Source organism: Pinus tabuliformis, chromosome 6, assembly GCF_031772625.1.
Source record: "Pinus tabuliformis cultivar Carrire ecotype Pingquan chromosome 6, CPIR1, whole genome shotgun sequence".
Classification (NCBI taxonomy): Eukaryota; Viridiplantae; Streptophyta; class Pinopsida; order Pinales; family Pinaceae; genus Pinus; species Pinus tabuliformis.
The window spans coordinates 1,106,494,507-1,106,638,685 of NC_142292.1; positions in this window are offsets into that span (position 1 = coordinate 1,106,494,507).

Below are 144,179 nucleotides of genomic sequence, written 5' to 3' on the forward strand. Positions count from 1 at the left end.
TTTGAAAATAATGGCTTTTAAATACATTCTCATGCTCTTTCAAGCTTCAACAAACAATACATTTTGATGATTGGAGGCATACCTGCAACCTTGAAGAAATTTGGGGTGGTTTTGCAGTTTATAGGCAATTTTTTGTGGATGAATTCCCAACACGTCGCGCGCAGGTCTGAACGGGTCGCGCGCGCCCAATACGTCGTGCCAGTGCTTTTTTCCAACTGCTATGACCCCCTTGACGCGTCGTGCCTACCCAACACGTCGCGCGCAGGTCTTGACGGGTCGCGCGCAGGCTCTGTCTGCAATTTCGCCCAATTTCTCTCCAAATCGCTTTTCACTATTGCTTTGAGGCAAATGATGATCAAATGGAGGGAGGGAGGGGATTTATAGGCTTGATTTAAATTAATTTCCCCTCAAACCCTCTTTCTAATGTTTATAACTTGACACTTTTTCAAAATTTAAATGCTGCTGACTTTATGGTTTCCTTTTGTCCTGAAATTGGTTGAACTGATGCTTTTTCTTGAAAATTTTTGCAGGGATAGCTTCTGAGGAATCTTGGCAAAGGGGACCAGGGCTGCATGCTGAATTTCGAAGAATTTTGAATTTTTACAACTTTTTACAAAAATGAGAAAATGACCTTGTCTTTAAAAACAGGGTTTTTAAATCCAAGGTAAAAATTAGCTGTACAAGATGAAATCTTTTGAAGAAATACTTTGATAGTCATCCCTCTGGCCTTCTGGGCATTTATTGACTTTTAAAGACATGACCTCAAAAACAAATTGGACCTAAACCCTAGACCTAGGACTTTTGACCTCAAGACAAGACAAGAAACCTTGAAAGAGTTTATTGACTGAAACAACTTGATCTAGCAGTGCCAAGAGGGGAATAAAGACACCAGCTCCTCCATCAGGGTTATGGCATGCCTAATGGAATGCAATGAGATGACATGATGAGACACCTACTTATGCAAATGCAAAGAGATTTGATCACTAATGGAGGGCTACTAGACCGACTCTAACATTGGCTCCAATGGGGATGGTAGCTCCTTGGAGGTACCAAGAACCTTAGACCTCTGGGAGAGCAGACCAGTGCTTTTCAATCTTTGGGCAATGGAGTCATTATTTACATATGTGACCGAAACCGGGACAACTTTATTGACTTTAACAACTGACTGAAAATTGGACTAACTTTGACCCAAACTAACTCAACTTTTGGACAGAAAATGGACTGATAAAAACAACATAAAAAACTCACACCAACTAATCTCCATCTTCAGAATTATAGCCTTCACCGCGGGCCCCAGACTAAAGATGAAAGATCAGTGCACACTTGCAGTGAAATATAAAGTAAAATGGTAATTACAATGATAATGGCTAGAGCAGAAAATGCTCAGACATGGTACCTTTTAAGCAGCCGGCCATTGACCGACCCTCCGAGACAATCATCACCATTCATTTCCTTGAGAAGAAAGGCATTTGGACCACGGTATGCTGCAATTTTGTAAGGACCTTTCCATAAGTTATCAAACTTTCCATGTTTCCCTTTGTCTTCATTTCGGGCATCCCACCTCAAAACAACATCATCTATCTGGAAGTCATCCGGCTTTGCTTTTCTGTCATAGATTTTCTTTATGCGCTCTTGCAACTTAAGAGTATTTTGAAGAACCTCCTCCCGTGTCTGCTGTAAATGAATCATTTGACTAATCCGCCTTTGCATTGGATCCTCCTCACCACCAAATTCCTGAATCAACTTTGCTATCGGAATACTAAGTGAAGTAGGAAACACCGCATCTGTCCCGTAAACTAGTTCAAAGGGTGACATACCAATTGACTTTTTCTGACTTACACGATTTGCCCATAATGCATTTACTAACTGTTTGTGCCAGCTCTTCTTATTGTTTTCCAACAGTTTCTTTATGATGTTTACCAAAGATTTATTCGAAGATTCAACCATCCCATTTCCTTGCGGATGATAGGCAGTTGAATGCCCCAAGTTGATGTTATATTTGTAGCAAAAATCAACCATCTTCTTTGATTTAAATGCTGCTGCATTATCTGTAATCAACTTATGTGGACAGCCGAAACGTGACAATATGTTATTTTCAAGGAAAGAAATAATTACCAAGTCCATGGCCTACCGGGTGGGAATGGCTTCAATCCATTTCGTGAAGTAATCAGTGGCTGTCAATATCCATCGATGCTGCCCGGAAGATGCTGGATGAATTTCGCCGATGAAATCTAAGGCCCACTGCTGAAATGGTGCGCTGACTTCAATGGGATTGAGAGGCAAGGGCTGTAATTTCTACTTTCCTTGAAAAATTTGACATTCATGACAACTCTTGACTGCTTTATATACATCTGAAAACAACAAAGGCCAATAGAAACCTGCCCTTAGGATCTTGTTTTCCGTGGTCTTCCAAAACAAGTGACCCCCACAGTCACCTTTGTGAAAATCCCCTACAACTCTCTTAGCTTCCTCCTCGACCAAACAATTCAGCAATATGCCACCGGGGTCTTTCCAATATAGTGCATATTTGATGATGCAAAATTTGGCAGCCTTTAATTTCAATGTCCTAGCTTTGTTTCGAGGCATCCCCGGAGGTGAAGACAAATTTTGAAGCACATATACAATATCAACATACCAAGGAGAGGAAATAAAGATATCAGATACCTGTAGCGCTGAATTTTCTTCATCTTCGTCGGACAAGGCAGCAATCAAATTAATGTCCAGGACATGGAGATTTGTTTCAGCCATCAATTTAGCGAGACCTTGGCCCTTGATCAGCTTGGTAGGCTTGATTTCCACATCATACTCCAATAGTGCAGCAATCCACTTACCCCGTTTTCCTTCCGGTTCCACTTGTACGAAAACATATTTAACAGCTGCGTTAGGAACATATGCCAAAATGTGGGAATTCAGTATGTACACACGGAAATCTTTCAAGGCTTTTACTAACGTCAATGCTTGTTTTTCAATGATATTATACTTCAGCGCTCTGTCCCTTATAATACGACTGAAAAAAGCAATGGGATTCTCAACTCCATCTCTCTTTTGCATCAGCACAGCTGCCAATGTATGCTCAGAAGCAAATGAAAATAAAATAAAATCTTGTGTATAATCCGGGCTGATTAGAGTTGGGGCTGAAGATAAAATTAACTTTACCAAATTGAAAGACTTTACCGCCTCTTCGGTCCATTTGAGCTGGCTGTCCTTTTTAAGCATGTTAGTGATTTCTCTAAGGTGTTCGGCTATATTCGGAATAAAGCGACGCAGAAAATTCAACTTGCCATTAAAGGACTGAATCTCTTTCTTGTTTCAGGGCTGCTCTAATTACTGAATGGCTTCCACACATGTAGGATCTATACGAATGCCATCTTTGGAAATGATGTGGCCCAACAACTTGCCTTCACTCATGGCGAAAAGACTCTTCTTTGGATTCAATGAGATACCATATTTTCTGCACTTTTGAAACACCATTGTTAAATGATACAAATGTTCTTCATCAGATTTAGAAAACACAGTTAAATCATCAAGATAAACGACCAAAAAGACATCCTTCTCATTAGCAAAGGCCATGTCCATCGCCCGCTGAAAGGTGGCACCTGCATTTTTCAATCCAAATGGCATCTTGGCATAATGAAATGTTCCCCATGGAGTAGTGAATGCAGTCTTGTCGCGGTCATCCTCATGCACCAAAATCTGATTGTACCCTGAATAACCATCAAGTAGCAACATCCTTGATGCCCCAAATACCCGCTGCAGTATATGGTCCATCTTGGGCAGCGGATAATTGTCCTTTAGCGACACCTTATTCAGATTTCTAAAGTATATACACAAGTGGATCTCACCGGTCTTCTTTCTCACGGGCACCAAGTTGGAAATCCAATTGGAAAATCTGATTGACACTATAATTCCAGATTTGTAAAACCTGTTAACTTCCTTCTCAATCAATGGCAGCAACTTAGGATTAATTCTTCTCAACTTTTGTCGGAAAGGCTTTTGATTTGGCTTTATGGGAATGGTATGCTGAATAATACTTGTGTCATAAGTCTTCAAATCCGAATAATCCCATGCAAAAACATTAGAAAACGAAGACAACAATCTGATATATTCTTTCTTTACCTTTGGCGACAATGCTTTCGACAGTTTCACCATCTTCGGATTTTCAGCTGTTCCAAGATTCACTTCTTCGACACCTTCTTCCGTTGGCCTCAAGGTTGGTTTGTGAGCCACATCATCTTGATCGAACAGCTCTTCCAAAGGAATTAATCCTTTAGGAATGAAATTGTCTTTAAGCTGCAATACATCCATTTGATTTACTTCCTCAGGTTCTTTGTCTATGGAAATGTCTTTGAACTCACCTTCAACTTGCAGAAAATCCTTGATTTCTTCATCATCTTGGAAAACTTGCCAACATATTTGATTGTCTGGGACTGTAGGACGGTGCTTCACATAAATCTCAAACTTATTGCTGGAATTCATGGGGATTTTTAGATTACTTGCTGCCTTAGCCAATGCATCCGCAACACCATTTTGGATACGGGGCACACATGTCAAAGTATGTTCAGAAAACAACTTCAAGATATCTAGGAAAACATTTCGATATGCTCGCATACGAGGATGCTTGGCCTGAAACTCACCTTTCACTTGCTTTATAACCAGCTCGGAGTCGCCATATACTGCTATCTTCTTTGCCTTCAATTTCCGAAGGATTTTCAGGCCAGCAATGAGCGCTTCATATTCCGCCTCATTGTTTGAACAATCAAATGCCAATTTGTAAGAGCATATTCGTACCTTGTTTGGGACTTTGTTTCGGACAGAAAATGGACTTCAAATCCACACACCTATACCAGCACCATCGCTGCCCATAGCGCCATCAAAATCCATGGTCCAAAGACCATCCTCATCATCTTCTAAATGCTGAAATTGTGATGTCTCTACATTTTCTGTTTGCTGCCCGTTCATTTCAGCTATTGGCTTCATGACAGCGGACCTTTCTTCACTTTATTTTCTCAAAATTTCTCTAAAATTTTCTGTAATGTCTGGTATATCTTCTGCTTGAACCAACTGGCTATCTATCTCACTAAAATTATCAGCAAAAAAAACAAACGATTCCAAATCTGTATGTACATAATTTACAGGATGATTCACTGGCTTTTCCTTACTAGTGATCATGTATTTCATCTTTTGCTCCCTATATAACTTCCTCATCTGACCAAAGACCAGGATTGTAGCATAAGAAAAATCAAGCTGAAGTGTACCTTTGAGCTTGGCTCCCTAAGATCTCGAAAGCAACATGCCGAACCGTGAAGGAATATCCGCCACCACCACATCCATCAAAACATTCTTTGCTGGGATTTGATCTAGGCTCACCACCAAGTCCTTGATCAAACCAATACATTTTACCCGACTGGAATCAAATGAATACAAATCATGATATTTCCTTGTGATGTCTAGTCCCAGCTTTTCCATAATTTCTTTCGGCATCAAATTATGCGAAGCTCCTGAGTCAAACATGGCATTATGTAAAACATACTCATGCAATCGTAGACTGATATAGAATGGAGGAACATCACTTTCGGGAGACTCACCATTTAAAGCAGGCCCAAAAATCAATTCTGACTGATCATCTTCTACATTCACCATGTCTAGCATTGGATCAAAATTCAACATCTTGGAGATTTTGCCTCGGTAAGTGTTGTTCTTCATGATTTCCATCAAAGGAATGGACACTTTCAACTTTGAAATTTCATTCTCCAAACTGAAAGCTGAAACCTTCTCACCTTCTTTAGCCGGAACTTCTCTTTTTTCAACTTTATCTCTCGGTGTGCTTGATGTCTGATCTATCTTGCTTGCTGATGATGATTGACTTGCTGAAGGATCAATTATGTCTTTTCCTTTTGTCTGTGGGGAAGATGAATCATTCTTTGTTGAAGTATCTTTCCTTTTCTGAATGGGATTTATGGGAACAACTCGGTTTCTTAATTGCCTCTGCTGAGCGGACAATGCATTGAGATATCCTCTTTGATATTCCTCCGATTCTTCCTCAAGTACTGCCTCATTTGATAAGATATAATGCTCATCCTGATGTATGATTGAATTTCTCACAAATTCTTCTTCTTCTGTAATATAGGTAGGCAGATCATCAGGAGTGAAAAAGTGATTTTCCTCTCCCACTGTATCACCTTCATCCTCGGATTCTTGGCTAACAAAATTCTGCTGAAAATGAGGTTTAATTTGCTGCTGAACTGCTGCCTCTTGTGCTCTTGTTTCACACTGTTTGATTCTATATTGCGGCTGTTGTGGACCTCAGAAATTAGGATTACGGATCTGCGTTTCCGGCTTGCTGAGATGAGTATGTTCAAGTGCCCTTTCAATCTTTTCAACCTTACGGAGGAGCTGATCTGATGTAGAAGCTTCTTCTTTGATTGTGACTCGCTTTTCCGCCTTCATCCTTGCTCTTTTATCATTCAAATTCACTTCAACACTAACAACAATTTTGTGCATATCCTCCAAGGTAGGCGGATCTCTATCTCGCAATGAATAAGCCATCTCCGGAATAAAACCATCCGGGAATTTGAGGAGTGCTGATTTTCTTGACGGTCTCAAATCATCGGGAATAGCATTGTACACTGTATTAAATCTGATTATGTAGTCTTTAACGGACTCACCATGATTACGCTTGAGGTTGTTGTATTCGGCATTAATCTGAAGCGGATCCTTTCTGATTTCCCATCGATCTAGAAACTGCCTCTGAAGTGCCTCTAAGGTAGCAATGCTCCGGGCTGTCAAACCTCTGAACCACTTTCTTACTTCGCCATCAAATGTTTGTACAAACAAACACATAGTTACATCCTCTTCATCTATCTCATATAGATCAAAGAAAGTCGTCATTTTTTCTATATGTTGCTGAGCAGAAATACTCTGTGGAGTGCCATCAAACATGGGAATTTTACTCTGATAATCGGCTGGCATATCATGCAGATTTTGGGGAAGAGCAAGAGGAGCAAATCGGGCAGCCATTGCTTTAGGTAAATTGGGTCTAGGAGTAGCAGGTGGAGTAAGTGTAGCTGTAGTATGAGGAGGAGAAGTGGTATGGGATGTAGAGGGCGAACCAACTATAGATTCCAGATAAGTGATTATAGGAGAAATAGAAATAAAAGGAGGATTGGACTGCTCATGCGCTGTGATAGTGGATCCGATATGAACAGATATAGTTTCAATGAACTCGGCAAGATTAGTAGCATGAATATCTGACTGAAGAGATCTTAGGATGAAATTGTCAACCAATTTATTGTGTCTCTCAACTTTAAGGCAGCTGCAAAATCAGGGTTGGGAACTAGAGAATCAAGTGCACTTTCAGATTTAGTTTTGAACAAGGACAACTCAAAACTCTCGTCAAAATCAATGTCTTCAAGATACTCAAAAACAGCTGGACATGAATGAGATTTGAATATATGACCAGAATATGAAGCCAGTTTGGATATCAAGGAACAAATAGCCAATCAGCCTGTGAAAACTCTTAACTAATCATCCAAAAGTTCAGAGTTTGCAAATATACTGGGGCAAAATGCAGATGAAGTGTTACATTCACTAGCTCACGGAGGTCGACTGAAGCAGCATTTATCTACTTGCGCTGATGCAAAGAAAGAACGTTTTCGAAGGCTACCTGGCGTATCTTCAGACTCCGTCTAAGACTTATGAAATAAACACATCAGTCAGCAAACAATTTTTTCTTCCCCAGTATGGTCGCCAATATGTTAGCGCTTGAAATTTCACCTCAGGCTGAAAAATGTAAACTCGAAGGCAACATCAAACCACTTAGCCTCGTAGCTAGCCCTACGGGGCAGGAGAGGGCTCTCTCCGGTCTATCTCGGTAAATATCTTCAACGGGCGAGATAAACAATAAGGAAACACTGATTTTAGGCTAGTAAACTGATAAAAAGGTTTGAATTGGGAAGTTTTAGGATTTTGGTGGAAAATCGGGAAAAGGCAATTTTGGGTGCGGGGATTGGACACAGTTTTTGCAGGGGGTTCTTTGGGGCAAGGTAGGAGACTGTATTGATGCCTTTGAAATAAGTGAATGGATAGGAATGACCGGTGAAGAGCTAAAGAGAGCAAGAAACCTTCAAGAGTTCTCTTTAGACAGATGAAAACATAAACATTAAGCAAACTTAAAAGCAGAGCATGGCAATCATGAATTCTACTTTAACACTTCATTTGCCTAATTTGCAGAAGGAAAAGTAAGGAGATGATTCACATAACAAACTTACAAGTACAAATAGAAACACACCATCAATACATGTAACCACAGGAATCCCAAAAAGGACTGCAAAACCCTGGTCTTTCTTCCTTTGCCAAAATTGCAGAGATACAATGAGTAATACAATAGAAGCTTCTCCCTCAAGAGTCCAACCATGAAAATGACCAAGAAAGTACATAATATAGGCAATATAACATCTTTCCTTGCCTCTAGGGGTCGAGCTCACTATCCTAGGAGCTATTTCAACCAATTCTAAACTGAGCACTAAAAACTAGGCAGTCAAAACAACTTGCCTCTATAAGCTAGGAAACCAATTCATTCATTAAATTTTTGCCTATCTCATGAATGAATCTTCTAGAAGAGATAAATAAGTGTCAAAATATCATAAAATTACATCATTTACAACAAGGAGGATCAAAATCTACTCCAAAAAGTCAAATCCAGTCAAAACTGCGTTTTGCTGAGCTGTAGGTGAATTTCTGTGAAAGCTGCCCAACACGTCGCGCCCTGATCCTGAACACGTCGCGTGCCTTTGGAGCTGCTTTTGAGGCACTTCCAGGTGTCCAAATGAGGCAAAAGTGGGCTTGTTGTAAAGGTCTAGATGTCTACTTTCCAACCCAAGTTGAATTTCTGAATTTGGTGGCCATTTTCCCCTCCAAAATTGCAATCTCCCAAGAATTCTTCTTGTGTGTCAAAAAGGTGGCAGAAAGTCATTTTTTGCTTGGTTTTTGACCTTCTGGAGGCTCAAAATTTGATGAAATCTCTTGGTAATTGTTGAGAAAGTGTATCTTTGCATGAAAAATCCAAAAATGCTGAGTTTTCTCGAAATGGAGTTGCCCATCGAAAGGGTCGCGCGCGGCGCGCGACGTGTTGGTGGAGAAAACCTGTTTTTTGCCCAAAAATTCACAAGTGACCCAAAAATGCTCAAATTTTTTTGAAATTTGTGCTGGAGTTAAGTCATTTAGCATCATGCTCCTTCAAGAAAGCCTCAGCCAAGATGTGGAGGGGATCGGGCCTTTTCCTTCATTTTAGTGCTTTGGCCAATCGTCTTTGGAGCACCTTCATTCTTGCTTTGCATACGTGCATTCGGGCCCAATAGTGGTTCTTCATGTTCCGGAGCAGGTCCTTATCTTTGTTGGCCTTGGCCAGCAACCTCTCCAAATGAGCATTGACCTGGAGAAGCATAGCCTCTTTCTCAACGGGTACCAAATCACCGGGTCTCTTACGAGCCAAGTTGCGGTCTTCATGGATCCTCCGCAACTCATCAAGAGTGTGCTCATCTTCAAGTTGCTTGTTGCGCTGCTCTAAGTAGGTGATTGTCCAATTTTCCATTTCCAATATTTGCTGCAATGAGTCATTTTCAGCCCTTAGGTGCTGGATGATCTCCTTTGGCTCTAGGCTAGGAGAACTGATATCAAGGTCAACAACATCTATGCCTGGATCACCTGATGGCCCCTCATCAATATTGGGCTTCTTGCCTCTCTCCTGTACCTGTGCTGCTGTCGGAAGTGAGGCCCCTTTCACTTGGTGTGGAGATAACACTCGCGGTGTTGATGAAGAAGGCGAGACCCCTTCCACCTGGTGTGGAGAAAATACTCGCCTAGCTGATGCAAATAAGGCCCTGTGGCCTTTCTGATATTTGACCCATGGAGGGGAGCTGACATGTCTGGTCTCAGGAATATCATGCTGCTCTGAAGGCCCTCCCTCCTCATGAACAACCTCAGGGGGTGATGATGCTGGTGTTGTGAAAAAATCTCGAGAGATAAAATCCTCCCATGGGATACCCTGCTGAGCCAACTGATGTATGACCACAAGCTGGATCAAACCATAATGATAGATGCTCCTGTGTTGCTGTGCTGGGCTCTTTCTCTGCATCAAGGGCACCATCTTCTCAATATTCCGGCACATGAAAAATGGTATGTTCATCATCTGTACCCGTGTGAAATGCATCAACAAGCGAATATGGTACGAATACAAACATGAAAATCTGCCCTCACAGGTGAAATAGCGCATAATGAGCCTCATCAAGGGAGCATAATCATCCCTCAAAAATCTGAAAGGAAATACACCAGTCATGTACCTCATGTAGGCAGGTTTAATGTAGGGCTCATACTGAAATCTGTCCAATAGTTTGCGCTTGTTCCACTCTTCTCCCACATTGGGTATCCCTGTTGCTTGAGCAATAATTTCAGATGACAATATAAAATCCACCCCTGCAAGATTTACATGCCCATCATGCAGATGCAAAACAAACAAGTGGACCAATTCCCTATGGTGCTGAATTTGAGAAATCCTCTCGCAAAATTCATAACATGAGAGGTGGCGGAAACATGTGACTGCAAGTGGACAAGCCTGCAAATAGGTCAAAGAGGTGGGCTCCTCTCTCACATGGTGACCACTCTTACCACCCCTGTGAGGCCTCCTTTGTACCTCAACCTCTGGTGTTGACTCACGGTCATCACTTTGCTCATAGTCGGTTTCGGTTTCTGACATGGTTTCAAGAGCAAAGTGGCTGAAATGCACTGCTGCTTCTGCTAAAAAATCTGCTGTTTTAATTGTTGAAATGTTGTTTCAAGGGGACAAATAACACAAGGGAGATGTTAGGGAGGGTAGAATTTTAAGGGAAATTAGAGAAAATATATGAAATAGGGAATTAAGGGAAGGAATCATGACATATACACCATCACACAATTATAATTTGCAAGGGTTTTATGGGAGATAGGGTTTAGGGTTATATTATTGATTTTTAGGAATAGGGGTAGGGTTCTAGGGCTTTTGGTATTTTTTGGTAGGGGGATTAGGTAGAAATGATATGGGAGGTGGTAAAGGGATGTGGGGAAAAAGTGGGGGTGAAAAGGATGACCTTGAAAATAGCAAAACAAACCCTAGCTTTACTAGCACTTTGACATTCTTAAGCAAATACACATGGACTCCTCATTTGAAAATAATGGCTTTTAAATACATTCTCATGCTCTTTCAAGCTTCAACAAACAATACATTTTGATGATTGGAGGCCTACCTGCAACCTTGAAGAAATTTGGGGTCGTTTTGCAGTTTACAGGCAATTTTTTGTGGATGAATTCCCAACACGTTGCGCGCAGGTCTGAACGGGTCGTGCACGCCCAACACGTCGCGCCAGTGCTTTTTTCCAACTGCTATGACCCCCTTGACGCGTCGCGCTTGCCCAACACGTCGCGCGCAGGTCTTGACGGGTCGCGCGCGGGTTTGTGTCTGCAATTTCGCCCAATTTCTCTCCAAATCGCTTTTCACTATTGCTTTGAGGCAAATGATGATCAAATGGAGGGAGGGAGGGGCTTTATAGGCTTGATTTAAATTAATTTCCCCTCAAACCCTCTTTCTAATGTTTATAACTTGACACTTTTTCAAAATTTAAATGCTGCTGACTTTATGGTTTCCTTTTGTCCTGAAATTGGTTGAACTGATGCTTTTTCTTGAAAATTTTTGCAGGGATAGCTTCTAAGGAATCTTGGCAAAGGGGGCCAGGGCTGCATGCTGACTTTCGAAGAATTTTGAATTTTTACAACTTTTTACAAAAATGAGAAAATGACCTTGTCTTTAAAAACAGGGTTTTTAAATCCAAGGTAAAAATTAGCTGTACAAGATGAAATGTTTTGAAGAAATACTTTGATAGTCATCCCTCTGGCCTGCTGGGCATTTATTGACTTTTAAAGACATGACCTCAAAGACAAATTGGACCTAAACCCTAGACCTAGGACTTTTGACCTCAAGACAAGACAAGAAACCTTGAAAGAGTTTATTGACTGAAACAACTTGATCCAGCAGTGCCAAGAGGGGAATAAAGACACCAGCTCCTCCATCAGGGTTATGGCATGCCTAATGGAATGCAATGAGATGACACTGATGAGACACCTACTTATGCAAATGCAAAGAGCTTTGATCGCTGATGGAGGGCTACTAGACCGACTCTAACACCTACTACTTCAAGCACCGATACTGACTCATGAAGTATGTTTGGAAGGAAATTTGGGTAATATTACCCAAATGATGCCAACTGACATTTCTGTCAAGCCTGGTGTCGTTGAAAATGTCCATATCGGGTTAACTTGTTCTCCGAACGAGATGAAGATCTATACTCATCTGTTTCAAGAATTCCGTGATGTGTTTGCGTGGTCATATGATGAAATTCTTGGCATTGATCCTAGCATCGTTGTGCACGAAATAAAAACTTATCCTCACGCACAACCCTTTCGCCAACTAATTCACCCAGTGCACCCTAGGAAAGCAATCACTATCAAGGGTGAAGTTGAAAAAATTCTCAAAGCTAGATTCATTTATTTGATCCCTCTTATAGATTGGGTGTCAAATATTGTACCAGTGACAAAGAAACAAGGCAAGATCCACGTTTGTGTCGATTACTGTGATCTCAATCATTCCTGTCCTAAAGATAACTATCCCACTCCCTTCATCGATCAGAACATTGATGAGTGTGCTGGAAGCGAATTTTTTTTTCCTTTATGGATGTTTTTTTGGTTACAACCAGATTAACATTGTGCCAGCTGATGAAGAAAAGACGTCTTTTAGTTTTCTGTGGGGTACTTTCATGTACAAATACTCCCTTTCAGCCTCAAAAATGTTGGGGCTACATTTCAGAGGGCGATGTCCTATGCGTTTCACAACATTTGCAACATCGTTTATCCTTACCTGGATGATCTTCCCACTCATTCTCGTAAGTGCCATGATCACCCTGACCATCTTCAACATATTTTTCTTTGTTGTAGACACTACAATATTCGGTTAAACCCACATAAATGTGTTTCTGCGTCGAATCTGGATGACTCCTCGGCTTTATTGTTTCTAAGGATGGTATTTTCCTTGATCCACTTAAAGTTGAGGCCATTGTTAATTTACCGCCCCCCCGCCATCTTCGTTGCACCAACTATAGAGCTTGTAGGGAAAAGCAAATTTCCTCTGTCATTTTATACCCAATTATGCTGGGCTAGCTTCAGGATTTACCCGGTTGCTCAAGCAAGGCACACCCTTTGTTTGGGATGAGGTTGCCCAAAAGTATTTTGATAACCTTAAGGTTGTCCTCATAAATGCTCCTTTACTACATTCCCCAGATTATCATCATGATTACTTCCTTTATCTAGTTGCAGCCTCTAGCACAATTTCTATGGTATTGGTACAAGACGATGATGAAGGCAATGAACATATTATTTATTACCTCAGTTGCAATCTCCTTGACACTGAAACACATTATGCCCATGTCAAGAAGCTGGCTTTGGCTTTTGTCCAGGCTGTTCAACGCTTTCGGCACTACATTCTCTTATGCACTACTACTGTGATTTTTGAATGCAACCCCATGACCTACATCCTGAATCGTCAGTTGTTGGGGGGAAAGTATTCTTAATGGATTATCATCTTGCAAGAATTTGATTTGGTGTTTACTACTGCCAAATCTAAGAAATCACTTGTTTTTGCCGAGTTGATTTGCTCCCTTCCTTCTACGTCTTTCCCCACTGGTGCAAATGAACAATTTCCGGACGAGACTCTTTTCCCTGATAAGCACCCTTGACCCATGGTACGGTGATATCATCGTGTATCTCTATATGTCCACGTTCTGGTCTACGCTAACTAAGGATGATTGCCGACAGATTCGGCATCACTCCCAACCTACCATATTATTAGAGATACTTTATACCGTGTCGGTGTCGATTCAGTTCTTTGCCAATGTCGTACTCTCAAGGAGGCTGAGAGAGTTATTAATGACTGCCATTCTGGGGCATTTGGCAGTCATATGTCTGGCTATGCTATTTCTCAAAAAGTCCTTCACGCTGGCTATTTCTAGCCATCCATTTTTAAGGATTGCATCCTTGCTATTCGCAAGTACCTTGAATGCTAAATTCATCAGTGCAAGATGCGCACCCTGACCGCTCACCTACACCCCGTCATTATGGTTGGTCCTTTTTCCAAATGGGGCATTGACTATATGACATGTAACCCTCGTTCGAACGGGGGGCATGGTTATATTATCATTGCTGTGGATTATTTCACCAAATGGGCTGAAGCGATGCCTACATAATTTGCAGATGATAAAATGACGACTCAATTTCTTTTCAATCACGTTATTTCCAGGTTTGACGTACTTCAAGCCATTTTCACAGACCATGGCTCCCATTTTCGAGATTACATGATGGCTGAGCTGACCTCTACGTTGGGTTTGTGCCACGATGGCTCAACCCCGTATTACCCTCAGGCCAATGGTCAAGTTGAAGCTGTGAACAAAGTTTTGGTTACAATGCTTCAGCGTACTATTGGGATGCACAAGTCCAATTGGCATCTCATGCTCTTCTCAGCTTTGTGGGGATTATCGAACCTCGACCAAGGACACAACTGGTTTCACATCAATCCAGCTTGTCTATGGTCTAGAAGAAACGTTACTGATTGAATGCGAAATTCCTTCAGTCAAGCTAGCTGTCGAACTTCTCCCTGAAACCTCACCTCAAGAAGAGCACATATTATATCTAGAACAGCTGGATGAGACTCGTCATCTCGCTGCTTTGGTCATCACAGCACAAAAGAAGCGAGTCAAGTCCCATATCGATCGGTCTATCTCCCCCCACGTGTTATCTGAGGGTGATTTGGTTTTACTATACGATCAAGCTAATGATAAGCTGGGGGCAGGCAAGTTTGAACCCATGTGGCATGGGCCCTACATTGTTAAACGAGTGTTGCAAAAAGGGTCCTATGAGATAATTGATTATGAAGGCAATCCTTTGGACAAAACCCGAAATGGGATTTATCTCAAAAAGTACTATGCTTAGGTCATCTTGCATGGTTACTTGTGTACATTAGTGTGTCATTCATTTTTGTGCAATGTGGTTTGGTGTGTTAGTTTTCAAACAACTTTCCTGTTTACTATGTCTTTCCCTGCTTTGTGGATGTTTGTGACTCCTCACATTGGTTTTGTTGATGGTGCTTGTCGTAGTACCCAGAATCTATCCTCCATGGCACGAGCCATTTATGACCCTCATGGTGAGTTGATTGATCTTCAAGGTATTTGTTTAGGTTGCACAACTAATAACATTGCTGAATACAACACAATCACCGAATTGTTGTCAGAAGCCATCGCTTTTGACATTCGGGAATTGGTTGTCAACCTAGATTCACAGCTTGTTGTCCTTCAACTCAGCAGGAAATATTCCATGAGAAACCCTCAGATATTGAGAATTTATCTACGCATTCATCTACTGGAAACAAATTTTGATTACATTACATATCATAATACTCCTAGACACATGAATACGTTGACATATGCATTAGCTAATTATGTGTCAGATAGACATTTACGAAACATGTGATAAGCTAAAACAAATCATTTGTACCATAGTAAGCAAGAAAATACAACACCAACACACACACACACACACACACACACACACGCACACACACACACACACACATATATATATATGGTGATAATGTTTGATACATCAAAACCCCCAAAAATAATATGTGTGTTCAAATAACATCGGTGGCTTGCAGGACTCATATATCCGTGGCACGCAGGCCTAAAAAATGTGAATGCTGGACCTAGGAACTAATCAACATTGTGATTGTGGTAACATGAAACGGCTTGTGTAACACGAGTCAACAATTAGCAGATCCAATCTGATACCCCCACTGTATGCCTCTGGTACTGGCGTGGGATGTCTCCCACCTAGGCATACTCTGGGTACCACGAGTCAACCCTCAATGTTCCTCACGATCTCCTACTCGTTGTCACTCCCCTCCTGATAAGGAGCGACATCAAAATGGGGACATCATGGCAGGACAATTTTGTCCAACATCTACATTGATAAAACAAAATGTTATAAACACATATATATCAAAAACAATTGAAAAATCAAAAAATTAAAAATTGATTTTTTACGTTCATCGTCGAAGTCCTCCCCATCTGGCAACAGCATTTCTGAATCTCCACGGAAGTTGGTACCACTGTATTGCCAATCCTCCACTACGATCAGTAGTCATCGTAGCCATGAAAAGAAGGTGGGCCTATAGGAAATATGCTAGCCCCCAATGATCCTAGGCATCAAACGAATCCAACGGACCATCCATGGGTCTCGTGGCATTGACGAATGATCCAGGTGGATATTGGTGGCCACACGCTAATTCCACTTGGATCCCCTCTAGTGCTTCTTACAGTTTTTCAGTTTCCTTAATTATAGCACAGTTTACTATTTTTAGCAGTTTTTCGGGTCCTAAACTTCCGGAGCCGTTTTGAGGCCCTAAACGACGTTTTTTGGGAAATCCACCGCCAGTGATTTTTTTGATAAAAATCATCTTTTCCGTTGTAGTCCTCGGAGAGACCTTTCCAACGGGCTATCATGCGCGTCAAACGGAGATAGTACGACCAATTCGCGACCCCGGGAAGTTGATGTACCAACTTACCCAAAAACGGGGCCCACAATTTGGCGTTTCATCTTCTAGGGTTAGGTTTTGGAATGTGAAGGGTTTTCCATTGTTTCTCAACAATAAATAGGGCCTCAAGCCTCATTGTAACACAGTTCGAAACAGTTCAGAGGCATGTAGACGACACATCTCTTCTCAGAGATAAGCTACCATTGCCCTAGCTGGGTTATTTCTATTTGTAAGCATATTTCAGTATTTTACATCAATGAAATGAAGTATTATTTCCACTACATCTCCGTTTTTATGGTTATCGCATCTCTGTATTTATGGTTATCTCTGTAATCTATTGCGTTCCTGCTTAAATCCGGATCAGTGGTATCAGAGCGGTCTGCTTTTTTTTTCTCTGTTTTTCTTTGCATGTCCCCATCGAGGTCGGGATATAAGGATTTAGGGCTTGAAATGGTCGAACCTTTGTAAGACCAGCCTCGCAAATCTTGATGACCTCCCATGGCGGATGAGAAGAAAGACGAGGGGGCAGGAGATCCTATCAGAATCTTGCTCGAAGAAGCCCTCGAGCGGCAAAGGAACGCGATGATGGATAACTTTCCGCAGATCCTTCAGCGGCTACCCAGAGGCGACGCATCGGCTTCCAACAGCTACTCTAGAAATGCCACACCGTTTAAAGTACAAGTTAATTTTGAAATCCCCATCTTCGAGGGTCAAATAGACGCAGATGCCGTAGATAAATGGTTAAATCTGCTAGATGGGTATTTTTCTGTTCATGAATTTTCAAGTCGGGAAAAGATTGTTTTCGCTCTTCTCAAAGCAGTCCCCCACGTCAAGGACTGGTGGGAAACATACTGCGAACAGAAGGATGAAAGTACAGGCTCACTGTTTTCAGCCGCACCCACTAGGAATGACTTTCGGGATGCCATCAAGGAGCAGTACTACCCTGTAAAAAGCTATGAGGACAAATACATCAAATGGACCACACTGCGGCAGGGACGAGACCAAGATGTGCCGGAGTTCACAAACATTTTTCATACCCTTCGCACACAATTGGGTATCAAAGATTCTGAGCTGCATCTGGTACTCAAATACCGCGGCTGCCTACACAGATACATCCAGGAAGAGATGGAGTTCTTGAACATCTCCTCACTCGGCACAACATACCGATATGCTGTCAAAATTGAGCAAAAGTTCAAACAGAAGAAGCGGGACTTTGGATCTGCAAATCCAAAGCCCAAAGGACAAAGCCAAGGCGGGGTGACCCAAGACAACCTGTCGAAGCCACAAGAAAAGAACAACACCATGAAGCTGAAGAAGGACACAGGAAAGTGGTGTGAGTTCCACAAGAGTCCCACTCATAACACAAGTGAGTGTCGGACCAAGCAGTCGCTGGTGGCCGAGTTGAAGGCTTCCGAATCAGATGCATGTTCAGACTCTGAGTCAGAACCTGACACGGGGAACGACAAAGGGAAGCAGATCATTGATGCGGATCCCAATGCCACTGTTGCTACTGCCAAGATCCAGAAAAATGAGCCCGAAGATCCAGAGGAGGGGGAACGTCTCTTCCACTCACAGATGTGGGTGAAGGGTTCGCAGCTGCAATTCATTGTCGACAGTGGTAGCCAAAAGAACCTCATTTCAGCAGAGGTCGTGAAGCTGTTGGGCCTACCAACTACACCACACCCACAGCCGTACAATATCGGTTGGCTTCACGAAGGACGAGATCTCAAAGTTCGCCAGCAGTAACGCCTTCCCTACAACATCAAGCCCTTCACAGACGAGGTATTGTGTGATGTTACACCTCTGGATGTTTGTGATGTACTATTAGGCCAATCATACTTGTGGAGGCGACATGCTGTGTATGAGTCAAGGCCTCGCGCTATCATCATTTCTTTGGATAATTAATTATACAGGATACCGGAGGTAGCCCCACCTACCGCCACCTCTTTGATCACTGCTAAGAAAGGCAGCAAGCTCATCTCACAGACTAGGAAATTTATTTTCTGTCTGGTTCGCTCCCAAAGTAAGGGGAAGATCGTTGCTACATCCATGACCCCCGTGAAGGGTTCCTCCACACAGCAGCAGCAACAGAGGGATACGGTCGTGACAGAACACATAAACAACTTCTCCTTACCCGGAGGGGTACCACACAAGTTTCAGGTGGGCGAAAAAGTCTGGTTGCATTTGCAAAAGGAACGCCTTACCGGAGCCTATCGGAAACTCAGACCACTCCGATATGGCCCTTACAACATTACCAAGGTTGTGGGAGACAATGCATTTGAGCTCAGCATTCCCCCATTCCTTGGCCTGCACCCGGTGTTCAATGTCGACCGCTTTCGGCCATACTTTCCACCATTACTAGACACATCCGACATTGCAGAACAATTCACACCCACCGAGTTAAATCCAGCTTGCATGGAACAAGCTGCAACTGATCGGATCATGGACACACAGATCAAGCACACTCGCCAGCAGAATATCCAACTGTATCGAGTTGTCAAAGTAGGACAACTCCTTCACCAGGGCAAGTGGCTCACCAGGGACCAAGTACAGCAGAAGTTCCCTCATCTCATGGAGGAACTCAACGCAATGGGGACGTTTGCTTCCTAAGGGGGGAGGAATTATCTAGGTGGATATTGGTGGCCACCCGCTAATTCCACTTGGATCCCCTCTAGTGCTTCTTACAGTTTTTTCAGTTTCCTTAATTATAGCATAGTTTACTATTTTTAGTAGTTTTTCGGGTCCTAAACTTCCGGAGCCGTTTTGAGGCCCTAAACGACGTTTTTTGGGAAATCCACCGCCAACGATTGTTCTGATAAAAATTTCTTTTCCATTGTAGTCCTTGGAGAGATCTTTCCAACGGTCTATCATGCGCGTCAAACGGAGATAGTACGACCAATTCGCGACCCCGGGAAGTTGATGTACCAACTTACCCAAAAACGGGGCCCACAATTTGGCGTTTCATCTTCTAGGGTTAGGTTTTGGAATGTGAAGGGTTTTCCATTGTTTCTCAACAATAAATAGGCCCTCGAGCCTCATTGTAACACAGTTCGAAACAGTTCAGAGGCATGTAGCCGACACATCTCTTCTCAGAGATAAGCTACCATCGCCCTAGCTGGGTTATTTCTATTTGTAAGCATATTTCAGTATTTTACATCAATGAAATGAAGTATTATTTCCGCTGCATCTCTGTTTTTATGGTTATCGCATCTCTGTATTTATGGTTATCTCTGTAATCTATTGCGTTCCTGCTTAAATCCGGATCAGTGGTATTAGAGCGGTCTGCTTTTTTTTCTCTGTTTTTCTTTGCATGTCCCCATCGAGGTCGGGATATAAGGAGTTAGGGCTTGAATTGGTCGAACCTTTGTAAGACCAGCCTCGCAAATCTTGACGACCTCCCATGGCGGATGAGAAGAAAGATGAGGGGGCAGGAGATCCTATCAGAATCTTGCTCGAAGAAGCCCTCGAGCGGCAAAGGAACACGATGATGGATAGCTTTGCGCAGATCCTTCAGCGGCTACCCAGAGGTGACGCATCGGCTTCCAACAGCTACTCTGGAAACGCCACACCGTTTAAAGTACAAGTTAATTTTGAAATCCCTATCTTCGAGGGTCAAATAGACGCAGATGTCGTAGATAAATGGTTAAATTTGCTAGATGGGTATTTTTCTGTTCATGAAGTTTCAAGTCGGGAAAAGATTGTTTTCGCTCTTCTCAAAGCAGTCCCCCACATCAAGGACTGGTGGGAAACATACTGCGAACAAAAGGATGAAAGTACAGGCTCACTGTTTTCAGCCGCACCCACTTGGAATGACTTTCGGGATGCCATCAAGGAGCAGTACTACCCTGTCAAAAGCTATGAGGACAAATACCTCAAATGGACCACACTGCGGCAGGGACGAGACCAAGATGTGTCAGAGTTCACAAACATTTTTCATACCCTTCGCACAAAATTGGGTATCAAAGATTCTGAGCTGCATCTGGTACTCAAATACCGCGGCTGCCTACACAGATAGATGCAAGAAGAGATGGAGTTATTGAACATCTCCTCACTCGGCACATCATACCGATATGCTGTCAAAATCGAGCAAAAGTTCAAACAGAAGAAGCGAGACTTTGGATCTGCAAATCCAAAGCCCAAAGGACAAAGCCAAGGCAGGGTGACCCAAGACAACCCGTCGAAGCTGCAAGAAAAGAACAACACCATGAAGCCGAAGAAGGACACAGGAAAGTGGTGTGAGTTCCACAAGAGTCCCACTCATAACACAAGTGAGTGTCGGACCAAGCAGTCGCTGGTGGTCGAGTTGAAGGCTTTCGAATCAGATGCATGTTCAGAATCTGAGTCAGAACCTGACACGGAGAATGACAAAGGGAAGCAGATCATTGATGCGGATCCCAACGCCACTGTTGCTACTGCCAAGATCTAGAAAAATGAGCCCAAAGATCCAGAGGAGGGGGAACGTCTCTTCCACTCACAGATGTGGGTGAAGGGTTCGCCGCTGCAATTCATTGTTGACAGTGGCAGCCAAAAGAACCTCATTTCAGCAGAGGTCATGAAGCAGTCGGGCCTACCAACTACACCACACCCACAGCCGTACAGTATCGGTTGGCTTCACGAAGGATGAGATCTCAAAGTTCGCCAGCAGTGCCGCCTTCCCTACAACATCAAGCCCTTCACAGACGAGGTATTGTGTGATGTTACACCTCTGGATGTTTGTGATGTACTATTAGGCCAATCATACTTGTGGAGGCGACATGCTGTGTATGAGTCAAGGCCTCGCGCTGTCATCATTTCTTTGGATAATTCATTATACAGGATACCGGAGGTAGCCCCACCTACCGCCACCTCTTTGATCACTGCTAAGAAAGGCAGCAAGCTCATCTCACAGACTAGGAAATTTATTTTCTGTCTGGTTCGCTCCCAAAGTAAGGGGAAGATCGTTGCTACATCCATGACCCCCGCGAAGGCTTCCTCCACACAGCAACAGCAACAGAGGGATACGATCGTGACAGAACACAGAAACAACTTCTCCTTACCCGGAGGGGTACCACACAAGTTTCAGGTGGGCGACAAAGTCTGGTTGCATTTGCAAAAGGAACGCCTTACCGGAGCCTATCAGAAACTCAGACCACTCCGATATGGCCCTTACACCATTACCAAGGTTGTGGGAGACAATGCATTTGAGCTCAGCATTCCCCCATTCCTTGGTCTGCACCCGGTGTTCAATGTCGACCGCGTTCGGCCATACTTTCCACCATTACTAGACACATCTAACATTGCAGAACAACTCACACCCACAGAGTTAAATCCAGCTTGCATGGAACAAGCTGCAACTGATCGGATCATGGACACACAGATCAAGCACACTCGCCAGCAGAATATCTAACTGTATCGAGTTGTCAAGGCAGGACAACTCCTTCACCAGGGCAAGTGGCTCACCAGGGACCAAGTGCAGCAGAAGTTCCCTCATCTCATGGAGGAACTCAACGCAATGGGGACGATTGCTTCCTAAGGGGGGAGGAATGATCCAGGTGGATATTGGTGGCCACCCGCTAATTCCACTTGGATCCCCTCTAGTGCTTCTTACAGTTTTTTCAGTTTCCTTAATTATAGCACAGTTTACTATTTTTAGCAGTTTTTCGGGTCCTAAACTTCCGGAGCCGTTTTGAGGCCCTAAACGACGTTTTTTGGGAAATCCACCGCCAACGACTTGTTTGTTAAAAATTGTATTTCTTGTTGTAGTCGTCGGAGAGATCTTTCCAACGGGCTATAATGCGCGTCAAACGGAGATAGTACGACCAATTCGCGACCCTGGGAAGTTGATGTACCAACTTACCCAAAAACGGGGCCCACAATTTGGCGTTTCATCTTCTAGGGTTAGGTTTTGGAATGTGAAGGGTTTTCCATTGTTTCTCAACAATAAATAGGCCCTCGAGCCTCATTGTAACACAGTTCGAAACAGTTCAGAGGCATGTAGCCGACACATCTCTTCTCAGAGATAAGATACCATCGCCCTAGCTGGGTTATTTCTATTTGTAAGCATATTTCAGTATTTTACATCAATGAAATGAAGTATTATTTCCGCTGCATCTCTGTTTTTATCGTTATCGCATCTCTGTATTTATGGTTATCTCTGTAATCTATTGCGTTCCTGCTTAAATCCGGATCAACGGATCTACCTCAGTCAACTGGTATTGGAACAGTGGAACCCATTCCAAGAAGAAGGTCACTAGTACAGATCCGAAGAAAAATTGCTTCAGATTCTTCGCCTTAGCTTTTGACAATTGGCGTTTGGTGTTGATCTTCATGTCTTCCTCCCAATTGAAGATCGTTGGTGTTGTACAGTCGATAGCATATAGAAATTTGGACTTGTTAGTCTCGTGCTTTGCTTGGGACCCAACCACTCTATTGATAGTCAACAATAGCACTCTTAGTGTCAGATCTCACACAATGCAATCTCAATCTTTCCGCTCTTGGATTTGAGGGCTTCTGGGCAATGTTCGACAAGTAGCATGGATATGCTTGCCCCAATCGATCGTGACCCATATAGGTTGACTGGTTCCCCTCTCCAGGACAGTCCTGTGATGAAATAGATGTCTGAAGTTTCTAACTCCAGCTCCTTGTCACCAATGATAAATATTTCCCAATTTATGTGTTAGAGACTAATCAGGTATCGAAGCAGATCAGGTTGAGACCACATCCCTGGTGTGAGAAATAACTTGAGAAGCCCATAGTTCCTCAAGGCATCCAAGCAATTTGGATCATTCATTGCTTGAGTGTCCACATCTCGTGCTCGCATTCTTTCCAGTCTACCATTTTCGATGATTCTTTCATGTAAAAACCATGTATTCAAGTCAATAATCATTTTTAGCAAGTAAAATTTGGATTCAAATGATGGATTTGAGAGGAAAATGGCATTTTCTTTGTTCACGGAATAATCATTTTTAGCAAGTAAAATTTGGATTCAAACGATGGATTTGAGAGGAAAATGGAATTTTATTTGTTCACGGTGCTAGCATGCCTGTTTTAAAAATAGTTCCATCGTTGATGTGGTTGGGCATTTTAACAACCCTCGGCCGGTGTGATTCTGTGCCCGAAAATCGCGCCAACCTAGGGCGATTTTTTTGCCAAAACCTCCATCAGAAATCCAAAAAATGGATAAAACAAGAATAAACAGTATGGAAATGGAGATTAGGGAGTTGGCTCTTACCTGCAACTGGCGACTTGGCAAATGACCTCCTGGATCTCCTGCAATCTGCTCCGGAAAAATTAGGGAAAAATTGGGTAAAAGGTTTTTCACAACAAGTTAAAATGGTAAATGGTAAAAAATATTTAATTTTCCCTCTTATTTAGTTTTTCATAAAATGTTAGGGTTTTTGAGTATTTTTGACCTATTTTGCCTCGAGAATTGGATAATGCACTTTAACTTTTTGCGTAGCGGCAGGTGATGGATGTTCAACGATGGTGCCGAGTCACGTTTTAGCTCTTTTCTCGACTCATAAAACTCAAATGAAAATATTGTCAAGTATTTTTCCCTTTTGACTCGTAAAAGAGAATAAAATGGGGGGTCTTCTTTCAAGATCTTTTCTGACCCTTTAAACATGAAAAGGTAGCCGAGCCCTTGTCATTTCAAACTCATTAACGTATGTGAAACATCGTGTGCACAATATATGTTTATCCCTTTTTCGGGCTGGGACGCACTATTTACGAAAAAGGTACTCCTTGACTGAAATGGTCAAGCGGTTCTCTCAAGTATCATTTTCTACCTTTTCGGGCTCGAGAGACACAAATGTACGAAAAGGGACCATGTGGAGTTTTATTTTTTGTGTCTTTTTCAAAATCTATAAACATGAAAACGATACCAAGTTGCACCTTTGTCGGACTCGTTAAAATACTAAACGACATTGCATTCGTCATCATGACGAACATAAGCTTCTCCTTCCTAGGGCTCGTTAAACTTACTAGGTCGGATTGGTTTGAAGGATGAACTTACAGTGCAAGCATATGCTATCCCCTTCAAGCTTGCGATTTAAAAATAATTGGGGTACTTGCGAGAAATGGTGGGGAAAAATTTGGAAATCCAATCAGTTGTGTCAGCATCTCACTCTTGAACATGACACTTTCTACGTCATGTCGGGTTGAGATATCCTCCTTTTTATCGTTGAAATTCCTAGCTTGGGCCATTTATTTTTTCTTTCCATTTGATATCTGCCACCTCATCATGACCACTAATCCTATGGATCCAAAAGCTACCAAACTTCTAGTCGTGTCATTGATTTGTTCAAGAGTTGTCCTTCTGCAGTTACACTTACCCCTGATTCTCTGTATCATCCAAAATCATTTTGCATCCCTTTGTCTCATGTTTATGATGTGGGATACATTATGGCCCTCCCTCGACACGGTCACTTCCTATCGACTTCATCTCATTATCCGGGAAGTCGACTGAGAGACTCCATTCCAGTACCATAGAGCTTGCATGCCCTAATGGCAAGTTCTTCGCACTTGACGACAAGGTCACATCATTGGCTTTCGATTGAGTGATTTCACAGGTGTTAAACTACAGTTCCTTTATTCACATTCCGTGAATTGTGCTAACAGTACCTTGCGGACCATTTTCATTATTGGTGGTTTCTCTCGTGCTTGTTAACATTTTACATCATTGGCTAGTAATCAAGCGATTTTCTAGAATGTTCGACTTCAACACATTCATTCGCATATTAGGATTTGTACTTTGATTGGGTCGTTTGGAGCACAAGATCCTGGGCTAAGATTACAGAAGTCCAGGTTGCGAGGTGATGTGACATTATCATGTTAATATACATGTCTCTTTTAGATGGATGGCTGCAACCATACCATGAGTTGCCATATGTGATCCTTCTCATTATTGGATGGTTGCGACCATAGCTTGGTTTCGATATGATCTTGTTTATCGAATGGTTGCACCCATACCTAGATCCATTTGCATGATCTTTCTCTATAGGGCTACATTCATACCATGATTCATGTATCATTTGATAGAGTTTTTAGTTATGTATCTGTATCTATACTTGCTTCTAGGTTTTCTGACAACAGACTCCAGTTCCCCGCACTAATTCATAAAGCATTTCATCCCTCACTTATTTCGACCTTCATGCTTTAGGGGGCATCTATTACACAACATTTTGTCACTGTACCTATACTCCCTATTCCATGATCCTAGAGGACCTCTATAGTGAACCCTACATGTTTCCCCTTCATGAAGAAACTCCCATTATGTCCCTCTTCATGAGCATAACAATTCCCTTTTGCATCATTTCCCACAAATCACCTGTTTTTCCCAGTTTACAAGACCGACGCTAATGACCCTTGTCCTCCTCATGCCGATATGCAAGGATTATAACTGTGCCTAGCACCGACCAGAGTGACTGAGCCTTATTCCAGTTGCGTTGATCCTCTTTTGGAAAGTTTTTTAAATAAGGCGTAAAAGCTTCCAACTCTAGAAGCTTCGTAACAAAATTCTGGTAAATGGTTGGGCCAGATAGAGTCAAGGATGTTAGTTTGGGCTCATTTACCCAGTTAGGATGGAACTACCTCAAGAGATAAGATCTTCTCCCATGAGAAGAGGAACGATCTCCCATCCATTCATGCTATATAAACCTCCCTTTTTCCCAAGCACAAGCTAGTTTTAATGTTGGTGTGCTAGTGCTAATTACGTATGGAGTAATTAGCAAGTTATTCATAGTTGTAGCTCTCTAGTTGTGTGTGAGGGAGGAGTGTGAATTTGGTTTAGTGTGAATACTAAAGGGAAGAGCCATGAAACTATCATTGTTGAGGCCATCATGGAATGCTAACAGAAGTGTGTGGGAACCCGGATTTGTCGGAGGAGAATAACAACATCAAGACAATGGTTTTAATATATTCTCGATTTAATATATATGCAACTATCGATTGATTTCATACATAATGTGTCATCTCACATGTTTATGGCTTAATTCTTCTTGACTTGTTAAGTAGGTTGAATTACAATTTGTCTATTATCATGGTTGTTGTTTGTTGTTGTTTACTTGTTTTAGGTGTTCGAAGAAGGAAACGGGAGATAGATGGAGTAAGAAAACAAGGTCATCACCAAATGGGATAAGCGTACTAAGAGGTAGGCCCTCTTAATTGGTTCTAACTTAAGGAAATCTTCCATATAATGTCTTGTTAGTGGCTAGACCCGCTATCAGGCTAGAGGAATTGTTTTTGTCCGCACTTAGAATTTTACTTCACCACAGTGACCACTATCAATTGTTTCATCCTTGCCCCACAAATATTTTAGCCTTCCTAAAATCTCATTTTACGTTACTTGGGATCTATTATGACCTAAAAAAACCTTATTTTTTCCCTTCCCAACCTTGCACACTACCCTAAATTTGCTACAAAATGCCCAAAATATGTTACACACTATTTGAGCCTATTTTTGATTGCCCAAAATATGTTGCACACTATCTAAGCCTACTTACAGGAAACCCAAATCTATTAACAATATGCCCAAGCCTATTTTCAAATTCCCAAGCCATGAAAACTATGCCCACATTCTATTTTTAATTGAAAACTATCTCTAAATGTAGGACAATTGACTGAGTTTTCTTTAAAGTGATATCATTCCATACAATGAAGTTTTTGATTGGGTGAAAAAGGTTTTATACTTGAACTTATTTATCATACAAATGGATAAGACATTATTTATTTATATCTCGATACTTTAATTGGAAATATGATTTCAATATTAGTGGAGATAAATGGGCTTTCAATTTTAAATAGATATATAAGTGCCACTTTCCCAATTGATGGCTTATTGATGATAAAGGCATCTCTAGCCATATTTTTATTTACAAGATTTCCCCTTCCTATTTATTGTATCTTGAATTTTTACATATGTTGTTAATTCCACTATATTTGTTAAAATCTCTAAATTTTTTGAAAATGTGTCCTTTCTTTTAATTTAAGCCAATATAAGTATGATATTTTATACATTTGATTTCTTTGTCCTCGTTTAATATCACTTTGCCCATTTTTTTGAGGTCTTGTTTTTTTGCCAAGATTTATTTTCATTTTGTTGATATTCTTCTTTTCAAATTTTAACTTATTAAAATTTTAGTGAAATATTGTTTCTTAGTCCATAAATATATACATTTACATATACACATTAAGAATTCCAATTTGTGTTTCATTATTACTTCCTTCAATTATGTCATTTTATATTGAAATTGTACCACATACTCTCATTGCTTCTCATGCTATGTATTCCTTCACTACTCCTTGCTATCTATAAGCAACATCCAAGGGTAAAGATGGAAAATATCCAAACCAAGTTTCAAAATGGGACTTACTAATAGAAGTGTAGGCTACTCTGTTGTAAGAGTGATAAATATAGATAATATTTTCATACAATTCTTCAGATGCTTATGATTATAACACCTCAAAAGTTGCACCAAAGTCTTGGTTGCTACTTTTGGTTTCCCATTTATATGTGGATAGAATATTGTAGATATCTTCAACTTAGTGTTCATATTCTCCCAAAGTGTAGTCCAAAAGGCACTAAGAAATATAATATCCCTATCTTAAATGATGCTCCTTTATATCCCAAAGTTCACCCATACATGTTCAAAGAACATGTTCATTGTTTCTTGTCTTTTAAGAGTCTTTTACAAGGCATGAGAATGCACATCTTATAGAACCTATCAACTAGCACAAATAAATAGTCATGTCCCTTCCTAGTTATTGGTAAACCATCAATATAATCCATGGAAATGATTTCCCAATGTTGAGTGGGTACAAATAAGGGATGGTATATACCTTGGTTTCTATTAATAGCCTCAATAGTACAACAAATATGCATCCTCTAATATATAATGCTACATCTTCTTGCATTATATACAATACACATACCTTTTATGAGTTATTAACTATCTCCCCAATACCAAGATTTCCTACAACCTTGGGGTATGAGCCTCTTGTTGGAATAAAAATCATTATTTTTTTGTAATTAATGAAAAGAAGAAAAATAAAATTATTTTTTTATGCTTGAGGCATGGGTTTCATGCTCAAGGAATTTTGTTTTGTATATCAAGCTCCCATTGTGAGCTTTTAGGTTTGGTCATTAAGACATAAAGTCTAGTGAGTCAATGTCATGTATTGAAGATACATTTGGGCATGTTACATATTGTAAAAAGAGAATTTGTTTGAGTCATTAACCCTCCAAGACCTTGTCATAAGCATTTGTTCAAGTCAGCCTTCCAAAGGAGCTGTAGACTATTCTAGTAGGAGATGTCAACCTAGTCTCAAGCACAAGTCAACTTATTTTATGTGGATAGACTACTATATATAGGGGGAATCAACCTCACTTGTAGGGCATCGATCAAGCATCTGAAATATAATAAGAAGTGTGAACAAGAGAAGAAAATAAACCTCTCATCCACCTAAGAAAGGAGGAAAAGAACCCAAAGTGTTTTAGGTTTTCTTTTGGGATAATACCTACCACACATTTGAAGAAGAGTGTTGGAATTATGATGCATGTGTTGTACTTGATGGCAACCCACTTGTAGTAGAACAACTCACTTGTATATGGTAACTAGATGAATCTATAGAAGAGATATCAGATGTGATAGAATGCATGGAATTTGTGTTTACATATGTGACAAAATGTAGGAATCAGTTCATAAGTAATGTATAATGGCAACTCTCTCAGATGATCGTTCACAGTCTAGCAGGTTAACAACAAAGAATTACAGATCAAACTACAAAGAATGAAGAAAGAGAGGTATAAGTAGGTTCACCTTGACCAAGATGCATATACACGCAGGTTCACTAAACACAAGTAGCGTATACGTACACACACAGTTTCACAGAAGGAAAAGCGCGTATATATTGAAAACTAAGTTTTTGGTCCGAGATATTTGGTCCATGGTATTGGTCCAAGGATTTTGGTCCGAGGTATTGAGCCTAGGTATTTGGTCCAAGTTATTGGTCCTAAGTGGTTTTGGTCCATGGTATTGAGAAAGGCCTAAAAATATAAAAGGAGGAGAAGATCATTAGGCCAGGTGTGCAAGTATTGAATATCTGAAGAAGTGTGAGATCCAGTATGCAGGTTATCGGCTTATGGTGCTTTGTTTGATCTGAACCAAGGATGAACCATAGCGGTTGATGAGGGATAAGATCTAATGATGGATTGGGATCTTAAGGATTGAAATGAATTATCATTATATGGTTTGGTCATGTATAGTCTATATTTGAATACTGACGCATGTGTGTTCTGTAAATGTTATGATTTGGGTATGCCTAAAGTCTGGAATCGCTGCAAAATTATGAATTAATATTTACAAAGATATACGTTGGTTGGCTTTGATAAAAGCGCATATACACGCTAGTTAAACACATCTAAGTAGCGTATACATTATGTAATATGATATTTGAAGTTACAGGTGGATATGACTGTTGTTGCAGAATTATGGGTTCTGCTCTGTGTTCTGGTGACTACAATTTGATGATAGTATACTGAATGTTCAGATTGATTGATTGTGTTTTGCTTCAGTGATGATGGGATTTTAGTGATTCAGAGATTTATGATTGAGTTTCAATGATTGGTTAATGCAAATGTATTTGATGGTTGTAGTGTAGTGGTGATTGATTTTGAGCTTCAATGTTGATAATGGGTCCAATATGAAAATTAGATGAAACAACGCCTTCATGTGTATTTTTGTGTACCAGGAGCATCCAGTTTGAAAATTTTTGAAATGTGGTCCCTGGAGGAAGAGAGAAGGTTGTATCCTTCTATAGGTCGGCACCTACGTACTAGTAAACATATCAGCTAGTACAAGAGCTAGGGGGTTATAGCTCCCTTCCAGTAGAAGCTGGAGAATGAGAGAAGGTAGTAACCTTCTGCAGGTAGAAGCCTGCATACTGGTATGAGTCTGCACCAGTACAATGTTGTAAACATATTTTCTTATTATTAAAGAAGACAGAGACGACAAAAATAGGTGGTTTTCACCCACATTGGGTTTCCACCTTAAATCTTGGTGTTCATGTGCGTTGCTTATGTGTGATAGTTCATTATGTTATTAACTGCACATGGTTACTGTTTAATGTTTAATAAAGTAATGATGCACAGATTAAAGATCAACATATGATGAATTAATTGAATAATAAGTTTGTTGGTTATACACTGGTTTCCTTAAACACAGTTGCGTGTACATGTGGGTTACCTTCATTGAAGTAGCGTATATAAAGGTGAGTATGAAAAGAAAAAGATTATTGACTTGACTAATACTAATTCACCCCCCAAGTATTATTTCCAACAATTGGTATCAGAGTAGGTCCTTTGGTAGAAGCTTGATCGCTTGAAGGAGATCTGTAGAACAATGGGAAAGAAGCTAAAGAAGAAAGCGCCTCAGAAGAAGAATACATCTCAAAGGAACTATGATAGTGGGAGAGTCGAGTGGGGATTATGTGGAAGCAACTCTTCAGATTCAGAATCACCTCAGAATGAAGATGAACAAACAAAAGAACTATCATGTATGAATTTGTTATCCTCTGGTGATACATTTATCTGTCCATTTGAAGATGATGAAAGTGATAGCGAAACAACTGAATTTTCTCTTATGGGTGAGAGAGAAAGATATCAAATAGAGGCATAATTTGAAAGGCTCACAGACAAAATTAGAGATCAATAAGATCTATTGGACAAAAGGGAGTGTGCCTTCAAAGAAGAAGTTACCAAACTAAAAGCTCAACTAGAGGAAGGAAACAAGGAAAAGGAATATCAATGTCAAAAGCTGCAGGATGAAGTGACATCATTAAGAAATGAAGTAAATAAAAGGAGCACAACAATCAAGAAACTCAAAGATAGATCCAGTTACTATGAAAGTCTTGAAGCTAAGATCCTCTCTCTAAAAGAAGATCTTGAAAAATCAAATAAGCAGAATGAAGAACTACTCCAAGCTCTTGAAGAACAAGAAAACAAAGTTCTTGAATTAAGTCAACGGATGGAAGAAGGAAGAAAAGCTGAAGAAATCATGAAGAAACAATATCTTGAAAAGGAAGAGAAATATTAGGTTGAGGTAAATATCCTAAAACGTAAATTAGAAGAAAAGGATAAGCTTTTATGATTTCAATATAGTACTAAGATTTTAGATGATATTCTTAGTAGTCAAATGTCTCCTGCTATCAAAACAGGTTTTGGTTTTCATGAATCTATTGAAGGTGAATCTAGCTCACAAAGTGAGGCAAGAAACTCTAATGCAAAATCTAGAATGCTCAACAAGGAGATGAGAGGTCAACTCCATCAACAACCAAGGAAAGAAATTCTTCAAAGAAAATATTTTACTCCTAACTGTGGTCGGTCATTTCCTCAAATGAATAATGTTGAATGTTTTATATGTCATAATATTGGACATATTGCAACGAGATGCAGAAGTATAATGGTTCAAGATCATCACATAGAAAGATCATCACCTTCAAGGTACTTTAAGGGATATTGTTTTTCTTGCAATATGTTTGGTCACAAAGCCATTGTCTGCTATAGAAGAAATATGAAACATGTAATATGTTATGCATGTAACAAGTTTGGACATATAGCAAAGGAATGCAAGAGAAAATTTCAGGCACCATACCAAAAGGAGAAAACATCATCACACTCAAAGATATGGAAGAAGAAGGAAGTACAACCAGAAAAATGTGGCATGGCATAGTGTAGAGACATGGCAAACTCAAGGGAAGCAGAAAGTATGAAACTTCAATGTTCTAAATCTCATACACAAGTTTCATGAAGACAAGTCACGTATATATGCGAGTTCAAAGCTACATAGTCGCATATATGTAGTTTGAGAAAATTGCTGTGGGACAGTCTTAGAAAAACTGATGTGATATGATTTAGACAATTATCAGTTATCTTTTCTGTCATAGATGACTACAGTCTATGGATGTTATTTAGAATTGTTTTGATCCTCACAAGTTGTTGATAACTTGATGTATATCTGATTAATGATGATGCCTTGGTACTTCTTACTGATATGTGCAATAATCAGATCTGATAGTGAATAGGTGGAATAGGTCCAGGGGGAGAACATTATATGCTTCTAATAAAGCATTATGTTTAGAAGTCTTTGGTACCTGATCAATGATGATGAAGCTTATGTGGCTAAATGATACATCTTGCTATATTACATTTATGAGTTGTCCATGATAAAATCTCAGATGATACTTGGGGTCACATAGTTGGTATTCAGATCAGATTTATGGATGATTGTGAATGACTTTTTGATGATGCATATAATACATATAGGTTGCTTACACAGTGATATTAAAGAATAAGTACAAAGCTTGAGTACACAACTTCATTATTTGATGATGAGCCACTCATTTATTTTATGTTGCTGTCATCATGCCTTCAAAGATGCATAAAGTTCATATGGTGTAGTTATGATTTCTGTAGTTCTTGGCTCTCACATGGTTGAGGATTGTTGCTGTTGATGATATCAAGAAATCTTGACAAATGACCATAAGCTCATGGTTTTCTAGATACATATTGCTATGCTGGATACATGGATGATTACTTAAGATACATATCGACAAATATTGTTGGTTGGCCAAGAGGATGGTGTTATTGCAGGTCTCATGAAGACATAGCTATTTGAAGACATGGATATTCAAAGACATAGCTTACTTAGTCACATAATAATGATGAGTTCTTACCTTATGATGATAGGTTGATACTCACATATGTTGATTATCATGGTTGATGCTTATTAGATGTGGGATGTTCCCTAGTGATGATACATGATTGATATATTGAAGGTTCTTGTGGAAATATCATGCAGTTCTTGACGATGATGTTATGATCATAGATGATGACTATGGTGTTACATGATGTGAATGATTTTGTGCTACTGCTTGGAGATATGACATATGCTGAGTTGATTCATGGAAGGTTATGATAAGGCTCTTTCTACTAAGGAAATGAAACAAGTTGATCTTGATGAGATCAAGAGGATGAATTGATATCTATATGTAGACATACTTTGTCACAGGTTTATGATATTTACATTGTCATATATTGGGAACTAATGATGGGCATATAGAGGTTGCTGGTATCGATGCTGTTGACAGATACTTATGGAGCAGATCATACATGGTGTATGATAGTTGTTGATGACTATCATGGTCTTGTTTAGATATTTGGTCTCTGCTATAAATGTCATGTATATCATTCGATGTAAAGGTCATAATTTGTCTCCGCCTATTGTAGTCTTTTGATGAGTCCCTTTTGGTCATATGATGTACTTTGTACCGCCACTATGCATGGGAAGGATGATGTAATAATTGCTATATTTCAATCATGTATAAAAAATTGGTATATCCTCGCTTGGTTGGGTGGATGAGTCAAGTTTGGTATATCCCCACTTGGTTGGGTGGATGAGTCAAGTTTGGTATATCCCCACTTGGTTGGAAGAATGGATGTATGTATGAGTCATTGGTGAGAGGATGGTAAAACTCACATAGTTGAGTTATAAAGTCATGTTATTTTTTGTTGAAAATATTTCCAGACTCTACATCTGCTCAGGGGAAGCATGGATGATACAGTACATTTCAGCATGAACAAAGGGGGAGTTCAATCAGAGAATTCAACATGTGCCTAGGGGGAGCATGATTAATATTCATCTATTCAAGTCTTCATTTTGGTCTGCCCTTTGCTCTTGATATCAAAGGGGGAGAATATTTTGGTCAACCCTTTGCCCTTGATATCAAAGGGGGAGAATATCTTGGTCCGCCCTTTTCCCTTGATGTCAAAAGGGGAGAGTATTTTGGGGTTGCTTGTAGCCATCAAGTCCAAAGGGGGAGATTGTTGGCATTATGATGCATGTGTTGCACTTGATGGCAACCCACTTGTAGCAAAACAACTCACATGTATATGGTAACTAGATGAATCAACAGAAGAGATATCAGATGTGACAGAATGCATGGAATTTGTGTTTACAGATGTGAAAAAATGCAGGAATCAGTTTAGAAGTAATGTCCAATGACAAATCTCTCAAATGACCGTTCAAAGTGCAGCAGGTTAACAAGAAAGAATTACAGATCAGACTACAAAGAATGAAGAAAGAGAGGTATACATAGGTTCACCTGGAGCAAGATCCTTATACACGTAGGTTCACTGAACACAAGTAGCGTATAAGTACACACACACTTTCACAGAAGGAAAATCGCGTATATCTTGAAAAATAAGTTTTTGGTTTGAGGTATTTGGTCCAAGGAATCTGGTCTGAGGTATTGACCCTAGGTATTTGGTCCAAGGTATTGGTCCTGAGTGGTTTTGGTCCATGGTATTGAGAAAGGCCTAAAAGTATAAAAGGAGGAGAAGATCATTAGGCCAGGCGTGAAAGTATTGAATCTCTGATGAAGTGTGAGATCCAGTATGCAGGTTATCGGATTATGGTGCTTTGTTTGATCTGAACCAAGGATGAACCTTAGCGGTTGATGAGGGATAAGATCTAATGATGGATCGAGATATTAAGGCTTGAAATGAATTATCATTATATGGTTTGATCATGTATAGTCTAGATCTGAATACTGATGCATGTGTTGTTTTGTAAATGTTATGATCTGGGTATGACTGAAGTCTGGAATAGCTGCAAAATTATGAATTAATATTTACAGACATACGCTGGTTGGATTTGATAAAAGCACATATACACGCTAGTTCAACACATCTAAGTAGCGTATACACTATGTAATATGATATTTGAAGTTATAGGTGGATCTGACTGTTGTTGCAGAATTCTGGGTTCTGCTCTATGTTCTGGTGACTGCAATTTGATGACAGTATACTGAATGTTCATATTGATTGATTGTGATTTTATTCAGTGACAATGGGCTTTCAGTGATTCAGTTATGGGTGATAGAGATTTATGATTGAGTTTCAATTATTGTTTAATGCCGATGTATTTGATGGTTGTAGTGCAGTGGCGATTGATTTTGAGCTTCAATGTTGATAATGGGTCCAATATGAAAATTAGATGAAACAACGCCTTCATGTGTATTGTTGTGTACCAGGAGCATCCAGTCTGAAAATTTATGAAACGTGGTCCCTGGAGGAAGAGAGAAGGTTTTAGCCTTCTGTAGGTCAATGCCTATGTACTAGTAAACATATCAGCTAGTACAAGATCTAGGGGGTTATAGCTCCCTTCCAGTAGAAGCTGGAGAATGAGAGAAGGTAGTAACCTTTTGCAGGTAGAATCCTATGTACTGGTATGAGTTTGCACCAGTACAATGTTGTAAACAATTTTTCTTATTATTAAAGAAGACAAAGATGACAACAGCAGGTGGTTATCACCCACATTCGGTTTCCACCTTAAATCTTGGTGTTCATGTGTGTTGCTTATGTGTGATGGTTCATTTTGTTATTAACTGCACATGGTTACTATTTAATGTTTAATAAAGTACTGATGCACAAATTAAAGATCAACATATGATGAATTAACTGAATTATAAGTTTGCTGGGTATACACTGGTTTCCTTAAACACAGTTGCGTGTACACGCAGGTTACCTTCATTGAAGTAGCATATATAAATTTGAGTATGAGAAGGAGATTATTGACTTGACTAATACTGATTCACCCCCTCCCCCCCCTCTCAATATTATTTCCAACAAAGAGTAGTACCATCTGCTGCTCAAGGAGTTGAGTTATTACAACTATCCTAGGAGACCGAATCAAGGAAGATAAAAAGACATCCATCAAGTCGAATTGCAGGAGAAGGTCATACTATCCAAGCAAAGGAAATCAAGGGATCAAATAATTGTCTATCCCTTACACGTGTTGCAACTAGGGTTTTCTAAAGAGGCTGAGAATTGCAGGCCTGTGGTAATAGGACGAAATCTGAAGAGAAGTTGAGATTCTTGGTGAAGAAAGCAGTTTGACTAGTGTTGACTCAAGGAAGATGAAATACTTTAAGGAAACCCTGTGACTTGGTCTTGGAGAGGTTAGTAGTTCAAGGGTCTTGGTCTTGGAATTCGTCACTTGAAGTTTATATAAGAAGAAGAGTCTGATTGGGTTTCCCTCTCAAGAAGGAGAGGTTTTGGCCCTAGCTGATACCGTACATTTTGTGTCCCTTGTCACATTCTTATTTATGATTTGGTAGCTATTTGATTATAGAAAACATTAACATAATCGAGAGAAATAAATAATATAATAAAAGTCTAAGAAACATTGCATCACAAGAAGTTATCATTCAAGATAAATAACCTCATCCCTATGCCCTGGATTTCTCAACATGGTATCAGAGGTAAGGTGAAAAATCAAGGAAGTGAAACTCAATAAGGGACACTCAAGCATTCAAGGACCAAAGGGCATCAAAGCATCTAGAAGATCATCTCATTCTCAAGGAATTTTGAAGTTAATATGTTCTCAAAGAAAGTATTGAAGCCCTATATCGATCAAAGAAGAAGTCTACACTAGAAGATTTCTTGGGATCCTCGCTCAAAGCCATCATCAAGGGAAGAAATCACAAAATACCCTAAATCTACTAAAATTGAAGAAATATACAAAATAAAAGAAACATGAAGTCTACTCATCCAAAGGAAGCAAGAAAGGAGTTGCTGGCATCATCAAAGAACTTAAGGTATTCTCCCTCTCTTTGGAGTCAAGGATCACTTTTGAAAACCATCTTCATCAAGAAGAAGTTTTCTATTACCTATATCATCATCAAATTCAAGAAGGCAATGTGTTGAAGGAGAATCCTCTCAAGTAAGTATATCTGTGTCTACAACTGAATCTACCAAAATTTATTTTTGCAAGGAAAGCAACAAGTTGGTTGGGGCTTCAAATTTTCTTGCATGGAAGAAGAGGATAGATCTGGACCTCATAGAAAATGAGGTCATGGAACATGTGAATGGCTCAATCACTAAACCTCCAAAATAAGATGCTCAAGCACTTGCAAGGCATATGAAAGTGGAAAAAAGGGCTCAAAGGATTCTCATAGAATCCATCAAGGATCCCCTTATTCCCTATGTATCTAAACTTGAAACTTCAAAATAAATATATGACAAACTAGTAGAGATTTTTTCCGTAAGCACTACAGGAGAAGTTATCTCATTAAGACAAGAACTATAGAAGCTAAGGATATCAACATAAGATGGAATAGGCTCATACTTTATGAGGATATATGAAATAAAGGATCAATTTCAAGATCTAGGAGAAATCATGTCTGACAAAGAAATGACTACCATAGTACTAAATGCACTCCCAAAGCAATGGGGTAACTTTAAATCAATAATTTATGGGAAAAAGGAAGCCACCCCATTCAAGGATCTATGGTCACTATGAAAAATTGAAGAAACCAGGTTGAAGGCAAAATATGATGTAGGATAAAATGATAAAACTCAAGCATATGCTGCTATGACAAAGAGAAAGGAAAGTTTTGGAAATTTGGTCCTCATAAAAGAAAGAAGAACATGGCAAAAGTTCAATGCTATCGATGTCAATAATATGGGCACTACAAGAGAGATTTTTCTAAACTCAAAAAGGACAACAACAAAAGAGGAAGAGAAGAAGCCCATATCATTGAAGAAGTGGAGGAAGTTGAAAAGAAGAAATCCAAGAAGGAGGAAGTAAAAAATCTCTACTTGTCTAAGTGCCCAACAAGGGAAGAAAATCACAAAAGTAAAGTACACTAGATAATAGGACAACCATATTCACCGGGAAGAAACCTACCATATATAACTTAGACAAGTACAAGCTTGTATGGGCACCTTATGAGTAGTTTATGTTTTTACCCTACATCAAAGGTTCTTATCTCTATATTCTTGTGTTGTTCATGTTGAATTTCTTGGATATATTTGGTTTTTAAGGGTTTATCTTGGAAGTTTCATTGTGTATTCTCTTTTATATTTTTGAACTTTCAGTATAGATTAGGTCCTACCTACCATAGAGGAAATAACAATGAATTCTTAGGAAAATATTGAAGAAGACAATTTTGTAGAGGAATTTCAGAATTACTAGAGAAGGGCAACATGACCGTTGGCAAATTAGATTGAAAGAACAAATTCCAGGAAATGCAAAATGGTAGAGGAAAAATTTCCTCACATCATTCAATGAATATTTTTGGGACCAAATCCATACGTAAATGGGGAAGTATGATATGGACTATATCATCATGCAATTCATCATCTATTTGGGCATTCTCTAGGCGAAAACTAATGTAGGACTAAACTTGCAATTCCATTTTGGGGTTAGTCACATGTGGAATTTCAAAAGGATTCTATAAGGTCCAAATCCTTATCACTAATTGAGGTTTTAGGAACTCAAATTCATAACCCTATACAACCATCCAACTATGTTAAATACTAATCCACTAGGAGAAAAATGGTTCAATTCCTTAGTATTGTACCTTAGCATTGTACTTGTTCCATAACTAATAAAAACATCTTAGAGTGGGTATTTTGAGAGCATAACAAAGGAGGAGGAGGACTACATAGTATCCATTTAGACCATTTTGTCAAAAGATAACTCCATAGTGAGTTACCATTCCTTTGTATATTTATTTTGATAACTAAGGCAAAGAAAATAGAGAATATACCTCACCTTATAGCTAGGTTCTCTGTCATATTATGTTTACAAAGATAAATATTGTGTTTATATACATAAATGTTGTATATTTAGTGCATGTTATGTTATTTTCATATTTCAATTAGTTTTTAAATTCAAGCCATAAGTTAGAGATAATAAATCTTAAATCCAAGGAAACAAACTTGCATCATATAAAAATTTAAAATATTATAAGATATATTGTGACGATCTATTCCATTGGAATACCTATGGTATTTTATATATCATATTATATTTGAGAAAAAAAATTAGACTATTTGTGAGAAATTGCAAGAAATAGGAATTAGCTTAAGGAAAAAATCACAAAACCCTAGCCATGGTAGATGAGTCTATTCACAAAAACCCTCGAGATATGGTAAATGAGAGATTTGTGAGGTTAGAAGAGAGTCATTGATATATATCAAAATATGGACCTCCTAATGCAAATATAGAAAGAAATCTTAGATAATTTTGGGTGGTTGGAGGTTGTAACTCATAGATAAGATTAGAGGGGAAATTAGGAGAAAATGTAAACACAAAAGTGAGGAAAGATCTCATGAAAGGGAAGTTGATATCTAGTTCCATTAACCCTTCACATCCCTTATTTGAAATGGAAGTGAAAATGAATATCAAGCCATATTATGTTGAGATCGATTAATAAAGTTGAACCAATGGTTGCAATAGTTAGGGGCTTATTTCAATGCCCACCATATAGAAAAAGAGAAAAATATTTCCTTTTCCAAACTAAAATTTGTGGATGTGAGTTAACTTAGTGGGAAAGTCACATAGAGACCCCTTAGACTAGAGGGTGATCTACTAGTAAATAAGTGGGAGGAATTAAAAATCCTCATTTACTCATGGTTATACCCTATTAGTTATGGAGAGGACCAAAGGATCCGTTGGCACTACTTCAATCAAAGGTAGGGGCAGAGTGTGCAAGAGTACATCACTAAATTTAGGAAAATGTTTATCATGTTAGGTATCTCTTCCAAAAACCCATATGTACTCCTCAAGTATTTGTGGTGTGTATACAATCATTTGTGAATTCAAGTGATGTTCTTCAAGCCTAGGATAGTTGATGGGGATTGCATGCAAGGATAGTATCTGGAAAATGTAGGCCACAAAAAGGGTATCCGAGGTGTTCCAAATATGAAGAGTAAAAAGACACTTATAAAGAGGGAAAAAATAAATGGAAAGGGAAAGTGTTATGTACCCAGATTAAAATAACACAAAAAGATAAGAAGAAATAGATTAATTCCTCGATAATAAGCCAATTTGAGGGGGCAAGCCCCTTTTACATCACATAAGTGAATAATTCTTGGATGATTCAAATGAAACTGCCTCCTTGATATAAATAGGAGTCTAAAGGGTAAAAATATAATTGGGGCCTACATAACAATAATAATGTAAGGGAACAACAATAACAATAGTGGGCTTCAATGGGGCACAAAAATAACAATATAGGGGCTACACTAGTATTATAGAGACCTAACATGCCCCTTGTTGTGGGGAAAAATGCCTATGCAGGATGATCCTATCCACCTAAGGTGTGACAGTGCCTTAGCAACAAACAAAGACAGCTATTCTAGTATTCTTCCTTTATGAATTAAGAATGAAGAGAGAGATAGATGGACTAACCGGTGTCTTCCGTTTGTCCCTCGATCCAGATTCTCTTCTCTTGGAGAGTTCCCAGCTACTTGCCTTCTCACTGGCCCAGCTTCAAGAGGTTTCTGCAAGATCACAAGAAGAGAACACTACACAAGACATGGATTCATATTCATAACTAGTTCAGGATTAGAAATAAACTAAACATACTAATGCAAGCATACATCAAGAATACATCAGCATATAGGAGAAACCAAGATAGCTTTATTGATGAATAACAAGGTTCAGTAAGAGATACAACCCAGAGGGCTCCAATCCAGCATCTACTTCCCAGCAAATGGAATTCCTATCTTCACCCCCTTCAAAGCACTAAGCACCCAATGATTCCAATCTCAAACCAACAACAATTCTTTGCAATAACAAAATTCCAGCCTCTAGATCTCATGGATGAGAGATCCATATATAGATGTTTGGAGAGAGGATGAGTCAGCTTGAGATCTGACTAGTGTCCTCTCCCTCTGTCAGTTCTTGATTCCACTTGGAGGTTCTTGCTTCCACTTGGAGATTTGGAACCTCTTACTCATCACCAGTCGAATTCCTTGAGACAAGTGTCATTTTGGAAGCTTCCTGGGTTCTGACACCTTGAGAAATGAAATTGCCACATGTCCACTCTCGCTCAGCGCAGGTAGCCAGTGTTGCCTTTGACATTCAGCGCAGGTAGCCAGTGTTGGCTTTGACATTCAGTGCAAACAGCTAGTGGAGCCACTGAAATGATCCTGAATTGACTTGTTTTTGAGCAGTTTCTGGTGGAGAACTTCTGTGAATTGCTGTGGTTTGTTAGCCTTGTTCCTCTAGGGGTAGGAACAACATGTTTAGGGACTTTGGATCCCTTAGATTATGGACATCTTATGCTCAATGCTGTAAGGCACAAAAATGTCTATAACAGTTGCCCCCTAAAGTATGAGGCCGTTTATCGGGTGAAATGCTTTATCAGGGGGATCCGAAGTTCATCCAATGCTGGGAGGAGACCTGTAATAAGATACAATACAATACATTATTTTTCATACTTCTTTCATGATTTAGCTGAGGCGGGCATTCCCATGCTCAGCTTTATAAATTCATTTTTCTGTACATAGAACAGACAATCGTCTGATGGTAGACTGATAATTTTGATGAAATTATCATCCTTTGAGTATGACGATTATCTGCTGCAATGATGTACATGTCAATGTCTTTATCTTTCCTGAATATATATCGCAGCCCGGATGGATGAAACTAGATCCGGGGTCTTCAAACTCGTTCGATCTTTACTCTAAGTACAAGTCGATCCATGTGAGAAATGTTCTGAAGTTGAACATGGAAAGACATCGCTTGATTACCGGTCAATGATGTAAACCGTTAACAAGCGCGAGAGGAATCACCGATAATGATAATGACCCTCAAGGTACTGCAGTACAATTCACGTGGTGTGAATAAAGGACTTGGCGTCGAACACCACGCAAAATCTTCCGGTCGAAGGTCATTGATGTATACCCGTCGCCGGAAGTGAGAAACTTGCCATTGAGGCATGCAAGCTTCAAAGTACTGAAGGGGTTGTTCCTAGATCAACCTCTTGGATAATGAGCTGATGTCGACAAGAAGCGATCCGTCAAAGGAGGGCCTTAATGAATCCCACATCAGTGACATGGAACGGAGCTAATGATTTTGATGGAGGTGAAAACGATCTGTGACACATGATTCAGGGTGGCGGTCATGAAAGGATGAAGGATAATGTATGGTAGTGGATGGGACATGGTTGACTTTTCTGAACGACTTCTCTTGAACATATGGCGACACTGATGCGATGGATCGATAGCATTACCCCAAATATGGATGGTATGGCGAGACCATAGATGTGACCGGTGAATGAAACAACCCAACCCGATTGTGGTACGGAGGAAAAGTGTCATGTTCAAGAGCGACTTGCTACCATCAAAGTTTTCTTGAGTTTCTCCCAATTTTTCCCCAGTCATTGCTGACCAGTACCTCTTTATTTTTGTCAAGCTTGAGGAGGATAACATATGCTTGTTCTATAACCTGCCCTTCGGGCAAGCCCATCGCTATGTTTTAACGAGCCTAGCGATAGTGAAACTCGTTCTCGTATAAAGACAAGTTTGTCGCTATTTAATGATTTTAACGAGTCTAACGACAAGGATAACTCGGTCCTTTTCATTTTTAGAGAGTCTGAAAAGGTACATAAAGTTAACTCCAAAAGTCCTTTTTCGTCATCTAATCGCTTAGGTCTGAAAAAGTATAAAACAATACAGAAGGGATGAGTTTTCGATAGTTTTAACGAGCCGAACAAAACAAGCGCTCGATCTTTTTGTGCAATAATCCCTCAGGTCCAAAAAGATTAAAATCTAGAGGAGGGATAACTCTTCCTGTCCCTTTAACGAGCTGGAAGGCCAAGGACTTGGCAATCTTTTCATATTTTACGAGTCAGTTGAAAAGAGCTTAACGAAGACTCGTCTTTTGAGGAACGAGTGATAAACAGGGATAGCAGCTGATTCCAGGTATAGGTTGGAATTTTCCAATCACGGCAGTGTCACAAGGATGGCTAGGTGAAATCACTCTTCGCAGCTGTTCCTCAAAATGGGTAAACAAAAATATGGAGGTAAACGAACGACCAATGGAAAAGTGGAGGTGACGGGCAAACACAACCAAGGCTTTAATGGCCGATAAGGTTACATTCACAGTGGTTATTTACCGGGATAGTTCATTTTTTAACGAGCTTAAACGCGGGTGGAAACATTTGCTCGATCTTATGTTTATTTTTTAACGAGCATGAACTATGTGCTAAAACTGCTCGGATCTTGCGTTTAGTTTTTAACGAGCATGAACTGTGTGCTAAAACTGCTCGATAACCCAGTCATATGATAAGAATGTCTCATTAAGATTCTATTTTTTATGGAGCTTCATCTTACAAAGCTATGCCCCGCATCCTTTTATTATGCAAGTTCGGAAACGACTAATCCTACGAGTTTAAAGGGTTAGACCTACAGGTTTAAAGGGAAGGACCTAAAAATTTTAAAAATAAATAGCCGCCCCTTGCTTGCACTCCAAAAGTTTTGCATGCCCCCAGGTATAAAGTATGATTTCAAGGTTACCTCTACTTCTTTTCCGCAAAACCATTGTTTTAACGAGAGAGGCTTACCTCTTTCAGGTTACCCAAAGATTGTCTCGTTAATCTTTCAAACAAAACACTTCCTCGGCAGTGTCTACCAAAATAGTCAAAGGTGAGTGACGATTCCCGCCAACTCACATAACTTTGACAAAAGAATCTTATTCTAGAATAACCCTCTTCCAACATGGGCGGGGTACAGACTAGTCATATTCTCCCGCGGAAACCTACCCTATACCCAAAGTTTTCCTGCCGAAGTAGACCAGGACGCATGCCCCCTGGGTTCCAATCATATCCTCCCGGATTACTCGCGCTCATCAGGAGGACGGACCGTGGGTTGATACATTTCTTGCGTGGATAGACCATTTAGGGATGGTATATGACTATTTGCGATGCGTGATCCGGGAAATGAAAGTTGGTCCACGAGCTTGACCATTCTTCCTTCGTGCGGAAAACACATTACTCTAAAGAGTGAGGAGACGAGGGCCCCCATGCAATATATATAGTCTCGTCCAAGGAGTAGGTTATAATCCAAGGGTCCTTGAACGACCATCACATTTATTTGAACGGTCTTCCCTTTCAATGTTATGGGCACATTGGGGAGGATCCCTAAAGGTCGACTGGTTCCTTTATCAAAGCCTGATAGATTTCTCATTTAAGGCAAAAGCACTGGCGAACCAAGCGCTTTCCAAGCAATAGAGGAAAGGATACTCACAGATGACCCCTCATCAATGATAGTGCCAGCCATTACCATTCTGTATATTTGAACGATAATTCTAAATGGTATGCTTGCTGGCAACCGGGGTCTGCCTAGTTGGTTCCAGTCGAACGAGACAACTAGGTTGCTTGGTGGTGGGACCGAATAGACGGCCGGATATGACTCTGACGAAGTTCCTTCCTGTGATAAAGGAATGGGCAAATTTCCCCCTTGTTAGTCGGAGTCTGTGTTGATGAAGAGAATTTGGACGGTGTCGTCTTTATTCTCCTCCGTGATGGTATCATTCGAAGATAGAGCCTCTGAAGGCAAAACCGGGTCAACTGCCGTTTCAACCTTTAGACTTTCGTCAGGTATGGATTTAGACGATTCATCTTCAATGATAGGTGCTTCGGCTGACCACCTGGGCGGGCCAGCCGGGTTCTCAACTAGTGAAGGACTTGGCAAGAGTTTTTGATATCCAGGAGGAAGTTGCGCTCGTAAAATCGGGCGATCTTCCAGAACTCTTTTAGCCTCGTCTAAGAAGGGACAACGGTGGATGGCATGGTTGCCTTCACACAGTTTGCAGGGAAATCTATCTTTCCCTCTCTGTCCAGTGACTTCACTTTCACTAGTTGACAGTGAGCAGTCAACATGGCTATCAGAGGTTGACGCTACCGGATTGTGAAAACGGGGAGACCAGTCCCTTAGTATCCGAGGGATGCAGGGACAATCTCTGTGGAAGTGGTCTCCCTTGCATATGACACATGGCGATTTAGGCCTAGTCAGTGTTGTGTGTGGATTCTTGTCAGACGACACTTGTTTTCCCCCAGTCGCTTTTGGCTCCTTCTTCTTCTTCTCTTTCTTCTTCTTTTCCTTCTTCTCCTTAGGAACTTGGTTTTTTGTTTTACCAGTTCCGTCAAGCGAAGAGGAAGGAGGAGAGGAAGAATTAGATGAAGTAGAAGGCTGGTGGGCAACTCTGGTCTGGTCTAACTGTTGACTCGACTGTTCAGGAATAGTGGTGGTTTGAACGACATTGGTTGAAAAGAGCCAGACCGACAGGTCAATTGTCAGTCCTGGAAGCGACAATGTGGCCATATGGGGCGCACCAACATCTCCCCAAGAGGAGAAGGGACTGGGATTTCCACCAAGGGAAATTCCTTGGTTGGTGTGCTCCATTTTTTTAACCTAAAGATCAACGCATGAATAGGGGTGATTGTTCCGTTTAAAATAATTTTTTAACAACGCTTAGACACAACTTGCTTTTTCAATTTTAAAGAGTCGAGAAAAAGCTAAAGATGACTCTAGTCTCCTTCGATGTTTTAACGAGCCCGAAGTGACAAATGCTCGGATGGAATTTTTCTATTATAGAGTCTGAAAAAGGCCAAAAGAAACTGCTCTGGAGTTCTAGGCAGAGGGTGTGCCAAACTTTTCGCAAAACCGCAGAATACTTTTTAGGGTACGGGCGGTCGATCTTCCTGAATGCTGTGTTCAGTGCATTGCGATCAGTAGGGCGGCCGACACGACTTCCTAAGGATAAAGGTTTTATGCCTATAGGGGTCTCCCAATATATACGCGCCGGTACGTGGGAGCACAATCCGTACTGGCGCTATCGTCCCTCAGGAGGAATCACCCACCATCCACGAGATCGACAGTCACCAGGCTTTACGACGCCGAAACACGTCTCTAGCCTAGACCTCTATGTTGTGCGTTATGTTGCAAAGCATTGTTAAGTTCATTCAATTTATTTTAGGTTGATCTTTTTAGAAGTTTGCCTTTCAAGTTTCACCACGAGATGTATGATACAATTCCTAAATGCAGTCTAAATATGATAAGCAAGCTTTATATCTTTTCAACTTTGAAAATCCTAGCTAATAAGGGAAAATAAAGACACCATCTTTTCTCAAAGAGCAATCAACACACTCTAATGCACTTTTCCTAAATCAATCATGCAAACTATCAAGATGCAAATGCACAATGCAGTTGTTTGTTTTCCGCTTTCTTAGTATTGATGCCTACAAAGAAAGCTTTTTGTACAACTTTGAATTTTCTTTTAAATGAAAAATACAAACAAGTTTACTTTTCTGAAATCAGAGAGGGTAGAAGAGATTACAACACTTAACGATTTCCGAAATGAATACTTGTTTCGACACTTAAAAGAGACAAACTCAAACCAATAAGCAAAAGCAAATGTATAATCAACTGCAAACAACCAATGAACTCTCTCCTAAGATCACAATCAACAGATCTGAATCAAGGGCTACAAGATGATTATTTCACTCATGCAAAGGAAAACTGCAAATGATGCCACAAATACATAAAAACACTCACAGTATTTTTGTACAAAAGGAGGCGGAATATAAGCAGAGAAAAGGAGTTATCAGACTGGTACCTATGCTAGTTACAGGCTGCAAAAATCAGAGATCAAAACAAGGAAAAACAGAGCAGAGAACCCCAGCTGTACAAGGGCAAACTGGTTCAGCGCAACCTCAACACAGGGGTTTTGACATTCAGCGCAGGTAGCCTTCACGGGACCTGCGTTGAAATGCAGAATCCCTTCACTGGGTCTGCGCTGAAGGAGAAACTCTCGTTTCTCACTGGTTCTGGGTCACAGATTGCTATTTAATCTACTGCTTCAGGCCAAATCAAAGCAACAAGCAAGGTGCAATCAAAGGGATGCTTTGAGGGAGTACTAAGATCTATCACAAAGGATCATCAAATCATTTGTGAGTCCATTGTTCAGATCATAGACAAGTCCAGTGATTGGATCAAAGCAGCAACTGTCTACTTTGCATCTGGGAATAGCAGATGCAGTTCGATTGTTGCTGTCAAGTCTATGAAAAAAACAATGATAGAAAAACAAATAAAATGACTAAACAGATCTCCCCAGCGGAGTCGCCAATTTGTTGTGGGGAAAAATGCCTATGCAGGACGATCCTATCCACCTAAGGTGTGACAGTGCCTTAGCAACAAACAGAGACAACTATTCTAGTATTCTTCCTTTATGAATTAAGAAGGAAGAGAGAGATAGATGGACTAACCAGTGTCTTCTGTTTGTCCCTCGATCCAGCGTCTCTTCTCTTGGAGAGTTCCCACTACTTGCCTTCTCGCTCGCCCAGCTTCAAGAGGTTTCTGCAAGATCACAAGAAGATAACACTACACAAGACATGGATTCATATTCATAACTAGTTCAGGATTAGAAATAAACTAAACATACTAATGCAATCATACTTCAAGAATACATCAGCATATAGGAGAAACCAAGATAGCTTTATTGATGAATAACAAGGTTCAGGAAGAGATACAACCCAGAGGGCTCCAATCCAGCATCTCCTTCCCAGCAAATGGAATTCCTATCTTCACCCCCTTCAAAGCACTAAGCACCCAATGATTCCAATCTCAAACCAACAGCAATTCTTTGCAATAACAAAATTCCAGCCTCTAGATCTCATGGAGGAGAGATCCATATATAGATGTTTGGAGAGAGGATGAGTCAGCTTGAGATCTGACTAGTGTCCTCTCCCTCTGTCAGTTCTTGATTCCACTTGGAGGTTCTTGCTTCCACTTGGAGATTTGGAACCTCTTATTCATCACCAGTCGAATTCCCTGAGGCAAGTGTCATTTTGGAAGCTTCCTGGGTTCTGACACCTTGAGAAATGAACTTGCCACATGTCCACTCTCGCTCAGCGCAGGTAGCCAGTGTTGCCTTTGAAATTCAGCGCAAGTAGCCAGTGTTGGCTTTGACATTCAGCGCAAACAGCTAGTGGAGCCACTGAAATGATCCTGAATTGACTTGTTTTTGAGCAGTTTCTGGTGGAGAACTTCTGTGAATTGCTGTGGTTTGTTAGCCTTGTTCCTCTAGGGGTAGGAACAACATGTTTAGGGACTTTGGATCCCTTAGATTATGGACATCTTATGCTCAATTCTGTAAGGCACAAAAATGTCTATAACACCTCTCTCCTTTAAAAATGTGTTTTCCTTAATGCTTGAGTAGTTATGGATGCTTTTGTATACAATAATCATCCCCCAATGTGGAATCTTCAACATGTTAGTTCTTCCACTTAATGAGATACTCTGAAATTGATCGATACGGTAGCTCTCAGATTCTTGTTTTTGTGATTGCTTCAAGCTCCAATATGATTTTTCCCTCCTTGTCAAGTTTTGGCAATATAGTTTGAATTGAGAGTTTGTCAACTATAACCTTCTTTAAGTGTAAAACATGGAAAATTGGGTGTACTTGTGAAGATGTAGGCAACTCTAATTTGTATTCCATAGTACCAATATTTTGCAAAACCTTATAAGGCCATAGTACTTGGCTGATAATTTATTATCCTTCTTAGCTTTCTTGAGGGACATTTGTTTGTATGGTTGTATCCATAAAAATACCCAAATTCCCATGTCAAACTTATTTCGTTGTGATGCTAATCCACTTGTTGTTTCATTTTGTTATACGTCAGAGTCATGTTATCCTTTAAGAGTTGGAGAAATTGTTGTTGATGCTTGATGTGATATTCCACTACTTGAACCTTAGAATTGTCTCTTAGAGAAGATGTGATGGACAGTGGATGATATCCACAAAGCACCATAAATGGGGCCATTTTTGTAATGGTATGGAAGGAAGTCTTATACCACCACTCTACGAGAGGTAACCACTTGACCCTTTGTGTTTTTTTATCAAATACAAAGCAACAAATATATACTTCCAAACATTTGTTCACTATCTTAGTTTTCCCATCAGATTGAGGGTGCCAAGATGAGCTACGAGCCAATTGAGTTCCAAGGCAAGAAAACAATTTTGTCTAAAAATTTCCAGTGAAAATGGGATATTTTCCACTTACAACAATCTTTGGGTTTCCATGTAGCTTTTGAATTTTTTTCCACAAATGCAGTAGTGATTTTAGTGGCTTTGAAAGGACGAGATAATGCACAAAAATTTGCATACTTGGTAAGTCTATGAAATACCACCATGATGACACTCTTTCCTTTGGACATGGGTATACCTATGATAAATCCATTAAGAATCCCTCCCAACACTAACTTGGAATGGCTAATGGTTGTAAAATACCTAGGGTCTTAATTATCTCGACTTTATTTTGTTGGAAAAACAAACATTTTTCCACAAACTTTTGAATATTAGATTTAAGGTCATGCCAAAAAAATCCCTTCTTGACCCTGTGGTAAGTTTTTAAAAATCCTGAATTCCTTGCTATAAGAGAGGTGTGCAATTCCAAAAGAACCTTTAGTTTGAGTTGAGAGTTCTTACATTGATATATGTACTCTTTGTACCACATTGAATCATTTTTCTAGATAAATGTATCAAATGCATTGGGATCTTGCTACAAATTTTTAATGAGTGTCCACACCTCTTCATAATTCTTCCATTCATCCCTTACTTCAATTTTCAGATCAAGTTGGATAATAGAAACGACACAGAGAAATGAATCCACATCCTCATTCTTTCTTGAGATTGCATTTACAACAACATTTTTCTTCCATTTTTGTAGATGATTTCATAATCATAACCCAACATCTTTGTGACCCATTTTTGATTCTCTTCTAAAGATAATCTTTGTTCCAAGAAGTATAAAATACTATAATGTTTTTTTTATTTATTTTTTTATTTTGAAAATTATTTTCTAGATTAATCACATGATTAGTTTTTTCACGAAGATGAACCACATTAGTTGGTTCAAAACATCGATCAAAAACTAATCATGTGATTAATCTCAAATAGCATTTTCAAAAAAATTATGGATCACAAAAGCTTGAAATCAAATACTATCATGATTTGTTTTTACCTTGAAGTTTATTCTGATTAGGTAAGGTTGACATTGCTTTAGGGCATGTACTATTGCTAACATTTCCTTCTCATAAATAGGTGAGTGTAAATTATTTCCATTGATTGGATGACTTTCAAAAGAAATGGGTCTTCCTTCTTGCATTAAAACAACACCATTTCCATTTCTTGAGGCATCACATTCGATAATAAAAGTTTTTGTGAATATTGGCGTAGCTAAGACCTAAGCTAAAAACATTGCTTCTTTAAGATATCAAAGGTCTTAGTTGCTTCTGGAGTCCAAGAAAATGCATCTTTATTTAGTAATGTTGTTAGAGGTGTTGCTATTTTCCTAGAATTTTTAACAAACTTATGATATACCCTGTCAACCTGAGAAATCCTTGAAGAAGCCTTAAGGATGTGGGGATTTTTCATTTCTTGGTGGCTTTAATTTTGTTAGGGTCTACCTTAAAATCCTCATGAAATACAATACGACCCAAATATTCCACCTTATGTACCCCAAAGAAACATTTGGAAGGTTTCGCATACAATTATTTCTACTCCAATAGTTTGAGCACCCCGTCAACATGTTGAATATGATCTACCCAAGACATGTTGTAGATTAGTATATCATCAAAAAATACTAACACAAATTTTCTAAGGAAGGGTTTGAAAGTGGAATTCATCAAACCTTGAAATGTGGAAGGTGCATTAGTAAGGACAAAAGGCATGACCAAAAATTCATAATGACTTTCATGAGCTCTAAATGTTGTTTTTAGAATGTCCTCTATCTTCATTCTAATTTGATGATGTCCTAATTGAAAATCAAGCTTGTGGAAGTAAATTGCTCCAAGTAATTCATCCAATAATTCATTAATGGTAGGAATGGGGAATTTAGCTTTAATAGTGAGTTTTTTGAGCTCTCTATAATTTGAACACGTATGCTATGATCCATACTTCTCGTGCACCAATACTACTAGATAAGAGTGTTGCATGGTTTTTGTCAAACTTCCAAGGAAGAGAAAGTACCAATTTTTTCAACAAGATCATATCATTTATCAACAATTTATGTGTCATTGTAAAACCATTATGCAAGCTATGTAATGTAAATGATGCTGGTACAACCATGAATGTATGTAACAACCTAGGTAAGCCTATTATTTGGTGAGAGTTTCATCCTACGAGGTTTTTCGTCTCACCGATTCATTTGTGTTTCTAAACACGGATGGTCGACAAAGTTTTTCCCTCCAACCTCACCCCAAAGCTAGGGTGGAATTCTTCGTCAAAGTCTTATGTGAGTTCTAGTGTTCTAGTTGAGTCTTATGTAAACATGATTTCGCTAAATTATTTTATTACAAATCGCTTGGTCTACTAGATCATATTATGTCACAGATTGGGTATGTAGTTTGAGGGTCTAAGATGAACGGGTGTTCCCCCTTTAAGTGTTGAATTGTAAAAAAATCTTATGTAAAAAAATATTTTAATGCATGGTCCCCCATACTTAGACACCATGGTTAAAATATTGGAAGGTAGAAAAAATAATTAATCCCCTCATGTGTCAATTAATTAAGTTTTCTCGCAAAATTAAATTAAAATCCTAAGCCAAAAATTTAATTAATTAGAGTCAAATTTAAATGTCTTAGGAAAATTACATTCTCCATGTGGAAAATTCGTGGAGATCAAAAAAATCATTTTTTAGAGGCCCTCCACAAAGGGAATATTGGATATTTAAAGAAAAATTGGACTCTTGGACCTTGGTGGTTAAGTCAAAGTTAAATTTTTGAGGAAATTATCTCAAAATAATTAATTTTGAGCTTATTAAAATGGAATTAAATGATAAATTCGAAAATTCCTCAAAAGTAAAAATTCAACGACTAATATTAAAAAATGATCAAGTATTTTCTGACGGCCAAGATTATTTTGACAATGATCAAGTAAACGAGCCGTAATTTCTCCATTTAGAGGATTTATCTATAAATTAGAGAGTCATTTGAGTCTCTAACCATCTGATTTATGGCTAATAAATTGTTGTTGAAGCATTTATGCAAACTATTGTCCCACTGGGAACTTTTATTTCTATCATAATAAATACTTTGGGGTGCAATTCAAGGTGTTCCATGTTCATTGATTTGTGGTATGTACTAACTATGGGATTTCCTATGTGGTGTCGATAAATGGTAAGATCTATTTTTTCATTAGATGAAGATAAAATAATTCTATTGATAGTTTTGGGATAATCTTAGGTAATTTGATTTGCCATATGATTAACGATTTTCTTGAGATAAATACATAGTGTTTGCAGGTACTTCAGTCCTTGATCTTCAAGTTCACAAACTGTGGGCAAGGATAAACTTTGCTTGGATCCTGAATATTTATGTGGGGGTTTAATCTACGCTAAGGCTATAATGTGCATGGGGTTTCTAAAGTATTTTTAGCCATTTATCAAAGAAAATATCCATAAAAAATGTATTTCTCAAAAAAATTATTTTTCAAAACCCTTGTATATTTGTCAAGTTTTGTGAATAATTTTCTAAATTAAATTTGTAAATTATTTTGCTAATTTAGGTTTTGGGCTTTTGAGATTTTGTATATATTTGGGGTTTTGGGTGTTCTATTTTCATTTTTGCAGGTGAAGTCAAGAGAAAAAGTTGAAGTAGAGCTAGATTTAGGACCTTGAGGGTAAGATCTAGTCTCTAGGAATTTTTTGCATGGTCAGCGATTAAAAATGTTGTAGCAAATTTCAGATCTGAAGAAAGAATTTTCTTTTGAAGTCGGTTTTTCAAGTTTTAGGCTTCAAAAGCCTAGATCTAGCCCCTCCAAGGCCAGTGTCCCCCTCCTTAGCCTAAAAAGGCCCAATGTTAACGTTTTAGCCCTATTTAGGGCTGGCCATGAGCCCCAGGGGCTTCAACCTTCCTTCCTTAGCCCTACTTTGAGGGTTTTAGACTATTTTTAGCCTAATTATGGCCTTGAAAGGCCTCGAACTCCCTCAGAATCCCTATACGACTTCCCTTAGGGCTAGCCATGGGCCTTTAGGCCTCTAAACCTTAGTCGTTTTCCCTCTAACCCTAGTTTTCCAACCTTGTAGGCCTCTCTCCCTCCAGCATTGAATTTTCTTGGCCTTCTCCTTCCTCATTAACCATTTCCTCGGCCTCCTAGCCTCCTTAGCCCTCATTGCTAGCCCTATTAGGCCTAGCGTTGACCCTAATATGCCCTAAATTCATCTCTTATTATTCTAGACTGAATACTTGGTGGTTTGCATGTTTTTGGCCTCAAAAAATCTATTTTTCAAGTGGCAGCTTGATCTCGAAGGTTCAACAAATTTTAACCAAGGGATCTTCAAGGCCTTAGGCCTAGGGTTTTCTCTCTAAACCCTAATTTTCATTGTTTTATTATTGCTGTAATTTTTAGTTTATAACATTGATAGCATACGCCCTAAAATCAGAATAAAATTGGTCAAAATAACTTAAAATTGCAAAATTTTAATTTTCCTAAAGTTTGGCCACTTGGGCATCAAGGATCTAGCCTATATATAAAGTTTTGTTTACTATAATTTTGTGCATAACTCACTGAATCAGATATGAAGTTTTATGAATAACACACTCCAAAGAGCATACAAACTTGATTTTTCAATTTTTGGTAAAATTTTCCAAGTTTTGGGTGAAATTTGGCATTGGTTCAAGAATTAGTAGCTCACTATTCACTCATTTTTCTTACTGTTGTAATTAACATTTCATATCTGATATAATAGTGGAAAAATACATCTTAATAGGGCTAATACATCTAATTTTTGAATTGGCTAAGTTTATTTGGTAGTTGTGTTTTCTCTTCATGACATTGGGAAAGCATATACACTTTGAATTTGATATCTAAAGTGAATTTACTTGCTATTGTCATAAGTCTCTTACTGTTTTCATAATAGTCACTTTTTTCTTATCAAAGGATAATTGGAACATAAAGTGCATAATTGTTTTCACAGCTCTATATTTTGTCGTCACTTGTTCTAGCGTTTACATTATGGAAGTGGCTAACATTGTGTTTTTCTTGTGAGTTTATGTGCTATAAGAATTCATATTTCACATCTAATATAGCTCACTCACTAAAGCACTTAAATCATAAATCATCTTGGTGATAAGTCTCTTGGGAATATTGGTATCTTGTGAATTTGGTTGAGTTAATAATTGGCATTGAGTAATAAGATCACGCATAATCTTGTTTGGAAGCATCTTTGGTAATTGTGATTGGAATCTTATAACTTTGTGGAAAATTGATAACTGGATAAATTGCTCTAAGTTCTTGTCAAGAATTAGTTAAGCATCTTGTGGTATCTATTGGGTGTGTCTTCTATTCTTTCCATGACTAGCCGCAGTAGTGAAGCCGGGGAGTTAGAGGGGGGGTAGCGAATCACCCCTTCGTTGGGTCAGGCGCAACAGGGGGGTCACAGGGTGGCGGTAGCCCCCCTCTATGGGGTTTGGGGCAGTGCCCCAAGGATTTTTTTTTGGACCCTATGTTAGGTGGGCAGACCTACCTATGGTTTTGTACATGGTTTTGGGCATGATGGTTTTCTTCCCATGGTATTTTGTAGATCCGGTCAAGGGAACTATGGTTATGTTTTAATCCAAGGTTAATGGATTGGGGTTTATGGATGCTTTGGGATGTATATATATGTATTGTAACATTGAAAGGAATATAATACAAAAACCAATCTGGTAGTCTTGGTTTTGGAATCTAGAGGAAAATATTTGTGTATATCTGTTTTATGTTTTATGCTTTTACCATTGTTTATTTTCTTTTTTTAGAATTTGTATGAAGGTAATTTCTGTACGGAGTTAAAACCTACATTTGGTCTTAGAGAAGTTTTGGCTTCAAGGGGATGCCTTTGCTGCTGAGGGGTTTTGCTCGGGCCTGTGGTAGACCCTGTTTAGTGGGAGATCCGCGGGATGAATTCTTGTGGTGAAAGAAGATGGTGAGCAGTGGAAAGATAGAGATCGAGAAATTTAATGGTAAAGTTTTGAGTTGTGGAAACTGATGACGGAGGATCTATTGGTGGATAAATATTAGTGTATCGTGGTAGATCTGGGTACTAAACCAACGACAATGTCAGCTGAAGACTGGGCGAAGTTGGATCAGAAGGCAAAGAGAACAATACGGTTGTGTATCTCAGATTTAGTATTATTGAATGTATTAGGGGAAACTTTGGCGAAGGATTTGTGGGACAAGTTAGGGACTTTGTACCAATCTAAGTCTCTGGTGAATAAACTATTCCTATAAAAAAAGTTGTATAACTTGAGGATGAAGGATGGAGACTCGATGACAAAGCATCTGAACACCTTTAATACTATGGTAAGCTAGTTTTTATCTGTTGATATAAAATTTTCAAATGAAGATAAGTGCATCAGTTTGTTGTGTTCTCTACCAGATTCGTGGGATAGTCTACTTGTTTTAATAGGTAGCAATGTGACCTCCTTGCAGTTTGATGGAATAGTCTCATCCTTTTTGTTAGAGGAGATGAGATGGAAAAATATAGAGGTCCAAAATGGTGATTCCTTGTCTGTACTAGGATGGTCCCAGAACATAAAAAAAAAAAAAATCCTCAAGTGGGAGATCTAAATCTAGAGGGGGATTTAAATCTCTAGGAAAACCTGTAAAGTTGTGTTGGAAATGCGGAAAGGAAGGGCACTTCAAAAAGGACTGTAGATCTAAAGCTCCTGAGAAAGGAAAGGGATCTGATGATGCTCCTTATGTAGAGGTGAAAACCACCTCAGATGAAGGTGGGGATGTGTACTTTCCTTCTTATTCAAGTACACATGTAGATCATGAGGCATGGTTAATTGACTCAAGTGCATCCTTTCACTTCACTCCCCATATGGAGTGGTTCTATGAGTATGATAAATATGATGGTGGTGATGTCTTCTTAGGAGGTGACAGGAAGGATAGAATCATCAGCCACGAAAAATTCAAGTTGAAGTTGCAAGGTGGAAGGATTAGAACACTTCCAGGTGTTTTGCATATTCCCGCATTGGCCATAAATATGATTTCTGTAAGAAAGCTGGATGATGTAGGTGTAAAAATAGTGTTCGAGAAAGATACCTACAAGATGGTTTGGGGAGCACTGGTATTGATGTGGGGTGTTCGGATTGGAACTATGTACAAGATTCAGGGTAGCACTGTTATTGATGGGTGCAACAATTCTGTGGTTCCTGAAAGTGGAACAAAAAATCTAGTGGTCTCTGGAAATAAGACCATGTTATGGCATCAAAGGCTTGGACATATTGGAGAAAAGGGACTTTGAATACTTCAAAGTAATGGTATCGTAGAAGGTATGTATAATTTCTCTCTGGCTTTTGATTTCTGTAAAGGTTGTGTATATGGGAAGCATAATTGGGTGAGTTTCCCCTCTAGTGCTAAGTGTTGGAAATACTGAGAGGGGGCTAAATCAATATTTCTTTTCAAGTGTGACTTGTTACCAGTTAGATCACTTATATTTAAAACACAAAATGAACAATAAGAATAAATTCTTTTATTAATTTCTTTAATAAATCAAGTACAATGTATATAGGGTTCCAACCCTAAATGAAGACACCGATCTTCAATCAGGTTCCAACCTATTCACAAGCACCAACTTGTACTTTGTGAGGTTCTGACCTCTAGGGCATCAACCCTATCTTCTCAAGGCACCAACCTTGCGTTTAGAGGCTCCAACCCTTAGTGCACCAACCCCTCTTTTGTATAGGCTCTAACCTGGTTTCTTGAGGACACCGATCCTCTAGGGCTCCAACCAATTGTAATACTTCATCAAGTTATGTTTGGTAGTAACCCACGGCTCCCAATATATTCTTCACTAAGCCTTGACAATCTTCAAATTTGTTGTAGTATTCCACTTTACATCATCAATAAAAACCTTGTCATATAGAATATGTCACCACTGTTCTTCATGATACCCAATCAAATCCTCCAAGTTTACTTCATGATTACTTCATCACACCATCATGTCTCCAAAGGATGTTTACAAGGCTTCTTCAAGTCTTACTCATCCACACAACACAGGTTCCAGGTGACTGTTATTTTCACAGGTTAATAAACTTCAGACCCAAGCTTCAACCTTCCTATGAGCAATAATCCTTCATTGCATTAGACCACTATTCAAAATATCACACTACCCAATGCACCATGCTGCACCAGGACTTCAATAATGACAATCCTTGCACCACACTACACCACTGTCCAACACACCATGTTGCACCAAGACTTTAGCAATGACAATGTTTGCACCACACTACACCATTGTCCAATGCACCATGTTGCACCAAGACTTCAGAAATGACAATCCTTGCACCACATTGCACCACTGTTCAAATTTTCAAAATGCTCAATCTGCTCAAAACAACAAGCGTTCACTATTCACAATACTTTACTGCAATCATAATCTCAAATGATCATATTGTTGCAATCATGATCGTAGTTCAGAAATTGTTGTTTCTTACTGAGGTGGAGGAATACTACTGCTTGGTTCACACAGGATATATGAGTTGTTGCCCAATTCATAAGAGGTAGACAAGGAACTACTGTAATTGCCCACAATCCACAAGTTGTCACGGTGTTAAGTTTCATACTAGTCCTAGAACATTCCACACTTTGAAGTGTTATGTTACTGTTCTAAAAACTCCAAAGACATCAATGTCCAAAAGGTGTACATAGTTTGAATTTTATGTGCCAAAGTCATAACACCAAGGTATACAAGAAGTTTGAATAACCCAAGGCACTGTTCCGAAGTCTTAAATTCATGGCTACAAAGTATTATCCACAGTGAGTTCTGAAATATTCAAACAACTACACAATCTGAATATGCAACAGCTCTGGGTGATAGAGAAGATAACAGAGGTCCGAAAGTGATAGATCCGAGGGTAATCTCAGAAGGTGATGTTGTTGTTTAAGAGGAGATTCCACCATCAACAATGCACACTGTTCAAGATCTGAATAATCACAGTCAAGAATAGTCTGAGGCCCAGTCAAGAGTTGTAACCATAGTCAAGTATCCAAGTAATGGGTGCACCACAGAGCTGTATTCAAAGGATCCGTTGTTCAATAAATTCAAGCCCAAAAACAATTCCTTCAAGCTCCTTCTTCAAAGTTCACGAGTTGTGAACAGTGGCTGTAATTCTGTGTTCCTTCACCACAAATCTTATGCTAAAATGAAGTCCGAAATCCCCTATTAATAGAAATTTTTGCAATGTCAAATGAAGAGATACGTCACTATTTGGAGGCCAACTTGTGTAGGCTTGCTCAAGTCGGCTCCATGTCTAGAATTAATAAATTAACTTCAAAAATTCATTTCTCCCCCTGAGATAGTAAGAAATAATTTTTAATGTGACTGATTAATTATTGGTGCAGAAATGAGGGTAGGGCAGAGTGCCTTGAATGTTGGGCTTCTTCATAGGTTGATTTCTTCATTGATTGTCTTCTTAATCATGTCCTTGCCTTCTTCAATATAGGGTCACTATCTTCATGTTCAGATGTTGCCTTTAAAGTAGTGAGAAATATGTTTTTATGTGACTGGTCAATAAATGGTTCAGAAAATAGAGGAAAATGGAATTTCTTCATGGATGGGCTTCATGTCATCATCAAGTGTGGTCATCAAGATGAGGTAAGGACATGTACTTCATCAAGTATATTCATCAAGGTGATCATCTTGTCTTCAAGAGTCATCCATCATGGTGTCTAATATTCATCATTTATCATCCCCGGTCACTATGATGTCCTTGCCTTCTTCAACAATATATTGATATCAATGACAACCTAGATTAATAATCTCCCCCTTTGTCGTTGATGGCAATTTTTTTTCCCTTTCAACATTCTCTTGCCCTTTGACATCAATGGAAAATGGGGTGCCCAAGTACTCCCCCTGTCACGCTGCTTATTTTCTTTATGAATAATAGTTCTTCATAGGTATGTTACTCCCCTGTCATGGTGCTCTTCTTTATGGCAATGTGGTCCATGATAAATGTGTTTAAATTCCTTCATGTGATGAACCGACTTCCCTTGTCTACACGACCTCCTCTAGCTCATGAAATATTACATGCTTAGTGATCAAGTGGAAGAGATCTTCAATAGTAGTGTAGAAATTTTGAATAATTTAACACATATTCACAAAGATTATCCTGATCATACAATTATAAGCGGAACATGTATAATACATAATCTCCTCTACGTTGATCATCAATTTACAGAAGCAGAAACATTCACAGGCACACATAGAAGCATCAATCAAACATATCAACACAGTATTTTCCTGGGGAAAGCATCTCGCTAAAAACCCCAAATATCTGTATATTATAGTGATTGAATCATGTAACATTACAAATTAAAATGCTTATAACAAGCAATCCAGTACCAGCTCCACCTGTTACACACAATACAGCTAAGATCTGATCTCCAAATCTATTCCACTGCTTGCCTGCCTCTCCAGCTCAATACCTGCTCAAGAACTGATGAGAATGGCTTCCCAAACTCGTATTTCACCTGCAAAATAGTCACTCACACTTTTTTGGACGTGAGCACAAGCTATAATGTGGGCAAATACGTGAGCAAACTCATTGGCATACTCAATCCCTTGATTGTGCAAGATCTGGTGCACAACTATAGTCACAACTGATAGCAATCTGATTCTCTAACACTTGTCCCTGCTGAACTGAACATGCACTAACATGCAACTGAGTTAAATGATGTATTCATTAGTTGTATTATGAGTTAATAACTTGTGAATTAATTAATAACTAATTCACCCAACTCATCTCTAGTCTATTTGCCAGTTAGACTAAATACAACCAGTTTAACAAAGCTAAACTGAACACAACTCCATCAACTCCACCAAACTCAACTGATTGAGTTCTAACTGAAGTCATGCATGCAAATATTAGTCATCCCATAGGTAACCACATATTTCCCTCTGGGATCTGCATGTACCACATCCGTAGCTCATCCTGAAGTGCTCCAAGAGAATAAGATCAAGTTTATAGTCCAAATATTATTATGAGACAATAATATTTGACTTTTCTATTTTTGACAGCCAGTCTAAAAATAGACTTTGATCACTCACACTGTGATCACTCACACTTTCATCAAAAATAGAAGTCCATCTATTTTTCCCAACTTGACCAATCATCCATAAACAGCAACCTGCAATCCATAGACATGATCCATATGTATAAAAATAGACATAGTCTAAAAATAGACTTGCGCCAAAAATAGCCTGTGGGCCCACTTAGTGAAGGCGACTCTTTTCACTAAGCTCCATCATCTTGTTGCACTCTCAACAAGCATTTCTTGTTGCATACTTTTCAACACGCCCTCTCAACAAGAAAGGCTTCCTCTCAAACTCGATCCTGTAACTCTGGAATGTTCTCCATGCAACACATCTGGCCGGTCCACTTGCTCTGTCATCAAAGTCTCTGACTGCTATTGCCTCTGTTGACTGAAACTCTGCATCTCTGTGCTCTTCAGTATCTGACTGCTCTAGCCTATGTCACTTTCATCTCTGACTGCATCTGTGCTGCTGCTGGTTCTATCTCCCAGCATTGCATCCACACTGCACCTCCCAATTGACCTCCCTGTTGGGATAGAAACACCCTCTGATGCTGAAGCTCTACCTGCTGCTGACAAGTGCTCCCTCTCTGACTTCTGCGCTACTGCAACATCTCCATGCATCTCGCACCATTGCACACCTCTCTGTGCCACCTAGCACTATGAAAAACACTTGTGCCTCTCGCATTGCTACAGCCTGCTAGCTATGCGCTGTCTTGGGATTCCCTGCACTGTCGCTCTCTCTGCCACTCCATCCGCATCTGTCTCTACCCAATCAATCAGTTCCTGCTACTACACATCTGGGGCTCCCGTAGCAAGGTCTCATCCAAGAGGTTGGGTACCTCAAGGATCATGCCCCTCCTCCTTGGGATGATCAATCCACATCACCCCACCTCCTACCTGGAGGTATGGCTGCATGCGATCCCTCAACCCACCTGGCTTGAATTTTCCCCCTACTAGAGGTCTCTGGATGAGTAGATGTCTCTACTCGATCTCCTCTTAGCTTCACCTATTGTGGCTCCTCCACAATCTCCTGAAGATGCTGCACCAATCGTGGCTCCTCCACAATCGTCTGAGACTTCTTCTGGCTCTTCATGTTGAGAGGTAATATACGCTCCCTCTCAACCACCAAGTCTCCATTAGTTTCCTCGTTGCTCAAGGCTTTGCATGCATCTTGAGCCTCAAGAGCATACAGGTTCTTGACCCGTGAACCAATCTGCTTCACTTGTCTAGTGATGATGTGTCTAAGGAAAACCTTTCCCTTACTAAAGACCACATCATAGCCTCTGTCTTCCAACATCGCGATCGACACCAAGTTTCTCTTCAGTCCTGGTACATAATTGACATCGATCAAGGTAAGGCGAGCTCCATGCTCCCTCTGAAAAATAACCGTGCCTACACCTGAGACACTATACTTCTCATCATTACCCATCCCTATGAGTATCTGGAGATCTTTCTCCTCCAAAGTACTGAACAAACTTTTGTCACCGGTCATGTGGAAAGAAGCTCCAATGTCAAGAAACCAACCACTTCCCATCATGGATGAAACCATGCATGCGAAGAGTGTGAAATCCAACTCAAACTGTGAAGAAAGTGCCTCACCTTCAAATCCTTCCCCGGATCCCTTATTGGACTTCTTCTTTGGGCAATTAGTAGCATAATGACCCAACTCATGACAACGAAAGCATCTCACCTTCGCCTTGTCAACCTTCTTCCCATCATTGGAAGAACTGGATTCGAAAAGAGAAAACTTCTCCTTCTCCTTCCCCTTCCTCGCCTTGCTCGCTAAGGCACAATTCTCCTCATCATGCATAGATGAAGAACTGTCTCTAGTGCTTCGTCTAATCTCCTCCTGCACAAGATCCGACCAAAGTCTCTCCCATCCTGGCAGTTTCTCCCTTCCATTCACCGAGTCCTGGTAGCTATGCCAACTCTTAGGAAGGTCAAGGAGTGCTAGACTCACCATCCTCATCTGACAGTCACCCCAACACTTCCCAGCTCATCCCGGCATTGGGTGAACTTCGTGAGATACTGGGGCATATTGTCTCCATTCTCACACTGAATGTTTCTGAGTTTATCTCTTGCTTTGGAATTAAATCCGAATTCCACCAGCTCAAAACTCAACCGCTCCCGATCTAGAATTCGTGAGAAAAAAGTATTTCTTGTACAGAGATCGACTGTATGGGCATTCACCGGATATCTCACCTTCTAAAAGAAGGATGAATCCAGAGGCTACCTGGCCCGATCACAGACTCTGCCTGAAGAAATAAAATGTAAACACTTTCTGAATAGTAGATCTGATGATCAATCCTCGCTTTGATATCCTGTAGAACTTTTCCTACAAATCAAGAGCTCCGATACCATGTAGAAACTTTTTCTACAAATCATCTAGCTATGATACCATGTAGAAATTTTGAATAATTTAACACATATTCACAGAGATTATCCTGATCATACAATTATAAGTGGAACATGTATAATACATAATCTCCTCTACGTTGATCATCAATTTACAGAAGCAGAAACATTCACAGGCACACATAGAAGCATCAATCAAACATATCAACACAATATTTTCCCGGGGAAAGCATCTCTCTAAAAACCCCAACTATCTGTATATTATAGTGATTGAATCATGTAACATTACAAAGTACAATGCTCATCACAAGCAATCCAGTACCAGCTCCACCTGTTACACACAATACAGCTAAGATCTGATCTCCAAATCTATTCCACTGCTTGCATGCCTCTCTAGCTCAATACATGCTCAAGAACTGATGAGAATGGCTTCCCAAACTCGTATTTCACCTGCAAAATAGTCACTCACACTTTGTTGGACGTGAGCACAAGCTATAATGTGGGAAAATACGTGAGAAAACTCATTGGCATACTCAATCCCTTGATTGTGCAAGATCTGGTGCACAACTATAGTTACAACTGATAGCAATCTGATTCTCTAACACCTGTCCCTGCTGAACTGAACATGCACTGACATGCAACTGAGTTAACTGATGTATTCATTAGTTGTATTATGAGTTAATAACTTGTGAATTAATTAATAAATAATTCACCCAACTCATCTCTAGTCTATTTTCCAGTTAGACTAAATACAACCAGTTTAACAAAGCTAAACTGAACACAACTCCATCAACTCCACCAAACTCAACTGATTGAGTTCTAACTGAAGTCATGCATGCAAATATTAGTCATCCCATAGGTAACCACGTATTTCCCTCTGGGATCTGCATGTACCACATCCGTATCTCATCCTGAGGTGCTCCAAGAGAATAAGATCAAGTTTATAGTCCAAATATTATTATGAGACAATAATATTTGACTTTTCTATTTTTGACAGCCAGTCTAAAAATAGACTTTGATCACTCACACTGTGATCACTCACTCTTTCATCAAAAATAGAAGCCCATCTATTTTTCTCAACTTGACCAATCATCCATAAACAACAACCCGCAATCCATAGACATGATCCATATGTCTAAAAATAGACATAGTCTAAAAATAGACTTGCGCCAAAAATAGCCTGCGGGCCCACTTAGTGAAGGCGACTCTTTTCACTAAGCTTCATCATCTTGTTGCACTCTCAACAAGCATTTCTTGTTGCATACTTTTCAACAAGTACTTCATGGATGAATAAGGGACCATGTTATTTAATGGAAATGTTCCTGAGAGATGATCTATGAGTGTCCAAATATGACTTATAAAGGTTTTAATAGGATCCATCCATGAATATCTTCTACAAGAATGCCTAATCATCATAATCTCCCCCTAACTGTATGTATGATCTTCCTTTTGGTAGAGTTTCCCCATCAAATTCTTAGATTGTCGAAGGCCAGGTCAACAACATGTGTTGTTGGCTGGAGAGTTCAAGAGATTTTTAGATTGTATTTGCTTCCTTCTCCATACTTGTGTAACTTTCTTCTCTAGAATGGTCCTAGCTTGTGTAGGAGCCCAAGTCAAGTTACAATCATGTGCCATATGTCCTATGTTATGACACTTGAAGTACTCTATGTTGCTCATGAATAAGAATTCATGACTTCTTCTTGCGAAATTACTTCTTGGAGATTGACAGGGACCATTATATTTGTCTTTGTGATATGCCCTACAATATTTTTCCATGTTCCCAAAGTTTTTACAAGAATAACATTAAGCAAGAAATATACTTTGATACCTGGGAGAAGAAATTTTCCTTGATGTACTTTTGAAGTCATTTTGCCTTGGGATCCTTTGATGATAACCATTTCTTCTTGCATCCTTGACACCATCTGTATTTCTTCTTGGAATAGGATTTCTTCCATTGTTGTCTTGACTCTTCTCCTTGCCTTTGCTGGAATTGGGAGCATCAATATTTATTCCAAGTTTCTCCACATCTTTGTTATTTGAAGCATTAGGGTTTGCATCATTCTTTCTTAAGGGGTCACCTGTGTTGGGTCTTGAAAATGTCATTCATTTCCATTACACTTTCACTATTATGTCTATTATATCACCTCTATTTCACCTCCATTTCACTACTATGTCACTACATTCATCCCACTTTCATTATCATTGGGTCACATTTATGTTTTTCCAAACTTTATTAATTCTTAGCCTTTTTAAGTGAATTTGTGGTTAAAAATTAGAAAATAATGTGCATATGCTTATACCTAACAAGTGGGTTGAGATTGTTGACATGTGTAGGTTAAAAGGAGGCTTCTAAAAGACCTTTATGTGGCACTCTGAGGCCAAATTCGAATTTGAGTGGAAAGAATCATGGGATCATGAGGATATGTGTCACATCTCCTAATTGTATTGAAACTCTAAGAAGATATGTGTCTTATCAGTTCCTATTTTGATTAGGACTCTAGAGGTAGAGGGAGAGATTCATGGACTCTCATTAATGAGATGACTTCTCATCTTTTTGTATAAATAGGAGATCTCTCTCCTTAATTTGTTAGCTTGTTAGTCTTAGCTTAGCTTGGAGTTTATAGTTATTCCTTGATGGATTTTGAAAGCTTTGGAAAGCTTTGTTGTACTTTGTGATTTTGAAGAATTTGAATAAAGCTTTGATGTTCTCAACATGGAAGGAGATGTGAAGTAAATGTCATGGAGCATATTAAAATGTAAGGTAGGGTAGATTTTATTTTGTGATTTTGCTTTGATTTCATTCATGTATGTCATTTTATTGCTTTCAAGTTTGATAGTTTAGATTTTCCATTCATGCAATTTTAATTCATGCAACTATGTTCAACCGGTTGATTGTAGATTAGTTTTTCTTTACATGTTTTTTCATCAAATAATGACATGAGATTTGCCTCTCTGCTGAACATTTTCTTAAGCTTCTCAATTTCAGTTATGCTTTGATTTCAGTATTATTTATTTGCTGTTGTTAGTTAGTTTAGATATCAAATTCTTCATGTCATTTGACGTTATCTCCAAAGCCATGGCTTAACCCCGAAAAGCTACTTGGCGAGCTATCGGATTATGAGTGAAGTGATTTGATTTTACTTTCATCTCTGCAATTAGATATCAAGTTCTTCATGTTATTGACGTTATCTCCAAAGCCATGGCTTAACCCCGAAAAACTACTTGGTGAGCTATCGGATTATAAGTGAAGTGACTTGATTTTACTTTCATTTGCAAGTAGGTAATTTAAATATCAGGTTCTTCATGTTATTGACGTTATCTCCACAGCCATGGCTTAACCCCAAAAAGCTACTTGGCGAGCTATCGGATTATAAGTGAAGTGACTTGATTTTACTTTCATTTTCAAGTAGGTAATTTAGATATCAATTCTTCATGTTATTTGACGTTATCTCCAGAGCCATGGCTTAACCTGGAAAATATACTTGGCGAGCTATCGAATTATAAGTGAAGTAAATTGATCTTGATTTCGTTAGTCTACAATTTTTGGTTTGTTTGAGTGCAATAGTTTAGATTTTATTTCTGTAATTAGATGGGCATCAGAGACAGTGATTTCATGATCAATATTTCATCTTTTGTTTGATTTAAGTAGCTACATATTTACATTCCTGTTCAAGTATTAATTTTATCAATAGCATGTTTTGAGATCTTTTGAAGTGCTAAGTTTTGGAAGTTACCATAAGGGACATAAATCTTATTTTGAAATCTACATCCATACTTAACCTTTAAAAGTATTCTTAAGACCTTAGAATAGGATTTCCATTTGCATTAAACACTTTAGGAAACCAACAAGAACAAAACCAAAAAAAAACATAAACTATAAAACAACGAAGTAAAAAAAAGGTTAACTAAGCACATATGGTGCACCACACTTCATCAGTTTATAATACTCGGATTGATATTTTATGTAGAGCAATTTAAGATGTTAAATCGACTAGAAAACTTGCATAACCAAGACCCGATTTATCAAGGGGAGACCTTTGATGACTTAGGATGTCAACTAGGATTTGAGAAATTTTCAAGTTCTTATTCAACATGTCAACTTCCTTTTTATGAAAGACAATTTCTTCCTTCATTTCCTTGCATTTTTTATGCTTCTTTGATAAAATGATCTCCATTTCTTCCTTCATCTTGGTTTCTGATCTTAACTTGGTGATGTCATCATCCTTTTCTTCTAGTTGGCATATCATGGTGTTTCTCTCCTTTTCTGCTTCATCAACTTGTCCTTATATGAATTTCAAAGCTTCAATCACCTTCTCAAATCCTTTTGTTTGTTTCCTTGATTATTCTAGTTGAGATCTAAGGGAGGATACCACCAATTTCTGCTTCAAGTTTGTTCAAGCTCTTGTGCCCTTGTTCAAGGAGGGTTGACAAGGTATCTTCCCGTTTCTTTGCCTTATCCAATTGATTTGTCATGGATATGAATTCTTCATGATGCGTTCTCTTATTTTGATGAAATTCTTCCTTAATCTTGGCTAGCTCCTCATCTCTTTCTTATACTTGAAGTTTGACAAGGTCAACTTCCTTCCTTGTCTTGTCCTCGTCACCAACTTGCACTTCTTCTTAAGTTCCTCATTTTCATTTTTCAAATTGTTAATCTCTTCCATGGTAGCCATAAGTTTAGTGAGGAGATCTTCTTCAAAATATTTTTCATTCTCTTCATCTTCTAGGTCTTATTTAGCCTTGATGTTATCACTCTTATCTTCACCTTCCTTGATGGGCTTTGGATTTCCTTCTTGTTTTCCATCATTTCTTGACTAGAGATCATTGTCAACGCTCCTTTTGAGGAAGATCATGAAGTTTATCCCATATGCCTTTTGTTGATGAACATTTTTCAAAATTGGCCTTCATATAATCATGTAGCCCATTCAATATTGATTTCATTGATCTTGTTATGTTCCTTGGATTCTCCATCCATCATGCTATCAACAATCATCGATTTCCAGACTTCAATGCCTTGAGTCTTTATGAAATTACTCATTCTTGCCTCCCATATTTCAAAGTTTCCATTGAATAATGGATCCTTCACAGATTGATTGACTTCAATTTCGGTGGTTGGGGGAGACACATCTTTAGGAGGATTGGAGACTTTCTTCCTTGGCTTCACCATTTGTGTTCTAATGCTCAACCTTCAAGTTGTTAGGCTTTGTGTGAAGGTACTAGCTATGAAACCAATTGTTGGAAATACTAAGAGGGGGGTGGATCAATATTTCTTTTCAATTGTGACTTTTACCAGTTAGATCATTTATATTTAGAACACTAAATGAACAATAAGAATAAATTCCTTTTTTAATTTCTTTAATAAATCAACTACAATGTATATAGGGATCCAACCCTAGATGAAGACACTGATCTTCAATCACCCAGGCTCCAACCTGTTGACAGGCACCAACTTGGAATTTTGTGAGGATCTGACCTCTAGGGCACCAACCCTATCTTCTCAAGGCACCAACCTTGCATTTAGAGGCTCCAACCCCTAGTGCACCAACCCCTCTTTGGTACAGGCTCCGACCTAGTTTCTTGATGACACCGATCCTCTAAGGCTCCAACCCTATCCTCCAAGGCACCAACCTTGTATTTTCAAGGCTCCAAACCACTGCAATACTTCATCAATATATGTTTGGTAGTAACTCACGACTCCCAAAATATTCTTCACTGAGCCCTGTCAATCTCCAGCTTCACTATAGTCTTCCACTTTACATCATCAATGACAACCTTTTCATATAGAAGATGTCACCATTATTCTTCATGGTACCCAATCAAATCCTCCGAGTTTACTTCATGATGAATTCAACACAACCTCATGTCTCCAAGGATATTTACAAGGCTTCTTCAAGTGTTACTCATCCACACATCACAGGTTCCAGGTGACTATTCTTTTCACAGGTTAATAAACTTCAGACCCAAGATTCAATCTTCCTATGAGAAATAAAATTGCACTGCATCATACTACTATTCAAAATATCACACTGCCTAATGCACCATGTTGCACCAAGGCTTCAGTAATGACAATCCTTGAAACACACTACACCACTGCCAATGCACCATGTTGCTCCAAGACTTTAGCAATGGCAATCCTTGCACCACACTACACCACAGTCCAACACACCATGGTACACCAAGACTTCAGGAATGAAAATCCTTGCACTACATTGCACCACTATTCAACTTTTCAAAATGCTCAATCTGCTCAAAACAGCTAGTGTTCACTGTTCACGAGACTTTACTGCAATCATAATCTCAAATGATCATATTGCTACAATCATGATTTTACTTCAGAAACTATTGATGTTTACTGTTGGCTTGATGGGGCCTAACCCAGGTTCAACATTAATTAGCCAAACAAATCCCTACACTACTGGCCCTTTCGGCATCAGCCCACGGAGTGCAGATTGAAGTCTCACTCAAAGCAGTATGGGGGGATGTTGGAACCAAGTTTTCGCACCCTAATATGGTCATGATGTTGTTTAATTCTCTCTATCCCTGCCTTCACGTAGGTTGCTTCGCTCTAGGGCTTGCAAGACAAACCCTGTGTTTTGTTCTTCAATACCTCCGCGAAAGGATAGGATCATCCTTCGCGCAACCCGAGCCTGCTGCTTAGGTACACTCGCGCTGCTATGGCAACGTGCCGTACAAATTCCCCAATTAATCTAAGTGCCTTGCTTATCTTATCAAATGATTATAGTTGTCCCCGTGTACACAAATATTCGTGTATGCGTTCAGTTATTCAATGTAATTGCATTCATTCATGCACCATCTAAGAATAATAAAGAACATTCATACATAACATATCAAGATGCATCAACAAAACAAAGACACAAAAATTGCAGAATATCTCTCTTTATTAATATCTCCCAAGTGGTTACAAACTTTATCCACCCTGTGCACACAGCTGCAGGGGTCTGCACACTAAGCTGCGGACTTCTACCCTAGGTCTCTGCGCACTCAGCTGCAGAGCCTTTACCTACATTACAACCCAAGACTTAGACTTCTTGCTCTAAAGCTATGATTCTCTTACATGTTTTTCTCTCTCCAACTACTTAGAGCTTAGCTCTTTTTATACAATCCCATGGTCCGCAAACCATGGGTCGATCTCTTACAATTGACTTTACTTTACAAAACTAAGAGTGGAATACCCTTTATGACACATAACACCTTCGTGCTCTGTGACCACAAAATGCGGAGTCTTTACAATAATATTACAAAAATTGACTTAAAAATGGGATTTTAGCCCCAAAACTTCCCTTGGGGGATCCCACTCCCAACAGGCACCCAACACAAACATCATGAATCACCCTCGAGTCACTCAGTAGGCACGAAGATCTTTACACAAAGGAGTCCAACTCGACCCTAATGACCGCAAATTTGGCTGTGCACTGAGCTGCTACCTGCTTCGCATCTTCGACTGTCTTATCAGTTACTGCCCTTGTGCTGTCAGCCTGAAGCTGTTGTTGTGTCGCTTGCAGAGTTGCAAGCTTGCCTTCAATGTTTCCTATGACTGCATAAGCTTCCTCCAGCTAGGGCTTTAGTTGTGCCTTCAGGACTGCTTCCTTGTGCAGCGCTGCATCCACCTATTCCTTCAACTGTTTGGCTTCCATATCTAGCCTCTCGATGTTTGGGTCCTCCTACAAGTAGGTCAGGACCTCAAACGATTGTTCTAACAAATGTGTGTAGTCTGCTACTCCACTCTCCACTGCCGCAACTGCTTCTGTGACAGCGGTTGCCCGCTATTCCTTTACCTCTGGTGGTGTTGAACACTGAGCCCTCAACTGGGGCTCTGTAATCTGCAAGTTGAGCTCCAATTGAACCTATGCTATCTCTATCTGAGTGTCGCGCACCCTTATGGCTAATTTATGGATGCGGACCTCGACTGGCTCCTCCTTTGGAATGGCCAATTATGGGACCATTCTGTAGGCCTCCTTTACAACCTGTATTATTTTCTTGCTCTGGCTCGTCACCTCGGCCTCGGCAGTGATGGAAACATTCCTCTGTAAGGCCATATGCTCATTTTTTATTTTCTATTCATTGATCATGTGGAGGGCGTGGTGCTCACGGGCCCTCAACTCTGAAATTACTCCGTCCTGCAAGAGGTGGAGTGCTTCGCATGGGAGCACTACCAAGTTCAATCCGACTCCCTTCAAGGTGCTGATAGTGGGCCTATCAGCCTCATTTTCTATTGTCAGTGCTCCATCTAGCAGCACTAGTGCAATGCAAGCCTTCGTGTGCTGCATATCGGCAACCTTTGATGTGCCATTAGCCAAGCTGGTAGACACCGTACCAACTTGCGATGCGCGGGTCTGCAACTCCTACAACCCGATCTGGATGGCCCCTAGGATGATCTGCTGCTACTTCTCGAATTGCTACAAGGCCTCCGTGGTGACATCCCAGACTGTGTCACCGATGTCATATAAGTCACCCTCTGTTAGTGTGATAGGGTCCAGCGAGGTCTTAGTTGCCTTGAATTTCTTTCTGGACCCTCCCTTCTCCAGCTCTCTCGGGGGCTTAATGCGGTTGGACATCTCTTGAGGGTCTGTGCCGTGCTACTCTATGTCCTCCTTTTCAATTTCAGGTGAAGGCGACCACACGCCTTTGTTAGAGCCTCGCTTTGCGCCACTTGTCTATTTTCCTGCCTCCTTTCCTACATATTTCACTTGGGCCTTCTTAGCGCCCTCCTTTTTCCTCTTTTCAACCAATTGCGCCATCTTAAACTTGGCCTCTTCCTTCTTCTTTTGTGCAAGAGACTTGCTTCCACTCACCGCCAAGTCCATCAAGGTGTGCCACTCCACTGACCATTTATCCAACACCACATCAATGGCATCATCTGTGGCTAGGTACGTCAAATCGTACCACTTCTGCACAGGGTCCTTCCATGCCATGATCGAAATTCGATGGAAATAAGCCTTAAACTCGGCATAGCTCTGTAGGTTAGCATATATCGTGGGTGACAATCGTAGCTTGTGATTGATAGCCATCCTGATATTCATTTCCATCAAGATCAAGAAGATCTTGTTGTCTTGAACGCGCTCCACGTCCTTGGTCACCCATAGCAAAGCATACTTCGATGCTTCAGGAAGGTTTGGCGTGACTAAGGGGAATTAGCTCTCCTTTGGTAGCTCCCATGCTACGAGCACAATCGACAACAAGAACCATGCATAGTGGAACGTCTTGCTTTGCTCTTGCGCTTCGCGATAGTTCGCCAGGAACTCTTTGCAAAGGTAGTCTGACCAGTTAAATTGGACTCCTTTCGCGCACTGCTGTGCAAGCGTGACGATAGGCACTGGTACCTCATCAACATGGCTCTTCTGCATCACCTTCCCTGCAAGGATCTGTGTTGCCACCTTCACAGTGGGGTTGCAGATGTTGGAGATAGCGTACCCGCATGGCTTCTTCATCAACTTGAACTTTTCTTTCATTGATTCTGCGAGTGTTAGCTTGCCACCCTTGCCGCCAAAGATCATAGATGGATTTTCGCCTGTATACAGTGGACGTGTTATGCAGTGAATCAACATATCAATGATGGGTATCGGCTCCTCCAACCACAGACACCCATCATGCACCAAGCACAACAGCTGCTTGATGACTAAAACTGTCACGGGGGTGCGCTTATAGTGCGACACCGAGATTAGGTTGAGTAATCTTGCCTTATCTAATCCTATGGTCCACTTTCGCGGCTCTAGTGCAATCATCCCTATATTTGTGTCTATGATGCGGCACATCAACTGTTCAGTCACCAGGTGCAGGAACTTCTCATGGTCCGCCAAGTCCTAGTCTTCGAGCTCCAAAATCGGCACTTGTACCAAATGCAGACCGTCGAAAGTGATTTCATCTGGTAGAAAAGGGGTTTACAGGGGAGTCTTACTTTCATCAATGTCCTTTGGGACCTTGGACTTAGGCTTGCGTGGAGGTACATACTCCGACAACCGTGTAATATGGTCCGCACCTTGGGCTTCAACCTCCTCTATTTTTAACCCCACATCCTCATAGTCCATGGGGATGTCTTCAATATCCTCCTCTTCTGCTTCTAGGTTTATAGCCTTGCCTTTCTCCTGGGCAGTGCACTTTGGTGGGTTTCGTCTTGGTGACGTGCGCACCAGTGTGGCATGTTGCTTGTCGTTCTTTTCTTTCATGGTCTCCTTTTTTGGGGTTGGCTTCAATCTCGACATTCTTAGGGATTTAGGGACCTCTGCCAATACTTCGGCTACTTCCCGAGTAGCTACTTCAGCCCTCATATCAATTTCCTTCACATTCTCCTCAGTTGTCACTCCTTTAGTGTTCATAGCTCCTACGCATGTTGACATGACGCTATTTACTAGTGCTTGTGTCTCCTTTAACAATTGTTCAAACAACAGAGTCACTACTAGATCTTGAAAGAATTCACAATTCATGTGCACCTGAGAGCACAACAACTCAATTCTCAAAATTCTAAGTTTTTTTTGCTGGATAGCCACTTGTAATTTATAGGGCATTTTGAATTCAAATCCGACTGTTCCCCCCAAAATCAGTTCATTAAGGCCGGATTGGTGGCAAATTTTCAAGGATCTAAGCCATAATTTTTTTTCTTAAATGTTAGTCGCCTGCTCCATTTGGCCTCACTTTTGCCGTCTTTTCATGAGCAGTGACTTTAATGGTCACTTTCTAGCGAGCCTGCGTGATTTCTCCCTGGGTAGAGCAGCTCCCTTCACACTACCACGGACCCAGTGACGCGTCCTCACTCCGCACCACCTTCCAATCGCGCAGCTCCCCAACTCGGGAAATGTAGTTTATAGTCTTGCGCCTCCTTTCAGCTACGTGGAGCGCTAAGACTATGCTACTTTCATTTATTCACATGGTCGGACCGCCGATGTATGGCTTCAACGACTGCCATTCACCTTCCCTAGGAAGGTTTCTCCATTTAATTTGACCAACTATACTGCTCCTCCATTGGTAATCTCCTAATAACATAAGGCCCTAACCAGTGCATCCTTAATTTACCTATAAATTTATCAAACTTACTATTGTATAACAAAACTAGTTCATTTACCTTAAATGTGCACAGCTTGATGTGTCGATCATGCATTGCCTTTTCGCGCTGCTTTTGGACCTGCTGGTGAAATCTAACCAAAAATATTTCTTCTTCGAGCTCATCCAACTGCTTGAGCCTCTCTTCCAGGGCTTCGCGATCTTTCATACCTATGAGTGTTGCTATGTGCAGACTAGGCACAGTGTATTCCATAGGAATTATGGCTTCCACACCATAGACAAGCCTAAAAGGTTTTGTCCCATCAATTTCTTGCATTTCGTTCAATAAGCCCACAATATTGCAGGTATGCATAGGTCCCAATCACTTCGTTGAGCATTTCAAACCTTGGTCAGCACGTTTTCAAGCACTTTTTTGAATGCCTCCACTGTCCCATTAGCCTGTGGGTGATAAGGTGTGATCTTCTGGTGATATACCTGAAATTCCTCCGTTAGTGCACTGATCGTCTCATTATAGAAGTGTGTACCATTATCACTTATCAATATCCTTGGAAATCCAAATCGCATCAGTACATGCTCAAATAGGAACTTCGCGGCCGTCGTGCCCATGCAATCCTTCACCAGTTGTGCTTCTTCCCAACGAGTCAAATACTCCGTCGTAGTGATAAAGTACCTTGCTCCAGTCTCCCCTTGTGGCTGAATGGGTCCTACAAAATCTATCGCCCACTTCTTGAAGGGTTGTAATGTCATTTGTGGATTCAAAGGAATTTCATCCCTCTGCGATGGCCTGCCCGTTCTTTGACATGCATCACATGCCTTGCAATATGCTTTTGAATCCTGATGAAGGGTTGGCCACCATAACCCTGTGCGTAGAATCTCCTACGCAGTTTCTCTCCTTGCATAATGTCCTCCCATGGCACCCCATAAGCATCCGCGAGGATGCTGCTTCTTTCAAAATCAGGTACATACCGTCGCAATATCTCATCAGTCCCCATTTTGTATAGATGCCCAACAATGACAAAGAAATCTGACGTGTGCACCACTAATTCCTTCTTTTCCTGGACAATGTATCCTTTCGGTGCAGTTCCTGTTGTTAGGAAGTGTATTATATCCTCTAAGTAACCATCCATAACATGCACCACAAATAGTTGTGTGCCAGTCAATCCTTCTTCCAAGTTAGTAGGTTCCTCCCCTGTTTTGATGCGTGACAGATGGTCTGGTCCCACGTTCAATCGTCTACGCTTCACAACAATTTCAAAATCGTACTCCTAGAATAATAAGAGCCATTTGCAAATTCTCCCCCCCAACACAGGCTTATTGACCAGGTACTTTAACGCGGAGAGATCCATATACATCTTAAAATGGTCTCCTAGCAAGTAGCGCCTATATTTTTGGAGCGCATACACCATAGCTAGCCCCTCGTGCTTAGTGGTAGAATAGTTCTTCTCTACTTTGGATAATATATGGCTTACGAACGTGATAGGATGGTCCAAGCCTTCTCCACCAGCCTGTGTTAGTACTACCCCCAACGTTTTATGTGACACGTCGACATGTATATGAAACTCTTTCTTCCAGCCCAGGAAGACTAGAATCAGCGTGGTAACCATCTTTTCTTTCAATATATCCAAGCTCCTCTTACAGTCATCGTTCTAGCAAAACGTGACATCCTTCTTTAATAATTTTTCCACAGGCGTGGTGATCTGGGCATAGCTTTTAATAAACTTTCTGCAATATCCCATATGTCCTAGAGTAGCGTGCAGCTATTTCACACTCCTCGGTGCTTCCATGTTCAGTATCACTGCGATCTTTGCGGGGTCTACCACCAGTCCTTGTCTACAAACCACATGCCCCAATAGGTTCCCAAAAGGAACACAAAGCAACCACTTCTTGAGATTGAGCATGATTTGGTATCTTCGATAGGTATCTAACATCAGGTGCAAGCTTTCTACATGGTGTTTAACAAGCCCAAATATAGTCCAGTCATCAAAATATACCTCTAGGAACTTATGAATAAATTCCTTGAATGCTGCAACCACCACGCGTGAAAATATTCCAGGCACATTCTTCAATCCAAACGACATTAAAGTGTATTGAAAACAACCCCACTCAGTCGTGAAGGTTGTCTTGCTCCTATCCTTTGGCGTGATTTTGACTTGGTGGCACCCAGAGAACCCATCAATGAAGAAATATGCTTCATGGTTGACTACATTGTCCAACACTTCATTAGTGAACGGATTCAGGAAAGGATCATGCACACAAGCGTCATTCAGTTTTCTGAGATCCATGCATATCCTTATCTCATCCTTCTACTTCTTCTCTTGCACCACCATTGGGCTTACCCAATTAGATTCTTCCACAAGCTCAATGATGCCTGCCGCGAGCATCTTTTCTAGTTCTAAGTGGACCTTCTCCTTATATTTCGGATTGAGACAGTAAGGCCTTTGCTTAACTGGCTTTGCGTTAGGCTTTAACGTGATCTTCATCATTCCTAGGTCCCCGATTATTCCTTTTAGATCCGTAAACTTGGTAGGGAATAAGTCCTAGTATTCATGGAGCAATTCAACAACCTTATCCACCATCGTGTCATCCTAGTAGTCTCCAATCTTCACGAATTTGGGTTTTGCCTCTGTACCAATGTTCACTTGTTTCATTCTCAATGACACAATTATATCAGGGTTCTCAATCTACGGTCCTTGAACCTCGCGGTGCCTTTCTGTTTCTATAATTTTAATCTTCTACGGATCCTCGTCCTCTTCTTCAGCAATTACATTATAGCATTCTAGTGCGTATCTCAACTGAGTAACCCATTCAGACTGAGTCAGGTCTAAAGGATCCTGTGGTATCCTAAAGATAGCTGCTTTCACCTCTTGTAGCGCTTCATCAATACTGTCAAACTCGTCCTCAAAACTGAATGTCATCATGAATCCTTCGCGCATGATATCCCATTCACCTGTCCCATGGTGAAGCTCTGTTTCTATATACCAATTCATTTGGATAACATCCAGGGTATGATAGAACAGATGCACCCACTCAGGTTGGGGCTTTTCTCCATAAGCCTAGGTCCATTTGGCCATATGTGCATGCGGATAATTCTACCCATCATACTTTTCTATCAGTCACAACTTAGGCTTCCCAAATCATGTTCCCATCATCCTCCTACATTCACGCCAATCATCAAAGCTTCCCTTGTGCGTACCCCACCATCTTGCGGGCATAGCATGCAGTGCGTGGTTTGAGGCCTGGAGGCACTACTTTTCTGGTACCTCCATTTCAAATGCGTCCAAAAAGATATCCACCTCATTCATACCATCATAAATAGGCAGATTTCTTACCTCTGACGACACACAGTGCAGTGACCAGGTCATCATGTTGCAATTCAGTGTAGTTACTTCATGTAACTGATTTTGCCAGCATTCTATTTTTTCGTTGGAGTTCGTGCAGGAACTCTCGCGATCCCATGTTATCCATCCATCCACAGTGGGATTCACCCAATATTGGTCTCACACTGTTATCTTATAGATATAGTCCAGGACGTCATCACTCTCATAATCACGGACAGGTTCAGTGTAGTGCAATCCTTTAGCAAGATCAAGGGGTATTATTACGCACAATGATTTCTTCTCAAAGATCATCTTTCACTTCTTTAGATTGATTACCCCATTCATATCAGTAGCCCAGTCAATTCCTAGGAGTAGAGGATAGGGATTGTTGTCATCCACTATCTATATTACTTCAAAGTTTGCCACTGCGCTCGCTCCCTCAATATCCACGGTCACCCCCTGCAGCCGCCCCATGAGGATGATCATCTCCTGATTTTCCATCCTTAGCTGAATAGAAGACCATTATAGTGTAGGTCTCCCCATCCATTCCCAAGTCTGTTTTGGTAGGACATTCACATCTGACTCGAGGTCCAAAATGACCTGATTCATTTCATACTCTCCTATTTGTGCAGTCAGTCTCATTCTCGTCCCATCCTTGTTTTATGCTTGCCAATCTTTTGTACTACGCGCGACTCACCTGGCGCGGTTCTAGCACATCTATTGATGAGTTCCTATAATCCTTTCATAGCCTTACTGTCACGCAGCAACTTCATATAGGTTTCCAGGAAAGTTGTGACTATAGAGGGGTCCATCTCCTGCTCAGGCTTATCCCTGCTTCTTGAGGTGGAGGCCTCAGCGAAGGTCTTCTTAGCTTCCATGAAGGCTTCACGTGCGTGCTCCAAATCAAACTCAGCCTCCTTCGCTGAATCTTTGCGAACCCATGCACTGTCTTTTGGTTGTTTCCCTTTGTCATCTCCCGTCGCGATTCCACTTCTGAGCACTATATTTACGTTTGGATCTTCTTCACGCGGCTCAGACCTCATCATCTGTAGGTTCTGAGTTGGCGGAGGTGGTAGCGCCCCTTTGTCATGTATCCTAGCTATTAGCGTAGGACAATATTCTATTTCATGATCAAACAACGTGTAATACTTGCACGATGGACGCGTTGGATTAGTGCAATCGCGGGCATAGTGTCCTGGTCCTCCGCAATTGTAGCAAATCAACTCTCCTCGACCTCTGCCCAGTCCTCCTCCGCCTCGACCTAGTCTATGCCCATAAAATCCTATCTGTGCCATCCTTGCATTCTGGTCAAGGGGTCGCATTTCGGCCTGAACCTTATAGGCAAGAGTTCTATCCATCATCAATTCATAGCTCCTGCAAGTATGCTCATCATGTCTTACTGACATACAAAGGTTGCAGAACAACTGTTGTGGTGCTTGTACATACTTTTGTAGTAAGTGACAGTTATCCATGGCATGTTTTCCGGCTACCTGACAGATAACGCACCATAATGTAGGCCCCGCGCTAGGTCCTTCTTGAGCTTCTGGCCTTAAAGGCATCGGTCCTCCTCCTGCAATGTAGTTTGCAAAGACCAGGAAATGGTCTTTTTCATGACCCCGAATCTTGCATTTCAAGCACCATACCTCCTCGCGTACCTCTAGTGGGACCGTCATGTCCTGCTTGAGAATTTTCATCTCAAGGCACAGATTCTTCAGCTGCGCATGGATTTACTGAAATGGTAGATTAGGATCTTGCATCAGAGTCTCATGTACTCTCATGGCAATCTCCAAGGCCTTTGCCTGAGTTGTTATCTTTTGTTGCAACAATGCACTCCTTAAGTGTGGTAGTAACGAAGTCAAAAACCACTCGTGATGCTATCCATCGATCAAATTCATGTTGGTTTTGCGAGTTATGCATTTCAACCTCTGATCTAGTTCCCATGGCATCTCACCTGGTTGATTTGTGATCTCTTTGAATCCCACAATTGATTGCGCCTCAGATTTAGGCCTACTAAATTTCCTATTTAGTGCTTCATGGATGTCTGCTACTCTAGCATTTAGGTTATCGATAGAGTACTTAATATACCAGGTTAGCGGACGATCTTGCAGAGCACTAACCAGTGTCACTTTCTTTATGTGATCATCTGTAACACCTTGAGCTTCGTATACAGCCCTCTCAACGAACCAGAATTGTTCTGGTTCCTCATTTCCCAAGCCTTTGAACAAAGGAAACTTCACTGTATTTGCCATACTAAACTGCGGTGGAGGTGGAGGTGGTACGAGTGAAGTTGGAGGTGAGGGTGGTGAAGTTGGAGGTGGTGTGGGTGGAGGCGGTATTCATGGGAATCCTTGTCTTATTAACTGAATAGAACTTCGTGGAGAAACCTTAGCTATTCCTTCTTCGTCACTTCATGGAGGTAAAATCAAAGGGCTATACTCCAGACCCTTTTTCCCTTTGTTCCTGTAAGTCTTTCCGCTTCGCATAGTTCCGAACATCATGGTAGTTGCATAACTCGTTTTTTTGCACAACAACATTTTAATCCAAGTATTTAAAGATTTTACGTACTTACCTCGTGGCCCTTTGAAAAAGCGTCGCTCCGCCTCACTATAGTTGACTGAGGTGTCGACCGTGAATTCAGTCACAAATCCTCCTATGACGCGATCAAGCCAATGATCAACAATGTGGGCAATCTTATCCTTCGATGCTTCCAACCTTCGCACTATCTCTGAGGTCCACACAATAGGAATGTCAAGTTTCCACCTTCCTTGGCTATCTGCTAGCTTTGCAATCCACTCGTATAGCTCGATAGGGAAGGAGCATAAAAAGATCTCCTGGATCTCTATATATAGGTATCTGTCAAGCCACTATTCTTTTGTCAGTCATGGGTTTCCATTCTCTTGTGTCGCGAATTCGTGGATTTTCCTATCCAGCCAATCTCCAATCTCCTTCTTAGTTGGATTCCAGTGATACGACATCACATATCTCTTATGTAGATACCGGTCCCGGCAACGAAACCATTTTTTGGCTTGATGGGTCCTAACCCAGGTTTAGCATTAATTAGCCAAACAAATCCCTACACTACTGGCCCTTTCGGCACCAACCCCTAGAGCGCAGACTAAAGTCTCACTCGAAGTAGTATGGGGGGATGATGGAACCAAGTTTCCACACCCTAGATGATCGTGATGTTGTTTAATTCCCTCTATCCCTGCCTTCGCATAGGTTGCTTCGATCTAGGCTTGCAAGACAAACCATGTGTTATGTTCTTCAATACCTCCGTGAAAGGATAGGATCATTGGTCGCATAGCGCGAGCCTGCTGCTCAGGTACTTTTGCGTTGCTATGGCAGCGTGCCATACAAATTCCCCAATTAATCTAAGTTCCTTTCTTATCTTATCAAACGATTATAGTTATCCCCGTGTAAACAGATATTCATGTATGCATTCAATTATTCAATGTAATTGCATTCAGTCGCGTACCATCTAAGGATAATAAAGAAAATTCATACATAAAATATCAAGATGCATCAACAGAACACAGACACGAAAATTGTAGAATATATCTCTTTATTAATATCTCCCAAGTGGTTACAAACTCTGTCTACCCTGCGCACACAACTATAGGTGTCCACGCACTCAGTTATAGGGGTCTACGCACTCAACTGTAGACTTCTACCCTAGGCCTATGCACACTCAGCTGCAGAGCTGTTACCTATGCTACAACACAAGACTTAGACTTCTTGCTCTAAAGCTATGACTATCTTACATGTTTTTCTCTCTCCAACTACTTAGAGCTTAACTCTTTTTATACAATCCCATGGTCCACTGACCATGGGTAGATCTCTTACAACCGACTTTACTTTACAGAACTAAGGCCAGACTACCCTTTATGACACATAACACCTTAGCGCTCCGCGACCACAAAATGCAGAGTCTTTACAATAATATTACAAAAATTGACTTAAACATGGGCTTTCAACACCAAAACTGCCCTTGGGGGATCTCGCTCCCAACACTTAATAAGGTGGAGGAATACTACTTCTTAATTCACATAGGATATATGAGCTGCTGCCCGGTTCACAAGAGATAGACAAGAGACTACTGTAATTGCCCACAATCCACAAGTTGTCACTGTGTTAAGTTTCACACTAGTCCGAGAATTTTCTACACATCGAAGTGTTATGTCATTGTTCGAAAAACTCGAAAGACATCACTGTCCAAAAGGTGCACACAATTCAAATTTTATGTGCCACAGTCATAACACCAAGGTATACGAGTAGTTCGAATAACCCAAGGCATTGTTCCGAAGTCTTCAAGTCATAGCTACAAATTAGTCTCCGTAGTCAGTTCTAAAATCTTCAAACAACTACACAATCTGAATATTCAACAGCTTCGAAGGTGACAGAGAAGATAATAGAGGTTTGAAAGTGACGGATCCGAGGGCAATCTCAGAAGGTGATGCTGTTGTTTAAGAGGAGATTCCCCCATCAACAATGCACACTATTCAAGATCCAAATAATGAAAGTCAAGAATAGTTCGAGGCCCAGTCAAGAGTTGTAACCACAATCAAGTATTCAAGTAATGGATGCACCACAAAGCTATATTCAAAGGACTCATTGTTCAATAGATTCAAGCCAAAAAACAATTCCTTCAAGCTCCTTCTTCAACGTTCACGAGTTGTGAACATTGGCTGTAATTCTGTGTTCCTTCACCACATACCTGATCCTAAAATGAAGTATGAAATACCCTATTGACAGAAATTTTTGCAATGTCAAACGAAGATATACGTCACTATTTGGAGACCAACTTGTGTAGGCTTTCTCAGGTTGGCTCCATGTCTATAATTAATAAATTAACTTCAAAAATTAATTTCTCCCAAAGCGCTTGGATTTTCGGGCCAAGTAATAGCTCGTTGGAAAGGAAAAATTATGCTTTACAAGATGTTGTAGGTTTCATCAAGTAATTCTACCTTTAATATAGTAAGAATTAATTTTTAATGTGCCTAATTAATTAATGGTATAGAAATGAGGGCAGGGAAGAATGCTTTGAGTGCTGGGCTTCTTCATAGATTGATTTCTTCATTGATTGTCTTCTTAATCATGTCCTTGCCTTCTTCAATATAGTGTCATTGTCATCATGTTTAGATGTTGCCTTTAAAGTAGCGAGAAATATGTTTTTATGTGATTGGTCAATAGATGGTTCAGAAAAATAGAGGACAATGGAATTTCTTCATGGATGGGCTTCATGTCATCATCAAGTGTGGTCATCAAGATGAGGTAAGGACATGTCCTTCATCAAGTGTAGTCATCAAGGTGATCATATTGTCTTCAAGAGCCATCCATCATGGTGTCTAATATTCATCATTTATCATCCCCAGTCACTATGATGTCCTTTCCTTCTTCAACAATATATTGACATCAATGACAATCTAGATTAGCACTAAGAGGGAAAAACAAATATTAGAGTTTATGCACAGTGATGTGTTTGGACTTATGTTGGTTCCATCACTAGGTAAGTCTATTTACTATGTATCATTTATAAATGACTTCTCAAGGAATACATGGATATATTTCCTCAAGAAGAAATATTAAGTCTTTGACAGGTTTAAAGAATTTAAGGCTCTAGTGGAAAACCACACAAAGAAGAAGATAAAGGTGTTGAGGACAGATAACGTGGAGAGTTTTGCAGGAAGTAATTTGAAGTGTTTTGTAAGAAGTGTGGTATAGTATGGAAGAAGACTACTCCATACACACCTCTGCAAAATGGAGCTGCAGAAAGAATGAACAAGACATTGATGGAAACGAGAAGAAGCATGCTCAGTGGTGTCGAGTTAAGACAGGAATCCTGGGGAGAGGTGGTGGATATTGCATGTTACTTGGTCAATAGACCACCTTCATCAGCGTTGGAGGATAAGACTCCACAAGAGGTATGGACTGGTAACAAACCCTCTCTTTCACATCTAAGGGTATTTGGATGTGATGCATATGTACACGTTCCAAAGGAGAAAAGAACTAAGTTGGATAGTAAATCTCAAATGTGCATATTTATTGGGTATAAGGATGGTTAAAAGGTTATAAGCTTTTGTTATAACGGCTACAACCAACCTCCGAATTTTGGCCCACATCCAAAATTCAGATGCTTCCTTGAATTTTACTTGATGTTTGCAAGCACTCAGGCTCATCCCGTGGGCTTGTGTGAGTCTTTGCACCCTCTTTGATTGACCATTAAACGAACAAATTTTGCATGTTGGTTACAATTTCATGCTTGCAACCATGTTCTAGTCATGCACAAGGTTTTGGCTTCGTGTGTACATGTTGTGTTCGCTATGTAAACATTCGTCACACTTACATATAAAGTTGTATGCACTGTCACGCAAGCATTGTCGTGGTCATTCAATGATCTATCACAAGCGTCATGCTTGTCGCTCGCACCATCGGTTAGTCATGTTGAGCATATGTTGTCTTGAGGGTTTGAGGCGTCTTGTCGTCGAGTTATGTTGAGCGTGTGTTCGCAAAAGTCGTGTATGCATAAATTCACTCGTTCACACACTTAGTCATTTTGTTGAAATTTTGATGACCAGATCACCTTCTAATAGCTGTACCTCCGCCCTACAATCGACTCGACCGACTGTCACCCAAAACAATGCAAAAATGCCCAACAAGCCATTTCAATCTGTGCTAGCTACAAGTTGATCATCCAACCCTCCTACTGGTTAACTAGAGAGTTTGACCGGGTAGTCAATCTGGGACTCACTCCCCTAAAAAACTGTGTAAAAGCTGCAGATCTTACCCACTTCACTGACCGAGAAAATTGTGCAAACATGCCGGAGAGTCACCGAGTGTCCAACCCAGTCTCCCTTCCAGGATTGCGCTGTTTTTCTAGCCAACCACTAGTAATCTGACAAACTTCTCATCTAGAAAACAGATTTTTGAGCAAGCCCCTCAGTAGCCCAACATCCCGCTCAGCTCAGAAACTACGCAGAAGTGTTCAACAGGTCAACCTCCCAACAATTACGCAGTTTTTTTCTCCAGCAAGCCCCGCAGCCACCTGCCAACTTCCTCCAAGAATTGTTGAGTTTTTGCTTCCAAGCCTTCTTGCATCCCGCTGTAAGCTCCCTCCAAGAATTGCATAGTCTTTTATGCTAAACCATCCTGAAACCCACAGCCTACTCCCTCCAGGAATTGCACAGTTTTTGCTACCAAGGCCCTCTGCCGCACAAATTGCTTCATCCTAGAAATTGTGCAGATCTGCCCTCCAGTCGAGCTAGATCCTGTGGACAATCACTACTGATCTAGATTGTCCATATTAGTCTCCCAGTGACCTCTGCGCAATTTTCACTAGTAGTGCCTAGAGCTCACATCCCATCTCGAAACTTGTGTCGCGCAGTTTCACAACCTTGTCTTCTCTCCTATTCAACTGCATCCAAAAGCGAATGATCATGCATCATGGTAGAATAGGAGGTTTATGGATTTGATGTCGTCTCGGCATGAGTGATTGCAGATATAGGTACATGAACAAACATGAAGTGATGACGGATGGGATGAACAAGGAGAGTACATGCAATGGGATGTGCTTGTGAACATACGAAACATGTGAAGATACAGTTTTGCGAACGGGCAAATGACGGAACATGCAAGGACATATTTTCGCGAATAGACAAACATGTCAAGCATGCCAAAGTACAAACAAAGGAGCAATGTACACATGCAACATCAAACGAACCTAATGACCATCGAGGAATCCACACACATTGCCATGCAGAGGTGAAGCTGCGATACATCAAGAAGACATCCATCAGTTAATAACACTGCAACTCAACATGCACACTACCAGTAGCATGAACATACTAGCACTGTCATGTCGAGTCATGTCATGAGTCGTGTCAGCCACATCACTCATGTGGTTCATATTGTCTTCAATCAATTTAATGTAAAGTGGAAGTCCAACAGACCCACTTGTAATCTGAAGAGTCATGTAATCTAAAAATTCATGGAAGTCAAACAGCCATGAGGGAAGTCGAATAGTCACAAGGGCTAGTTTCACCTTTGGCTATATATACCCTCTCATTTGTACATGCAAAAGACTTTTTCACCTTGGCTCCTCCCACATAGTCTTGAGAGTCTATAATATTTTCTTTGAGGAGTGAGTAGTGGCTCCAATGCTCCACCCACGGGGTTAGTTGTTGGAAATAATACTGGGGGGGGGGAGTGAATCAGTATTAGTCAACTCAATAATCCTTTTCATTTCATACTCAAATTTGCATATGCTACTTCCATGTGGGTAGCCCACGTGTACACACAACTGTGCTTAAGGAAACAAGCGTATATCTAGCAAACTAATGATTCAGTTAATTCATCATATGTTGATCTTTAATCTGTGCATTAGTACTTTATTAAACATTAAACAATAACCATATGTAGTTAATAACAGAGTGAACCATCACACATAAGCAACACACATGAACACCAGGATTTAAGGTGGAAATCCAATGTGGGTGAAAACCACCTGCTGTTGTCATCTCTATCTTCTTTTAATAATAAGAAAACATGTTTACAACATTTTACTGGTGTAGACTCATACCAGTACGCAGGCTTCTACCTACAGAAGGCTACAACCTTCTCTCATTCTCCAACTTCTACTGGAAGGGAGCTACAGCCCCCTTGCTCTTGTACTAGCCGATATGTTTACTAGTACATAGGCGCCGACCTACAAAAGGCTACAACCTTCTCTCTTCCTCCAGGCACCACGTTTCATAAATTTTCATATTGGATACTCCTGGAACACAACATCAACTTTGAAGGCCACGTTTCATCCAATTTTCATACTCGACATAGGCGCCGACCTACAGAAGGCTACAACCTTCTCTCTTCCTCCAGGCACCACGTTTCATAAATTTTCATACTGGATACTCCTGGAACACAACATCAACTTTGAAGGCCACGTTTCATCCAATGTTCATACAATGGATTCTCTGGTCAATGATTCAAAAGATACAAGCCACAGATCTCTTAAATCCTCAATCATTACTTTCTAAATAAACCAAACTCAATCAATCACTTGGCAACCTCAGAACCTCTGACACAACTGAATCAACCATTCATTCATACTTTAATCAACTTCAACAAATCAACTGGAACAGAGAGATCACTGTAACTAGTACACAAATTTGTACCGAGAACACTACATCATCATTTAGCACAGGCTGCAACCTCAAGACCATGCATCAGAGTGTATACGCAACTTGGAAGAGCCAAACCAGCATGTATACGCAACTTCATCAAAGTGAACAAGTGTATATATCTACAAATACTTACTTATAACTTTTCTACCCTTCCCGACTTCAGACATACCCAGATCATCACATATAAAGGATAATACATTTGTTAGTAACTAGATTCAGCCCATCAGATCACATAATGATAAGTCATTATGATCTTGATCCATTATTAGATCTCATCCATCATCACTGAAGAAAATATTAATCAATCAATCTAAACACTGTTACCAGAATGCAGTCACCAGAACATAAAGCAAAACCCAGAACTTTGCATCAACAACCAGAACCAAATGTAACTTCAAACATCATAGTTCACAAGGTATACGCTACTTTGATGTGTCGAACCCACGTGTATACGTGCTTTTACCAAAGTCAACCAGTGTATACATCTGTAAATACTTACTTATAATTTTGCAGCTATTCCAGTCTTCAGTTATACCCAGATCATAATATTTACAGAACAACACATGCATCAGTATACAGATCTAGAATAAACATGATCAAACCATATAAAGATAATTCATTCCAAGCCTTAAGATCACGATCCATCATTAGATCTAGTTCCTCATCATCCACTAAGGTTCATCCTTGGTTTATATCTAGAAATGCACCATAACCAAATAACCTGCATACTAGATCTCACAATTCATCAGATATTCAATGCTTGCACACCTTGGCCTAATGATCTTCTCCTCCTTTTATAGTTTGCAGGCCTTTCTCAAAATCATGGACCAAAACCACTTAGGACTAATACCTTGGATCAAATAGCTAGGGCCAATACCTCGGACCAAATACCATGGATCAAAATACCATGGACCAAATAATTCGGACCAAAAACTTAGTTTTCCAAGGTATACGTGCTTTTCCTTCTATGAAAGTGCGTGTGTACGCTATACGCTTCTTTTTTTCTGTTAACCTGTGTGTACACGTAGCTTGGTCAAGGTGAACCTACGTATACCCCTCTTTTTTTATTCTGTGAAGACTGATATGTAATTCTTTGCTCTTTACCTGCTATACTGTGATCTTTCATCTGAGTGAGTTGCCTTCTGAACTAATTCCTTGAAGTTGCCCTGCATTTCATCACATCTATAAATACTACTGCCATGCATTCTGTCACATCTGATATCTTTTTTGTATATTCATCTAGTTACCATGTACAAGTGAGTTTTTTTGCTACAAGTGGGTTTCCGTCAAGTACAACACATGCATCATAATGCCAACAATCTCCCCCTTTAGACTTGATGGCAACAACAACACCAAGTCACTCTCCCCCTTTGACATCAAGGGCAAAGGGCAGACCAAGATATTCTCCCCCTTTGATATACATTATGCTACCCATACTCCCCCTGAGTACATGCTGAAATCTCTGATTGAGACTCCCCCTTTGTTCATGCTGAGATGTACTATATCATCCATGCTCCCCCTGAGCACATGCAGAGTCTGCAAATATTTTCAAGAAAAATAACATGACTCTATAACTCAACTATGTGAGTTTGACCTTCCCATCACCAATGACTCATACATACATTCATTCTCCCAACCAAGTGGGGTTATACCAAACTTGACTCATCCACCCAACCAAGTGGGGTTATACCAATTGTTTATACATGACTGAAATATTACATCATCCTTCCCATGCATAGTGGGGGTACAAATTACATCATATGACCAAAAGGGACCCATCAAAAGACTACAACAGACAGAGAAAAATTATTACATCATGGGTCTTGATATGACCTTTACATTGAATCACATATCTAAACAAGACCATGATAGTCATTAGAAACTACCATACACCATGTATGATCTGCTCCATAAGCAATCATCAAGAACATCAAGGCCAACAACCTATATATGTCCATGTCTTCAAATAGCTATGTCTTCATGAGGCGTACAATAACACCATTCTCTTGGCCAACCAAAAATATGCAACTTAAGTAATCATCCATGTATCCATCAAAGAGATATCAATATGTATCTAGCAAATCATGAGCTCCTGATCATTTGTCAAGATTTCTTGATATCATCAACAAAAACAATCCTCAACCATGTGAGAGGCAAGAACTATAGGAATCCTACATCATAACTGTACCATATGATCTTTATGCATATTTGAAGGTATGATGACAACAACTTAAAAGAAATGAGTGGCTCATCATCAAATAATGAATTTGTGTACTCAAGCATTGTTCTTCTCCTTGTCCTTATGAAGATCACCATGTAAGAAACATATATGTACTATATGCATCATCAAAGAGTCATCCTCAATCATCCATAAATCTGATATGAATACCAATTATGTGATCCCAAGTATCATATGAGATTTTATCATGGACAAATCATAACCGTAACATAGCAAGATGTATCATTTAGCCATATAAGAATCATCATCATTGATTAGGTATCAAAGACTTCTAAACATAATGCCAACAATGCTTTATTAGAAGCATAGCATGTTCTCCCCCTGAACCTGTTCCACCTGTTCACTTTCAGATCTAATCATTGCATATATTAGTAAGAAGTATCAAGGAATCATCATCAATCAGATATACATCAAGTTATCAACAACTTGTGAGGATAAAAAACACTTCTAAATAACATCCACAGACTGCAGTCATCTACGACATAAAATATAACTGATAATTGTCTGAACCATATCAAATCAGTTTTTTTGAGTTTGTCCCACTGCATTTTTCTCAAACCACATATACGCGATTGTGAAGCTTTGAACTCGCGTATATACGCGACTTATCTTCATGAAACTTGCGTATGAGATTTAGAACATTGAAGTTTCATACTTTCGACTTCTTCGGAGTCTGTCATGTCTGTGCACTGTGCCATGCCACACTTTTTTTACTGTACTTCTTTCTTCTTCCATATCTTTGAGTGTGATGATGTTTTCTCTTTTTGGTGTGGTGCCCGATATTTTACCCTACATTCCTTTGCTATATGTCCAAGTTTGTTACATGCATAACATCTTACATATTTCATATTTCTTCTATAGCAGTCAATGGCTTTGTGACCAAACATATTGCAAGAAAAACAATATCCCTTAAAGTACCTGCAAGTTGATGATCTTTGTGTATGATGGTCTCGAACCATTCTACTTCTGCATCTTGCTGCAACATGTCAAAGATTATGACATATAAAACATTCAACATTATTCATTTGAGGAAATAACCGACTATCATTTCCATGGTTAGGAGTAAAATATTTTCTTTGAAGAATTTATTTCCTTGGTTGTTGATGGGGTTGACCTCTAATCTCCTTGTTGAGAATTTCAAGTTTTACATTAGAGTTCATTGCCTTAGCTTGTGAGCTAGATTCACCTTCAATAGATTCATGGAAACCAAGACCAGATTTGATGGCAGGAGACCTTTGACTACTAAGAATATCATCCAAAATCTTAGTACTATCTTGAAATCGTAAAAGCTTATCCTTTTCTTCTAATTTACCTTTTAGTATATTTACCTCAACCTGATATTTCTCTTCCTTTTCAAGATACTACTTCTTCATGATTTCTTCAGCTTTTCTTCCTTCTTCCACCTTTTTCCTTAATCGAGAATTTCATTTTCTTGTTCTTCAAGAGCTTGAAGTAGTTCTTCATTCTGCTTATTTTATTTTTCAAGATCTTCTTTTAGAGAGAGAATCTTAGCTTCAAGACCTTCATAGTAACTGGATCTATCTTTAAGTTTCTTGATTGTTGTGTTCCTTTTATTTACTTCATTTCTCAATGGTGTCATTTCATCATGCAACTTTTGACATTGATCTTCCTTTTCCTTGTACTACTTCCTTACGTTGTTTCCTCCTCTAGTTAAGCTTTTAGATTGGTAGCTTCTTCTTTGAAGGTACATTCCCTTTGTCCAATAGATCTTGTTGATCTCTAATTTTGTCTGTAAGCCTTTTAAATTCTGCCTCTATTTGATATCTTTCTTTCTCACCCATAAGAACAAATTCAATTGTTTCGCTATCACTTTCATCATCTTTAAATGGATGGAGAAATGTATCACCAGAGGATAACAAGTTCATACCTGATAGTTATTTTGCTTGTTCATATTCATGCTGAGGTGATTCTAAATCTAAAGAGTTTCTTCCACATAATCCCCAATCGATTCTCCTACTGTCATAGTTCCTTTTAGATGTCTTCTTCTTTTGAGGCGCTTTCTTCGCTATCTTCTTTCCCATTGTTCTACAGATCTCCTTCAAGCAATCAAGCTTCTAGCAAAGCACCTGCTCTGATACCAATTGTTGGAAATAATATTGAGAGGGGGGGGGGGGGGGCTGAATCAGTATTAGTCAACTCAACAATATTTTTCATTTCATACTCAAACTTTCATACGCTACTTCTATGTGGGTAACCCGCGTGTACACGCAACTGTGCTTAAGGAAACAAGAGTATATCCAAAAAAATAATGATTCAGTTAATTCATCATATGTTGATCTTTAATCTGTGCATTAGTACTTTATTAAACATTAAATAGTAACCATATGTAGTTAATAACAGAGTGAACCATCACACATAAGCAACACATATGAACACTAGGATTTAAGGTGGAAACCCGATGTGGGTGAAAACCACCTGCTACTGTCGTCTCTATATTCTTTTAATAATAAGAAAATCTATTTAGAACATTGTACTGGTGCAGACTCATACTAGTATGCAGGCTTCTACCTGTAGAAGGCTACAACCTTCTCTCGTTCTCCAGCTTCTACTGGAAGGGAGCTACAACCCCCTTGCTCTTGTACTAGCCAATATGTTTACTAGTACGTAGGTGCCAACCTACAAAAGGCTACAACCTTCTCTCTTCCTCTAGGGACCATGTTTCATAAATTTTCATACTAGATACTCTTGGAACACAACATCAACTTTGAAGGCCACGTTTCATCCAATTTTCATACTAGACCCATCAACAACATTGAAGCTCAAAATCAATCACCATTGTAATACAACTATCAAATACATCTACATCATCCAATCACTGAAACTCAATCATTACTTTCTAAATCAACCAAAGTCAATCAATCATTTGGCAACCTCAGAAACTCTGACACAACTGAATCAACTATTCATTCATACTTTAATCAACTTCAACAAATAAACTAGAACATAGAGATCATTGTAACCAGTACACAGATTTGTACCCAAAACACTACATCATCATTCAACACAGGCTGTAACCTCAAAACCATGCATCAAAGTGTATACGCAACTTGGAAGAGACGAACCAGCATGTATACGTAACTTCATCAAAGTGAACAAGAATATATATCTGCAAATACTTACTTATAACTTTGCTGCCCTTCCCGACTTCAGACATACCCAGATCATCACATATAAAGGATAATACATTTGTTAGTAACCAGATTTAGCCCATCAGATCACATAATAATAAGTCATTATGATCCTGATCCATTATTAGATCTCATCCATCATCACTGAAGAAAATCTCAATCAATCAATCTGAACACTGTTACCAGAATGCAGTCACCAGAACATAAAGAAAAACCCAGAACTCTGCATCAACAACCAGAACCAATTGTAACTTCAAACATCATAGTTCACAAGGTATATGCTAATTCGATGTGTCGAACCTGCATGTATACGTGCTTTTACCAAATTCAACCAGCGTATACATCTGTAAATACTTACTTATAATTTTGCAGCTATTCCAGTCTTCAGTTATACCCAGATCATAATATTTACAAAACAACACATGTATCAGTATACAGATCTAGAATAAACATGATCAAACCATATAAAGATAATTCATTCCAAGCCTTAAGATCACGATCCACCATTAGATCTAGTTCCTCATCATCCGCTAAGGTTCATCCTTGGTTCAAATCCAGCAATGCACCATAACCAAATAACCTGCATACTAGATCCCACAATTCATCAGATATTTGATGCTTGCACACCTTGGCCTAATGATCTTCTCCTCCTTTTATAGTTTGTAGGCCTTTCTCAATACCATGGACCAAAACCACTTAGAACTAATACCTAGGGTCAATACCTCAGACCAAATACCATGGACCAATACCATGGATCAAAATACCATTGGACCAAATACTTCGGACCAAAAACTTAGTTTTCCAAGGTATGCGTGCTTTTCCTTCTATGAAAGTGTGTGTGTATGCTATACGCTTCTTTTGTTCTATTAACCTGCATGTACACGCAACTTGGTCAACGTAAACCTGCGTATACCCCTCTTTCTTCATTATGTGAAGACTAATTTGTAATTCTTTGCTCTTTACTTGATATACTGTGATCTTTCATCTGAGTGAGTTGCCTTCTAAACTGATTCCTTGAAGTTGCCCTGCATTTCATCACATCTATAAATACTACTGCATGCATTCTGTCACATCTGATGTCTCTTCTGTAGATTCATCTAATTACCATGTACAAGTGAGTTGTTTTGCTACAAGTGGGTTGCCATTAAGTACAACACATGCATCATAATGCCAACATTAGTGATGTATGGTGTATCAATGTGTCTTGGAACTTTTTCGTAATACATAAGCCTGCTCATAGGCCATCACATTTTCTCACGTGTTGTAACTATTTGTAAGAATTAATCTTGAACACTTGTAATACATGTTGCTTTAACCTGTGTTAAACAATTGAACTCATTTAGATGTTCTAATACATATATTTATGAGAGTGTGTTGTATAAGTTGTTAACGTTGTCCTACCCATGTTGGTTACTTCTTGGACATTAGACAAAACCTTTTACAAAAACTGCTATAATGATCATCGTACTCACGCAGACTACTCATTGGGTGTTGTACATGCTATCTTCCTTTGTGTGTTGTTACTGCTGCATCCGTGTGGATTTATCTTCTAGAAGTTGTGCATGTCCTATTGTTTTTTGTGTCTCTAACAGAGTTGGGACTTCCTCTCATCCAACTTGAGACTCACTCCCACCCTCTCTCTTTGTTGTGAAAGAACCTTGACACAAGTAACACTAGCATTCACTAAGCATGCAAACCTCACTATTCTAAGATAAAGCATACCAATCTCTTGTGCTGACAATCAAGAGATAAGGAAAAAATTTAAGATAATGGAAACTGGGTCATCATACTAGATGGGACTCCTACACCAAACGGTATGAGGTCTAGTTGGGAATTCATATTAGGGAGATCCCCTTAATGTTGGTGGGTCCTGTTAGCGTCAGCCTTTCCAGCCTTCCTCCAGTGATCAAATGTGCTCTTACAAAGTGGTCTCAGAGTGTCAAGGTCAAATTTTGTCATTTCAGTGAGTCTTCAAGCAAAATTTGGTCACTAGGCATTAGGTCTAGGCTTTGCCCAAATGTCAGTCCATGTCATCATTCAGTTGAGCCTATCATCATTCAGAGGGTTGTCATTATCATGTCAGTGTCGAATGAGTCATTTTACACCTTATTCATGCTTCAGTTGTGCCTAGGCAAGCTCATTTCCCTCTCCTAGGGTTTTGAAATCCAATTTCTCTTGTACAGTCAAATCACCGGAAAAACTTGTTTCCTGATGTTCATACACCTTCCCCTATCCTTAAAGTACCTTATCAAACACTTCCCATCCCTTAGATCCGCCAAATTCCTCATTTTTGCACAAACCCTAGTTTCTAGCTACAACCTGGCAATTTTCTAGGTTTGGCCTGTGTTTTGCCCTTTTCGACCCCTTCCCCTCACTCAATCTCTGAGATTATAGTTTCCCCTGCTTCCTAACATCCCTCCCCAATCCCAAAAATTTCCCCAAGAATTTAGAAGCCCCTTATCCTCTTCATTTCGCTTCATTTCGACAAAATTCCTTGTTTCACACATCGGGACAAGTTTCACTCAAATGATGTTTCAGAGCAATCAAAGATGAATTTTGGGAAACTGAGAGAGGGTTTTGCTCATAACGTTCCAAAGAAGAAAAACCTCATTCACTTTTTGCACAGGTGTCATTTTTTTAGAGAAATGTCAAGAATACCATTGCCTCAGGAGAATCAAAGACACCTCTGAAGTGACCTTGGGAAAATCAAGTTTTCTCCTAGCTTGGTTGGCCAAATGATTTGCTTGATGGGTAAAATGATAATGAGACATAAAGATATTTCCAATGAGATATCATGGGCTCAATTTGGGGTTGAGGAAGGCATTCAAAAGTTGACTGTAACAATACTCTTCTTTCAGGCAGCCTCATTTGGCACTTTTTGACCAGTCTTGGGAGATTTGATTTTTGACAGTCAAATCAACTCCAAATTGAAAAATTCCACTTGGGTTGGAAAGTAGACTCAAAGACATTTCCAACTAGCCAATCTACGCTCGATTCCAACACCGGGAAGGCCTCCAAAAGCCTCCTGCAAAAGCGCGACCCGTTGGGAGGTGCGCGACCCGTTGAGAGCCCTCCTGCAGTGTAAAAAATCAACGTGCGCGACCCGTTGGGAGGGGCGCGACCTGTTGAGGATTTCTCCACAAAAAATTGCCAGTGAGCTGCCAAGTGACCACAAACTTGCTCAATATTCCTCCAAATCATTAAATTTGTTTTAGGTAGGCCTTCTACACTTCAGTTGGTGGTTTGTCATGATTGATGGCTCTCGTGTGCAAAAGTTGAATTGGGCAAGTGGATGAAATTTTAAATGGCTCCTCAAACATGTCAGACACTGAAAAATATGAGCAGAGTGATGACCATTCATCATCTTCAGAGGTTCAGGTACAGAGGAGGCCACATAGAGGTGGAAAAGGTGGCCATCACAGGAGAGAGGAGCCTACTTCTTTGGTAGGTCTACAAGCTTGTCCTTTGGCAGTTTCTTGCTTTCAGTACATGTCCTGTTATGAGTTCTTTGTCTTGCACTTGCATGAAGGACATGTCAAACTTACCAGGGTGGATTTCACTTTGACACCTGAGGTGATTGCACAGGCTACAGGGATTCCAAATGTTGGGGAGATATGAGAAAGTCCTTGATGAGCTATGGAGGATTCGAGGAGATCGAATCTTGAAAAGAAGGAGGCCCGGTGACCTATTGCCTGCTGACCGGGAGTCATTGCTCATTCAGGTGAATGCATACTTGGAGAGGCTGTTGGCTAAGGCCAACCAAGAGAAAAGGCTACTGAGAAACATGAAGAATCATTATTGGGCAAGGATGCATGTTTGCAAGGCCAAAATGAAAATGTTCCAAAGGAGGTTGACCGAGGCACTAAAACGAAGAAAAAGGCCAAATACACTCCGTATCTTGGATGATGCATCCCTCAAGGATCATGGCACTCACTAGCATCAGATACAGCACAAATCCCAAATTTTTTTGAGAATTTTGGGTCATTTTGGCATTTTTGGGCAATTTACAGGTTTTGGCTTCTCAATGGGTCTCACCCCCGGTGAGACCCTTTGTCATCGTAGCTCCGTTTTGCAAAAACTCAGCATTTTTGGATTTTTCATGCAAAGTTACATATGCCCATGCATTACCTTGAGTTTTCATGGAGTTTTGGGCCTCCAAAAGGTCAAAATACAACCAAATTTTGACTTTCTGCCCCTTTTTTGAGCTGCAGAAGTAGTCTTGGGAGAATTGAATTTTGACTAGGAAAATGACCCTGAAATCAAAAAATTCTAGTTGGGTTGGAAATTAGACTCAGATACCTTTCCAACGAGCTATCCTGCACCTCATTCGGACACCGGGAAGGCCTCCAAACAGGGCTCCAAAGTGCGCGACCCGTTGAGGAATTTGTGCCAGATTTGACCAGTTCAGCCCAGAATTTGCAGTTTAGCTCCAGTTTGACTTGCTGAGGTCGATGGTGGTCCTTTTGACTGTATTTGTGGCACTTTTTGGATACTTTTACTCTTGTTTTACTCTTCTAGAAGTTTCTCTCATGTAAAAGGGTAAAATTGACTGTATGAACTGGTTTCCAAGTTTTTAGAGGCAAGTTGTTTTGACTGCCTATTTTGTAGTGCTTAGTTTAGAAGTTGTTCAAACAGCTCCTAGGATAGTGAACTCGACCCATGGAGGCAGGGAAAGAGGTTATATCATCTATATTATGTACTTTCATGCTCATTTTCATGGTTGGACTCTTGAGGGAGGAACTATCATTGTATTATTCACTTGTATCTCTGCAATTTTTGGCTAAGGAAGACCAGGGTTTTGCATTCATCATTGGGATTCTTGTGGACTCATTGTGTTGATGGTGTGTCTCTTCATGTTATTGTAAGCTTTGTTTTGTGATTCATTTCCTTTCTATACTGCAGCATATTAAACAAATGAAGTGATAAAGTTAGAATTCATGCTTTCCATGCTTTGCTTTCAAATTTGTTTAATTTCTATGTTTTCTGCTGTCTAAAGAGAATTCAAATCCATTGTTTGCTCTCTTTAGTTTTCTTATCTTCTTCCTGATCACCCACTTCAGCTAAAGACATCTACACAAGCTCCTACCTTGCCCCAAAGACCCCCCTACAGAAACTGTGTCAAATCCCCGCACCCTAAATTATAGATCCTCAAACTGCCACCAAAAAACCCCAAAAACCCCTAAATCAACCTTTTAATCAATTTACTAGCCTAATATCAGTGTTACCTTTGATTGGTCATCTCATATCATTGAAGATTTGCCGAGATTGACCGGAGAGAGCCTTCTCCTGCCCCGTAGGGCTAGCTACGAGGCTGAATGGTTTGATGTAGCTTTGAGATTTGCCTTTCTCAGCCCGAGGTGAAATTTCAAACGCTAACATACTGGCGACCATACTGGGGAGAACAACTGATCGTTTGCTCATTGATGTGTTATTTCATAAGTCTTAGACGGAGCCTGAAGTTACGCCAGGTAGCCTTCAAAAACGCTCTTGTTTTACATCAGCGTTAGTAGATAAACGTTGCTTCAGTCAATCTCCGTGAGCTTGTGAACGTAGTGCTTCATTGACACTTTACCCCAGTACATGTATCAAGTTCAGATCTGATTGTTGATGGTGAACAACGATCAGACACTTGACAGGCTGAAATCATTCACTTGGCGACTCTAAATCATTTTCAAGATCAGATCCAAAGACTCCACTGGAGGATGATCCCGACCAGCAGAAACATGAAAGGACAACATGGACATATCAGGTATTCAAGTTGGAATTTTATCCAAGACATTTTGTTCTTTGTCATAAATTATTTCTTCTCTTTTCCCAAGAATGTCAAGAAGGCTTTGCAAAGTATATTATGCTTGAGAAAAGATCCTCGGCCTGCCGTTGATTCTTTCCCTTTGAAGATTGTGAATACCAATGATTTGCATGCCTTTGAGCTTGATCAAGATACTTTTTCCGAATTTTCCGATGATCATATTCAAATTGATGAATCTTAAGAGACCAAGACTGATTTTATACCTGCTGTACATACCCCTATACCTTGTAAATTTCCAGATCGGTATAAACCTCTTGTTTTACCTTCTGTTCTTCATGCTTTCCCCAAAAACTATGATCTATACTTGTCGATGTTTGATGGTGAATGTAAGAATGTCAACGCTGAGCAACATGTCCAGAATTTTGAGAATTTTCTAGATCCTTTTGAAGTTGATGAAGAAGATGTTAGTATAAGGCTTTTTTCTCTTTCTTTGCAAGCCAAAGTGAAGAGTTGGTTCAAAGCCCTGCCTGATGCAAGCATCTCAGATTTCCAACAGTTTGTCAAAGTTTTTCTCGACAGGTGGATGATCGGGCAAAACCTTTTCTTGATTGTAGAAGAGTATAACCATCTGAAAAGATTGCCAGGGGAGACAGTACAACAATTTTCAGCCAGATTTAATCAAGTTTATTATTCAATCCCTGTTGATATAAGGCCTACTCCTAAATCTGCTCTCTTGCACTATCCAGGTGCCTTTGATCCGGAGATGGAGTTTCAGTTGAGAGTAAGGGATATTGCAACACTTCACGAGATGCAAAACAGTGCAGTAAATGTAGAGGCTCATCTGCTGATCCGAAGGGCAAGGTTGAAAGAAGAAGAGATGAAAAACATAGATCCGGCCGAATCGACATCTCTAGAGGTAAAAATTGACATTTTGGTAAGTGCCGTGGAAAAGATGATGGACAAGATCAACGCAAGAAATGCTTATGATGTTCAAGCCCATGGCTCGCTGATTGAAGAAGAACAAGTTGTTGATCCAAAACATTTTGTTTCTTACCCTAGTTGTCATAGATCTGATAATGATTGTTTTGTAGATCACCTTGGAGAAGAGATATCTATTGATATGACATGCATGCTTGATGATGTGTTTTGTAGTGATGATTTGCCTCGGTTTGATCAGTATGATTATGATTATGTTCTCCAAACAGAAGCTAATCTTGCAGACAAATCAGCAGCCAGTTTGTGGGAGGAAAAAGTTCATTTTCAACAGCTTGAATACAATGTTCAACCATCACATATCAGCTATGACAGTGACGAGGAAAGTGCAGCAAAGTTTGAAGTAAGTGAAGGATCTTTACCTTTTTGTTTTGATTCATGTTAGTTCATTAGAGACAACTTCCATGAACTTAGAAATCAGCTGTCAACAAGTCTTGATCTAGACCATCTTGAAGGCAATAAAAACCTTGTTCCAGACTTTACATATTCAGATTTGCAGTCCCCAAATGCCATTGGTTGTCAAGTTGCAGATGAAAGCATGGAAGCTGACATATTTGATCAAATGATACAAGAAGGTTCCCTACCTTTCTGTTTTGAATCATTTCAGTATTTGAAGGGAAATTTGCATAGTCCATCTTCAGTGAAGAATGAGCAGCATGTAGGCAATCATGTAATCACATTGGAACCAATAGAAAATGGGTTGCAACAGTCTTTTCAAGTTTTTCATGATCCAATAGCTGATGTTTTGGATGAGTTTTGTAGTCAAAGTCTTTCTCCATTGACCACATGTGAGCTTGAAACATGTGATGATATGAATTTGATCCGGCAGCCGGTTTCTTTGTAATTTTTAGCAAAGGTCTCGTCACAAGACTCATATCAAAGTTTGCATTCATGGTATGAGGAAACGAGAAGTAATCCATTGGATGAACTAAGTTCTAGTGTGCTTGAATTTCAAGATCCTTATGCAGTGTTTTTGGAGGTGGATAGAGAAGTCATATCATTCAACGGATCTGTTTCTAAGTTGTCATGGGAGTTGCATTTTATTAGTTCTCTCTTGTTGTTCATAAGCAAGCACTTGTGGAGAATTCGAACAGCAGATGGGACACTTACTTGGTTACATTGGTTGTTTCATTTCACTTGATCAGGTGATGAATGAAACTGTTCGAGTAGGTTTTGATGAATAAGCTCCACTTTGAGCATCATTTTCAGTTGGTCGATTGTGTTTAAGTATCGAGTCAGTTTTTAGTTGAGTCATGAGTCCTTTATGAGTCAATTTTTAGTCTTGTTGTTAAGTTAGTTTGTGTTAGTCTTCAGTCATGCATTTCAGCTTGAGTTTTTGACTCCATTGCCCAATGGATGAAGGCACTGGTCTGCTCTCCCAGAGGTCTGCGGTTCTTGGCACCTCCAAGGAACTACCATCCCCATTGGAGCCAATGTTAGCGTCAGTCTTTCCATCCTTCCTCCAGTGATCAAATGTGCTCTTACAAAGTGGTCTCAGAGTGTCAAGGTCAAATTTTGTCATTTCAGTGAGTCTTCAAGCAAAATTTGGTCACTAGGCATTAGGTCTAGGCTTTGCCCAAATGTCAGGCCATGTCATCATTCAGCTGAGCCTATCATCATTCAGAGGGTTGTCATTATCATGTCAGTGTCGAATGAGTCATTTTACACCTTATTCATGCTTCAGTTGTGCCTAGGCAAGCTCATTTCCCTCTCCTAGGGTTTTGAAATCCAATTTCTCTTGGACAGTCAAATCACCGGCAAAACTTGTTTCCTGATGTTCATACACCTTCCCCTATCCTTAAAGTACCTTATCAAACACTTCCCATCCCTTAGATCCGCCAAATTCCTCATTTTTGCACAAACCCTAGTTTCTAGCTACAACCTGGCAATTTTCTAGGTTTGGCCTGTGTTTTGCCCTTTTCGACCCCTTCCCATCACTCAATCTCTGAGATTCTAGTTTCCCCTGCTTCCTAACATCCCTCCCCACTCCCAAAAATTTCCCCAAGAATTTAGAAGCCCTTTATCCTCTTCATTTCGCTTCATTTCGACAAAATTCCTTGTTTCACACATCGAGACAAGTTTCACTCAAATGATATTTCAGAGCAATAAAAGATGAATTTTGGGAAACTGAGAGAGGTTTTTTCTCATAACATGCCAAAGAATAAAAATGTCCTTCACTTTTGCACAGGTGTCAATGTTTGAGAGAAATGTCAAGAATACCGTTGCCTCAAGAGAATCAAAGACACCTCTGAAGTGACCTTGGGAAAATCAAGTTTTCTCCTAGCTTGGTTGGCCAAATGATTTGCTTGATGGGTAAAATGATAACTAGACATAAAGATATTTCCAATGAACTATCATGGGCTCAATTTGGGGTTGAGGAAGGCATTCAAAAGTTGACTGCAATAGTACTCTTCTTTCAGGCAGCCTCATTTGGCACTTTTTGACCAGTCTTGGGAGATTTGATTTTTGACAGGTCAAATCAACTCCAAATTGAAAAATTCCACTTGGGTTGGAAAGTAGACTCAAATACATTTCCAACGAGCTATCCTTTACCTGATTCCAACACCAGGAAGGCCTCCAAAAGCCTCCTGCAAAAGCGCGACCTGTTGGGAGGTGCGCGACCCGTTGAGAGCCCTCCTGCAGTGTAAAAAATCAACGTGCGCGACCCGTTGGGAGGGGCGCGACTCGTTGAGGATTTCTCCACAAAAACTTGCCAGTGAGCTGCCAAGTGACCACAAACTTGCTCAATCTTCCTCCAAATCATCAAATTTGTTTGAGGTAGGCCTTCTACACTTCAGTTGGTGGTTTGTCATGATTGATGGCTCTCGTGTGCAAAAGTTGAATTGGGCAAGTGGATGAAATTTTAAATGGCTCCTCAAACATGTCAGACACTGAAAAATATGAGCAGAGTGATGACCATTCATCATCTTCAGAGGTTCAGGTACAGAGGAGGCCACATAGAGGTGGAAAAGGTGGCCATCACAGGAGAGAGGAGCCTACTTCTTTGGCAGGTCTACAAGCTTGTCCTTTGGCAGTTTCTTGCTTTCAGTACATGTCCTGTTATGAGTTCTTTGTCTTGCACTTGCATGAAGGACATGTCAACCTTGCCGGGGTGGATTTCACTTTGACACCCGAGGTGATTATGCAGGCTACAGGGATTCCAAATGTTGGGGAGATATGAGAAAGTCCTTGATGAGCTATGGAGGATTCAAGGAGACCGAATCTTGAAAAGAAGGAGGCCCGGTGACCTATTGCCTGCTGACCGGGAGTCATTGCTCATTCAGGTGAATGCATAATTGGAGAGGCTATTGGCTAAGGCCAACCAAGAGAAAAGGCTACTGAGAAACATGAAGAATCATTATTGGGCAAGGATGCATGTTTGCAAGGCCAAAATGAAAATGTTCCAAAGGAGGTTGACCGAGGCACTAAAACGGAGAAAAAGGCCAAATCCACTCCGTATCTTGGCTGATGCATCCCTCAAGGATCATGGCACTCACTAGCATCATCTATAGCACAAATCCCAAATTTTTTTGAGAATTTTGGGTCATTTTGGCATTTTTGGGCAATTTACAGGTTTTGGCTTCTCAACAGGTCTCACCCCCGGTGAGACCCTTTGTCATCGTAGCTCCGTTTTGCAAAAAATCAGAATTTTTGGATTTTTCATGCAAATTTACATATGCCCATGCATTACCTTGAGTTTTCATGGAGTTTTGGGCCTCCAAAAGGTCAAAATACAGCCAAATTTTGACTTTCTGCCCCTTTTTGAGCTGCAGACGTAGTCTTGGGAGAATTGAATTTTGACTGGAAAAATGACTTCCAAATCCAAAATTTCCAGTTGTGTTGGAAATTAGACTCAGAGACCTTTCCAACGAGCTATCCTACACCTCATTCTGACACCGGGAAGGCCTCCAAACAGGGCTCCAAAGTGCGCGACCCGTTGAGGAATTTGTGCCAGATTTGACCAGTTCAGCCCAGAATTTGCAGTTTAGCTCCAGTTTGACTTGCTGAGGTCGATGGTGGTCCTTTTGATTGTACTTGTGGCACTTTTTGGATACTTTTACTCTTGTTTTACTCTTCTAGAAGTTTCTCTCATGTAAAAGGGTAAAATTGACTGTATGAACTGGTTTCCAAGTTTTTAGAGGCAAGTTGTTTTGACTGCCTATTTTGTAGTGCTTAGTTTAGAAGTTGTTCAAACAGCTCCTGGGATAGTGACCTCGACCCATGGAGGCAGGGAAAGAGGTTAGATCATCTATATTATGTACTTTCATGCTCATTTTCATGGTTGGACTCTTGAGGGAGGAACTATCATTGTATTATTCACTTGTATCTCTGCAATTTTTGGCTAAGGAAGACCAGGGTTTTGCAGTCATCATTGGGATTCTTGTGGACTCATTGTGTTGATGGTGTGTCTCTTCATGTTATTTTAAGCTTTGTTATGTGATTCATTTCCTTTCTATACTGCTGCATATTAAACAAATGAAGTGATAAAGTTAGAATTCATGCTTGCCATGCTCTGCTTTCAAATTTGTTTAATTTCTATGTTTTCTGCTGTCTAAAGAGAATTCAAATCCATTGTTTGCTCTCTTTAGCTTTCTTATCTTTCTTCCTGATCACCCACTTCAGCTAAAGACATCTACACAAGCTCCTACCTTGCCCCAAAGACCCCCCTGTAGAAACTGTGTCAAATCCCCGCACCCTAAATTGCAGATCCTCAAACTGCCACCAAAAAACCCCAAAAACCCCTAAATCAACCTTTTAATCAGTTTACTAGCCTAATATCAGTGTTACCTTTGTTTGGTCATCTCATCTCATTGAAGATTTGCCGAGATTGACCGGAGAGAGCCTTCTCCTGCCCTGTAGGGCTAACTACGAGGCTGAATGGTTTGATGTAGCTTTGAGATTTGCCTTTCTCAGCCTGAGGTGAAATTTCAAACGCTAACAGGTCCAACACCATTAACATTTCTGGCGCTATAAGGAGGGCCACCAATTTTTTATGGTTGAAATTCTTATCACACCCACTCATCAATCATCTGGTCAAGACAGTAAATTGCACTCCCTCTCACCTATGCGCGAATATGCAGTTGGTTACTCATAACCTCCCAGGACTGAACAAGAAATTTCATATCAGCACCATAGCTCCATCCGTCCCATCACCCATCAGTTCACGAAAGCCGTCAGACTGATCCCAGGAATCCAACATCTTCCATACGCATCAAGAAAGCAAAAAGCCACTCCCACACGGGTTGTTGTATCATTAGTGGAAGAAGCAGTTCTTGCCACACTTGAAGGTATGGAAGAAGCTATTAAAGACGGGGAGGAACCTTCGGTCTTCTGATAGGGAGAACGACACACCCTTGCGATCTTAGGCTCGGACTCTGGTACAAGAGGCAAAGGGGAAGGAAGTGGAGGTGACAGAGGCAGAGACAAACCAACATACTCAGAGTCGGAACCGTCAGATTCTGAAGAAGAGGAGGAGGAAAAAGAGTAAGAAGACATGACTAACCAAAATCTAGAATGGATGAGTCAGGGACCATTGGCCCTCCCGGGTGCTTTCCACAAGATGATGAAGTGGTTGGAGAGGATGATCACAAAGTTTGACCTTGACAACACAGTGAAGGTAGAAGATCACTTAGACAACTTCTACTTACAGCTCTAGACTCTTGAGGTACGCTACGATGACGTTGCATGTAGACTGTTCATGTGTACCTTGGATGGTCGCACAACTGCATGGTATCACAACCTTCCTGTCAACTCTATACACAATTGGGGTATGTTCAAACATATGTTTCTAGAAAAGTTTGCTGATGACAAGATCCCAGCCATGTTACTCAAAGAATTGGGAAGCCTGAAGGTGGTGGGAAAATAAAAGGTAGAATATTTCAATCAAAGGTTTCTATGCATATTTAATAAGTTTGCAGTGGACATGAAACCTCATGAATCCATCACTATTGATTACTACACATCCACACTGCCGACCAGCATTGCGCAATTCATCAAGTGAGCTGCGAAGCCAACACTCTTGGAAAACTACGAAGAGGAAATTGCTATTGAAAAATACTTGTGTGTGATTGGAGTCATCAAGGATGATGAACCAATGAAGGACCCTAAAGAGGTGAGAAGGAAGCCACAGGATGTGAAAAGCAAGGGTAAAGATAGGGAAACAAGTGATATTGAGACCCTTATTTGCCTTGTCAAGAGCTTGACAACAAAAGTTTTTGAGCTTAAACAACGAACAATAGACACATCTACGAACAACCGACCACCCAGACAGAGACAAGGAATCATGTCATTAGGCAGCAACCATCTCTTGACTAAAACAACACAGAGCTCTATTTTTCAACTCAAAAGTGTGTGGACGATGAATTCTGTTCATTTCATGAAGATGATCACTCAGAAAGGTCTTTTTTAGACTGGAAGTGAGTTACAGACTCAATATACAACCACGCACTTGACGTAGACAAAAGTGCACAGGAACAACCGGGAGATACAAATAATGATGAAGATGTTGCACCAGACGAGGCATCAAGATATGGGCATGTGGTAAACATGTATTAGTGCTCGCAAGAAACGCAGAAGACAAACACCGAGAAGCAACCCAAAAAGAAAAATGATTGTTACAATCTCAGAAGTAAGGGGGCTCTACAGTTTGGGAAATGAAAGAAAATATGAAATTGCTGATGAGGAAGGTTGATCCACCAGCCTTCCAAAAGAAGAAAGTGCAAAGCAAGCCTGGGAAGATAGCAGCAGACAAGAGTATGTCCATGAGCAGCAAAATGCATAACACTTCACCGGACAACACAAATATCAATCATACCCTGGACACCTCGGTGAGTCTACCCCCTCTAGATTACAACATTGTGGAAGACATGAAGAAAAATCGTGCGAACATCAATTTGTTTGAGTTGGCTAAGATCCAGTCAGCAAGACATCTTACTCCATGCACTGGGATAGACATCAGCAGACAACACAACCTCTAACAACAAGGGAGAAAGCACACCCCCGAGATCACTTTCAAATGTGCTAAACACACTCAAGATGGAAGAAGCAAATTTTGTTTGCCCTCCATTCTTGATTTCATTTGAAATATTCAACTGTAATGTTCACAACCGTTTGGTTGATTCTGGCGTGACAGCCAACGTCATGCCACTCTCCATTGCCAAAAGGATCAATGTGCAATGGAGCAATACATCCGCTAAGATCATCCATCTTGATCGAACATCTGTACTAGCCATTGGCGAACTTTGCGATGTGATCGTCAAACTATCTCATGACAACCAAGTTCACCAGTGCATAAACATTGTTGTTGTGGACATACCAGAAGCATATGGCTTACTGCGCAGCATAGAATGGTATAGCAAGTTGAATTGATACTTTGCTACAGACTGGTCGCACTTGTGGCTTCCGTACAAGGGTAAAAACAATAAAATCTGAGTGTTATCTGAGAGATATATGAAGTACATTGTCACTCCCATCAATGGTGAAAATGAACCGTTAGCCTTTACAGAGCTCATGTTTGGCAACTGCCTCTTAGAAATGACATTGGGGTGTTATCTCACATGGCCAGCCCCAACCCCACTAGACACGTAGTTAGGTCTCCTTCCTTTCCCAAATGGTGGAAATGAAACATGTACAGTGCATTGTAACATTAGTAGCAGTAGTAGTAGTAACAACAATAGAAGTAGTGCAAGCACGCCAAACGGTTCGTGTACAAACGAGTTGTGGACCATGTCTTTCAATGAATAAAAAACAGAGGATGGATTAGGATCCAAGTGTGTCTTGATTAACCCAAACAAAAAGAAGCATCTAATCTTGAGTCATATGGAGTTTGAGTGCACGAACAATGTTGCTGAATACGAAGTACTCATGTTGGGCTTGCAGAAATCCATTAGCCTCAACGGGGTCACACTCAAAGTGGTAGGTGATTCGGAAATAATGGTACAGAAGGTATGTAACACCATTCATTTTTTATCACCACATCTCACAAGTTACCAACAAGAGGTATGGAGAATGATCTATAACTTCCAAGCATTCAATATCACTGCTTTACCAAGAACACGTAATGCAAATGCCAATACTTTGGCAAACACATCTTCTAGAATTTCACCGCTTAGGGATAGATTTACTATTGAAATTTTGTATAGACCATCTATCCCGGATAACATAAATAATTTATGCATGTTTGATAATGATCAACAGATACTGCATTTCATGGTTGATGCTGACACCTTCAAGGATGTAGCGATAAATGAAGATTAGCACGAGCGATCTTTGCAAGCTGGGACAGATATCAAGAAAGGCCACCTCATTCCCAAAGGTGTGGCAACTTTAGAAAATCTCTATGACTTGCAAGAATGCTTCCAGGGGCCGAAGAACAACAAAAATCACAGCTCTACTATGATGCACAAACTCATTAACTTGGTAACAAGACAAGATACAAAGCTCCTCAATCTCGGTACATGTTTCATGTAGCAAGAGCAACAAGAATTTGTCCGCTTATTCAAACAGTACCGGGATGTGTTCACGTGGATGTACGATGATTTGAAAACTTACGACACACGAATAATCCAACACATCATTCTGATAAAAAAAGGGGTCAAGCCATATCAGTATAAGCTGAGGAAAGTATATATGTTACTTGAACCCCTCATACAGAAAGAGCTCACCAAGTTGTTGGATGCACGGATCATATACAGAGTTCGTCATTCTACTTGGGTTTCAAATCTCGTTCTTGTACAAAAGAATTATGTGGAAATCCACTTGTGTGTTGATTTTGAGAACTTGAACCGTGCCTCAGAAAAAGACAACTAACCTGTGTTGTCTATGGAGCACATTCTACAAACAGTATCTGGGGCACAAATGTTTTCTTTACTTGATGGGTTCTAGAGATATAATCAGGTTCTTGTAGCTGAACCTGATAGACTCAAAACTACCTTCTGTACCAAGTGGGGTACGTTCACATACAAATGAATTCCATTCAGGCTTGTGAATGCAGGCGCGAGCTTTAAACGTGACATGGACATTGTCTTCCACAGACTCATCAGATAGAGCGTAGTGGTGTACCTCGATGATGTGATTGTGTTTTCGCGAAAACGGGAAGACCACATATGCCATCTAAACAAAAATTTTGAGCGATGTGGGAAATACGGGATTTCCTTGAATCCAAAAAAGAGCATATTTGCAGTGTTTAAGGGGAACCTCCTTGGGGACATCGTTTCAAAGAGTGGGATCAAGGTTGATCCAGACTGGGTCTGGACTATCACACAGATTCCTCACCCAACCAACAAGAAAGAAATGCAGTCTTTCTTGGGAAAGATAAACTTCCTCCGGAAGTTCATCTTGGATTATGTATAGATAATCAAACTAATGCAAACGATGATCAATAAGGATGCGGTTTATAGCTAGGGAAAGAGGGAAAAATATGCATATACCAATATTAAGCAGGCTACAACCCAGATTTCAACAAAGACTTCCTGCTATACACCTTCACCTCTAATGACTCACTTGCTGCAGTACTCACTCAAAAGGATGAGATGAATCATGAACGTCCCATCTCCTTCATGAGCGCAAGCATGCAGGGACCCGAACTCAACTCCCCCCCCACTGAAAATAGGTATATGCAGTATACAAGGTGGTGAAACATTTTAGACCCTACTTGTTGAAAAACCATTGCATAGTCTATGTGCCTCACCTAGCAGTCTGCTCATTTCTTGTACAACAAGATTTGGGTGAATGACGTGAAAAATGGATGACAGGCTTGCAAGAATATGATATTGACATCAACCCAATTCACATTATCAAGGGTCATGGTATTTGTAGACTCATAGCAGAGGTAGTACACGCATAGGAGGAAGAAGCAAAGCTCGCCGGTTGGGAGCAGAAAGTTGAAATGTATGATGTAGTGCGAGCACCACCCACTATAAATGAAAAATATTGGTACATAGATGTGCATCATTACCTTGAGCAGGGCACCATACCCTCTCGCTTTTCCATCAGATAGAAGAGGGCATTGCGTCTCAAAGCTTTAGCTTATTAGTTGGTGTACAAAGTACTTTACAGAAAGCACAACAACAAAATCTTGCTCAGGTGCCTTGAGGCACATGAATCAAAGAAGGTTTTGCAAGATTTGCATGACGGACTAGATGAGGGTCACTTTGTGGGAAACACCACTGCACACAAAGTTATGCGAGCCAGTTTCTACTAGCCGACATTATTCAAGGATGCACACACTTATGCCCACAATTGCCTGACCTATCAGCGATGCACTGGAAAAACGTGAAGGTCAGTAGCCCCACTACACCCTGTTATAGTGACTGAACACTTCCAACAATGGGGCCTGGAAATCATCAGGGAAATATTCCCACATTGTTCGAAACAACACCACTAAATTATAACAGCTACTGATTACATCATGCGGTGGACAAAAGCAGTTCTGCTCAAGCAAGTGAATGACCAGGAATTCATCAACTTCCTCCAGCAGAACATCATATCATGCTTTGGCGTTCCGGTGTCACTTGTTTTTGATAATGCAACTTAAATTCCATATTTAAAGATTTATGATTTTGCATTACAAAATGGTATTTTGCTTAAACATGCATCTAACTATTACCCCCAGCGAAACGGTCTCGTAGAACCTACAAACAAAAACCTTATCCCTATAATAAAAAATATCGTTTAATCTGAGCAGTGTAACTAGTACTCTGCCTTAACGAACACTTTATGGACTGACCGCATAACACCCAAACCCTCTCTTAATACCTCACTGTACTTCCTAGTCTATGGTAAAGAAGCCATCCTACCACATAATATCTACTTGCTTGTGCTTCAATTGTCTCAAGAATCCCAAGGCAAGCCTTGCCAAATAGTTCAATGTAGGATGGACACACTTCACAAACTGTAGGAAGAAAGGATGAAAGAAAAAGAAAATTTTACACTCCACCAGAACTGTATCAAGAGATGGTTCGACAAGAAGTCTGCAGGGAAATCTAACTTCGATGTGGGTGACTTGGTTTTGAAATGGGATAAACCCCATGTTGACAAAGGCAGGCATACAAAGTTCTAGTCCCTGTGGATTGGTCCATACAAAGTCCATGAGAAGCTTGGTCCACACACATATCATCTGCAATCACTTGACGGGAGGATTCACAATCTTCTTGTCAACGACCAAGATCTCAAACATTATTTTCAGTAGTTCGGGTTGCACCCTACACCATGTTTATAGTCTTCTTACTACTTATTACTTGTTTTTGCTTTGTTTTCTTTGCTTACTATGTTTGTTCCATTTTGTTTTATTTGCTTGGTACCTTGCTATTTTTGTTTTCCGGAAATAAGTACTGTCATCTACCAAGTTCTGGATTTTGAATGAGTATATGGTTGAAATCTGAAGAGACTTGTGACACTGCAGTACTTGGCCAGTCTTGTGTCCGTCTTCTCTATTCTTGGTTATAAACTTTGGCCATTGAAGTCTTGAAGAAATATATGAACTGTTTGTAAGGAAAGTTTGGGTCCAACCATGAACCTGTTTCCACACTGGGAAACCCCATGTCTATACTCAGTCTTCTACTATGTGTGATAAAGCTCATCCATATAGTAGAAATAGAGAAGGGGAAAATCTAAACAAGCAAACCTATGTCAAAGGTCTTACATGATTCTCTAAAGGAATAACCTCTTCTTCCCTCAATAAGTTAGGATCCCTCTTCCACCCCAAAAATAAATAAGTGCCTATGCACAGTGCTCTATAAAAAATACCAAGGTGAAAGAGGAGAAATGATTCCTGCGTAGAGAGGTGAAGCATGCAACTCCACCGGGGTACTAACGAGGCTCACTAGCCATGGAGAAATGAGTGTGTTCTTGCATGACTCCGCCGAGGTACTATCCATGCCTGTTGGCAGCAGAGAAACACCAGAGATGAAAACTTATACTTTGATTTTTTTTAACTCTCGAGCCAAACTACCCTTCTCGATTTCGAAACACTGTGATCAAGCTGAAATTTTGTTGTGTTTGACTGAATTGGAAAAAGGTGAACCATGTCTGTCCATGGGTTAAGTGGGGAAGGTGAAGTAACCCGCACAACGATTCAATACTCCTTGAAATACCAAGGCCCTGTGCTGTCAATGAACCAAAATAGAGAAGATGGAATTCTACCAAAGTTTTGCCAAGTGTTGTAGCGGCTACAACCACCCTCCAAAATTTTGGCCTGCATAAAAAATTCAGAGCCTCTCTTGAATTTTACTTGATGTTTGCAATCACTCAGGCTCACCCCGTGGGCTTGTGTGAGTCTTTGCACCCTCTTTTCTTCACCATTCAAAGGAAAACTTTTGCATGTTGGTTACAATGTCACCCTTGAAACCATGTTCTGGTCACGCACAAGGTTTTCACTTCATGTGTACATATTGTGTTCACTATGTAAATAATCGTTGCACTTACATACGAAGTTGTATGGAATATCGCGGTCGTTCAACGATCTATCACAAGCATCGCGCTTATCATTCGCACTGTCGGTTAGTAATGTTGAGCATATGTTGTGTTGATGGTTTGAGGTGTCTTATTGTTGAGTTATGTTGAGTGTGTGTTCACAAAAGTCACGTATGCACAAATTCACTCATTCACACATTTAGTCATTTTGCTGAAATTCTAACAACCAGATCATCTTCTAATAGCTCGACCTCCACCCTGCAATTGACTCGACCAACTGTCACCCATAATAGCGTAGAAATGTCCAACAAGCCATTTCAATCTATGCTCACTACAAGCTGATCATCCAACCCTCCTGCTGGTTAACTAGAGAGTTTGACCAGACAGTGACCCTGGGACTCACTCCTCTAAAAAATTGCACAAAAGTTGCAGACCTTGCTAGCTCCGCTGACAGAGAAAATTGTGCAGATAGGGTAGACAGTCATCGAGTGTCCATCCCTGTCTCCCTTCCAGGATTGTGCAGTTTTTCTAGCCAGAGTAAGCTGACCGGCTACTCACCCAAAAAACTGCACAGATTTATGAGCAATCCCCTCAGTAGCCCAACATCCCGCTCAACTCAGAAATTGTGTAGAAGTGGTCAGCAGGTCATCCTCCCAGCAATTGTGTAGTTTTTTTCTCCAAAAAACCCCGTAGCCCGCTGCTATCTCCCTCCAGGAATTGCACAGTTTTTGCTACCAAGCCTTCCCGCAACCCACTGCCAGCTCCTTCCAGGAATTTGTAGTTTTTGCTGCCATGCTATCTTGAAGCCTGCAACCTGCTCCCTCCATGAATTAAGCAGTTTTTGTTGCTAAGGCCCTTTGCTGCACAAACTGCTTCATCCCAAAAATTGTGCATATTTGCCCTCCAGCCGAGCTAGATCCCACAAAGAGTCACTGCTGATCTGGATTGTCCATCTCAGTCTCCCAATAACCCTTGTGCAATATCCATCATAAGTGCCCGGAGCTCGCATCCCAGCTTCAAACTTGCCTCACGAAGTTTCGTAGCCTTTTCCTCTCTTCCAGTCACCTACATCCAAAAGAAAGCGATCATGCATCATGGTAGACTGGGAGGTTTATGGATTTGATGTCCTCTCATCATGATTGATTGCAGATACAAGTACATGAACAAACATGACACGATGACAGATGGGATGAACAAGGAGATTACATGTAAAGGGATGTGCTCACAAATGAATGAAACATGCAAAGAGATAGTTTCGCGAATGGATGAACAACGAAACATGCGAGGACATATTTTCATGAATGGACAAACATGTCAAGCATGCCAAAGTACAAACAAAGGAGAAATGTGCACATGCAACATCAAGCTAACCCAATGACCATGGAGGACTCCACACACCTTGCCATGCAGAGGCAAAGTTGCAATACATCAAGAAGACATCCATCACTCAACATCACTACAACTTGACATGCACACTAGCAGTAACATGAACATACCAACACTGTCATGTCAAGTCGTGTCAGCCACATCACCCCTGTGGCCATATTGTCGTCAATCAATGTAATGTAAAGTGGAAGTCCAAGGGACCCACTTGTAATATGAAGAGCCATGTAATCTAGAAAGTCATGGAAGTCAAACAATCATGAGGGAAGTCAAACAGTCACAAGGGCTATTTTCACCCTTGGCTATAAATATCCCCTCATTGTACATGCAAAGGACTTTTTCACCTTGGCTCCTCCCACATAGCCTTGAGAGTCTGTAATATTTTCTTTGAGGAGTGAGTAGTGGCTCAAATGTTCTGCCCACGGGGTTAGTGATGTATGGTGTATTGATGTGTATTGGAACTTTCCCTTAATTTAGAAGCCTGCTCACAGGTCAACAAATTTTCTCACATGTGTTGTAACTGTTTGTAAGAATTAATCTTGAACATTTGTAATACATGTTTATTTAACCTATGTTAAGCAATTTAACTCATTAATCCCACATTCAATAGCTGATTTTTTTTTTTAATTTTTATAATATATTCTAAAGCAAATTAATCCCACATTCAATCCGTTGTAAAACAATTCTACAATATTCACTCTATAATATTTTAAAACAAATTATCCCACATTAATCGTACGGAAAAACATCTTCGTAATTTCACTTATATATTAAATTTCATTATCACTATTACTCACGTCACATCCAGGTTTTCTGAAGTTCATTGAAAGACTCGTGAATTTGTGGAGCAGCTATATTGCTATCAACAACATATTCAACGAAGAATTCTCACAACTGAAAGGTAAGTTCAATTTTTTCATATTAAATTAATTTAATGAAGAAGTTTTTTTTTATTTAAATTAATAATTTTTCTAAGCCAAAATAGCAATTACGTCAATCATAGGCATGGTGGGCCTGATCAAACTCAATCGTCCAATAACCATGGGTGGGCCGTCGTCGTGCCCCCAATGTCCCTTCCCACCCCCCAATGGTCCAACCCTCCCCCAACTCATGCGCCCTCCCCCCCTCACCTCTTAGCCTCCCCCCAACCTATTACCGACCTCTCCCCCTCACCCATGCCCCCTTCCCCCTCCTACCCAACCCATGCGCCCCCTCACCCTCTGCACCCAACTCCCCTCCCCATGCGCCCCACCCCCCAACTCCCCTCCCCCCCCAACTCCCCTACCCATGCGCCCCACCCCCCAACTCCCCTCCCCACCCAACTCCCCTACCCATGCGCCCCACCCCCCAACTCCCCTCCCCACCCAACTCCCCTACCCATGCGCCACCTATTCCCCTCCCTCCCCAACTCCCCTACCCATGCACCCCACCCCCTAACTCCCATTCCCCTCCCCCCACAACTCCCCAACCCATGCGCCCACAGCCCAACCCAACCCAACCCAACCCCCGCCCAACCTAACCCAACCCTCGTACCCCAACCGTCTACACCCCCCACTACCCCACCTACACCCACGCCCCCTCCCCCACCAACGCGCCCCCCCCCCCCGCGCCCCTCACCCCCCCCCTCTCCCCGCTCCTCTCCCTCGGCCTCCTCCACCCGCCTGTCCAACGGCCTCCACTGCCCACCCTCGGTCGTGCCACCCCCACGGCCCTTCGCCCCGCCCGCCGGTCCGGTGGGGCGGAGGGCCGTGGGGGTGGCCAGGCATGGGCAGAGGAGGCCGGTGGAGAGGAGCGGGGGAGAGGAGGAGGGGAGGAGTGGGGAGCGGCAGGGGAGGTGGGGGCGGTGGGGTAGTGGTGGGCGGGGGGGCTGAGAGGTGAGGGGGTGGGTTGGAGTGGAGGGCCGAGAGGTGAGGGGGTTGGGGGGGCGCACGGGTAGGGGGGCGCATGGGTGGGGCATGGGTAGGGGGGCGCATGGGTGGGGGGTCATGGATAGCGGGGGTAGGGGGTTGGGTTGCAGGGGTAGGTGGGGGGGCGGCATGGGTAAGGGGGTTGGAGGGTGGCATGGGTAAGGGGGTTAAGGGGAGGGGGCATGGGTAAGGGGCTTGGGGGGTCGGTTGGGTAGAGGGGGGGCATGGGTATGGGGGTTATGGGGGGTAGAGGGGGGGGCATGGGTAGAGGGACAGGTCGGTTGGGTAGGGGGTTGTGGGGGGCGCGTGGGTAGGAGGCTCTCCCTCACTTGCCCAGCTGTCCACTTAGCCCCGTCGTCCCTCACCCGACCTCCCGCCCGCCCATCGACCCGCCTGCTCGTTAGAGGTGGCTGGGTGATTCTGATTATACAAATAACAAATTTATGGTATATTTTCGTTGTTAATTTAAGTTAATATGTTTTTTTTATTTACTAATTTATGTGTTTTTATTTTTTAGGAAAATGGCATCAAAGAAAATTTCTGTGAATCTTTTTGGACCAAAGACTCTTAAAGGTGCATCTTCAAAAAAAATTGGTGAACGAACTCCACCTAAGCTCATGGCTACAAATCTTTCAAGTGCCTTAAGTGATAAGAAGATAATTTCAGACTGGAAAAATTCAAAAGAGGTGAAATTTCCATCAAGAGTCTAGTATGTGAAAGAAAGGGAGAGCACAAATGTGAATATATATCTATATATTGATATACCCCATAATAATGAAAATTTGGAGGTGATGGGAAGAGTCATAGATATGTGTTCGGTACTGAACACTGAAGTTGTTTACGTACTTACAGAAGCTCCCAAGTCACATGAAAGGATTAAATACCGACTATCATATTCATTATATGACACGAGAGAGGTATCTACAAAGTTGTGTAAACAAATCGTAAATGAGATGACACAAAACATCGTAAGTATTGTTATTTGTATTTTTATTTTGCATTCTTGAAAGTGTCTCGCTATATTTTTTTAACTTTGTTTTTATTGACATGATATTTTGTTTGGCAGAATTTTTTTGAAAGTTGTTCAATTAGGTTGAGAGGCATTCATTTCATAGAGCATGATATCATGAAAGTTGTCAGCAATTTTTACTCAGTGTCAGATGAAGATATGGAAAACATGGAAAATATAGTAATTGATGATTCTACAAAACTACATCCAAAGAATCAGAAAAAAAGACCTCTGGTGGATAAATCTAACAAGGGTAAACAAGTTACTTTTGAGGATGATGAAGTTGAAATTGACAGTGAAGCATATGTTGCCATTACTGAAGATGACATTGGAACTGAGAAAAGTCGTAAAAGACCAAAAGTAACAATGCCCAAGAATAAATCTGTTGAAAATGTTATGACGAAGAAAAGTAGAGTTGAAGATCTTGAAGTAGTCATTACCAGTAGTCAATAACCTAGTGAAACTTCAAAAGAAAGCAGAGAAATCATTACACCAGGAGCTGATTTAGATGATGGCATTATCAAAACAAAACAAAATTCCATTCGACAGAATTTGACAAAGAGAAACTTAATTGATGGTGGTCGTACATTTCAGCTAAATGTCAGACAAACCTATAAGGCAAGTGAAGGACAATGCCAATATCAAGTCAGAAAGCCGCATCATCTGCATGTTCACAACTTGAAGACATTGATGAGGTACAATCCATATGCTCATGTGGTTAGTTATGTTCTTCTTGTTGATCCACTTCAAGTTCCCAACAAAGAAACATTTGATAAGTCAAAATGTTTTGAATACAATTATTATGTGCTTGGGGGGACCATTCTGTAGAAGCTCAAAGACAATTGATGGAGGAATATCCTAATAACCCATGTTTTGAAACAATGAAATGTATCATTTATGATGGTTTAAATGAAACATAAGCAAAGTTAGTGGCATGGGATCATAATTTAGATAATGAATATAGGATGTCTATGACTTTCATCCAAAGGGTTAGATTTATTCATAGTGAATTTCAAGAAAAATGTGGTGGGGATAGGAGAAATGTTACTGCAGATTTCCGAAAGGAATGTTGTATCAAAATAAGCTATCAAATTGAAGAGAAAACCAATTCAAAAGGTGGAAAAGACAACAAAAATAGTGATTTATTCAGAGGTGTTGATAACATTTTCCAATTGGCATTTAGAACTGGAGATGTTTGGAAGTTGATTAATGATATTTTTAGCATGTGGGAAGACATTGGCATTAAAAACCAGAGGGTCAAAAAGTCTAAGCCATTGATATGTAGCAATAGTAAATCAGCTCCTGAACTGAAGCAACTTCCAGACGATATGACCATCACGCCTTGGAGGGCGATGCAAGGAGTGAAAGATGAAAAAATTGTCAAAACAATATTATCTCGTGTGAGGTCAGGGGAATTATCATTGGAAGAAATGTCTGAAGAATTTCAAAAGTAAGTTTGCTGAATTATTTTTATTTATTTCTAGATTATAGTTATCTTTTAAATAAAACATGTTGTTCTTGGTAGTATTTGTTATACATATCATTATATTAACTTTTTCTTACTTTATCTATGCAGTCACAAAGTTTACATGAAAATTCAGGAAAAAATGGTTAGATTGTTGAATGAAGATAGTTGGGATGATGTTGTACGCAACTATCCAGATTCAAGTTCTACATCAACATTAAAAGCTTTTTATCTTGCACTTAAAAAGGTATCTTGATTTATACATTCAGTTTTATTCATCTGTGTACTATTTTTAATTTAAAACTTACACATATATTTGTTTATTTGATAAAAGATGAGGAAGGAAGATAATGGAGTACCAGACAGTTTCAAGACTTTGTTGAAAAATAAAGATTGAAAGACTGAGGAAGCAACGTATTAAGAATGTTGAACTTGATCCAACTCTTAATCATTTCATTTGGAATGGGCTAGACACTATTCAATATCAAGTAATACAAGGCGACTGTGAAGACATTGCTAAACTCATACCAAAAAGGGATTATGCCCTAGTTATTCCAGATATTCCCCATGGTTTCAATATTCCAAACATTTACTATGATAGTGACCCTTATACTTATCAAGCTTTTAATAAAGTGGTTGCAGGATTTGTAGAAGTGATGTCATCACCATTATGGAGATTTGTGAAATTTCATTCAGACACACAATTGACAATGATATTGTCAAGCTTCAAGGGGAAAACAAATTCAAGGATGCAGCTTACATGGTAAGACGTTTGAAAGGTATATTTGATTAATGTTGAAAAATTAATTTATGTACAAGTTAACTGAACTTTTACTATTTCATGTTACAGGCAAAAGTCAAATCTTCTTAACAATGAAGATCAACAATTTATAAATGACTGTGAGTTCATTCATATTGATAGTTGCGCAAAAGATGATAGCCATATGACTATGATTTTTAATCGGGTGGAAGGAAAGAGTCATAGTCAAATACTGACTTATGATGCTGTTGTGAGAAAACTAACATATGAAGACAAAGAAACAAAAGGAGAGATAGTTAACATTTATCAAAAACCATAATTATTGATTAACTATCTTATAGACATATGTTCAAATGAAGGAGATTGGGTTCTGGATTTATTTTCTGGCTCAGGTAGGTTTTGTTATATGGAATTGAATTTCAATATGTTCTTTTTTTAATTAATATGTCATTGTACTAATTTACTTCATTATTTTTTTTGTGCTTGATAATTAGGTACAACACTAGCATGCTGCCTTCAAAAAGGAAGAAATTGCATTGCAATTGAGAAAAGATCCATTACAATGCAATTTCATTCAACAAAGAATTAATCCTCTTTAATTTCTCCCAGATGCAATGCAAGAAATTGGGTTGAAGAAAGGGGACTTTAGTGAATCACGTGTGGCAAAAAAGGCAAAGGAACCCCAACCACCATTACATGGAATGTTTGGAAAGACATACATTGGGAGATTCGTAGACATCAAAGACCCATTAGAAGAGGAAAATGCACAAAAGGAAGCAGAAAATATTGTGGAAGAAGACAATGATGAAACTCTAGAGGACGAAGAGTTTGGATTACGTGACATTGTTAATTAAATTTAAGTTATACTTGGAAATCAGGCTTTGCAATGTTTTGACTCTGACATTTTATGAAAAGAATAATCAATCAATTAAAGTTGTTATGTGTTCAATATTTGTAATTTGTGATTTTCGCATTGATTTTTAAGTTAATTATTATTTTTTGAAAAAAAAAAGTGATTATTATTATTTTTTTGACATGAAATTCATAAAAAAAAATATTATTTAACAATTTTTAGTTAAAATTTTTGTATAAAAATTGTGATTTTGACATGTCAATTCTAGCAAAAAATTATCAAAACGTGTTGTTTTTTTTATATTTATGTTAAAAATGGTTATTTTTATGTCCATTGTTAAAAAATATTGTTTTTTAGAAACAATTATTTCATGTGGATTGAAAAATTAATTAGGATGTATAGATATGTAGATTATCTAAAACTCAAACTATCGAATTTCTAATTTAAAAATGCAAAACAATAAAAACCCCACTACAAAAAGAATTAAAATTAAAATAGAAAACAAGAAAATATGAAGAAAACGACCACTTCAAAAACTATCAAATTTAGAAAATAATTATTTACATTTCATACACTAGAAAATTTAAAGTCAAAAAATAGGTCTTTTAAAAAAAGGGTGTGATGCAGAATAGTTACTTTTTTAAATCAGCATGAAAATCACTACCATTCTAAAACGTAATGTACATGAAAAAAATTAAAGTTCCAAAAACTATGCTCTAAAAAAAACATGTGTGTTCTGCATCACCCCTTTTCAAAATCAGGTCATTTTTTTGCTATCTCTACGAAACGGGTAACAATATCAATTCCCTTTTCAAAGTTTACATTGTTACAAGTAACACTAGCATTCAACATGCACGCGAACCTCGTTGTTCAAGGATAAAGTAGACCACTCTCTCGTGCTGACAAACAAAATGCAAGGTGAAGAAATACAAAGCTCGGTTGGTAGCAAAAGGTTATTCCCAAGTGTTAGGAATTGATTTTGGTGATATTTTTTCTCGTGTTGCCAATGCCGCTTCTATTAAATTACTTTTATATGTTGTTGCTGCTTTTGATTTTGAGGTACGACAGATGGATGTGAAGACAACATTTCTTCATGGGGATCTGGAAGAAGAGATCTACATGAAACAACCTGAAGGCTTTGCGGTGAAGGGTAAGAAAGAACTGGTATGTAGGTTAAAAAAGTCTTTGTATGGGTTAAAACAATCACCAAGGATGTGGTATCAAAAATCTGATACATATATATGGGGACTTGGCTTCACCAGAAAGAAAGCATATCATTGTGTGTATTTTAAATTAATTGGTGACCATGTTATTTATTTGGTCTTGTATGTGGATGATATGTTCTTGATTGCAAATAAAAAAGAAATTATCCAGGAATTGAAGACCCAATTTTCCTCCAAATTGGACATGAAAGATCTTGGTGTTGCAAACTATATTTTAGGCATCGAAATTAAACAAGATTGGGTAAAGAGGAAGATTTGGTTAAACCAGAGGAAGTATGTTGAGACAATACTGCAGAGGTTTAATATGCTAGATAGTAAACTAGTGAAGGTTCCTATTCATGTAGGTGTTAAGTTATTTATTGAACAATGTCCCAAGACACAATAAGAGGAAGAGGACATGTCCCGTGTTACATATGCAAGTGCAGTCGGTAGCCTGATGTATGCAATGGTCTGTACTATACCAGATGTTGCACATGTAGTGGGAGTATTGAGTAGGTTTATGTCAAAACTAGTGAAGTAGAATTGGACTACAGTGAAGCAGGTTTTCAGGTATTTGTGTGGCACTAGTGATTATGGTCTGTGCTACCAAGGAAGACCAAGATTGGATAGATTTTTTGATATCTATGGATTTGTTGATGCAAACTAGGCTGGATATCTGGATCAAATAAGATCTACAAGTGGGTATGTGTTTAACCTATTTGGAGGTGCAGTTAGTTGGATGAGTAAGAGACAGTCTATAGTGGCACTTTCAACTATAGAGGAAAAATACATGGCAACCACTCATGCAAGCAAGGAAACAATTTGATTGCAGATATTGTGTTCAAGTATGGGGTTAGTACAATGAGCTATAAGGATAGACTGTGACGACAAAAGTGCAATTTTCTTGGCAAAGAACCCTGCTTATCATTCAAAGATAAAGCACATTGATGTTCAATATCACTTTGTAAGACATATGGTTGAGGAAAAAAGGTGTTGTTGGTAAAGGTGGACACTTTGAAGAATACTACAAATGTATTGACAAAGTGTGTGAGCACTGAGAAGTTCTCTTGGTGTAGAGAAATAATGGGCATTGTAGGGTTGGACCAATGACTAAGCTCTCTTGTGGAAATAAAAAAACAAGTGGGAGAATGTTGGGTGTGTGTTATATTATTTCCATGACTAGCCCCAGTAGTGAAGCCAGGGGATTAGAGGGGGGCGGTAGCCCCCCTCTACGGGATCTGGGGCAGCGCCCTGGGGAAACTTTTTTTGGACCCTATATTAGGTGGCCAGACTTATCTGTGGTTTTGTGCGTGGTTTTCACACATGGTTTTGGGCATGATGGTTTCCTACTCATGGTATTTTGTAGACCTGGTTAAGGGAACTACGATTATGTTCTAATCCATGGTTAATAGATTGGGGTTTATGGATGCTTCAGCATGTATATATATGTATTGTAACATTGAAAGGAATATAACGAAAAATCAAGATGGTAGTCCCGATTTTGGGATCCAGGGGAAAATATCTGTGTATATTTGTTTTATGTTTTATGCTCTTGCCATTGTTTATTTTCTATTTTTAGAATTCGTATGTAGCTAATTTCTGTACGGGGTTAAAAACTACAGATTCATCTATAGTTGAAGTTTGCACTTGTATCTTTAAACACTTATCTTATTTAATATTGTTATCTAATCATTGTTAAGTACTCTTGCTACAAGATAATTCACATCAAGTACTTAAATAAGATAAACTAATCTTAGTTCAAGATAGTTTCACTCATAATCATTGCACAAGCATTCTAGGATAGTTAGCATTAATAACTCACCTCCAAGCATAAGCTTGGTTGATAGACTCCTAGGGAAACCCTTTTTCAATTAGCTTGAGGGACTCAAACCTTCTTAGTGGTTAACACAATTAAATTTCAGTCGTTAGAGCCACATTCCCTGCAGTGCCAGAGGCACTGGGTGGTTGGAACATAGGGGGAGGTATCATTAATTAGACCACTGCCTGCTTCCTGTTGGCTTCCATCTCACAACCTACCCTAAAGACTATTTCTAAAAATAGTTAAAGGAGAGGTTCAACATAGATTAGGCATTTAATTTAAAATTAACCAACACCCTTGCATCACACCTAGTTCTTAGGAATTGCATCTCATATAGCTTAGTCTATCATATTAAGCAGTGGGTGACCATTCAATTACTTGATCTAAAATTTGTAATAAGAAATAACTGTGACTCCATAAGGCATTGGTCTCATCTCTAAATCTAATTAAATCCTTAAGTCTTGCTAATTTTAACTAAGTAGTTAGGTCAATCATCTGTGTCTCCCAAGCGAGTTGGTTCCCAACTTGTTTTCCTTCACCTCATTGCATAGGGACTACCCCCCATAGCCTGTTGTTGGGAGATAGATAGAATGGAGTGGGCAGGGATTAGAGTTACAACCCCCGCCTTGAGAGGTTGTCACGATGCCTTTACAATCCATGTGACAAGAAAGAGAAAGAAATTTGTCTAGCTTGAATTATACCTGCCTCTATCATTTTTTCAACCATACATTCAATTCAAATCTTTTGGGCATAAAGATATATGTAAGGTATGATGTTTGGAGGAACACTTCCTAGAATCAACTGAATAGCATGATCATGATCAAGAATAAGTGGGAGACCTTTGGGAGTCTCAAATGCCTTGGAATTATTTTCAAGGACTCTGGGGATCTTGAGAAATGGATGACATGGATGTTTGAACATCTAGTGAGCAAAAATTGTGTAATTACCCCTCCTTGTTCCTTCTTCAAAAAATTAATCATGCCATTAGAGCTCATTTTCTTTGTAAGTTTCCCTGCGATACCCCTTAATTCAATTTCCTTTCCTTTGTAGAAAAATTTCAAGATATATTCTTTAAATTTAAAATCTATCATCTCCAATGGTTGTAACCATTGGACTTCTAATAGAACATCAACACCACCCATTGGAATGGAAAGAATTGGGCTCTTCAATATGTATTCCCCTGTGGTTAGATTGATATTATGACACTTCCCTTAGAAATTTATAGTTCCTCCATATGTAACCATCACTTGACACTCTAGTTTTGGACATAGAAAGCAATTCAAATCCTTGGATATCTTATAATTAATAAATTTATGGGTGATACTTGAATCAATCAACACTATTACCTTTTTCTTCTTGATAAATCCTTCTATATTGAGAGTTTGAGGAGTGGTAATTCGTGCCAATGCATTACAATATATGTTCAGACTTATTTCTTCTTTTTCAACCCTCGGGGTTGGTTCCTGGTGTATATCTTCTTCTTTTGATGTTTCTCGTACCTTTTCTTCTTCTTATTCACAATATATGTAAAATAACTTCTTCTCAACACACTTATGTCCTTTAGTGTATTTTCTATAAAAATGTAACAAATACCTTTTTCTTTTTTTCCCTCCAGTTGTTGTGGTGTCAACCTTGTAGGTTGTGGGAGGCTAGGAGTGACAATTCTTCCATATTTATAGTTGTGAGTGGTAGACCTCCTTGTTGCCATAATTTTTCTTTCAACATTTCTTGCCACCATGAATGCATTCTCCAATGACATATGTTCCCAAAGGAAAACCTCATTTTGGATGTTATGCTTTAAATTCCCTATGAAGGCATCAGTTAAATGCTCCTATGGAATATCAATTACCTTGATATTAAATCTTTGGAAGTTCTCAATGTGCTCTGCAACTAAACCATTTTGTTTGAGATTTATCAATTGGATAAAGAATATATTGCTCTTTTTATCCTCAAAATGTGATATAAAATCCTCCGTAAAAAGTGTCCAAATGACAAGTGATTTACAAGAAGAAAAGCCATCAATACTGCACAAACTAATTGGGTTCTAAATATAAAAATGCGCGTACCTTTTGTGTGTGTTGCACACAGTGTCGATCAAAAAATTGTTCCATATAAAGTATCCATGTTAGCAGATCCTTGACATCAAACTTACTCATATCATTCTTTGAAATGTGGCTGGTCTTCAACCCAAATTTGGAGTCTCAAAAATCAAGATTCACATTCCTTTTGTTGTCATCATGAGTTTCATGGAATACCTTGTCACCACTATGAAGCATTTATTGTAGCAACTTTGTCAAACCTTCCTTCAAACCTTTCATGTCCCCTTTTATCTTTGATTTTAAACCAACCCTCTTAAAATTCATCATTGCTTCCAATTCCTTTTTTTTTTCTTTGTGAAAGTGAAATTTGTTGCACTTGGTCTTGTCATATTGATATACCATGTTTAATTTCTTCCTCTTCTTCATACGTCATAGTAGAGATTTCTAGGGGCTTAATGGGTGTATCATCTTTTTGTTTGCGAGTCATTTTGGAACCAAATAATGATATCTATGCTTCACTATGACCTTTGAATGGAACTTCAAAATGATTTTTCAAACAAAATTTATGGAACTTTAAAATTACACACCTTTTTTCTTTTTAAGAGCTTGATTTTGAGCTTATTGATCTGACCAAACTTGATACTATTGTATATATGTGATTTTAGCCTACTAACTTATGAAATCTCTTACTGAGGTAGCTTTATGTGTCTTATTTCCAATCCCAACAGTTAGACCGATATTGAATTCTTCAATATAAGGTTATGCCAAATATCCCACGATGACTTGATTATGGATTGGTTCAGTATAAGAAAGTTGTATGGGCTACCACATGTCATTGTTTAACCTTTTAGCCCTGAAACTTGTACCCAAGAAACTAAATTCCATGCACTTTTAGTCAATTTTTATGGAATTCAAATATGATGCTCATAGAGAAAGTTATGATGATTTTACATGGAACACTTGTTTGATACATAATTTAGGAGCATTCCAAATCCCTAACTTCCTTGGATCATTATTGAATTGAGGCTTCTGTGATCTATATCAAGTTTATGAGAGATTTTTCGACGTAAATCACAAGAAATTTCATTTGTCGACGCGTTTCGAACCAACCAGTGTGGTTCATCGTCAGGACAAGTTGAAGAATCAGACCTAGCTTAGCATTTTAAATAGTTAGATTAGAAGAACACAATGGCTATAATTCATGACCAGATAATGGCTATATTGTTTAACGATTAGATTTGACCGGGAAACGGTTAGAAGGACTGGATCAGGGGCAAAAACCTATATTTTATTATATAGGTTTTTGCCCTTGATCTAATCCTTCTAACCGTTTCCCAGTCAAATATAACCGTTAGACAATATAGTCGTTATCTGGTCATGAATTATAGCCATTGGGTTCTTCTAATCTAACTATTTAAATGCTAAGCTAGATCTGATTCTTCAACTTGTCCTGATGATGAACCACACTAGTTGGTTCGAAACGCGTCGACAAATGAAATTTCTTGTGATTTATGCCAAAAAATCTCTCATTCCTTGGATCATATCTATGAAAATATAGGGAACCAAGATATGAAATTTTTACATGATGTTCATCAATATTTCAAATCCATGTGGTCAAAGTTTCACCTTCTAAAGCCTCACATAAAAAATGTTATAGCGAAAATTACAAGATGTCATGTTTGAAGTAAGAAAACACTAGGATCCAGAGTTTTGATACCAAATGTTATGTACCCAGATAAAAATAACATAAAAACATAAAAATAAATAGATCAAAACCTAGATAATAAGCCACTTTGAGGGGGAGTCCCCATTTTACATCACATGAATGAATAATTCTCAGATGATTCAAATGACAAGACCTCCTTTGTATATATAGAAGTCTAAAGGGTCAAAATATAATTAGTGCCTACATAACAATAATAATGTAAGGGCACAAAAATAACAATAATGAGCTTCTATGGAGCATAACCATAACAATATAGGAGCTACATGACTATTATAGTAACCTAACGGAAACAAAAGAAGACAAATGACAACTACACAATAGTGCAAGGATCTAAGAAACCATTGTAACCAATGCACTATCAATGGTAATACTAAATAAAAGTGTTGAAAACTAAATTTAAATTTGAGCCCTAAGAATTGTAAGAAGGATGTCAAGAAGAAGAACCTTATAGCCACATATTAAAGTAATCAAGTACAAGGTAACTCATTTGCTTTTTTTTTTAATTTTTTCATTTTAATATAGAAGGAGTTTAATATTAGAATCTCCTATCAAAAGGAAGAGGAGGAGATGACAAAACTCATCCATATCAAGATCTAAGTCAAGAAGGCCAATGAATATGATTTATTTTTTTTTATTTTTTTTTCATTTTAATATAGAAGGAGTTTAATATTAGTATCTCCTACCAAAAGGAAGAGGAGGAGATGAAAAAACTCATCCATATCAAGATCCAAGTCAAGAAGGCCAATGAATATGATTTATTCAATTATATTTTGTTGGCCAATCTCATAGTGGTCGATCTAGTCAACAAGTTTTGTTAGAGGTTCATTATCATCCAAGCATGTACCCATTAAGGCGGGTGAATAAGGATGAAAAAATAAAGGTCATGAAATAAAATAAGATCATATTTTTTGTAAGTGAAAAATTTGTGAATGAAGTGAAGTTAGATGTAGTACCCCTTGACATGTGTGGTGTAGTGTTTGGAGGCCACTACATGTGTATAAGGAATGTGATCATCATGTAGAGAGAAAACTAGTACTACATGATTAAATATGGGAATATCCACATCATCAATGCACACAAATGTAAATCAAAGATATTACAAGTATGTTCCAACCAAGCTAAAAAGCTGATTATTTCCAGTAAGAAATTTATGTTGTTTTTCTTAAGAGAGAATCAACAAGTTGATTAATCAGTGGGTGGAAAGGCATCCTTGAAGGAATGTAGTACAAAGAAAATACAACAGTTGGAAGAGTTAATATAGGCATACAAAAGAGTGTTCCATGAGCCTAAAATGATACAACCTAAGAGGTAAATGGAGCATGAGAACAATTATTGCTTGACTCTTTACCAAATATTGGGATGCATATATAATAAATTTTGGAAGAAAATGAATAAAGTAGTTGTAGTGGATGTTGGAGTAAGAAGTGATTTGACTTAGCACCTCACATTGTGGGTCACCTATCATCATTGTACCCAAAAAAAGGTGGGACATGGAACATTTGTATCAATTTTAGAGCTTTCAACAAGATTATACTCAAGAACCAATATGATCTACCCATAATCGATGATTTTCTAGTTTGCAACATGAAAATTACCTCACCAAATTAGATCTAAAATTCAAATACCACTAAGTATGTGTCAAAGAAGAAGACATTTGGAAGACCTCCTTCAAGAGAAGGAAAGGTTTGTATGAGTGGTTTCTCATTCCATTTGGTTTATGAATGCATTTTTTACATTTATGGGATTGATGAATTTTTCATTTTCCCATATTTAGATTGATTTTTTTATAGTGTATGTGGATGATATATTGGTTTATATATGCACTTTAGAAGAGAAAATCTCACAACTCATGCAAGTTAGAGACTCTAAAAAGCACCAAATACTAGTTAACCTCAAGAAATGTGAGTTTGTTCAAAAATCATTATTGTATTTGGCATATGTGATCTATGGAGGGGAAATCAAGATAGATCCTCCAAAGGTGAAGGTCCATCATAAAATGGCTATATCCTACAAAGATGGGGGCCATCATAAAATGGTTAGATCCTACTAATGTAATTAAAATTAGGATCTCTTTTGTGGCAGTATTAGTACCTATCGAATTTCATAGAATCTTTTTCAATATTATTTGCACCATTCCATGCAATAACTACAAATGGTAAGAGTTTCAAATGGGGAAATAATCAACGAAAGGATTTCGACGAGATGAAACAATAGATTAGTCAAGCAACAACTCTCACATTGTCAGACTTGCATAATCCACTTTTGAAGTAGATAATGATGCAATAGGTAAGTTGTGGGAGAAGTTTTGATGTAAGGAAGGAAGCCAATATGTTATCATTACAAAATGCTTCATGTGGGAGTCTTAAACTACCCTACCTATGATTAGAAGCTCTATATGTTGGTTCAAGTTTTTAAGAAGTTGAAGCACTATTCGATGGTAAAGAAAACCATTAGCTAAGAAAATCACCAACCATTGTAGTATTTGAAAGCCCAGGGTAACCTTCAACAAATAGTACATCACAAGGAGATGGGGTTTTTGCAGCAATTTCATCTAGTAATCAAGTAGAAGAAGGGAAGGACTAATGAGTTAGAAAACATGCTTTCAAGGCCACCCAAATCCAATAGTACAACTTTTGGAACTCCTATGCTCAAGCAAAATTTTATCAAGATACATCTAAAGAGGCATATGTGGAAGATCAAGACTTATAGAAGGTGTTTCAATAGCTATATATCCAAATTCATGTAAAAAGTGGTGTTAGTGAGGCTGGTTATCATCTCTAGGATGGGATACTCTACAAGCTAGATAATCTCATTGTTCAGAATGTTGAAATATTGCAACTTTTCAGATAGGTTAAAAAATCCAAGCTTATTGGATATTTTGGTATTGGGAAGATAGTTGCTAACTTAAAAAGGTATGTATACTAGCCTAGAATGCAAGGATATGTACCACAATATATTAAACGATTTATACTTGGTTGTATGAGAAAACCCAATAATAGAAAGTAATGTCTATATCAACCCTTACCTATACCTAGTCAACCTTGGAAAAGAGTTTCTATGGATTTTGTGGTTGGTTTATTGAGAGATAGGTGGGTACATGACTATTTATTTATGGTAATTGAAAAGTTGAGAAAATTGTGCATTCATATGCCTTGTTAAAATAATTTCATAGGAAAATAAGTAGTGAACATGTTCTTTGAATAGTCTCAGTGTACATTGGGAGAAGATGGACAATAAGCTGAAGAAATATACAACATCCCATCCACAAACAAATGGGCATAAAAAAGTAGCCAACAAGACTTTGGTGCAACATTTGAGAAGTTACAATCATATGTATTAGAAAAGATGGGATGAAATGCAATCTATACTGAATTTTTTTATAAAAGAGTAGTCCATGTTTTATTTGGCAAGTTCTCTTTTGAAACTTTCTTTGGGTATTTTCCATGTTCACTCTTAGATGTTATTTATGGAAAATGAGTGAAGGAAGACATCATAGAAAAAGCACTAACAGAATATAAATTCATAAAAAAGATTATACAAATCCATTTTCAATTCCATGTCATGAAAAATAAGTCATAAGAAAAGTATAAGGCTAGGCATGATCAATACAGGACTAATAAGCCATTTAAAGTGAAAGATAGATTTTGGCTACAAACTGATCAAGGAAACATTGTCTGGTAAGAATGCAAGTCTCTGTGGTGTGGGCATCTTGAGGTAACGGATATGGTTGATGATAATGCTTACAAACTTATTTTACCCTGTATATGCAAATTTGCTCAGTAGTTAATGTGGAAATTTTGAAAATGTTGATGGGCGAAATGTCCCACTAATAGTCAGGAGGTCTCCTCAGTGTGAAGTTCCAATTAGACTTCACACCGTTTGGGAGAAAATCCCCATACAAGATGTGGACCTAATTGCCGCCATGTAGGTTTTTCTTGTCGCTGTCAAATGTGGACATGTTGAGGGAAAGAAAGATATGCCCAGACAATGAGAATGAGGTCAACCCATGATTGATAACCTGAAAAATGAGATACAATTATGTAACAACAAAACAACAACAAGAAGCATGCCACAATAAGGGTTAGTGAGCTAAAACCATCTCAGACAGACATGAAGAGAAAAGTGACATAAGTTCATTGTAAATCAGTTCAAAATGATTTACTAGTATAACATGAACTAAGAAAGCAAAGACTCAAAGCAAATATGCAAGCCCTAAGCCAATAATGAGTTCATTAACATATTTCCCACATGAAAGCAGACATACAAATACAACGAAAGTACCAAACAACCAATACAACCACTATGAACATGCACAAGAATCAATGTTGAAAGTGAATAAATTCTGATTATACATGTTGAAAATTCAAATACATATTCAACAAGTCCACTAAATCCCAATAGTGGAACATGGGCTTCTCATACCATCTTCCAAAGAAAAACCTTAGCCTCATCACAACTCACCCTACTAGTTGCCAAGAGTTGAGTGCCTCTAGTACCATAAACACAAAACAACTATCTAATCCTATCCCTAGATCAAGTGCTAAAAGTCCTCTGTTAATGAGGCATGAGTGTATATTTATAGAAATGAGGTGACCTTCACCTAGCCTCATGACCTTTTGGTTCCTTAATGACTTGTTCACTCTTTATGACTTTACGTGACTTTTCATTTATTATTTCACGGATATTACAAAATATGGTCTATGATATAATATCAGAGAAATCATGAAGCTCTCAAATATCTTGTGGCTTTGGAGAGACAAATATTGTTTTTCTGAATCTTGGGCTTGCATGAGTTCTTGGGCATGAATATGTCAGTCGTGATGGAGATTGGTTCGCTAATTGTTGCATTAGTTTCCTATTAAATTGCTCTTGATATGTGAGCATGACCTTGAGGTTGAAACTACTAAAAATATGTTCTCTTTAGGCTCCATTGGCTTAAGGAAATTTTCATCACTCCCCCTTGGTCATTAGTTTCCCCTAATAGTGTTAAGTATTATGCATATTTGCCTTGTAATTATGTTCAGATATAGCCAAACCCTAGTTGCATAACCTTCTCGTGGCATTGAATAATAACCCTTTTTATTAATATGGAAAAGAAGGATGGCCAAGAAATTTTCTAGTGCATTGACCATGTTATAGCTTACACCAAGTCGGTCCCATATGCTTTGTTTATGCATAGGTTTACATTCTTGTTCCCTCTTTTCTACCTAGATTTTCTAGCCTTGAAAAGGATAGGGCACAAATCTTGAAGGTTATTGGGTTAGGTTTGACACCAACATTTAATAGAGTTAGAAGTATCTAAGATAGATGATGCCGCTTGTCTTGCAAAATCCAAGCTTTCCATTTCATCAATAAAAAATAAAACCAAATTATTCTTTTCTTTCACCATTTCATAAATTTTCTAAAAAATATTTCTCAAACGTTAACACTTTGAGAAAATCATTTGTTGAAGAGTGAATGGGCATTAACCTTAACCAAATTTGGATGAGAATATCTTGTATTCAATCGAATTCCGATTTTATGTGCTATTATTTGCAAAAAGAGGTCTTTTATATACCAAAAGGGTCATGCAAGAGAATGACATGATTCCATGATATTAAACATGGATTTACCCTTCAGAGAAAAGAAGAGCACTTTCAGAATATCTCAACGACTATTATTTTACACTAGAGTCATAAATTAAGTTTCCCCATAGTCCTTCAAATTATTTTGTAGGAAGAAGCCATTCTTGAAAGTTGAAAATTTCCTCTTTGCCTTCTATTTCTTTATTAGGTCCTTCTTCATTAAGTTAATAAGAATACACTGCATTTATATTTATAGAATTTGTGTAGAATATTTCCAACAACAATTATTAGAGCTTATATATCCACCCTAAACCCAATACTATGATACCCAAGAAAGGGTGAAGAGGCTTTTAGAATGAGAATAATAGTATGATTGGAATATGTCAACAAAAAAGGGATCACTACAATCAAAGGTAGGAATATTTTCACACATCAGGGAAAATCAAGAACAACATTCATAAATCCAAGGAAAAGCATGAGGTAAATAGATCCTAATTCCTCATTCATTAAAAAGGATTCAATGCATTTACATATTTATTGTTCTCTTCTATTGTTGTGATAAGGAAGGGGCAAGTTCAAATTTAAACCCAAATGCAATGAGAGTCACATTTTAAGGATCTAGTCTCATTGGAGACTATAACTGCAATTCACGACACGAAAACCAAAAGTATCCCATGTTGATAAAAAAATTTATTCCGAGTCAAATCTCTGGTTCAAGCTGTAGTTTAAATCATAATTTTAGGTTCTAGTGTTACTACAAGCTGAAAGTGGGACCTGCGACCTGGTCCTAGTCATATTTCAAAATTTAGCATTAATCACTCTTTCAAGTGGAATTTGTTGCAACTTATAAGTGCGACCTGCAATTGGGTGAGACACAAAGCATGATTGGTCACAAATTCTTTTTGCAAGGCAAGTCACGTCTTATAGCCACAATTCAAATCACATTTTCTAGCTCCATCACCAATGACATATTCCAGCTCTAGTGTAGGCCGCATCGAGGAATTGCACGGTCTCTTCATTGTGTGTGATGGAGGTAAGGGATGTTGTAGATTTGAGGTGTGGTCTAACTTCATCACATGTGCCAGGGACAGTGAAGTCGTAGGTCACATCTTTAAATAGAAGTGCCAAATCACTATAAATTAAGATTGCGAATTTTGACCAAAATGAATCACAAAAATTCTAAATCATGCTTCTTGTTGTTTTATTTTCTTTTGTGCCTCACCCAATGGTGTTTCACGATCAACTATAATTAGATGCCGAAGAATATCTTGTGTATTTTGAGCAATTTTCTCAATTTTAGATTCTTTTGCAAAGGTTACAAAGAAAAATCCTCTATGGGATATTTTCTTTGCATCCTTAGGAATATACACATCCAAAACTTGACCAAATTGTCTGAAATATAATTACAAGTATTTAGTTGTCGCTTCAACTGGGATATGCCCTACAAATATTTTTCTCCCCACTCTTGATGAAGCGAAACTAGAATTAGTTGATCCATAATTCATAGTTGAAGAATCAATACACAATAATCCTAGTGAAGGCCCTCGAATTTGTGATGCAAGTGGACCTGTTGGCCACAGGTTAGTTCTTCCATAGTTACCTTAATATGTGTTTCCTATAGCCACAAATCCTGGGAAGTCATAATCTCTAACAATTGGCATATTAAAAGTTCCATAGGGTGATGTGTTTATGTAATTGTTAAAGCCCCACTGGCTCTAGGAAAAGGGATTTCCAAAACCTTCCTAGTCTCCTCCTTTGGAGTTGCTCAATCTACAACAATAGTTGATCTTGCAAGCTCATGATTTTCTGACATAAATTTTTCAACAAACTCTGCATTTTCATATGTAACAAATCCAATTCCATGATATTTCTTTGTAATTATGTCGTTTGGCATATATGCATCTAGAATGGAGCCATATTTCTTGAAGTAGATTCGAAACATTTCATCTGTAACAGTTGGATGTAGGAATTTACAAGGTAAGTTCCTTAGATATAACACCAAGGGACACTACTCACAAACATATCACAGATCAGTAAACCAATGTTCTTGACATGGTTAAAACCATAAAAGAGGGAAATAGTCCACGACCTGAGCCAACACGGCCACTTCACGCAATTTATTAATGTAAAAGAAATAAAATTTACATAAGCTTCTCTCATGAACGGTCAACGTACAAATGACCCTCCATGCTCTTTAAATAGAGATCATGGACCAATCGGGTGTTAAGCCACGGATCAAGTGTCGGTAATACCGAGGAGAGAATGAACCATCAGATCACTTCATTACTAGAACATATCATGACTGTCAGATTGTAAGTTACAAAAATACAAAGTAAAGAAACACACTTTACATAACTCTACACTAGACCAAGTTATACTTAACTATTTCCTATGTGTCGGAATGTCCTAACATCCCCCCTTAAGAACAACTTGGGATAGAATTGAAGGATGTACAAATATGACATGATAGGAGAATGAAGGAGGCATTAGAGCCTATCCCCCCTTAGTGATAAATTCCTGAACTCCAACCATAAATCGAAGTTTAGTAAACTTCGACTCTGTGAGAGAATTTGTAAAGATGTCTACAACTTGATCATCGGTTGAACAATATTTCACTTCAAGAACATGGTCATGAATGAGCTTTCTAATGAAGTGCATGTGTAGTTCAATGTGTTTGTTGCGCTGATGTTGGACTAGATCTTTGCATAGTTGAATGACACTTTGATTATCACACCAAAGTGTAGTCAGATCCTGTTGCTGAAAGCCAAACTCTGACAGGATCTGATGAATCCACATGGCTTCCTTTCTAGCTTCTATGGTTCCACGATACTCTGCTTCTACTGAAGAAAAAGAAACATAACTTTGTTTCTTGCAGGCCCATGTAATAGGTCCAAAACCAAGAGTGAAGACATAACCTGCAGTAGACTTCCGATCATTAGGGTCACCAAACCAATTGGAATCAGTGAAACCAACCAATAGAGGAGATGCTTCTACACTGTAATGAATCCCAAACTAAACTTTACCTCAAACATAGCAAAGTATTCTTTTAGCTACTTTCCAATGAATTTCATGTGGTTTTTTCATAAACCGAGGAATAAGGCCAACAAAAAAGGAAAGGTCAAGACGGGTATGGGTCAGATACAAAATTTTTCCTACAAGCTGACGGTATAAGGTAGCATCAAATTCATGGGAAGTACAACTGACTGAAAGTTTGGCTCCAGACTGAAAGGGAGAAGGGGTTGGCTTACATTCTTCCATGTGAAAGTGGTGTAGAAGATCACTTAATACTTGGACTGGGAAATGGAAATACCTTCTTTGGATTGCAAGGCTTCAAGACCAATAAAATAATGCAAGTGTCCTAAATCCGTCATTTCAAACTTCTTTTTAAGGCTGGAATTCACATGGTTTATAAGTTTGGGATCACTACTAGTAAGGATACGATCATCAACATAAATAACAAGAATGATAAGAGACTTACCCACTTTCTTGGTGTAGACAATATTGTCAGAATGACACTTAGAAAAGCCAGTATCTAAAAGAAAGCTATCCATTTTGTCATACCAACCCTGAGGGGCTTGCTTGAGACCATAAAGAGATTTCTTAATCCGACATACAAGGCTGGAGTCTGTTTGTATAAATATAGGAGGTTGTTCCATATATATTTATTCATGCAAGTACCCATGCAAGAATGTGGATTTAACATCCATATGATGGACTTCCCATTTGAAAGAGGAAACAAGGGAAATAACAAGGCAAATAGAGTTTATTTTGGAAATAGGGGAGAAGGTTTCAGTATAGTCAATGCCTTCAACTTGTGAAAAACCCTTAGCAACAAGACAAGCTTTATGTTTATCAATTTTTTTATCTAGTCCAAACTTGGTTCTGTAAACCCATTTACATCTAAAATAATTTCTTCCATTTGGAGAGGAACATGGTCCCATGTATGAGTTTCCAATAGTGAACGATATTCTTCATTCACGACTACATCCCAATCTGGATGGCCTGAAGCTTCTGCAATGGTGCCAGGATCATAATTCATTGAAGCTTGAGCCAGTAAGGAAGAGGCTATATCAAACCGAGAACATGTGTGATGCTAATTTGTAGGATCACCTACAAGAGCACCTGCTGCATCTCGAGTAGCACAGACCCATTTTGGAAGCTGAGGAGCTGAAGGATGATCCCAAGAAGGAGGGGGAGGATTTTCATGCTCACTATCATCATCTGCAGAAGAAATATTTTCAAAAGTAGAAGGGATAGAGAGAGGTGGCACATCTGCCAAACTAGGCTCGTAGGCCGATATATTTTCATCAAACTTTACATCTCTTCTAATGATAACATTTCTAGATTTAGGTGGAAGAATTCTATATCCTTTGACATCTTCAGAATATCCAAAAAAAATACATTTTCACTCTTAGGTTCTACGGCTTTATGTTTCTCATATAGAATATGGGCCCATGTTTCACTTCCAAAAACATGAAAATGACTTATATCTAGTTTAATTGAGATCCATGCTTCTTCTGGAGTGATATTCTTTAAAACCTTAGTAGGAGTGTGATATACTATGTAATTTTCATAGTTAATTGCTTTTTCCCAAAAATTAAGATTAAGTCTTCAAGATTGAAGCATACAATTAGCCATTTCCTTTAAGGTGTGATTCATCCTTTCATCTACACCATTTTGCTGTGGAGTATATGGAACAATATGTTGCAATTGAATTCCATGTTCATTGCAAAAGTTGATGAATTTGTTGTTAACATATTCTCCGCCATTATTAGATATTAGCTTAAGAATTTGATGCCAAAATTTTTTCTCAACAAAGGCCTTAAAGGCCAAGAACATGTTAAATAATTCACTCTTGAGTTTTAAGAAGTATACCCAAGTGCGTGTGGAGAAATCATCAATGAAAGTTAAGAAATACTTGTAGCTAGAGAATGAAACAACTAGAAGTGGGCCACATAAATCACTATGCACAATCTATAAAGGGGCTGAGGCGTGCCAAGAGGCACATTTTTCAAAACTATCCTGATGATGTTTTTTGAGTACACATCCAGAACAAACATCATCTCTACAAGATACCATAGGAAGACCTGCCACCATATTTTCTTTACATAGATTTTGAAGGGAGCGATAGTTTAAGTGACCAAATTGCTCATGCCAAAGTTTGCTCACTTCATCATTATGAACAACAAATATCGAGGCAAGAGTTGATGACCCAAAGTTGTTAAACTTATAAAACCTTGTAGAATCATCAATAATGCTAATAGCTAAAATCTGTCTAGGATCTCTTAGGTCCTTAGTTACAACATCATGAGGTGAAAATTCAACGGTTTTAACTTCACCTGAATGAGTTATCTGATTTACATATAAAATGAGGTAGCATAAGGTAGGAACACACAATACATAATTAAATTGACCATTTTCTAGATGAATAGTTCTAGTCCCTACAACATTAAGAGATCTCTCATCACCAACATATATATTTTTGGTATTACAATCATTTAAAGAAGAAAACATGGCTTTGTTTTTGGCCATGTGATAAGAAGCTCCAAAATCAATGAGCCACTCATGAGAATGAGAAGAAGTAGATACATTTAGTGCATAACCAGACCGAGATGCTTGAGAACTACATGTAGAAAGTGTTATTCCTGAAGATGAAGTTGAAGTTGAAGAGTGCTCCAAATGGATGTTATGCTTCTTCATTTCTGCTTCCAAGACTTTCATCTTCTTAAAGCATTTGGATTCTAAGTGGCCATTTCGATTACAAAAGTTGCAATGTTTATCAATCTTCTTCCCTTTGCTTTTATTTTCCTTATCATTTTGTTGAATTGATTTTTCATTTTGAGACTGAAATTGCTTAGGACCCTTGTTTGGTTTAGGATTATTCTTTTTAATATACTTCTTCTTAGGATTATTTGAATTTGGTTACTGTTGGACTACTGAGGCTTTCATAGAAGAGTTTATAGTATTAAGAAGACAAATATGTAAGATTTTTTCTTGGTCCCTTATTAAATAATCACAAAAGGCATCAAAAAAGGGGGACTTGTAGGCTTGTCCTTGAGAAATAAAGGCTTCTCTAGTAGAATGGAAGGTGGAAACAAACACAGAGTAGGCTGGCCCTGACTTCGTAAGAATGGAATAGATAAGGCTACCATCTTATTTCTTAACCTTAACACCTTTCAAGAGAAGTCTAAAGGTCTTGAACTTGGACAAAAAATCTTAAATGGAAGAAAAATTATTGGGGTCCAACATAAGCAACTCATTTTTGAGTTGATGGGCTCTAATTTCATTTTTAATTCCAAAAAATTTATTGAGTTGTTTCATTGCTTCATTAGGGTTATCAAGTTTTGCGATATGGAATCTAAGGTCAGGAGAAATAGACATCCCTATCAACCCACGTGCTTGATCTTTCTTATTTTCCCATTTGGCTTGCTTATCCTCATCTTTAGGTTTAGACTCTTGACCTGAGGCTATTCTATAAAGACCTTTAATTCTAAGTAAATCCACAATGTAGGACAACCATTGGAAGTAGTTGGTGCTATCAAGAATAACTTGGCATGGAATTTCCATTTTAACAGAAATTGAAGCTATAGATGATGAAACTAAGTGTTTCAATGGAAATATCTCAAAAAATTAGGTCGATTAATAAAAAAACAGCTCTGAAAATGGCTTCTAGATGAAGATGTTATGAATTTTTAAAGAAACGTTGTTGAAGATGCCGACGAAGTGTGTGAATGTTCGGAAGTGAATGATAATGTTATATTTAAACCCCCCAACCCTTTCCAAACTTAATCTAATTAGCTCACTTTTAAAAAAGATTACTCTATGTGACCATCATCAAAATACCAAAAAGACCCTCATCAAGTTATCCACAAAGCAAGGTAGCTCGAATTACTTTAAAGAAGAATATCACATCATCTTGGAGAAATTTGAAACATTTATGATATGCACTCATTTGCTACCGAAGAAGTCAAAGTATATTGAAGACGATAAGGCATTATCATCATTTTCAAAAGCTATAAGGCAAGCTCCCTATCATTGCAACAAGGATCCCTTCCTTATCCTTGAAAAATATCATCTGAGGAAGCATCAAAACATCCTCATGAATCACCATCAACAAGGGAATCTAGATCTAAAGGCATTGACATCATAATAGGAGCAATCTCCTTTATTGAAGAAGGGATTTTCATTTGGAAGAAGATAATCCAAAAGGAGCACTAATACATCTTCTTCAACCATCATCAAAGTGATCAAGTTGAAGATTTCATCTTCACTTGTCAAGTAAGTATCTTTTATTCTATAATCTAATCTAGTAAACTCACTTTGTTTTGCAAGGAGATCTATAAGCTAGTTGGGTCATCAAAATTCCTTGCATGGAAAATAGGATAGATATAGTCCCCAAAGAAAGTGAAGTAATTGAAAAAACCAATGAAAAGGTCTCCTCTGAATACATGGAAAGTGATTCTTATGAAAGGTCCCCTCATATAGTAGTATTGGAACATCAAATATAGATATATAACAAATTGGTAACTATTCTTTGAAGATGTGATAAAGAAAGGTCATATCACTTAGATCTGATCTACACAAAAATTGAAGGTATCAAAGGATGAAGGGATATCTTCATAAGATCTCAACTACAAGATCTGGGAGAGATGATAAAGAGATAATCATTATTTTTCTAAATGCACCAATTGATGAACAAGGTAACAAAATTCTATGAGGATAAGAAGGCTATCCCATTCAACAAATTGTGGTTTCTATGAAAGATAAGAGATGACATGTTGAGGGAAAAAGTGTTGAAGGATCAAAATGAAAGGATTCATAAATTTTGTCGAAAGGAAAGAAGAACATAGCTAAGATTCAATGCTATGAGCATTATAGGAAATATTGTCCCAAACTCAAGAAGGTAAATAACAAGAAATATAGAGAAGAATTCCATTTCACTTAAGAAGTGGAGATAGCTGAAAGAAAGAAGTCAGAGAGGAAAAAAATTAGAAGTAAGAGCTCGTGACATCACCATAGGAAACATGAAGGATGTATGATAGTCAACTATGAAGGATATATCTCTTGAGAACCTCATTGGAAATTAAAATAAAGGGAAGAAGTCATCCAGGACAAGTCTCATCATACATCAAGTCAAAAGGAAACATCTTCTAGATAGGGATATGTAAGATCCTCAAGATTCTCTGATGGAATTTTCATTGGAGGATTCACTAATCTAGAGTGGAAGCAAGTGTTTCATCAAGAAATCCAACTTGTGGAATTCATGGGATGATTGTATAATGACATAAGAGATGAAGTAGATCAAGGGTTGAAGCTCTTTTCAATCAAGGAAGCTGTTGAAAGAAGCCTAGATGACCTAAAGGTAAATGAGGTATGTATGCTTGTATTCAATATTAAAAAGTCGTGTTATATGGTTGTAGGTTACATGGATCACTGCTCGATCTTGAGAAGCATGATCAAAAAACATGAATCTCCTCCTATGAAAAGTTACTGGAAGGCATGGGTCACACTAGATGAAATCAACATAATATGTCTTCATATGAAGTATGAGGTGGTTGAATGCAATTGAGAAATTATGAACGGAAGCTCTTAGGAATGAATTGTGTGAAGAAAGGAAGGAAGAGATCGTGAGATATCCACCATGGTAAAGAAAATAAACATCCAAAAGACCAAGAAGATTTGACTAAGAAATCTCCCGGAAAGATATGAAGACTTTGATGGAAGTTTGAAAAAGATGGAGATACTTGACAGTGGATATATTTGGGAGATGTGTCAACATGTATGCAAGATGTTGATACCTACAGGAAGAATTCATGATGAAAGAACATCACAAAGGTAATTTTGATTTAATTGTTCATTTATTGTTTTTGAACAAATATCTAGATGGGATTATGCAAGACTGCCAAAGGGAAGAACTGTGAATGTCTTCCAAGAGGACTATGTAGTAGGATGTAAGATCCTTCCGAACAAAATATGGCATGAAGAAGATAGCATGACATGAAGCAAGGCCAGATGTAGACTGATTGGTCACTTTCTAATGAAAGGAATGATGACATGACTGACTCATGAATGAAAGTGATGGATGGTTTGTGCCCTTTGTAGAAGTCCCAAACATGAACACTCCTAGATAACAAAAATAAATTCATGACATCGAAGGAAGGAGTTCTTCTAGCAGCTGGTTGTTCCATCATCTCCACCTGAGGAGCTGCTCTATGTCCCCAATTAAGAGAGATCCTAGAAACAAGTTTCTTACTTGGAAGAAACTTGGAAATTTCTAAGCCAAGAGGGATCTTAGGTACATTCCTTATGTAGGAATGAATACATTCCTTTATTGGAATAGATATGTCCTTCCTAATTAAGACGGAGAGATAGACATGTCATTCTTATCTTCACTTAGGAAGATAGAATGGAGGATTGGGTAATCATCTGGCATCCGATACTCTTTGAGGATGAGATAGGGAATCTAAGATAAGAGTAGTCATAGAGGACCGATATTTTTTTAGGACTGTGAATCCAAGATAAGAATAGTCTTGGTGGAACACACCCTGAGAACTTGGGTGGGTATGTTCCAAGAGAGATGATGACTAAGGGTGTCTATAAATCATTAGTCTCACGAGCATTGAGCTCAGATATTGTGGAGAGATAGAGTTGTTAGTCAAGGCCTTGCTATGTGACAATGCTAGTTGATATGATGCTATACAGATGGGTTACCAATCCGTTTCTTCTTATGAGAAATTCTTCAGATTGAGAATAACCAAGTACCATTATGAATACCTCCCTAGTTAAGAGGGACTGTTGAAAAGTGTAACTAGGTTTGGTCTTCATAATGACATGTAATTGTGATTTTTGTAAATGATGAAAAGAAGAAAATAAAATTATTTTTGTGATTTTGTAGAATTTCTTCTAGATACATCGCATTAGGTTTCTTTATAATCGACGTTTCGAACCAGCAACGATGGTTTATCTTTAGGATGTGAAAGATTGTTAAAAGACTGATCTCATTTTTCCGAATATATAGAGATGTATGAGATGTTTAGCCGACAGATATTGATAGTGGCAAAGGTAGGAATAATTGTTGAATCTTTGCACCTCTTTAAGAATGTAAGGTCAGTCTTCTTTTTCGTTAAGAGCTATTTGTGTCATTCAAATCTGCAAACTTCGTGGGTTTCATGAGCAAGAGATTTTATTTAGATGGTTCCCATTGAGAGCCTTAGGATTTTTCATTAAAGTCAAAAGAATTAATGTCATGTATGAAGAGTTCTTCTTGAGCATGTGTCAAATGTATATAAGTCTATAAAACTCTCAAATGACAAACATTAGTTCTCCTTCTTCATGCCAATCTTAAGATGCATAAGAAAATCATGTTGTCTTACCTATTTATGAGACACACCTATTCGATGCTCAAGTTAGCTTATTTTATAGATGAACTACTATACATATGTGGCTAGGGTCTACACATTTAGGATATCAGGGAATTCACATATATCTCTATAATTTTGGATGATAATTACAATGAAGAAGTTCAGGGACAACGAGGATATCTTTAAGGGTAATCATAGTTCAAAAACTTATATTCTCTGAGATTTAGATCACAGAAGACAAGCTCAGATAAGGTATTGAAGGGGCAGCGAAGGTCTTTTATGATAGAGGGAATACAAGGACTTTTCAAGGGACAACAAGGAGTCAAGGAGCACGAATATAGTCATAGTCAAGGAGTTCAATAACATGACAGTCATGAAGTTTGGACTTCTGTAAGCCACATATCGGTGTTATAATGAAGCCACAAAAATTTGGTGTTCACAGTATGGTGTTATGACAATGATAAGTTTCCATGTCACTACAGTTCGATAGGAGATGACTCAGTTCATGTTGATAAGCAAATTAGGCTGAACTGGAAGAGGAGGAGTCAAGCAGAAGGTTGACTACCAAGAGAACCAATGTCTTGGTCTTGGAGTGGCTAATAAGTCAAGGGTCTTGGTCTTGGTATTCATCAATTGGAATCTCTATAAGAAGAATTTGTGCGGGCTTTCCTTTCAAAGAGTAAGAGGTTTTGGCCCTAGAAGATAGCCTACATTCTGTGTCTCTTGTCTATTTTATGTTCATGCATTGGTTCCTGTTTGATGAAGAAGAACACTAATAATCTAAGAAGAAAAATATTCTAATTTAAAGAAGAAAAAAGTATTCACAAGAAATCACTAATGGAAGAGAAATCACCTAATGCTAATGCCCTAGATTTCTCAACACCTAACACTATCTTCCCTTAAATTTATGCAACCCCACTGTTGTAACTTAATTTTGCATATTTAGATTTCTAAATTTTTTTCTCAGACAACTGTAGAGGAATGAAATTTAGAGGGAAGAAGATAGTGATTGGTTTTAATATAAATTGAATGGATTTCATGGCTCTAGTGATGCTAGTTTGTTTTCAAGACTATTTCCTATCACATTAATTTTTTTTTGAATTTTGTGCAAGAATTAGGTTTTTATAAGCATTTTTATGCCCTTGGGCTCTTATGCACCGGGGTTCTTTAGTGATTGGTTTTAATATAAATTGAATGGATTTCATGGCTCTAGCAATGCTAGTTTGTTTTCAAGACTATTTCCTATCACGTTAATTTTTTTTTGAATTTTGTGCAAGAATTAGGTTTTTATAAGCATTTTTTTATGTCCTTGGGCTCTTATGCACTGGAGTTCTTTTTATAAAAAAATTGCGCGACCAGTAATCACCAAAGGTCCACCAAGGATGAAGTCAAGATATGTAGGGCTCAACAGATGGAGCACCAAGCCGAGGAAGAGAAAAACTTAGGAGTATAATATTGTGGACAACGCATCAACATAAGTTACAAACAATGGTATTTATAAAATACTTTTGGTTTAACAATGTGGGATATCCCAAACGCAGTAAAATACAATGACACATAGTTGTCTTTGGCATTCAAATATTTAAGAAGATCAATGAGGCGTTACTGTCCTTGGAAAATTGTTTTCGTTCAATTCTTTTAAAAGATGAATGATACATCATTTATTCTTCAGGGAATCTAAGCACTTCGATGGGATATTGCTTGGTTAAACTGGTAAAATATGGGTAAGCCGTAGCCAAAATCCAAATATGGGTACGCCGTAGCCAAAATCCAATCTTTGGTGAAAAATTTAGGAGGCAACATGGCAAAAAGGGTGTGTGCTCACAGTTATGGCTTGATGTTGATATGTTGTTTCCAGCTATTACAAGAATGCATCCAAGTCTTATAATTAATCCACATGTGTTTCCATCTAGAATGACCATTGGAATGTTTTTGGAGTCTATAGCTGATAAGGGTGGTAGTATCTAGGGAAAGTTTGTTGATGCAACTCCATTTGCAAGATCGGTGAGGAATCGAGACAATACATCAATGCTTACATCAGACTCGACTGTTGATGAATTTGGTCAAGTTTTATTTTCATATGGTTTCAACTATCATGTTACATAGGCTCTAGCCAGTGACACCCTTGGTATAGAGCTTACTTGTGAAATATTCATTGGTCCAATTTACTATCGATGACTTCGTCACATGGTGTAGTGTTCTAGCTAGGGTACTAGGCTAGACTCTATATTTAATATCGACCAAGGTACGTAAGCTTAGAGGCATGGTCTAAAATATATAGACATAAAGGATTGTTGGCCAAGTGATTATGATGTAGGTTACAAGGCTTCTTTACGGAAGGCTGGGATATGTCACCTATCATTCAAACACTCAAATTACCTTACTAATATACATGATTACAATGCTTATCATTAAATGCATTTACCAAATTAAACCCTGAACCTAAGCACTGTGTATGACTGTGCAAACCTAAGCACTGCGTATGACTGTAACATTGATTTTAATCTCCTTACAAAGATATTACCCAGAAAACCCTTGTTCAGTAAACACATAGCATTCAATGATATTTACACTATATCAAACTATATAGAGAGCATAAATGAATTGTGGAATAAAAACAGAGTTTATGATGGTGCTTTTACAAGACACACAGGGATCGAATCCCTTACAGGACGCACTTCCAAATCTCAGTGATGACTGTGCAGCATAACCATAAACGCAAACCAACCATAAGTGCAAACCATATACATTCAATGGAAATCGAAAGCTATGTAATTGTAACTGTTATGCAAACCATATAAAACCTATTGAAATCGAAATCCAATCACTGTGCAAACCATACGATAACCGAAATGTAAATGAAATAAATGGACAGTATACCGATTGAACGCAGGGCCCGTCCGCGTTCCAAGGGTACACTGGCTTATAATCGACCGGCTACCAAATCAATGCACGAGATACACAAGTCGTAACTGTGAATAGGTCTTAGTATTAAACTTAAAAACTCTGTTCTGGAACGATTCAACGATTCAACATTAACCATTAACCGGACTGTATTTACATATGTATATCCACAGCCATGTCATTGCTACAATGAATGTACATTCGGC